The sequence below is a fragment of the Lissotriton vulgaris genome, chromosome 1_1, assembly GCF_964263255.1.
Source record: "Lissotriton vulgaris chromosome 1_1, aLisVul1.2, whole genome shotgun sequence".
Taxonomy (NCBI): domain Eukaryota; kingdom Metazoa; phylum Chordata; class Amphibia; order Caudata; family Salamandridae; genus Lissotriton; species Lissotriton vulgaris.
Genome location: NC_141685.1, coordinates 166,643,186 through 166,787,364, shown reverse-complemented (window position 1 = coordinate 166,787,364; position 144,179 = coordinate 166,643,186). Strand labels below are relative to the sequence as shown.

Here is a 144,179-nt window from a genome sequence, read left to right as displayed (position 1 = left end):
GCCTCTTCATTCAGCCTCAGTCCAGTCAGCACACTGTATGGGCCAAGTCCAGTCCTCACCCACAGGCTAGCAGATCTCTCTTCAATAGGGGCACTAAACTGAATATTCAGGGCCAATTGCCATGATGCTGTGGCATCAGCAGTACCAGTCCTGCCAAGCGTCACGCAAGAGGTGTGACGCTCACGCATTTCAGTGCGGTGATCCGCATCACCGCACTGAAATGCATTGTCACCCATTTTCGACCTGTGCCTGGCGCGCCAGCGGCACTCCTGTGCCCGGGCTCTCTCTGCTGTGTTCTGAGAGAGGTGCTGCCAGCCGAGTGCCTAAACAGTTAACTGAGACTCTGCTGCAGCTCTCAGCTCTGAGAGCGGTGCGCTACAATGTATCTTTGTCTATGCTGCCTGCTGTCCGACTGAGGCTCTGTTGCCCTGGAAACAAATGCGCAAATCATGGTGTGGCGCCAGCGTGGCTACTCAAACTCCTTACAGTCTGCAGGGGGCCCGGGCTGCCCTCTGAGTCGATACTCAGAGTGTCAATCACCGTGTGGTGCCGCACACGGGGGCCGGGATTAAATCCGGATGTGCCGGCCGCGATAGTGCCATCACGTCCGGAGGAGTAGGGTCAAGTGCTGAAACGGCGGGGGATTAGCGAGTGCAGGCTGCGCACGAGACGCTTTCTCAGGCTCTCTTGCGCCATGATGGCTGCGCGCCGCGGCTCCTGCTCACACTGCAGCTGCAAGCCGCACCTTGACCACCTCTGGCAGCTCCTCAGCAGAGCCCCGGAGACAGACTCACAGCTCTGGCAGGAGGAATGTCCGTCGGCGCGACAGGAGTGGACAGAGCAGCCTGGATGAAGCAGGCACAGCTGGCCGCAGAGACAGAGTGGCCAACATCGTGGCTGGGTGGGCAGCAGCTGAGCAGGTCACTAACTAAGTAAGTGTGAGTGTTTGTCAGTGTCCACGCTGCGCACTCGACGCCGTTCAGTGTCACTGTTTTATTTATTTACTTTTATGTATGCACTTTGCAGCGTCAGTGACGCGGACAGTTACCCTGGGTGTCAGAGAATTATACGAACAGACAGACAGTACTGATACATGAGGAGAAAGTTATGAGGCAACAAATTATTACACAAAAAGCAAAGTTGTTAAAAGTGACAATCGTGAACAAACAAAATACAAGAGGTAGCACAAACGCATTACAGGAAAAAGTGGCATGTGACGCGTGCAAGTTATTAAAAGCGTGCACAGTAACAAGTAGAGCCTATAATAGTGCAATAAATGGCACACACTCCACAAGAACAAACGTAACGTTACGTAGGCAATGGTGGCACTGGTGCAAGTGTCTAAAGCAAACAAAATGTAGGAGGTAGCAACCAGTATGTTAAGAGAAAAGTGACACTCAGCAAGAGCTCAAAGCTCTTAACTTCTTTGTAGCCGCTTGCCTCCCGTGACATGCGTTTATTAAAAAAAAAGGCACAAAGCAAGGGCTGCGAATGTAGGAACAGTAGTTTTCAAAGAAATTGGGTACCGGTAAGCCAGCCAGAAGGTGAGACACGGTCACACAGCAGCACCTACGCAGAGAGGTAAGAACTAAGCCTTCAGCATTATTACAGCCCATTCCCCTTGGACCTTCTACAAAGAGCACTGCGGCATGTATTCTACTTGCCTGACCGTAGCACCACCGTGACCTTTACTAACATGAGTCATGATGCAGTGAAACAAAATAATTTCAAATACTAAAAAGCATCGATCTGCAGGGCTGCTCTGTCTGATCATCCTTACGGAGTCAGAGAGCCTGCTGCCTTTAGTCCTGGTTTAGTTTTACCTAATACCTCTGCAGCACGTGTTATCACATTAGCAGCTGCTCTGAGTGTCATGTAGGGCTGTGAATAGTGGGTGGGTATTATCATCAAGTCCGAAGTGGGGTCAGTGCATGGACATTTACACTCTCTTCAGTGCTCTTCACATGATCAGTGTCTTTTTTTCTAATTTGTGTAGAGGCCTGCCCGGAACACACTGAGTCACAGAGACAGAGTCTCCTCCCATTGCTGGTGCTCTGCAACTGTTTCAAGAAGTTCTTTGAGTTTCTTGTTGCTCAATTGGCTGTTATTTCTGATATTTATAAGTTTCCTTCACCTTAATTGCATGATTTTTGCTCACGAGAAAGTGTCACTCATAGTCGTTGAAATGTCACTCATAATTTCACTCAAATTTGAAAAATGTCACGCATGGCAATCTGAAACCTTGGCAGCTATGCAATGCAGCATAGGTCATGTGTCAAAGCGACAATTGAAGGAGCTTATTTCTAATTTTCCTGTGTCTGTGGCTTATTCCTTATATTTAATTTGGATTTATATCCTCAAACAAGACTGAATTGTAGGTTCTAATTAGGTTTTGAGTTCCTGGATTAAGAGCACAACTGTCTCCTAAAATATTAAGATAGCGGTCTCTTCCAGGCTTTGTTTTTTTGTTTACTGTAACCACCATCCTCTCTCAACAAAGATTCACTGACAAAAAATAAAGCAATTTATCTTTGAAACAATGAATTCCTAAGATAGGGCAACCAAGTATGAACCAGACATTTCTGACACAGTTTACATTGTATCATAAAAATGAGTGGGTGTTACTGGTCTGAGGAACAGGGGAGGGGCATTTCACTACTCGAAAATATTGTACTCCTTCACATAGGACCCTATATCATAGTACGCTCGTCATCAATACACCGCTGATTAGTGAGTGTGTCAACTCTTTGCAGCATTGTCATGCAAGCAGCCTTGAGTGCCTCTTATCTTATCTTATCTTAGGTGCAATTTATAAAGCGCACTGACACAGAAGCTTCCTGGCGCTGATAGACAGGGCAAATGAGGGGGAGCACAGGAGGCGGGGTACTAGCAGAGGGTGGGGAAGAGATGAGTTTTTAACAGTTTCCTGAATTTGAGGAGGGAAGAGGAAGATTTGATTGAGAGAGGAAGAAGGTTCCAGAGCACTGGAGCTAGGTAAGAGAAACGGCAGCTGCCGAATTTCTTAGTTTTGCTTTTGGGGGTGATTAGCAGATCACGGTGGGCTGATCTGAGGTTACGTGATGGGCAGTGAGGGCGGATGAAAGATTTGAGGAACATGGGGCCAGAGTAGTGAAGGGCTTTGAAGGTAAGGCATGCCACCTTAAAGGTGACTCTTTGGTCAATAGGGAGCCAGTGGAGGCTGATGAGCAGAGGCTTGGCTGATTGCCATCTAGGGGTTCCATGGATCAAGCGGGCCGCTTGGTTCTGGACAACTTGAAGATGTTGTAACAGAATTTGAGGGAGACCATGATAGATGGAGTTAGAAAAATCCAGACGGGAAAGGACGAGTGAGATGACAGTTTGGGTGAGTGCTGCGGGGGGAAGAAGGTGACGGACTTTGTGAATCCTCCGAAGTTGGTAGGTGCAGGATGAGACTACCGCGCCGATTTGAGCTTTGAGGGAGAGTTCGGCATCAATGATTACGCTCAGGCTCTTTACTGTTTTAGCTGGGGTAGGAGGGGAGCCAAAGTCTGGAGGCCAGAACTGCGGGCCCCAATGGGTGTGACTGAATCCAGGGAGGAGGAGCTCGGTTTTGCCGGGGTTCAGCTTCAGTTGGTTCTCATTCATCCAGAGTTGGATGTGGATCAAGGCTCGATGAAAAGTTTTAATGGCATGTGGGGAGTTGAGTGAGAAAATGATTTGTAGGTCGTCGGCGTAGTTATAAGTGGTAATGTCCTATTTTAGAAGAGACTGAATCAGTGGCCGAAGATATAAATTAAATTTAAGTTTTGGTCTTAAGTATAACTGAGTGCAAACTTAAGTTAAACTGAGAAAAAGTGTATACCTTTGTGAATTGGGCCCTGAGTCTGTACTGAAGTTCTCTCTGACCGCTGCAGGCAGATGTTTTAACAGTCGTAGGCCACAATTCCAATTAGTTTACTCCAAATGAGTCATAGGCATAGTTTTCCTAATTTATATCTCACTCATTTGAAACAGACACACATTTTATGCATGTAGGTTAACTTGTTCCACCCACAAAAAGGGAATAAAACATACATGAAAAAATATGAGATCAATGTTGTGTCTTCAGTGATTTCTTTGAGTTTTTCGTTGCTCGAATGGGTGTAATTTCTGATATTTATGTCCCCTATATGTTTCATTGCTTGATTTTCCTTGCGAAAAAGTATCGCTCATAATCATTGAAATGTCACCCATAATTACACTGAAATTATGAAAATGTCGCACATAGCAATCTGAAACCTTGGCCGCTCTGTGGATGTTTTCAGGATACGCTCATTCAAGTGCAGGCCTCACACTTGGTTGCTGCTGTAGAAAAGTATTTATAGCTTCACTTCACATGAGCATCTTCCAAAACCTGATATCGAGGACTAAAAGTATTTACAGAAAGATGACATCTGAAGTGACAGATTGTATTCCATGGAATAAAAGAGAATATTGGTCAGTGGTGCAATTTTTAAGAACTTTATCAGGTTATTCAAATGCACAGCGCGGTTCATAGCAAAGCAAACAGTTTTATGCACTAGATCAAATAAAGTGTGTGTCAAAGCAAACATTTTAAGGAAAGCTTGCTGGTTTTCCTATGTCTGTGGGAAATTCCTTATATTTAATATGGTTTTACATCTCGGAACAAGATTGAAATTGTGGCCCAAATTAGGTGTAGAGTTTCTGGTTTAAGAGCACAATGGCCTCTTAAAATATTAAGGGGTAGATTAGGATGGCAGACGGGCAAAGTCCGTCCGCCATCCTGTCTGGGGCAGGTACCGTCCGCCACAAGGGCGGAGGAACCGTGCCCCCAATTAGGATGCACCCGCCACAGTGGCGGGTGCACCCCGCAGTTTTAACATTGCGGCCCCCCCAATTACCACAGGTACCCCCCATGTGCACCCCCCATCCCCTCCCCCCCTTCACCGTGGGGGCCCGCAACGGGCTCCCAAAGCAAGAACCGTATGCCTTTTCGTGGTGGCATTACCGCCACGGAAAGGCATTCCCCTCAGCCCATCCTAATATGGCTGGCGGTGTCTGATAGACACCGCCACCATATTAGACATTTTCCGCCGCGGTCACCTTAAAGTAGCGGACAGTCTTCCCGTCCGCCACGGTCTGTCCGCCATGTTAATACGGCGGGGGGAAATAGGTAGCGAACGGGCAAGGATGGCGGACGGATCGCCACCACCTGCATGTGTCAAAGCAAACATTTTAAGGAAAGATTGCGCATTTTCCTATGTATGTGGGAAATTCCTTATATTTAATATGGTTTTACATCTTCGAACAAGATTGAAATTGTGGCCCAAATTAGGTGTAGAGTTTCTGGTTTAAGAGCACAATTGCCTCTTAAAATATTACGTTAGCGGCCTCTGTCAGGCATTGATACTTGGGACTGTCTCTTTGTTTGTTGCTTTGTTGACCACCTCCCTCTCTCTATCAATTCAATACATTATTTTGCATAAAAGTGCATAAAAGTGCCTAAAATATTTACAATAATTCAATAAAAAGACATTAAATATGTAAATAGTGCCAGTATAGGGATAAAAATATCTTACAATACTACCAAGCTTGTTTTAGATCAGTTAGTTATCCCACAACAAATTGACTTAAAAAAATTCCTAAAAGGCAAACCGTCATAAGTAAACTGAATAATCTATTGTGTTTCTCTCCAGATGGTCAATAATCCTCTATTTCCACCATAACCACTTCAACTATCACTGGACACTCATCAACACCAATAATAGTCGACCATAAAAAAACCTCCCTCTCTCAAGAATGATTCACTTAAAAAAAATAAACAAGCAATGGCGTAGCCAATAGGTCTCGCCGGCGGGACTTAATAAGTGTTTAGCCATGCAGGAGAATAGGGTTTGAGCGCAGGGGTGGGTTTGCTTAGACTAGCACTAATCTTTGAAGCTACTGTATGTGGGGTCATGCTGCTGCAACATAAATCAACCACCAACAAAACCAAGCAGATCCAGGCACACGTATAAGCATACACACTCGTGCAAGCAGGCAATGAAGAGGGAACATGCGGGCACCTGATCTGCCAGCCAGAGTCTGTGCCCAGCTCCTCGTGCTGCCCAAGCAGAGCCCCCGCACACTGCTCCAGATGCCTTAGGCACAATGAGACAGCAAGCACTGTGGCACTGTTAATTGTTTATTGGCAGCTCACCTTTTTTTTTTTAAATGAATGTCGCCATTGCTAAACTGGCAGCCAGTGCCCATGCCGGGGAGAGGTCGCCATGCCAGGCACACCATGGGAAGGCTTTTACAGCAAAGGTGACAAATCTCCCTCAAGGGAAGAAAGAGAGAGATGGGTCCTGCAGAAGAGGCAGCGATTTCGGACATCCCTTTTCCCAGTCCTTCCAATCCCCCTCCTTCTCCTCACCGGATCCGTTACCCTAACACGGACGCCCCTCGTGTACCGGCATGGCAGACAAGCATTGGCAAAGCCAATAGGCCACGCCTTTTGGCTTTGGTAATGGCTTTTGCTGACTCTGTTCGCCTTTTAATAAACAGTGGTGTGCCGCCGGGCGGGCAAGGGAGCACCTCACGGGCCTCCGCAAGTGAAGAGGCAGGCGGAAACAAAAAAGAAATGCAGACAACGGGAGGAGGGCGGGAGCATGTTCAACGCGGACAAAGGAGGGGGGCGGGAGCAAAGGGTATGTGGACAGCGGGGAAGATAGCCTGGTGAACACGGACAAAGGGTGGGGGGTGGGAGCAAAGTAACAGGAAATTAAACAAGCGCGCCGCTAAAGTGAAACGGACTGCACTGTGTTTAATTAGTAACCTGATCCAAAATGAGGAATGCAGCTGCCACCCTGCGCGCCGCTGCTCGCTCCTGAGAGCAAAACGACGTGGGAGTGAAGCTTTGAGAAGAAGTGGCACATACACCGGCCTTTGGCCGTCTGCGCGCTTCCATTATTGAAAGACACACGCAAAGACCAATCCAATATGTGGGAGGAGTCAGAGCCATACGGAGAAGTTTAGAGTGCTCACAAGAAGCCTCCCATAGAGCTAGGCTCGACCTAAAAAAGGTATTGTTGAAACAAGAATTCCTAAGAGAGAGCGAACGTAAGAGACACCGCTTGCCTTCCGCACCGCGCTTTTAAGCTCTTTAAAACACTTTACATTTTACCTTTCTCATTTTAAAAATACCTTACTCATTTGTACATTGCTCTTTTGTACTTACATGCCACGGGGCGATGTTGTCATACAAGTTTGTGGTAGTTTTTAGTTTTAAAATTTATTGGGGGGTATACAATTCGAATTTGCTTGAAAACGATTTGGGTTTGCTTGAATTTGAATCTGCTTGAATCACTTTTAACTGCATTCAAATGGTGGTGGTGTAACTCCACTGCGAAGCCTTCGCTTCCCCGCTCCAGTGTTTGGCAGTGGGCGGGGCAGCTTACTCTTTTCTCTTCTAAAGCTTCTTAAGATGTTCAAAGTGCAGATGTGCCACTGGTGTACTGAAGGCGAGCCTAAGGCAAGCCCATCTGCGCCCGTCCGGATCCCGGAAGTAATCAGATTCCAGCACATCAAACAACGTCAATGGGAATAGCAATTGCTCCTGCTGCAGATAATGTCTTACCAATGCCCAGTGCTTCAGGGGCAAAGAAATGCATGTGACAAGAGAGATCAATTATGAAAGGTCAGCAGGTTAAACCTTTCAGCACAATCTAAAGCATCTGAAAGAGAAAGGCATCTAGACTATTCATGAAATACATATAAACGGCAAGAGAAATAACGACTGAGATGGACTCCTCCACCAGGCCCCATGCATTGTCAGGATCGCATATTTTCTATTCACTACAGATTTGTTACTAAAGATGACTTCATCAAAGAGCTGGTACTGGACGTCATTACTGATACAGTCCCCATGTTTTGTCAGCAGCCCACCTTGGTCCAGTTTCATATCGCTGTTTGCCGATTACCTGGCCTTCGTGGACCGCGGACTGCCGGGGAACTACATCCCCCAGAAGGCAGTGCGGTCTCGCGGGAAGAGGCGCGAGAGGACCCGCGTCACCACCACATAAATCTGCCAGGGAGAACTTGCGGTGCGGGACGCTGTTTGCCGATTACCTGGTCTTCTGAAGTACTACTTTTGCCCGTTGTTGCTGCCGCCTAGAGCCTCCTGAGATTTGCGGGCTCAATCCTTACATCAAGCCATCCACGCACTTTCCTCGCGGATTGCCAGGGAACTACATCCCCCAGAAGGCAGTGCAGTCTCGCGGGAAGAGGCGTGAGAGGACCCGCGTCACCACCCTGACCCTTTTGGCGTTGGTCATTTCTAGAATTGATTATGGCAACTCTCTTTATGCTGGCATTCCCACCTATCAACTGAATCGCCTTCAGCTGGTTCAGAATCAGGCTGCACGGCTAATTTTCCATCAACCTAGGCACCAGCACGTGCGCCCCCTGCTGAAGACCTTTCATTGGCTCCCGGTAGCAGAACGCTGCTACTTTAAACTAGGCTGTATCATCTTCAAAGCCCTAGCTGGCCTTGGCCCTCTTTTCATCTCTTCTCTTCTTCATCACTATGTTCCCTCCCGCAATCTTCGTTCTTCCCATCTTGCCCTACTCAATATCCCTGTTTTTAAGCGCAAGAAACATGGAGGGCTCAGATTCTCCTTCCTGGCCCCATCCTCCTGGAATGCACTCCCTTTAGAATTTAGGCTTACTGTTTCTTACCCCCATTTTAGGTCCCTTCTCAAAACCCATCTGTTTCGTAAAGCACACAGCTAAGTCCCCCTCCGATCGCCCTCACACGTTCACAGCGCCAAGAAACCGTCAGGTATTAGTCGCGCTTTACTAATACTTTTACATAACATAACATAACACCACCACATAAATCTGCCACGGAGACCCCGCAGTGCGGGACGTGCGCGGGCTCGCCCGGGCAAAGACCGTGCCAAGGGCAGGCCCGTCTGTGCCGGTACGGGACCGTTCGAGGTCAGGCTGGGCCATCCCCCTGATATTGCCATTCCAAGGACAGCTGGACCCGGCAGCGGTGAGTGGGGTGTATTTTTTAAAGTACCTATTGAATGTCTGGGGTAAAACACACCCTGGGCAAACGAAATCCAACCGCCACAGCTCGTAATGCTGCGTCTATAGATACTATGTTGGAAAGGGCGATGGACATAGTCAGTACCAGGATCGAACTGACAGAGAGACGTTTGTCCCTGGGTCTCACAAAACCCCAACCTGCAGTACAAGTTGAGAACACTGATATAAGTGACCCTCAAATAATGGTATACAATGAGGCTGACCACTGTCCACACCAATTAATTGGAGATAACTTACTGAACGTGAAGGCTCTGACCATATAGGTGGTACTGGATGTCATTACTGATACAGTTCAGAAAATCCAAAGTAAAGCCCTCTGCATTGAAAAGCTGCACTGATCAATGGAGCTTACCCCGGGCAGGGCAGGTAGGCACTAAATCCCAAATTAAAGGTCACTCAGGAAGGCTACTGCAATCTTAGCTGAGCTAGACTTACAACTCCAAGGTTCTTAACTAATGCGAAGGCGGTCGGTGGCAGTCCATTCCTTGAGGCAATACGATAACAAGCATTGAAAATGCAATAGGTCTCGCCTTTTATTAAGTTAAAGTCATTTGCTTTGCTAATGGTATTGTATAGCAAAGCAAGTAGCTTTAAGTTAATTAAAGGCGGGACCTATTGCATTTTTAATGCTTGTTTGGTAGGCTGTAGGTTCCTAGATCCGTCCCCAAAGCTGTTCCGCGGTGCCAGGCAGTAGCAGAGGCCTCGATGGGCAGAGCACATAGCTCCTGTGCTTGGCTTTATCCCGGCTCCTTCACGCCTCCCCCTTATCAGTTGACACAAGTATTTAAGACCTGGTAATGAAGGGCTTCTCTCTCCCGAAGAAAGGTTTAAAAAGCCAAACTGCGCAGCAATTACATAGGGCTCGCTGAGAGGAGTGATGGGGCTGCCTCTTAATTGTGGCATTTAGAAACCCACTTCCTCCAACCCCTCAGAGCAGATAATCAGGTAGAGTCAGCCCTGAGAGAGTCAGGTATGAGGAGGGCGGTTCACCACTCAACAGCGTCACCGAGGCGCCGGAGAGCAGGTTTTCTAGGCACTAGTAGGCGCTGCTGCACACCCCGTGTTTTGGTGAGTAAAGCAGCAAGCAGTGTCCGTGGCCAGCAGTTTTAGTGTTTGTGTAGTGTAAACATTCATCTCGAGATTCGATTATTACGCTAACAAGCAGAAGCTTCACCATTTCATTCTGCTCTCCCGCACAGAACAGCAGCCGGTCAGGCAACAGTAGTACAAGCTTCACACACACACACACACACACACACACACTGGCAGGCACTTCTGGCAGAAGCAGTGCTGCACATACATGTGCTTTCACAAACATACAGAAACACACACACACATCAGTATCAGAAAAAGCTTCACTCGCTCTCTCGCTCACTTACATATGACATGTACAGTCAGGCAACAACAGCACAAGCTTTACACACACATAGCAGGTACAGTACAGCAGCTCATGCTTCATACACACTACATGTACACACAATCACAATTACATATACACATTATAAAAGGTACAGTTGTGCACGCGAGTCGGTCAGTTTGAGGAGGCAGTTGCTAGAATTTTTTAAAATTTGTGATCCCATGTCTAATTGTATGTAAAATAATTTTGTATTAAAGTGCACTCTTTTTAAACATTTTCACAGAGGGGACAACCCCCCAAACCCCTTTTGTTGATCAGGCTTGCTTGCTTTGCTTGGTTCCGATGTAACACTCAGCCCCAACTTCTACGCCTTACTACTTTCAAAAGTCACAAGCTGCCACAACAATGCACCCCATTATGTTTAGGAATATGTGGTTCGTACGGCCATCAGTGGCATAACTAATTTAAAACCTGATACTTTAGAAATCTCTTCCAATGATACGCATCCACACACAGCCCATGGATAGAAATCCAAGGGCCTTCAAAAAAGAATGACATTAATAAGAACGTATTTTGGTGCAATTGTAAAGCTAGAAAATGTTAGATAGATGCTGTTAAGATAACGTATGGTACAAATAGACAACCAGAATGCGAGCAATGCGCTTGGCTGACATTACTATGGCCAGGCCGGAAGCTGATTCTGATCCTTTGGATCACGCACATGCACGTTCTTTCCCGGCGTGTAGGGACCAGAAAGAGCAAAGTCCTATGAACACTCTAGAAAGCTTAAGACAATCCTCAAGGTGACTGTCTAGATGACTCCCCCCTGCACCCCACTCAAGAAGTGCTGAGGATACAGGTCTGTCCCCTTCAGCTTTAACACATGACATATGCCTCATTGTCACTGATCTGGTGTTTAAAACACCATGGTATTTTCCTCTGTTTACTTTCCTATGTACCACGCTGTGGATTTGAAAAACTGCGAATACATGAGTTAAATAAATAAATAAGCTGCGCAGTTTAGTTGCAAAACTGACCGATATGCTCATATATTCATTGAAATACAGATATGTTCATTGAAATACATATAATTCATTGAAATACAGATATATTAATTGAAATACGGACTATCACTTCCAGTTGTCACCTTTCTGTGAATACTCTTCAGTCCTTTACATCAGTGTTTGGAAGATGCTCATCTGAAGAGAAGCTATAAATACTTTTATACAGCAGCAGCCAAGTGTGAGGCCTGCACTTGAACTGTCTGACCCTTAAAAACATTCACGTCTGTGACATCTGAAATCCCAGGTCCTTACAGGTATAAATGCTTGTTTGTGTGGAATGAATTCACCGCTGGAGCCTGGAGGTGGCGGTTCCGTCAGCAGCCACCAGAGGGCGATCTTCACCTGCTGATGAAACCCACTGAACTGCACATTGGATGAAAGGGAGAAGGGTTTCCTCTTCCGGGTCAGTGGCGGCAGAGACAGCACCAGCAGCAGATGCTGACATCACTTCCGGCCTCTACTGGTGTTCAGCCTGCTGCAGAGGAGGAAGGAGCCCTGTCTGGTGGGCAGTTACCGCCATCTACAGACCCTCACAGACCCCTCCCTCAGACCCCAGATCTGCCCCTCCCCTCAGACCCCGGATCTGTCCCTGCTCCCCCTTCAGACCCCAGATCTTCCCGCAAACCCACCCCCGGGCATTCCAGAAGGAGGAGAGAGCCTGGACATGTCTGCACGGGTCTCTGCTCAGGTAGGAGATTGTCAGCACCTCATGCTTTGTTTGTAGAAATAGACTGAATAATCCTGGAGGGAATCTCTGCAGCTGGGCTCTTCTATCCGGGGCCCCTGGGGCTGAGCTGGGCTCTTCTATCTGGGGCCCCTGGGGCTGAGCTGGGCTCTTCTATCCGGGGGCCCCTGGGACTGAGCTGGGCTCTTCTATCTGGGGGCCCCTGGGCTGAGCTGGGCTCTTCTATCTGGGGGCCTGTGAGGCTGAGCTTGGCTCTTCTATCCTGGGCCCCTGGGCTGAGCTGGGGTCTTCTAACCGGGGGCCCTGGGGCTGAGCTGGGCTCTTCTATCCGGGGGCCCCGAGGCTGAGCTGGGTTCTTCTATCCGGGGGCCCCAGGGGCTGAGCTGAGCTCTTCTATCCGGGGCCCCTGGGCTGAGCTGGGTTCTTCTATCCGGGGCCCCTGGGCTGAGCTGGGCTCTTCTATCCATGGCCCCTGGGGCTGAGCTGGGCTCTTCTATCCAGGGGCCCCTGGGGAGCTGAGCTGGGCTCTTCTATCCTGGGCCCCGGGGGCTAAGCTGGGCTCTTCTATCCCCGGGCCCCTGGGGCTGAGCTGGGCTCTTCTATCCGGGGCCCCTGGGCTGAGCTCTTTTAAAGCCACATCTCCCCTGTGCTTTACTGCACTTTTATAAGTGTGCCTTAGTACTCTAATGAGGTTAGGATCTCTAGGGGAAGCTGATAGGGCAGCTCTGAGTTTTCTGTTAGCCCTGGAGCAAATGTTATCAAACCACCTAGGGTTGGGTATAGGTGTATCTGCGGGTCTGGAGATTAGTTCTTCAATACCTGCGCATAGTAAGATAAAAGCAGAGACTGCCTCTGGGTTAGGGTTAGCCAGTGTTAGGCAAGTCTCACAGAGCGATGGATAGTTTTATACCATCTTTTGGAACACCTTTGTGCAGTCCAATGCTTTCCATTTAACTCTTAGGTTATAAGTGGAAATGTCTAAATTGCCAGCCCCTGCCGCCTTTCTAGTTTTGGGTCTCGGGGCTGCCCAGAAAGAGACTAAGATGGGATTGCGATCCCCAAAACTCGATGCCCTAACCTCTGCCAAAACCAGATGATCTTCTAATGGTGCAGATATAAAAACATAGTCTATAGTTGAGGCTCGACCAAAACCTCTATGAGACAGTGTTGAACCTTCCCCATTATTTACAGAAACAATATCCATAACATTTAAAAGGCTGTTATTTGATAGGTGGTTTATTAATTTGTGTCCTCTCTTACATGGATTAACTGAGATATGATGGGTGGGACTCGCAGTATTTCCCCCTGCTATCTTCGCATTAAAGTCACCTCCCAAACATATCCCTACCGGTTTATGCTTTCCCAGTAGATTATCCATGTCCGAAATAAAGTTAAAAAGATTAACAAAATTAACGTTAGGTGTGATTAAGAAGTCTACTATAAAAATTAATAAAACAAATAGAACCCCCCATGTATTAATCAGTACTTGAAAGTTAGCGTTTTTAATGGGAATTAATTTCGGTCTGCCACCTGATGCGATACTGACCCACATTGATAAACCACAAGAGGGTCTACCGTGTTTGGGGTGAGGGGGTATAATATTATAGAACTCATATCCTTCTAGGTATAATTCTTTAGTTGCCCAGGTCTCCTGGAACATAAGGATATCAAATGTATTTACCATATTAACCCATTCTTCAATAAACACGGCAATTTAGGCTGCGGGTGTGTGCTTGTCTCGCTGAACTTTATTTTTAAAGCTGATCTAATAGCTGTGTTGCAATTTTAACTTGACTGTACAATTTATTCGGTGTTGTATGCTTAAGGGTACTAGAGCTCACTTACCTGTTCCTAACGCTCTTGGCCCCGTTCCGCCCCGGCATTGTGCCGTTTGTGCGGAGGGTCGTCTAGTTGAGCTCCATTTTCTGCCCCTAAGACCACTTCCGCCCTGCCCCTCCACCGTGCAGGTTAGCGGTCTAGTGGCTGCAGACATTTTTCTATTTTAGGCACGGTAGTTGCACATTTCCTCAGATAAACGCAGCAATTTAGGCTGCGGGTGTGTGCTTGTCTCGCTGAACTTTAATTTAAAAGCTGATCTAATAGCTGTGTTGCAATTTTAACTTGACTGTACAATTTATTCGGTGTTGTATGCTTAAGGGTACTAGAGCTCACTTACCTGTTCCTAACGCTCTTGGCCCCGTTCTGCCCCGGCATTGTGCCGTTTGTGCGGCGGGTCGTCTAGTTGAGCGCCATTTTCTGCTCCTAACACCACTTCCGCCCTGCCCCTCCACCTCGCAGGTTAGCGGTCTAGTGGCTTACTTCCTGGGTAGTATAAATGGTGGCCTGGCGGACGCTCAGCGGACGAGCGCAGCGGGAGCGCCGACTTCGCGCCGAAGTTGCACCTAAGTTAAGCCCGTCTGCGCCCGTCCGCGGCCGACCGGGCCCTGGGGCCAGTCACATTGCCCAACTCATCACCTATTCCTCCACTGACCTTTTAATGTTTTGCCGCACGGTACCCTTACAGGCCCGCGCCGCAAGGGCTGCTCTGGATTGTGGCATTCTTGTTTCCCTGGATACTCCTATTTTGGAGACTCCTTCTCCCTGCTCTAAGCCGATATCTTCTCGCCTCAAATCGTCAACTCTGGGGGCCACTCCATTGACCGTGATATATCTCAATACCCGGTCAATGGTGAAACATCAACTCGAAATTTTCCAGCTGCTAGACGATAGAGCTGTGGATATCCTCCTTTTATCAGAGACTTGGCTGACTGAGGACTCCGCCCCTGACATCCTTGCTGCTATCCCCGCCGGCTATTACATCCTGCAATCTAATCGACCAGCTGGGCAAGCCGGCGGCGGGGTTGGTAGCCATCACACGCTCCCAGTATATTTTTACAACCTTAGCTTGTGCTAGGATCTCCAAAACGGAAAGTCTCACTATCAAATTCACTTCTCCCAGGTTCTCTTTTATCGTTGTTCTTGTGTATAGACCCCCTGACCCTATGCCCTCCTTCCCTCAACAGTTTGGTGATCTTATTTCCCAACTCATCATCAACCATGCTAAGGTTATCATTATCGGTGACTTCAATTATTGGCCCTCTGACCCCCGGGAAAGCCGCCTCTCAGAGGAATTCTCTGATCTCTTATCAGGCCTGAACTGTCATCAACACATTAAAATACCCACTCACTGCAAAGGCCACATCTTAGATCAAGTGTGGACGGCCAATTTCGAAATTTCGTCCCCTATAGCGACCCCTTGTTCTTGGTCAGATCATTGCTTCATTTCTTTTTCTTTTAACTTGACTACCCCCAGTCGCCCCTCCCCTACGACCAAATTCACTACTCGGAACTGGAAGAGGTTTACGGATCAACTAAAGCTAGACAAATTAGCCCTACGCCAGGCTGAGCGCCGCTGGAGGTGTAATTATGACCAACAACTTAAAGCTGAGTTTGTGGACCGTCTGAAAGCCTATAAAAAATCCATCTTATCGTCTAAAACAATTTATTTTTCCCAAAAAATTATGGAGTCTGCTTCCAAGGCAAAGGATATTTTCTCCATAGTGAATGAGCTCTCTTTGCCAGACCGTGTCACTCCTCAACCTTAACCTACACAGTCCTTGTGCGACTCACTCAATGCTTTTTTCATTGATAAAATCATCACTATCAAGAACAATATCCCCCCGCCCTCATCCTGTTCTCCTCCTCCTTTACCTCCCAGAAATCCTTGCTGCCTGGATGTCTTTCCCCCGATCTCCCTCTCGGAGTTTAATTTGTTACTTCATAAAGTGAGCTCCGGCTCCCCCAATGATTGCTGCCCTCCCCAAGTCCTTAAGGAAATCTTCTTGGCCTTCCCCGACCCTCCACTGGCATTACTGAACAACTCACTGGCGACGGGGGTGGTCCCGGACTCCTTTAAACAGGCAGTTGTGATACCGATCCTAAAAAAGACCAATGCCGACCCTACGGTCTTGAGCAATTATAGGCCCATCTCCCTTCTCCCCTATCTGGAGAAAATTTTGGAGACATATGCCACTCGCTGCCTGAGTGCTTTTATTGAGAGCGCGCCTTTTCTGGAGGCCCAGCAAGCCGGTTTCCGCCCACTTCATTCCATCGAGGCGGTCATTGTGGCTTTGATGGATACCCTGAGAAGGGGCGCCGACAATAACATCTCCCAAGCACTTGTCTTGCTGGACTTATCGGCGGCCTTTGACACGGTCGATCATGCAATATTGATCGACCGTGTCGGAAATGCCGGCATTCAGGGCGTAGCTCTCAACTGGGTTAGATCCTTTCTGGATAAACGCTCTCAGGCAGTGCACCTGTCTACCTTCTCCGCCTCCTATTCCCCCCTATCCTGTGGAGTCCCACAGGGCTCCGCTTTATCCCCTTTGTTATTTAATTTGTACATGCAGCCCCTAATTGCTTCTCTTCGCAAATCCGCAGCCACTATCTTTAATTACGCGGACGACTTGCAGTTAATTTTTCCTATTGACACCTCCCTTTCCTCCTGCACCAGCTTCCAATTTACCATGCTTGAGATATCGGAATGGATGTACCACAGCCAGCTCAAAATAAATCCTACCAAGACCGAGCTTGTGCTGGTGGGCGGAGCAGCCAACCCATGGAATGACAGCTTTTGGCCTCCCTCATTAGGGCCTCCTCCTTGCCCCGTCAACTTTGTGAAGAGTCCTGGCATAGTCATCTCCAGTGACCTATCTATGAGGCCCCAGATTAGTGCTGTCACCTCATCCTGCTTTTTCCATCTGCGCAGGATACGTAAAACCAGCAGATTTCTCACTAGAGATGCACTTATATTTGTCATCATGGCCCTTGTTATGTCGAGAATTGACTACGCCAACACTCTGTATGTGGGAATTCCTGCATACCACCTCCACAGGTTGCAGCTGGTGCAAAATCAGGCAGCACGCTTGGTTTACCATCAGCCTAAGCATCAGCATGTTTCGCTGTTGCTGCGGAGCCTGCATTGGCTCCCGGTGGCTAAGCGTTGCATTTTCAAACTGGGCTGCACGATATTCAAAGCTCTGTCTGATTTGGCTCCTGTTTTCTTTTCTTCTAGTCTGAAGCGATATGTTCCCTCGAGAGATCTTCGCTCCTCCTCTCACATCCTTTTAGTTAGCTAAAATCAAACGCAAAAAACATGGTGGTTTATGTTTTTCTTTTTTGGCCCCCAAAATCTGGAATTCCCTTCCGTCTGCTTTCCGACATTGCCCCACCTACGACTGCTTTAGTAGGATGCTGAAAACGTTTCTCTTCCAATCAGCCTTTAAGTAATACCCGTTCCTGCCCTCCGCATTTGTTATGAGCGCCATGAAACCGTCCGGTGACAGAGCGCGGTATAAAAATTTTAACATAACATAACAATGTCTAGTTTAGGAGCCAGACCAGCCACATTCCAGCTCAGCACCAGTAGTAATGAGTCAGAATGATCATTTGGAGAAACAGTTTCCACCTCAGTGTCAATATTAATTTTAGGAGTCTCAAAGGGTGCCGCGAATACAGAAACAGTCGGTTGAGATTTAGAAAAAGGTCAATCATGAGTGTCTAGGTCAGAGATGGGAGAGAACCTATTTACCGATGTGGAAAATGGGCTAATGAATGAGCACTGTGTCGGTGGTGGTCTATAAAAGAAGCCGAGGGGTCGTGTACATATGTTTGTGGGTAGGGGGCAATTAGTCTCTCTAACAACTAGTATAGATCTAACAATACCTGGTCGGCGAAAGTTGATGACAATACAATCACCCCTAATAGTTTTTCCTGCTGGTCCCACCCAGCCTACCCTTCGTACCATTAGAATATAATGTATATCCCCCCTCCTGTACCCTTTGTATTTAGCCAGCAAATCCACACTTTTGTTCCGAAGTTGTTCCCAGGACTCTAATTTGTTTTTCTCTAATGGAGGTACCCCTGCAAGAACCAAAGCATACGGGCAAGATGCTGGAGGTAGATTAAAAAAGATTTAAAACATCCTTGTTTGGCTCAACATGTTTGCCAATATTAATATCGAAAGTATTCGAGTGGACTGTCGGGCCGCCATGAGCACAAATGACACTCATGTTTTGAATATTAGCAGGTCCAATGCGTGTTTTTAAAGCTGCAGAATCATTAGTTTTACTGTTAATGTCACAGGGGGCAGATAACGACTTTGCAGTTTGAGGTACATATTGCCCACTCTGGGCTAAATTTCCCTGGGGACTGGCCTTTTCAGGCTGCTGATTAGGTTCCCTACAGGGAGATTTTGCCTTAGTGGTTAAGGATTGCAGGCAATCTAGACGCTTCCATAGTTTTGCAAAGCTTTTATCCACAATCCCTTTATCACGTTCATACAGTGTGTCTATAATATTATCTATGGCAGTGTCCCCAAGTGTAAAATTAGAAAAAGCAGCCTGTGTGGACTCCATCTGTGTGTATACTTAAAACATCCAATGAAACTAAATTAATTGAGTCACTGCTAGGGATTGGGTCTACTATGGCCTTCAGCCCCTTAATCCATGTATTCAATGTTGTGCATTTTGAGTTCAAGCGTGGATGTTTTTTCCGTTTGGAGCAAACTGGTTTCACCGCCTTCCTCTTCCTTTTCACTCCACATACCTCAGGGTTAGGGGATATGTCCGAATTAACCAAAACTGTAATGTCAATTGGGCAGCTCCTAGATAAAGAGTCCACTATTGCACCTATATGGTCAGAGCCTTCCACGTTCAGTAAGTTATCTCCAATTAATGGGTGTTGACAGTGGTCAGCCTCATTGTATACCATTATTTGAGGGTCACTTATATCAGTGTTCTCAACTTGTACTGCAGGTTGGGGTTTCGTGAAACCCAGGGATAAAGGTCTCTCTGTCAGTTCGATCTCGGAACTGACTATGTCCATCGCCCTTTCCAACATAGTATCTATAGACGTAGCATTACGAGCTGTGGTGGTTGGATTTCTTTTGCCCAGGGTGTGTTTTACCCCAGAAATTCAATAGGTACTTTAAAAAATACACTCCACTCACCGTTGCAGGGTCCAGCTGTCCTTGGAATGGCATGGGGGTGGCCCAGCCCGGCCTCGAACGGTCCAGGACGGGCCTAGACAGGCCCACCCTTGGCCCGGGCTTTGCCTGGGCGAGCCCGAGCCCGTCTCGCGCCACGGGGTCTCCCTGGCAGATTTATGTGGTGGTGACGCGGGTCCTCTCGCACTGCCTTCTGGGGTATGTAGTTCCCCGGCAGTCCGCGGTCCGCGAGGAAAGCACGTGGATGGCTTGATGTAAGGATTGAGCCCGCAAATCTCAGGAGGCTCTAGGCGGCAGCAACAACGGGCAAAGGAAGTACTTGAGAAGACCAGGTAATCGGCAAACAGCGTCCCCCGCCGCGGGGTCTCCCTGGCAGATTTATGTGGTGGTGACGCGGGTCCTCTCGCTCCTCTTCCCGCAAGACCGCACTGCCTTCTGGGGGGTGTAGTTCCCCGGCAGTCCGCGGTCCGCGAGGAAAGCGCGTGGATGGCTTGATGTAAGGATTGAGCCCACAAATCTCAGGAGGCTCTAGGCGGCAGCAACAACGGGCAAAGGAAGTACTTCAGAAGACCAGGTAATCGTCAAACAGCGATATCAAACTGGACCAAGGTGGGCTGCAGACAAAACATGGGGACTGTATCAACCTAGAAAAACAATTATATCAGTAATGACGTCCAGTACCAGCTCTTTGATGCAGTCATCTTTAGTAACAAATCTGTAGTGAATAGAAAATATGCGGTCCTGACCATGCATGGGGCTGGTGGAGGAGCCCTTCTCAGTCGGTATTTCTCTTGTTGATGTGTATTTCATGAAGAGTCTAGATTCTTTTCTCTTTCAGGTGCTTTAGATTGTGCTGAAAGGTTTAACCTGCAGACCTTTCATAAGTGATCTCTCTTGTCACATGCATTTCTTTGCCCCTGAAGCACTGGGCATTGGTAAGACATTATCTGCAGCAGGAGCAATTGCTATTCCCATTGACGTCGTCTGATGTGCTAGAATCTGGTTGCTTACGGAGCCCGAACGGTTGCAGATGGGCTTGCCTTAGGCTCGCCTTCAGTACACCAGTGGCACATCTGCACTTTGAACATCTTAAGAAGGGTTAGAAGAGAAAAGAGTAAGCTGCCCCGCCCACTGCTAAACACTGGAGCGGGGAAGCGAAAGCTTCGCAGTGGAGTTACACCACCGCCATTTGAATGCAGGTAAAAGTGATTCAAGCAGATTCAAATTCGAGCAAATCCAGATCGTATTCAAGCAAATTCGAACTGTATACCCCCCAGTAAATTTAAAAACTAAAAGCTACCCCAAACTTGTATGACAACATCGCCCCGTGGCATGTAAGTACAAATAAGCAATGTACAAATGAGTAAGGTATTTTTAAAATGAGAAAGGTACAATGTAAAGTGTTTGAAAGAGCTTAAAAACGCAGTGCGGGGGAGGCAAGCGGTGTCTCTTACTTTTGCTCTCTCTTAGGAATTCTTGTTTCAACAATATCTTTTTTAGGTCGAGCCTAGCTCTATGGGAGGCTTCTTGTCAGCACTCTAAACTTCTCCGTATGGGTCTGACTCCTCCCACACCTTGGATTGGTCTTTGCGTGTGTCTTCCAATAATGGAAATTAATAAACAAGGACTCACTGGATTTTTAGACAAAGGTGGTATTATTCACCAAATAGGCACAGGGAGAGGTCTTTCACATGGTAATACAGTTTAAACAGCACTGTACAGAACAGATCATGTGACAACCCTAGTGGCACTTGGTGCGTGGTGCTATATACAGTGATAATAGTGAAGGTGCAAGTGCTCTAGTGAACAGCGTGATCGGCGCATAAAACCAAGTTCATACATCAATCAAAGGCCCCGTGAACAACAAGTTGTAATCACTTAAAACATGTTTGCATAAATTTAAACAGGAGCACAGAGAGTGATATGCGTCGTATTATTTATGCTGTAGAGTCGACGGCGTTTCGATCCTAGTTAGTCGGGATCGTCATCAGGACAGGGTTGTAGATGGATACAGTGAGTGCACCCAGGCTGGGAGGCGTGGGCGTCTGGGGTCCAAGCAGTCAACGGTGGCTCGTGAACTGATCGTGTAGATAATTCCGATCAGAGGGCAGGGTATGTGGCGCCTGTGTTAATCAGGACGGCGGTCGGCAACTGGGGCTCTACAGGGGACGAACTGCAAGCAATGAATGCAGGAGCATTCCTTGTTTATTAATTTGTAATGCAGACTGCATACATTACTTAAATTGATCCTACATGATACCTGTTGGGAATTGTTACTATTTATATTACACACCCATCCCAACGTGGTCTATGGGTTCGCTCCTGTCATTCTTATACTTCCAATAATGGAAGCGCACAAACGGACAAAGGGGGGGTGCATGTCCCACCTCTTCTCAAAGCTTCACTCCCACCTCGTTTTGCTCTCGGGAGCGAGCAGCGGCGCGCAGGGTGGCAGCTGCATTCCTCATTTTGGATCAGGTTACTAATTAAACACAGTGCAGTCACTTTCACTTTAGCGGCGCACTTGTTTAATTTCCTGTTACTTTGCTCCCACCCCCCACCCTTTGTCCGTGTTCACCAGGCTATCGTCCCCCGCTGTCCGGATACCCTTTGCTCCCGCCCCCCTCCTTTGTCCGTGTTGAACATGCTCCTGCCCTCCTCCCGTTGTCTGCATTTCTTTTTTGTTTCCGCCTGCCTCTTCACTTGCGGCGGCCCGCGAGGTGCTCCCCCGCCCTTGCCCACCCGCGGCACAACACTTTATTAAAAGGCTGAACAGAGTCAGCAAAAACCATTGGCAAAGCCAAAAGGCGTGACCTATTGGCTTTGCCAATGCTTGTGTGCCAAGCCGGTACACAAGGGGCGTCAGTGTTGGGGTAACGGATCCGGTGAGGAGAAGGAGGGGGAGGGGAAGGACTGGGAAAAGGGATGTCCGAAATCGCTGCCTCTTCTGCAGGACCCATCTCTCTCTTTCTTCCCTTAAGGGAGATTTGTCACCTTTGCTGTAAAAGCCTTCCCATGGTGTGCCTGGCATGGCGACCTCTCCCCGGCATGGGCACTGGCTGCCAGTTTAGCAATGGCGACAATCATTTAAAAAAAAAAAGGCGAGCTGCCAATTAACAATTAACAGTGCCACAGTGCTTGCTGTCTCATTATCCATGATATCATCGATTTAGTCACTCCGGGTAATAAAAGAGACGTGCCTAAGGCATCTGGGGCAGTGTGCGGGTGGCTCTGCTTGGGCAGCACGAGGAGCTGGGCACAGACTCTGGCTGGCAGATCAGGTGCCCGCATGCTCCCTCTTCATTGCCTGCTTGCACGAGTGTGTATGCTTATACATGTGCCTGGATCTGCTTGGTTCTGTTGGTGGTTGATTTATGTTGCAGCAGCATGACCCCACATACAGTAGCTTCAAAGATTAGTGCTAGTCTAAGCAAACCCACCCCTGCGCTCAAACCCTATTCTCCTGCATGGCTAAACACTTATTAGGTCCCATCGGCGAGACCTATTGGCTATGCCATTGCTTGTTTATTTTTTTTAAGTGAATCATACTTGAGAGAGGGAGGTTTTTTTTTACGGTCGACTATTATTGGTGTTGATGAGTGTCCAGTGATAGGTGAAGTGGTTATGGTGGAAATATAGGATTATTGACCATCTGGAGAGAAACACAATAGATTATTCAGTTTTCTTATGACGGATTGCCTTTTAGGAATTTTTTAAGTCAATTTGTTGCCGGGTGGCTGATCTAAAACAAGCTTGGTAGTGTTGATATATATTTTTATCCCTATACTGGCACTATTTCATATTTAATGTCTTTTAATTCAATTATTGTAAATGTTTTATGCACTTTTATGCACTTGTATGCGAAACAAAGTATTGAATTGATAGAGAGAGGGAGGTGGTCAATAAAGCAACAAACAAAGAGACAGTCCCAAGTATCAATGCCTGACAGAGTCCGCAAACGTAATATTTTAAGAGGCAATTGTGCTCTTAAACCAGAAACTCTACACCTAATTTGGGCCACAATGTCAATCTTGTTCGAAGATGTAAAACCATATTAAATATAAGGAATTTCCCACATACAAAGGAAAATGCGCAATCTTTCCTTAAAATGTTTGCTTTGACACATGAACTATGCCACACACTTTATATGATCTAGTGTATAAAACTGTGTGGTATTTTTCTCTGTTTGCTTTGCTATGCGCTGTGCATTTGAAAAAACCCAATAAAGATCTTAAAAATTGCACCACTGACCAATATTCTCTTTTATTCCATGAAATACAATCTGTCACTTCCAGTTGTCATCTGAAGAACCGGGCCTTTGGGCCTGGCGGCGCAGGGCACGCCTGAAATCTTCGAGTTCACCTGCCTTGTTGCACAGAGACACGGAATACTCTGTTGTCGTAGAAAACCAAGTTTATTAGCTGGAGCTAAGCACAGTTGTCCAAGAAGTACATCAAGTAGGTTCTCAGGAGACTGCCCATTTTATTAAGGCGAGACGTCTCATTTTATACCCAATATTCACATTAAAAATGTACACCCACTGCACAAAATTCTAACCAATAAGATACATTTTCAAACAAAGTATCACATAGCAAAAACTCAATTTACAGTATCCCAACCCAAAAGTTAATTATTTGGAATGTCCCAAATTCAATCTCCACAAGCTTGACAAACCTATAATTGAAAGCATAACCCATGTAATGAAGAAACATAAAAAATAAACAGTAACAGATGCTGAACAAGATAAGACAAGTGCAAGGAAACTAAAAAGGTTAACGATGTCCTGAACATTGATTGGCAATCTCAGACAAAGATCGATCAGGTAGATTGGCTTTGCGAGGTCAGTTTCAGGTGAAGAGGTCAGTTTCTTACAGTTCATTTCAGAGTCGAAAGAAACCTAGTTAATGTATACATGAACTGAAAAGGCCAGGCCACTTTGTTCGCCAGGCTACCTTTACAGGCCTACGTGAGGGCAATACAAAATGGAGTCAGACTCGAGAATTACAGAACCTCAGCCCCTCCTTTTGCCATTACGTAGGCAATAACCTAAGACTCATGTTAATCTGAATCTAGGTCTATATCGATATTCATTAGATCATCAAGATGTTGCTGTAGCATCATTTTATTATTCTCTACTTCTCTCGGGACAGATCTCCGAACACACATAGTAGCACAAAGACTACAAATGACGGGACCACACTGGATGCAAAGACAACAAGAGAAAAGGATGGCTAAAACCATACCAAGAAATGTCAAAACCTTCCATCCCCATTCAGACCCCAGTCCCCAAAACCATCCCGTCAATGACCAGTCTCCTTCGTCTACATGGATAGACTCAGAGATCTTATGCAACCTAGAGATGGCTTGGTACAATGTAGGGGCATTATCTAGTATGTAAACACAGCAATTGGATCCAATTAATTTACATACTCCTCGATCTGCAAGTATGATGTCTAATACCATACGATTCTGCAAAGTCATAAGGCGGTCCGCTTGAAGCTCAGCTGTGACATTACTAAGAGCATCTGCTATCTCATTAATAGTGGTTTCAACAATGCGGACAAGCTGTCGAATATGCCTACTGTTGATCATTGGACCCCAAAAGGGCAGGAAGCCCTTAAAAAAATCTCCTACTTCGTGTGCTGCAGTATCTTCCTTATCTAAGACACCTCTACCATATCTCATTCTATGATAGTCTGAAGCAGTAGTGTATGTAGGGGGAAGCAAAAACACCACATAACATGTTCCTGAAAAATCAGGTGGCCACCATGTGTAGGCTCTGTCATGACAAGCAAAATATGTGCCTTTAGCTGGCACAAACGATGGAGAAGTCCGGGATGAATAGACATAGGTTTGAGCACACACACTCTTACCTAGCTGAGCTTTCGGATTCCGACCAGTACCTTGCAAACAAAAATGGCCTCGATGGGGTACAATCCAAATAGGAGGAGACCTTTTTCGTCTCTCCTTCTCTGTCAAGCTGGTACTATATCCAGTCACATTCCAACCAACATAAGCCTGCACCTCATCCTTAGGGATAGCATTATATGCATCAATATCTCGGATCATAGCTACTATTCCCCTTATCAAGGCACCATTCCTGGAGTTATTTTTAAGGGAACATAAGGGGTGTACCTCATTTGCATAGATAAACATGGTCTGTAAAGCCCACACAGACCCATTAAAAGAAAAAGGCAAAACCAAATATGGTATACCTTTATCCGTCGTATGAGGCATAAGACCACAAACCCAACAATTAGTGGTATTTACTACTAACTGATGCTGATGCAACAACTGTATGAACGAGTTGTTGACAAATTCTGATCTCCTTGTTTGTTCATGTTCAGGCAACAGATAAAACTGGTGCAAAGAAACAGTAGTGAAAGAAAGCATATGTTGGGAGGTGGGTGTAGATGTCTGTTGTGTAACATAAACAATCCAACCCACACAAGCTAATGTGATACTTAAAAACATCAAGAAGCACAATATTATAAAACATTTGCTATATATTTATGTACAAAATCTTGTCTTAAGGTCTATTCTCTTAACATCTCTTTCAGTTACAACAGACTCCATCCTCTAACGTGCTGCTTGCGGCAATTTTCCTTCTCACTCAAGTGTGCGTCCAGGCGTCCTAGATATCCCTAGAACAGAGTTCTTCAAACTGTGGGGCGCGCCCCCCTAGGGGGGCGCGACACCATCCTTGGGGCGGCACGAACTCCTCTCTAATTTCACCTTTGTTCTCTGTGGCAAGTCGAGGGAGGAGGGAGGGGAAATCGACGAGGCACGAAGTGCCCATTCTTTTATTATGTTTACCCTCCCAGGAGGGGGTTAATTCATTCAGCTTCAGCAAGGAGGCAGGAAGTCTCCTCTACTAAACCGAAAACTGCCTTTCAAGGACATTTAATTTAGGAAAAGAGGTCTGTGATGGTTTCTGATAATATTCACAGAAGCCATGGTGACGTGGGAGGCGCTGCTTTAGGTGACTGAGCCCCAATGCAAATTATGGTTCGTGAAAAAATGGGAACAGCGCCAATTGCAAACAGGAAGCATTTAAAGTTGACATGGAGCCCGGCCCCCCTTTGAAATTAAGTGAATCCATACCAAGAGCACAAAATCGTAAAGAACAAAATCATCCAGAAATTGGGCAAAGTCAAAACATTCAGACCATGAAACAGGACATATTGTTGCAGCCTCGTTTTGACACATTTATAGCAATTGATTTGTGGCACTTGCCAATGGTCCCTTAACCCACATTCCTGATTGTCTGTCCCCAGAGGTGCAATACAGAAGCCTCATTAACATACAAATGGTCTTTTAAAGACCTGTGAAGTGCTTGGGTGCGGGTGTGTGTGTGTGTCCTGAAGCTGTATCAGCCCGGGCACAGACAGGCAGGATGAGATGAAGAGGGTGATAGAGGGAGGTAGAGGGAGGGAGACAGAGGGAAGAAGGAACAAGCATTTGCAATGCAATAGGTCTCGCATTAGCAAAGTTTGAAGTTGTTGGTATTTTAAATGGCATTGTTTTTTATCTATTTGTTTTTAAAAGCGTCCGTGGTGCATTTTGTATTATAGTTTTATGTAGCACTATGTTCTAACGTTGCATTAGGGGCGAATTAACACATTCCGTGCTGCTTGACTCCCGCACAATAGGAGCATCAGCTGAGAGGCCACTATTTGAATGGGCACAATAACAAAGCTGTATTTAACTGCCTTGAGGACACCTCTATTTGGAGGGTTGCGGCTAAGTACTGTAACAATTCCCGCATCTCCATGATAGTCATTTTCCTGACAGTGGGAGGACGGTGCACAGCTGGCCCTGCTAGGGTTCAAACTCACACTCTGCAGCCTGCGAGGACGTTTCTCCAGCAGATGCGTGAACCCGTTCAGTTACCTCCTACCACCATCATGCACTCTGGCAGAAGTTATGAGGGGTCAGCTGGGCTATAGAGCACACGAATCATGATGACCTTGAGGCGCTTTCAGGCAAAGTCCCATCTTAAAAGAGTGAGAAATGCTAAAGCAAGTCAAGGGTCCATGATAGTGCTACAAGGTGTACATCTGACTGTTGAGGCAAGCTAGTCCAGATGCATTAGGGGCGAATTTACACATTCCGTGCTGCTTGACTCCCGCACAATAGGAGCATCAGCTGAGAGGCCACCATTTGAATGGGCACAATAACAAAGCTGTATTTAACTGCCTTGAGGACACCTCTATTTAGAGGGTTGCAGCTAAGTACTGTAACAATTCCCACATCTCAATGATAGATATACTTTTTTGTGTACTTTTGATAAATATACAAATATATTTTTTAAAACGTTAAGGAAGCTAACAAGAATGCGTTCTTAAATTATAATATTAAAAGTACCTTACCTTATATTTAAGTACTAAATATAGCAAGGCTTTCAGCTTTCCAATTCACCGAAGTGTCTCCGTTGGAACAAATGTTTGCAAATGCTTGCTTGTGTGTGCTTAAGTAGAGGAGCGGGAAAGGGAGGCAGACAGAGGGAGAGATAGGGAGGGAGGGAAAGGGAGGGAGAGGGAGGGAGGGTTGGAGGGAAATGGAGGCAACAGAGGGAGAGCGAGGGAGGGAGGGAGAGGGAGGAGAGAAAGGGAGCGAAAGGGAGGCAGACAGAGAGTGAGGGAGGGAGGGAAAGGAAGGAGGGAAAGGAAGGCAGACAGAGGGAGAGCGAGGGGGGGAAGGAAAGGAGGGAGGGAATGGGAGGCAGACAGAGTGAGAGCGAGGGAAGTGTGAAGGGGGGAGGGAGAGGGAGGCAGACAGGGAGAGCGAGGGAGGGAGGGAAAGAGAGACAGATAGGGAGAGAGAGAAAGGGAGACAGAAAGAGGGAGACAAAGAGAGGGAGAGGGAGGGAGACAGAGGGAGACAAAGAGAGAGAGGGAGGGAAACAGAGGGAGAGGGAGGGAAACAGGGAAACAGATAGAGGGAGACAAAGAGAGGGAGAGGGAGGGAGACAGAGAAAGGGAGACAGACAGAGGGAGACAAGGAGAGGGAGGGAGACAGAGAAAGGGAGAGGGAGACAGAAAGGGAGACAGAGGGTGACAGAGGGAGGGGGGGGGCGACAGAGTGAGGAGGGCGAAAGAGTGAGGAGGGTAGGCGAGAGAGGGAGACAGAGAGGGATAGGGAAGGAGAGAGAGGGAGACAGAGAGAGAGGGAGACAGAGAGAGAGGGAGACAGAGAGAGGGAGACAGAGAGAGAGGGAGACAGAGAGGGAGGGAGACAGAGAGGGAGGGAGACAGAGAGGGAGGGAGACAGAGAGAGAGGGAGACAGAGAGAGAGGGAGACAGAGAGAGAGGGAGACAAAGAGAGAGAGGGAGACAGAGAGAGAGAGGGAGACAGAGAGATAGGGAGACAGAGAGATAGGGAGACAGAGAAAGAGGGAGACAGAGAAAGAGAAAGAGGGAGACAGAGAGATAGGGAGACAGAGAGATAGGGAGACAGAGAAAGAGGGAGACAGAGAGAGAGGGAGACACAGACAGAGAGAGAGAGACAGAGAGAGAGAGGGAGTGAGACAGTCGGAGTGAGTGAGACAGGGAGGGAGTGAGAGGGAGTGAGACAGTCTGAGTGAGACAGAGTGAGACAGAGGGAGAGAGATGGAGAGAGAGAGAGAGAGATGTGTGTATGCCTGGTCTGGTGGCTCAGTGGACAAAGGTGTCTGCTGCAGGGACCTCTGTTCAACCTCAGTTTTTTTTGTTTTCTCTAGCCCCGCCCCCTCCCCCACTTACCCTGCCCCCACCGGTGCGGCCCTCGGACACAAACCACACTGTAAATTTGGCCCCCGAGAGAAAGTTTGTGACTGCCCATGGTTTAACACGTTTGAAACCTTACTCTGCCCTCAATAACATTCTAAGTTACTTCAAGTGTCTTGGAATGCACCTTGCATTCAGACAACTCGCTTCTCATTCTCAAAAATCCATCTACAGATTGAGCGTCTGTGACGAAAAATGGGCCCACCCGTAACATTTATGTTGGTGGTGTTATCAATCAATGTCATGTGTAAAACAAAGCATCCTAGTAAAAACAATTTGCTCACATTTTATCTAGGAAAATGGTGGTTTGAGCTATGTAATAATCTGTCATTTCAGCACCCCCACTCACAAACCTGCACTTAACTAAACACTCTTATTATGTTGGACATTATATGCTGGATATGGCCCCGGGTTTGGCGCGGCGGTAAATTATGTAGTGTACCAGATTCCAGAAATTTCTGTCAGGTTTTGGGGGGGGGGGGGGGGGGCCCAACAGCTGAAAAAAGTGAGCTGGGGGGGGGCTCAACCTACAAAAGTTTGAAGACCTCTGCCCTAGAACCACAGACCACAGACAACCCAGTTGTTTGAGTTGACAAGAGGGCTAGAGGTAAGGCGTCGGGCCAGGCAAGAACTGTGCTGGCTTGTATCTTTCCAAGTTTAAGCTTGAGAGTGCCATTATAGCATTTTACCAAACCCGCTGACTGAGGGTGGTTTGCCGCATGGAATTTCTGCTTAATACCAAGACCTGCACATACTTTCTGCATAATTTGACCCACTAATTCACTTCCATTGTCACTCCAGACAATTCAATGTAAACCAAACATCGGGAAGTATTCTTTCAGAAGGACCTTGGCTGTAGACAAGGCAGTATTATCCTTTTGAGGGTAGGCCTCTATCCATCTAGAAAAGGCACACACCACCACAAGGACATACTTTAGGTTTTTGCATCCCTCCATATGAATGTAGTCTATCTGCAATATCTCAAAAGGATACGTTGTGGGAGCAAAATGGCCTGCTGGGGTTGGTGTCCCTCTTCCTGGGTTGTGCATCAAACAAACAATGCAATGTTTAACAAGATTGTCTGCACATTTAGGAATTCTTGCATTCTGCCATACCGGAGCAGAAAGCTTGCATATTCCTTTCGCACTGATGTGGGCTGGACCATGCGCCATAGTCACTACTGGAAGTACATAGGCGTCTGGTAACAGCCAACGTTGGTGTTCAGACAATTCTTTCCAACATCCTGTAGCATCCAACATTCCCATACTATCTCTCCACTTACTCAATTCTTTCTCTGTAGCCTCTTCCTGAATCATTTTCACACTTTCTATTGTGTCCTCACACATTCCTCCTTGACTGACCCATCTAGCAGGTCCAGCAACATACATATGACTCGTTACATCTCTTGCTGTCTCTTTCGCTACCTGATCTGCAAAAGCGTTTCCTTCACCCACATCATCAGTGATCCTCTTATGTGCACTACACTTCACAATTGCTATCTGAGCGGGTAAAGCAAGTGATTCCAAAAGGTCATTCACTAACTGACCATGCTCTATTTTAGTACCATGTGAGGTAAAGAATCCTCTTTCCCTCCAAAGGCGGCCAAAACTGTGGGCCACCCCAAATGCATATTGGCTGTCGGTGAACACATTCACTCTCTTCCCTTCAGCCAATACACAAGCTCTAGTCACAGCTATCAATTCAGCTGCTTGGGCTGAATTCTGCCTAATGTGTGCTGTCTCCACAATCGTATGCAAAGTGGTAACAGCATAGGCTGCAGTCGTTTCACCATTGGGGAGCTTAAAACACGAACCATCTACCCACAGGATCCCATCCGGGTTCAGGAGCGGTGTATCTTTTAAATCGATCCTACCTTTTGTCTCCTCTTCTGTACGGAGAAAACAACCATGTTGCTCTTGAATGTCTTTCTCCACTGGAATTGGCAACAATGTAGCTGGGTTTAGGGTATTACATCGCTTGATGTGCACGTGACTAGCCAAGAGTGTCAGCTCATATACCGATAAACGGGCGCTCGTAAGATGCTGAGTTTTTGTACTGTTTAGAAGTGTATCCACTGCATGTGGCACCATGACAATAAGCGTATTGTCTAGCACCAATCCAGCAGATTAGCGAATAGAAACTGCTGCTCTACCTTTCAGACAACTAGGTAATGCTTTAGCTACAGGGTCTAACGTAGCCGAAAAATAAGCACACAGGCGTTGTTTGTCACCAAATTGTTGTGTCAAACCTGACAACGCGCAACCTTCTCTCTCGTGCACATAAAGTGTAAAAGATTTGCTGTAATCCGGAGTACCCAACACAGGAGCAGAACACAAGGAACTATGCAAATCAGTAAAACTTTTCTGGCATTCCTCTGTCCAAGGGTGAGGTTGGGGTGTAACAAAAGTTTCGCTAACAAATAAAAATTCGGAATCCTTTGTCTGCAGTAAGAGGTAATTCCTAAAAAGGCACGCACCTCTCTCTGTGTGCATGGTACAGACATTTGTGCAATCGCTTGGATTCTTTCTGGGGTCAATTGCCGTCCCTCCTTCGACAAGAGATCACCTAAGTAGGTAACCTCTTGGTGACAATATTGTAATTTAGAGGGCGAAACCTTATGATGAAGGTCAGACAAGTGATGCAACAATGAAACATTAACTCGTTTACAAATTTCCTCCGAATCAGCAGCAACCAGCAGAACATCTACCTACTGAATAAGGGTGGCACCTGGAGGCAAAATGAAAGCATCGAGCTGAGTTTTCAAAGCCTGACTATAAATGGAGGGACTTTCACAATAGCCTTGAGGTGCGCGCTTGAACCGGAAGCTTCAGCCTCCCAAAGAGAAGCCAAAAATATCCCTACTTTCCTCAGCAATGGGAATGCTAAAGAAAGCATTATTAAGGTCAATGACCGAAAAGCAGGCAGCTGAGGCAGGTATCAGTGTCAATAAAGCAGTGATATCTGGGATGACAGGAAACTGGGGTACAACGAGCTTGTTGACCTCCCGGAGATCGATCACAAAACGATAAACAGGTGGCTGGGAAGAGTCAGTATATTTAAGGACAGGAAGAACAGGTCTATTGCACACATTTCCTCTAGTCTCTTCAACCACACCTTTCTCAATCAAATCATAAATGATAGCCATCAGCGCTCTCTCACCATCACTCGAAATTCTATACTGAGGAATGCGAGGTAACCTAACATTGGACTTGAGGGTGACAACATAGGGTGGAATCTGCAAGAGACCAACATCATTGGGGCCCGTAGCCCAAAGAGTGGCAGGCAGGGAGCGTAATTCAAGAGTGAGTTGGTCTCTAGACAAATATGTCGGGGACATTAATCTCTTGCCTAAAGTAAGATGTACACCAGAAGGAGAACAATGCAGGGTCGCATACAGTCTTTTTAACAAATCCAAACCCAACAAATTCTCACCACAATCAGTTGTCAAAATAAGAGGAGCCTCCAAATCATAAGGACCAATGGAGATAGGTAAAGGACAAGAAACTGGGTTACGAACTGGGGCGCCAGAAAATCCTACAGAAACATATGTTAAGCCAGACAAAGGTGCCCCCGGGAGTTTAGAGTGGATGATAGAACTCTTCGTTGCACCAGTATCCAAGAGAAATGGTTCTGACACACCAAGCGCAACAACATCAACATAAGGCCCATTTTGGTCCACTGGAACTGAAATGACTCCCTCACTTTGTCTACGGCTGTCCTAGCTAGAGAAACCCTGATTCTCATCTTCCATATAATAATCGTCATTATAATATTGGGCAGACTGAGTATTTTGCTGATCAAAATAATTCATGGAATTTTGAGGCGGAAAGGAACGTTGATCCTGGTACATGGTACTTCGCCCCCTCCCCCTAGGTGTTGACTGGAAGCCACCTCGGCCTCGCGGCCCAGGCGTACCACCAGCACGCTGCAATAATATCGGGCAATTATTCTTGAATAACTCAGTTAGACTTAAGCCCAAAACTTAAATTAAAGTGAGACAAAAGTCTAACTTTACTACACGTAAATACCTTTTGTGAATACCAAAAGTTGCAAAGTTAGACTTTCGTCTCAGTTTACATTTGTGAATCGGGCCCTAAGTGCGGGCCTCCCCCAGGCTGCCAGTTCACAAGTGCCTTGGGGAATGTGTCTGCCCATTGGAGCGCTTCAATGGTGACGTGGCAGTGGTGCTTGTGCTGAGGCCCCATCTCAGGGCTGCTGTAAGTCCACCTGCATGAGAGTCTGCTGGCTGCAGACATAAAGTCGTCCGAGTTGTCACTCTGATATCTGGCGCTAGGATGCAGCAGACACTTGACCTGACTATGGCAGGCTCAAGCACACCAGGAAAGAGTACATTCACTGCTGCTGCCTGCTGCAAAGCTAGTGGCCCTTTTGGGATATGCTGGAATGTCTGCCTCGCTGCAATTATGAATAAGCGTGGCAAGCCTTGCCAGAACATATCAGCAGGCAAAGTGCAGCCTCATGGATCCACGTGTGCCTGGCGCTGTCTGCACGTGATGGCAGTTATGTTATCAACATTAGAGGGCCAGCTACGCACGCCGATAAGACACAGGCTGACTCAGCTTCTAATAATAATTTTGGATTCTTTTTGCCTTCCCCAGAACCCCAGAGTAAAATCGACAACATAATGCAAACGCCCCCCTCTCCAGGATTGGGGCTATAGGACATAAATACCGGTTGTGGCAGGTACTATTCTGATAGAGCAAGCCACGGCCCGACTGGAAACCGAAACCGGCCCTGGCCTCGGCACCCTAACATATTTTTTTTCCTGTTCCCATGTCCCTTCCCCTCGTGTTCCCCCTCATCCTCCTTCCCTGATCATCTGCGGGATCTTCTGAGCCACATCACCTCTATCTAGAGGGTTTATTTCATGTACTGTTTTCCCTGTTTCCAATGTCTTCTCACAAGTTCTAGTTTACACAGTATCTTGGACTCTGCGGAATCGATAAACTTCCATACCTGTTATATGCTCATTGTATATGAAAAATCAATAATGAAATGAGGTATTAAAAATATACACAGGGAGTGCTGTCACTTAACATTTGACTTTGACAATTCCAAAGGAAGAGACATTACTGAATTTATAGACATGATCAGAACACATGTAAAGTGATGAAATTGCAACCAAGTCTCACTAAAATAGACATTCAATTTAACATTCTACTGAACTGTGTGCAGTACTCATGGTGAAATATGAGAAACGTTTGCCACCAAAATGTGGGACAGAGGGTCTGCTCTGTGCCAAATAGTCACTTGTGAAGTTCTAGTTAATCCCCATAGTTTTGAAGAATGAGCCAGGTTTGAGTGAGACTTCAGCACGACCTCCAAATGTGTTAGTGTCACTCGTGATGAGTGAGGCTTGAGGGCTCTGATGTAGGCACGTCCAAAATAATGTCACTGTCGAGGCACTCAAGGCTTCTTGCATGACAATGCTACAAAGAGTTGACGCACTCACTAATCAGCGGTGTATTGATGACGAGCGTACTGTGATATAGGGGCCTATGTGAAGGAGTAGAATATTTTCGAGTAGTGAAATGCCCCTGCCCTGTTCTTCAGGCCAGTAATACCCATTCATTTTTATGATACAATATAAACTTTGTGAAACATCTGGTTCATACTTGGTTGCCCTATCTTAGGAATTAATTGTTTCAAAGATATATTGCTTTATTTTTTGTCAATGAATCTTTGTTGAGAGAGGATGGTGGTTACTGGAAACAAAAAAACAAAGCCAGGAAGATACCGCTATCTTAATATTTTAGGAGACAGTTGTGCTCTTAAACCAGAAACTCAAAACCTAGTTAGAACCTACAATTCAGTCTTGTTCAAGGATATAAAGCCGAATCAAATATAAGGAATAAGCCACAGACACAGGAAAATTAGAAATAAGCTCCTTCAATTGTCGCTTTGACACATGACCTATGCCTCATTGTCACTGATCTGGTGTTTAAAACTCCATGGTATTTACCTCTGTTTACTTTGCCATCTAGGACGTTGTGGATTTGAACAACTGCAAATAAATTATTTAAAAGAATAAATAAGCTGCCCAGTTTAATTGGAAAACTGACTGATATTCTGATATATTCATTCAAATACAGATATATTCATTGAAATACAGATATATTCAATGAAATAAAGATATATTCATTGAAATACGGACTGTCGCTTCCAGTTGTCACCTTTCTGTAAATACTCTTAAGTCCTATACAACAATGTTTGGAAGATGCTCATCCAAAGTGAAGCTATAAATGCTTTCTTACAGCAGCAGCCAAGTGTGAAGCCCTGTACTTGAACTGTCTGACCCTTAAAAACATTCCCGTCTGAGACATCTGAAATCCCAGGTCTTTACAGGTATAAATGCTTGTTTATGTGAAATGTATTCACTGCTGGAGCCTGGAGGCGGCGGTTCCGTTAGCGGCCACCAGAGGGCGCTCCTCGCCTGCTGATGAAACCCACTAAGCTGCACATTGGAGGAAAAAGAGAAGGGTTTCCTCTTCCGGGTCAGCGGTGGCATGTTCAGCATACTCTGACCACCTTTATTGAGAACAACAAACTGCTGCATGACTCCCAGTCTGGCTTTCGTGCGAACTACAGCACGGAGACAGCTCTGGTAGAGGTTACCGACGCCATCAGGGAGACGCTCGATCACGGGGGAAAGGCTATGTTAGTCATGTTGGACCTATCGGCAGCGTTCGACACCGTCCCACACGCAGGTCTCCTTTCAAGACTCAGGGAGATTGGTCTGCGAGGGATGGTGCTGGACTGGTTTCAATCCTTTCTTGCCGACCGCCGACAGGTGATCAGGGCTCCGCCGTTCTCGGCTGAAATGCCTTCGCTGGAGGTGGGGGTGCCTCAAGGTTCTATCTTGAGCCCCACCATCTTCAACATATATATGGCCCCTCTAGCGGAGGTAGCGGAGGCGTTTGGGGCCCGGGTCATCTCATACGCTGATGACACCCAGCTCCTGTTCACCTGCAGGAAAGGAGAGGTCTTCAACGGCGGCAGAATCAAGGACTGTCTGAGTGCAGTCTTTGCGTGGTTTCAGCGGCACAGCCTGAAATGCAACTCAGACAAGTCTGAGTTGCTCTTTTTCGGCTGTGCCCCTGATCCGGGTTGGAAGACATGGTGGCCCCAGGACATGTTCCCCCCAGAGAAACCATCTTCTCAGGTAAAAAATCTTGGAGTGGTGTTTGACGATGATCTTTCTTTCCGTCCACACATTCTGGGATTATCAGGGAAATGCTTCGGCATCCTTAAGATGCTTAGGAAATTCCTCCCTCTGCTTTCATTGCAGTATCGTAGGAATGTAGTCCAGGCGCTTGTGGGATCCCGCCTGGACTATGCAAATGCGCTTTTTGCAGGCCTACCTAAGTATCTGTTATCCAGACTGCAGATTGTCCAGAATTCGGCGGCCAGAGCCATCTATGGCCTGCCCAGGAGAGCCAGCGCCTCTGCGCTACTAGCTAGGTTGCACTGGCTGCCAATCTCTGGTAGAATCAGATTTAAACTCCTCACTCTGGCGTTTAAAGCCCTCCACGCGATTGGTCCCAACTATCTGAGGAAGCGTATTGCTTTCTATGTGCCACGGAGGTCGCTGCGGTCAGCGGACTTGGCCAAAATGGAGGTGCCTGTGGTCAAACGTGTCCGGATGGGAGGCCTATCCTTCCAACACGTGACAGCTTGTTTGTGGAACGAGCTCCCACTTTCTCTTCGGAAAGCGAACAACCTCCTGGCTTTTAGGAAGGAGTTGAAGACGCTGCTCTTCACCAAGTAATCCACTGTGACCGTAGTGTGTATGCCTTTGGTTTCTTGTTTCTCTGGGCCTCTTTGCTAAAGCGCCGGGACACCCTTGTGGGGTAGCCGTGCGCTCAAAAAGTACGGCTTAACATTAACATTAACACCAGCAGCGGGGGGGGTGACATCACTTTCTCCCTGTGCTCTGTGTCCAGCCTGTTGCAGAGGAGGAAGGGCCCCTGTCTGTCTGTGTTTGCAGCTACCTCCATCTTCAGACCCTCACACACCCCCCCTCAGACCCCAGATCTGCCCCTGCCCCCCTCAGACCCCAGATCTGTTCCCCCGCAGGCCCCCAGGAGGAGGAGAGAGCCCAGACAGGTTTCTGATCAGGTAGGAGAGCTGCCAACTCACTTAGCTGCAATTTATGAATCCATGGATCAGATCCCCCCCCCCCTCCCCCACTCCCTCCCCCCTGGCATTCATGTTGACATCAGGAGAGCTCAGCTCTTCCTGCTGGTGAGGCTGAGTGGGGAGCGGAGGAGGTGAGGCCTGCCCAGGGTCAGAGGAGGAGACGTCTGTCCAGAGGTGCAGAGGAGGAGAGGCCTGTCCAGAGGAGGGGCAGAGGAGGAGAGGCCTTGAGCTGGGGTTCAGAGGAGTTGGAGCCTGTCCAGTAGGGGTGAAGAGGAGGTCAGGCCTGGCCAGGGGTGCAGAGGAGGTGAGGCCTGTCCAGCGGGCAGAGGAGGAGAGGCCTTTCCAGGGGTGCAGAGGAGGTGAGGCCTGTCCAGGGGTGCAGAAGAGGAGAGGCCTGTCCAGGGGAGCAGAGGAGGTGAGGCCTGTCCTGTAGTGCAGAGGAGGAGAGGCCTGTCCAGGGGTGCAGAGGAGGAGAGGCCTGTGAGGCCTGTCCAGGAGTGCAGAGGAGGCGAGGCCTGTCCAGGGGAGCCGAGGAGGTGAGGCCAGGGGTGCAGATGAGGTGAGGCCTGTCCAGGGGTGCAGATGAGGTGAGGCCTGTCCAGGAGTGCAGAGGAGGTTATGCCTGTCCATGTGTGCAGAGGAGGTAAGGCCTGTCCAGGTGGGCAGAGGAGGTGAGGCATGTCCAGGGGTGCAGAGGAGGTGTGGCCTCTCTAGCGGTGCAGAGGAGGAGAGGCCTGTCCAGGGGTGCAGAGGAGGTGAGGCCTGTCAAGGGGTGCAAAGGAGGTGAGGCCTGTCCAGGGGTGCAGAGGAGATGAGGCCTGTCCAGGGGTCAGAGGAGATGAGGCCTGTCCAGGGGTGCAGAGGAGATGAGGCCTGTCCAGGGGTGCAGAAAGGGAGAGGCCTGTCCAGGGGTGCAGATGAGGTGAGGCGGTCCTGTGTTTGGGTGGTTCATAGAAGGTGGGGCCTGTCCAGGAGGGATGCAGTGGAGATGAGACATGTTTGTCCAGGCAGGGTGGTCGAGAGCTGAGTTTAAGTTTGTTAATTGTTGTTCCAAGAGATTTGTGGAATGAGTGTAAGTTGTTTGTAAACTGGCTAATTGAAGAGCCACAGAGTGAAGGGCCTCCATATATGTTATTATATATTACAAGAGATTATTGCAAATTTGCAGACAATATTGCAAAGTCGAAGACCGGGTAAAAGAGGACGCATCATTTAGCATTGCATCCAGATGTTAGTGCACATATCCGATTCAAAAAAGGGGGTGGTGATGAACAGAGTGTCTGAATTAAGCAGACCACTCTTACCCAGTCCAAAGATCAGGGCTTGATCCATCACCGTTATTTAGCTCACTGCACCCTCCCAGCTCAGAACCTGGCTATATGCAAATCAGTCTGTCCCTGGCCCAGTGCATCATGGGAACAGGGCAGACTAAACTACCAAGCCAATTCTTCACCAGAAAGGAGACAAGCTACCGGGGACCGGTTTCTGGCATTTCAGCCATCGTCGCCCCGGCTTGCTTGAATCCTGATGGTGCAGTGAGCAAGGGACTCATGTCTGAGTATACCCTGCCACACATATAGTGGCCAAAAACGATTCAGAAAAGGGGGTGGTGATGAACAGAGTGTCTGAATTAAGCAGACCACTCTTACCCAGTCCAAAGATCAGGGCTTGATCCATCACCATTATTTAGCTCACACCGGGAGCTTGTTTCCTTCCCAGTGTAAGAATTGGCTTGGTAGTTTGGTTTGCCCTGTTCCCATCGTGCACTGGGACAGGAACAGACTAATTTGCATATAGCCAGGTTCTGAGCTGGATGGTGCAGTGAGCTAAAAAACGGTGTTGGATCTAGCCCTGATCTCTTGACTGGGTGAGAGTATTCTGCTTAATTCAGAAACTCTGTCCATCACCACCCCTTTTTGTTAAACGTTTTGTCCACCCTAAGCGTGGAAGGGTATACTCAGATGTGAGTCGCTTGCTCATTGCACCATCAGGATTCAAGCAAACCGGGCCGACGCCGGCTGAAATCCAGAAACCGGTCCCCCGGAGCTTGTTTCCTTCCCAGTGTAAGAATTGGCTTGGTAGTTTGGTTTGCCCTGTTCCCATCATGCACTGGGACAGGAACAGACTAATTTGCATATAGCCAGGTTCTGAGCTGGGATGATGCAGTGAGCTAAAAAACGGTGTTGGATCTAGCCCTGATCACTTGACTGGGTGAGAGTATTCTGCTTAATTCAGAAACTCTGTCCATCACCACCCCTTGTTGTTAAACGTTTTGTCCACCCTAAGCGTGGAAGGGTATACTCAGATGTGAGTCCCTTGCTCATTGCACCATCAGGATTCAAGCAAACCGGGCCGATGACGGCTGAAATGCCAGAAACCGGTCCCCGGGAGCTTGTTTCCTTCCCAGTGTAAGAATTGGCTTGGTAGTTTGGTTTGCCCTGTTCCCATCATGCACTGGGACAGGAACAGACTAATTTGCATATAGCCAGGTTCTGAGCTGGGATGGTGCAGTGAGCTAAAAAACGGTGTTGGATCTAGCCCTGATCTCTTGACTGGGTGAGAGTATTCTGCTTAATTCAGAAACTCTGTCCATCACCACCCCTTGTTGTTAAACATTTTGTCCACCCTAAGCGTGGAAGGGTATACTCAGATGTGAGTCCCTTGCTCATTGCACCATCAGGATTCAAGCAAACCGGGCCGACGACGGCTGAAATGCCAGAAACCGGTCCCCGGGAGCTTGTTTCCTTCCCAGTGTAAGAATTGGCTTGGTAGTTTGGTTTGCCCTGTTCCCATCATGCACTGGGACAGGAACAGACTAATTTGCATATAGCCAGGTTCTGAGCTGGGATGGTGCAGTGAGCTAAAAACCGGTGTTGGATCTAGCTCTGATCTCTTGACTGGGTGAGAGTATTGTGCTTAATTCAGAAACTCTGTCCATCACCACTCCTTGTTGTTAAACAGTGCACATATCCAGCAAAATGTGAGGGGCTGCAGACCAACATTCTGGATGAGATTTTGTTGTAACCAAAGTACTCTAGTGACAATTTTATTACTAAGCAGAAGAAGATCAAAATAAAAATAATGATGGCTCAGACAAAATTTTTCCAAACGGGTGACGAAAGTGGTTCTCACAGATTGTATTCTTGTTTTGATTCTGGGTTTGTTGCTGGTGTGAATTTGGATATGCACGGCGTTGGGGTGCAGAGTAATGATGTTCAGTATGTGCAAGGAGGAAATGTTGTTCCTCTGGGTCAGGGCCGGACTGGGAACCCAAACCAGGCCTGACAATTATGACGGACCAGCTCCCTGCCTCTTTTGTTGCTGGGGGTGATATAGCAACACCACAGCAAAACCAGCCCCCAGTGACCAATATGTTTCCCGGCACTGAACAATCGGTCCCCACTGTTCCAGCCTCCCGGGGAAACACCGGAAGCCCGTTACGGCCAGTGCGGCCCTGCTCAGGGTATAGGTTTTACTAACAGTGGCAATTTAAATACCTCAAACACTAATAATGTGCAGAATAAGACATGATCTGTGCGATGTTTGCAGGAACCTGGGAAACTGGAACATGAATCAGATGGCACCAAATGGGATGTCTCAGTCAATGGTCCCAGCCCAACTGGCCTCTGTGCCGAGCATGCAGAATCAAAGGCAGATATATTGGAACACACATTCAGTCCAGATAGTCCCACAGCCCAGTGCAGAATAGAACACCAAATTCTCAACAAATGAGAAATATCCTAGTTATCACAAAGGAAAGTTTCAATTCTATTAAGGACGCGGAGGCGAGGGTTATGCATGACCTTTCTTCATTTTATTAACAGCAAGTTAGAAGAAACAGAAAAAACACAGGGTGCCAACTACATATCCCATGAGGCACAACAGTAACCATGGGAGCCAGTCCACCAATCATAGTCCAGCCGAATACATAAAGCAGCTCCCTCGACGAAGTCCGTCCTCTTTCGTCGCTGCAGGAAGATAAGTCGTCCCCAGATTAATCAGTCTTCTGATCAGATCCTAGGGCAACAGAAAACGAAGAGAAGAACCACAGAGCAAGATAAAATGCAAATGCAAAAGTACTATCAGTAGCATAACCAAAAGAGAAATAGAACGTGCAAATGTACAGAACAAGATCAATGCACAAAATACCATAAATATAAGAAAACATTACTCTCCTTATATGTAGAAATACTAAATCCAGCAAGACCTCCAAGCATTAGGGAGGGAGGCTTGAAAAGCCAGGGTTGGATAATCCTCGCCTCCGTGTCCTTAATAGAATTGAAACTTTCCTTTGTGATAACTAGGAAATTTCTCATTCTATGTCAGGAAGCAGGGGCGAAGATTATGAAAGTTCAAAGCTTACTCTCCACCAGCGCAACGGCTTCATGAATTGGTTTAATAGAATTTCTTAAAAGTAGATTCTGAAGACCAATCAGCTGCATTCATAATGTCCCCAACCTGCAACCGACCTGGACATCCTTGGAGGCCATTGCTCCCCTAGTAGAATGTGCCCCAAAATGCCTGACGTCAATACCAGATTCAGTCATAATCCATTTGACCCATCTAGCAATGGTAGGAGAAGATACCGGCTGAAACGTTTTTTTAATGGCAATCAGAAGTTGATGTTCACCAAGAGGACGAACCTCCAAAGTCATATCTTCATAAGATTTTAAACATCGAACAACACACAATTTAGGAGAATCTGGAAAAGCAGGATAGATTACTGACCTCGTACTCGATTTAGTTCTCCTGGAGATGGTAAAGGTAAGACCTTCTGGGGAAAAAACACAGGCAGAAATATCAAGGGCCCTGACATCCGACACTCTCTTACAAGAAATAAGACACAGGAGGATAGCAAGTTTAGCTGAAATCTCTTTTTGGGAAAGGAAATCATTATCTTGCCAGAATAAAAGTAGACGAAGTACCACATTAACTTCCCAGAGGCCCAGGTAACGAGGCTCCGGCGGACGTGAAAGACGTATGCCTTTCAAAAGCTTACAAACCAATGGGTGCTCTCCAATCGGAGCCCCATCCACGAGAGAGTGACCAGCAGAAATGACCGGCCTAAAAGAGTTGATAGTGCCATAGGCTAATTTCTGATGAAAAAGTTCTGATTGGAAGTTCACAACTTCTGCAACGCAGGCACCCACGGGATCCAGGTGTTTCGCCACACACCAACGAACCCATCTTCTCCAAGCTGATATGTATCGCTTGGTAGTGCCCGGGGCCCAGGCCTTCTGGATAAGGAGCTCAGCTTCTCTTGAAAGCGAGATGTCAGTCCAACGTCTCCTGAAATCCTCCATGCCATAAGATGTAGATGGCCTTGGAGAACCAGGGGGTGAGGAAGTCCCAGAGGGTCTGAGGGGATGTTGTTGAAAGACGGCCACCGAAGAGGTCTGTCCCAAGATAATTCTAGAAGGGACGGAAACCAAATCTGGGCTCTCCAAATTGGAGTGATCAGAATCAGAGAGGCCCTCTGTCTGCGGACCTGGGCTGCAACCCTTTGGATGAAAAGGAAGGGTGGAAACGCGTAAGCTGGTATCCCCGACCAATCCTGAAGGAAAACGTCCACTGCCTCCGCTCCCGGATCCGGTGTCCAGCTGAAGAAACAGGGAACCTGAGCGTTCCATCTGGATGCAAAAAGATCAACTAGGGGAAGGCCCCAAAGGGACACAATCTGAGAGAACACTCCGGGATCCAGTCTCCAATCGCTGACATCCCTGAAATTCCTGGAATTCCAGTCTGCCACACAATTCTGATCTCCCGGGAGATACTCCGCCGTCACCGAAATCTGACGTTGGAGGCAGTAATGCCAAAAATCCTTGGCGAGATCTGCCAGAATCTTGGAATGAGTACCTCCAAGGCGATTTATGTACCTCACCGCCGTCGTGTTGTCCATCCTGAGAAGGACACAACAGGACACTCTGTTGGTCATGAAAGATCGAATGGCAAAGGAGCCCGCTAGTAGTTCCAGGCAATTGATATGGAGAAGGAGTTCCTCCTACGTCCACCAACCTCCCACTGATAGAGAGCCGCATCTGGCACCCCAGCCCAGGCGACTGGCATCCGATTCTATCACTAGATCCGGATGGGATCCGAAGATCGCTCTCCCATTCCAGGCCTTCATATGGTCCATCCACCAAAGAAGTTCCGCCCTGGCCTCCGAGGAAAGGGAGATCAGCTAGGAGTAAGTGAGACCCCTGCGCAGGTGGGAGGCCTTCAACCTCTGCAGGGCCCTGTAATGTAGAGGACTCGGAAAGATGGCTTGAATCGAGAATGTAACAAACCAACAATCCTGGCCAGCTGTCGCAGGGATATCCTGTCTCTGCGGAGAACCTGTCGAATCTCCTTCTTGATCTTTGAAATCTTCTGAGAAGGAAGATTCAAGGAGGCATCCCTCGTGTCGTTGTTAAAGCCTAGAAAGATCATCCTCTGTTGGGGAACCAGGTCCGATTTCTGGACATTGATGGTGAACCCCAGATTCTGTAATAGGGATATTGTAATCTGTAAGTGAAGGAGAAGATTATCCCTGGATTGATCCATGAGCAGCATATCGTCCAGGTAAATTATTAGTCGAATACCCTTGGTGCGGAGAAGTTCCACTACAGGACGAAGAAGCTTGGTAAAACACCAAGGAGCTGATGAGAGACCAAAGGTAAGGGTTTTGAATTCGTAAGTTTGACCCTTCCACTAGAATTGCAGAAACCTGCAATGGGGGGAGCGGGAATTGGAACTGACAGATACGCATCTTTGAGGTCTAACCGGGCCAACCAATCGTTCTGGAGAAGAAGGTCCCTGAGCAGATGAATTCCCTCCATCTTGAAGTGCTGGTAAACTAACCACTTGTAGAAGGACCTGAGATTGATAACTGATCTGAAGCCTTTTTCTTTCTTTTCTACCAGAATAATATTGCTTAAGAATCCGCACGGATGAAGATGGGAGAGAGCGATAGCACCTTTTGAAAGAAGATCTAGAACCTCGTGATCTATCAGATCGGTCTCTGAGTCTGAAAAAAACAAAGGGCGAGGATGAGATGTTTGGATGGGGCACCCGTAGAACTCTATGTGAAACCCTTGAACTGTCTCTAACACCCAAGGATCTGACGTTAAATCCGCCCAGTTTGCTAGAAACAGATAAATCCTGCCCCCAGACGAACAGGAGAGAGGATTTTCAAGCTTACCATTGAATCCTCGTGCATTCTTGTTGCTACCACGGCCTCTGCCTTGTCCCTTGCCTCCACGGGAAGGATAGAAGGTTCCTTGTCTGCCATCGTTCCATCTATTATTTCTTTTTGCCTGTGCTCTATTGGGACCATGGTTTAATTGTCGGCCGGAAGAGCGGCCCCTGCCTCGCCCGGCCCCCCCAAAAACCTTATCCAGGGCAGAAAAGGTGGCTACAAACTTTCCTAGCTCCTTAACGAAGGGATCACCAAAGAGCATACCTTGAGCTACTGAACCTGCCTCGGAGGAAGACAGTTCTCCTAATTTGGAATCAATTTTCAAAAGTAGGGAACAGCGACGCTCGGCGGAGAGGGCACAATTGGCATTGCCCAAGAGACACATTGCCCTTTGCGCCCATGCCGCAATATCGTCAGTCGGGAGAGGAAGGCCTGACTCTCTGGACCGTTCCGCTAACTCAATTATTTTAGTTAGGGGTCCCACAACATCAAGAAGCTTGTCCTGACAAGCCCTCCAGGAACGATCTATCCCCTTTTTTGGATCCTTCATGTATTTAGCAAAAAATGTGCAGAGCTTGGGGTCCAACTCTGGGGTACTAGCAACGCCATTGGGAAAAGACGGTCTAGGGCATTCTGACCTAAGGCGGGATCTCACCTATTGAGAAACAGGCTGCCTAATCTTTGCGGCAACATAATCCGCCGTCTTCTTATCAGGTACCCAATCAGAATTCCGAGGTCGAAAGATACAGGAAGGGTCAAACATATCCGCATGAACCTGAGCTCCATCACCAACATCAGAACAAGAAGAACGTGGACACCAAGACCTGCCCGAATCAAACATATCGTCGGAGGAATTGTCATCATCTTCACCCTCTCTGTCTTTGGGAAACCCTTCATCAGGTTCCAAGTCTGGGTGGACTCACCAGCAGTTTATCCGGGCAAGTTTCCTCCCGGTAGGGTGCGATTCTTAGCATGCGCACACTCTTATGGAAGACCTCCGCAAGCTTGCTGAAGCCTTCCAGGTGCCCCGCGTCACGCTTAATGGCCTTACGTGGCACCACAGGGTGAATGCCACTAGTCCCAGCCCCACTGTCTCCCAGGAAACCTGTGTAGTGTAGTTCCTATTTTCCCAATAGGCTCTGCGCATTGGAATAATATAGACAGCAGTTTAGACGTAGGACTGAGGTTATCTAGGTCTCTACTGACTATATTAAACTTAATTAATGTTGCCAGCTAGCTTAGAGGTCACTAGAAACGTCCTCGAGTGAACAAGGAGGTGTTAACTTCCCTGAATAGACAAGAAGGGATTAGTTTCTGACAACCGTATAAACATGACAACTTTGCTCCCTCAGAATAAGAGTGTATCTCCAGAGTTGTGTGAAAACAATAGACAACTATTTCACTCAGTCAATCGTGCATGCTTTAGTTTCACCAGAGCGCAGAGAAATAGAGAGACGGGCGTTTTCAATAAAAGTTGTTATTTATTGAGCAGTCTTCTTTCTCATGCAAGAGAAATGAATTGCCACAGTTGCAATACTTATCATGAAGTAAATTGCGTACAGTAAAAGGAGTATTATGAAATAATACTGTAAAAGCATTGATATGGTTTCTTAGCCATATGATACTTTAAAATGGTTAAAATATATACATACATAAAAACATTGACTAACGTACTCAACGTGCTTCTAATATACGCCTACCCCAGTGTACTTGACCTAAGCCTAATACGTGGGAAGGAGTAAGTGAGTAGCAGTTTAATTTAAGTTGGTTGTTTTGCCAAGAATATGAATCAAGAATTCTCTTAAGGTTTACACAGCTCCGTCCTTGGTTTTTAGAATGAAGGAGGTCTTGTGTCTCTCTCTCAGGACTCGATCTCCCAGTAACCCGCAAGGGTGACTGGAAACACCGGAGCTGGATTTCTCGGCAGGAGAAAAGACAGCGTCTCTCTCAGTGCGTGAACTCACTTCGCAGCGCTCGCTCTGGCTGCTGGTATCTGTATCTCTGCCTCGCATTTGCCTAATTTCAGACCTATTCATTGCGCGCTCGCATCTGACTAATTTGCATAGCTAATTATTTTAATATTGTCTGCGCGCTCGCTTTTGACTTTTTGAATCAATTAATGTTTAAATTGTGTGCACGCTCGCATTTGCCCATTAGCACTGTTGATTGGCTTCATTGTGAGTGCGCTCGCATCTGCTAAGTGTTTGGTTAGTCGAGGGACTGCATTGTAGATCGGACTGCCCTCCTGTTGAGCTATTTGTTTGTTTACAAGTACCCGGCCATTTTGTTTGTTGTGCCTCGTAGCGAGGCTCCCCAGCACGCACCCGCCTCCCAGATGCCCCTCCCTCGCCCCTCCCCCTCCACTATCCATGTATGACAGATGCACTTGCGCGCAGCGTTCACGCGCACCGGAAGCGTCCCAGTTGCGCCGAAGGTGCGCCAAAGGTAAGCCCATCTACGCCCGTCCGCGCCAAGCCCACGCCCAGCGCCAAACCCCCTGGCCCCCGTCCCACCAACCCCACCCGCATTACATACGACGCCTCTACCCTTTTAGCCCTTAACCCCGGCCGACTCCCCACCTGCACCCAAGCCGCTCCTGGACACACCCATGGACCCTTCTCATGCAACTCCTGCAAGTATGACAGCACCAAGACCAACTCCCCTTCCACTAACACCAAACAGAGATCCGACCCCAACCACCTAAAATGCATCCTGCTCAACACCCGCTCAGTCCACAGACACGCCATCGACCTCTGGAATCTACTAGACACCATCTCTCTGGACGTCGCCTTCCTAACAGAAACATGGATGAACGCCTCCTCAGCCCCAGACATCACCATTGCCATCCCGGAAGGCAACAAGATCATCTGTAAGGACCGCACCAAGCAAACAGGAGGAGACATCGCCATCGTCCATAAGAATTCCATCCGCATCTCAACCAGCTCTGACGACAAACTCGCTAGCGCCGAACACCTTCACTTCCAGATCCACACCGACCCCAAGACCACACTCAGAGGCACCCTCCTCTACAGGCCACCTGGACCCCGGGCACAATTCAGTGAAGACATCACTGACTTTATCACCCCACACGCCCTCCCCTCCGAGGACTACATCCTACTGGGAGACCTCCATTTTCACCTGGAGAAGAGCAACGACAGCAACGCCACCACCCTTCTGGACAATCTCGCCAACCTTGGACTCAAACAACTTGTTAACACCCCCACACACTACGCAGGTCACACACTCGACCCCATCTTCACCTCCAGCAAACATATCTCCTTTAGTCACACCACAGTTATCCATTGGACGGACCACAGCTGCGTTCACTTTGTCTACAAAAAGACTACATCCCACAACCATCCTCAAACTACTCTGCGAAGAAACTGGAACAAAACCACCATCGACCAGATCTCCTCATCGCTTCTTCAAAACCCCCCTGCCCACTCTTCGAACCCCAACCAAGCAGCCATTAACCTCAATCAATGGCTAACCAACAGCGCCGACAGCCTAGCACCTTTGAAAAAACGTCAACTCAAACCAGGCAGGAAAAACGCTTCCTGGTTCAACGATGGTCTTAAGAAATCCAAGAAAATCTGTCGCTCCCTTGAGAAGGCCTGGAAAAAAGACCCAAACACCAGCACCAGGGACGCCTTCAAAATCGCCACCCGCACACACCACCAACTGATCCGAACTGCCACGAAAGCTGCACTTAAAGACCGACTTGACAACAACACCCACAACAGCAAGGAATTATTCAACATCGTCAAAGAATTTACCAACCCCTCAGCCAACTCCAACGACATCACTCCCTCTCAAACCCTTTGCGACTCCCTAGCCTCGTTCTTCCACAACAAAATCGCAGACATCCACAACAGCTTCGACAACCAACCCAGAGACCAACCCTCCCAACCTTCTGCCGTACCCTCACCCCCCTTGAACATCCTTAATGAATAGAACCCTATCTCCACTGAGGACACCATCCGTTTGATGAACTCCATTCACTCTGGATCCCCTACAGACCCATGCACGCACCATATCTTCAACAAAGCAGACTCCATCATAGCACCACACCTCCGAGACGTCATCAACTGCTCCCTCAACTCCGCCACCTTCCCGGAAATCTGGAAACAAGCCGAACTCAGCGCCCTTCTGAAAAAACCCACAGCTGACCCCACCGAACTCAAAAACTACCGCCCCATTTCGCTCCTACCATTCCCGGCCAAAGTCATCGAGAAAGCTGTCAACAACCAGCTCGCCGCCTTCATCGAAACCAACAAATCCCTCGACTCCTCACAGTCCGGCTTCCGAGCCAAACACAGCACTGAGACCGCACTCATCGCAGCAACAGACGACATTCGAACTCTACTGGACAATGGAGATACAGTCGCCCTCATCCTCCTTGACCTCTCCGCAGCCTTCGACACAGTCTGTCATAGCACCCTCCTACAACGCCTCAGAAACATCGGAATCCAAGGAAAAGCACTGGAATGGATCACCTCCTTCCTTACCGGAAGAACTCAGAGAGTCCGCCTTCCACCATTCAAGTCAGAGGCCACTGAAGTCATTTGCGGCGTGCCACAAGGATCTTCACTCAGCCCCACCCTCTTCAACGTATACATGAGCCCCCTCGCGACCATCGCACGCCAACACAACCTCAACTTCATCTCCTACGCCGACGACACTCAACTGATCCTCTCACTCACCAATGACCCGAACACCGCCAAAACCAACCTACATGAAGGAATGAAAGAAGTAGCCGAGTGGATGAAGCACAGCCGTCTGAAACTGAATTCAGACAAAACAGAAGTCCTTATCTTAGGTACCTCCCCCTCTGCCTGGGATGACTCTGGGTGGCCAGAGGCCCTTGGGAAAGCACCCATACCGACGGACCACACTCGGAGCCTGGGCGTCATCCTGGACTCCTCACTCTCGATGAACAGACAAGTCAACGCCGTTTCATCATCTTGCTTCAACATTCTCTGCATGCTCAAAAAAACATTTCGCTGGCTCCCCACCGAAACTAGAAAAATGGTCACCCACGCACTGGTCGCGAGCCGCCTGGACTACGGTAACACCCTATACGCCGGCACCACCGCAAAACTCCAGAAAAAACTCCAACGCATCCAGAACGCATCAGCCAGACTCATACTAGACATCCCGCGCAAAGACCACATTTCTAGTCAACTGAAAAACCTCCACTGGCTCCCCGTCAATAAGAGGATAACATTCCGCCTCCTAACCCACGCACACAAAGCACTCCACGAACTTGGACCTGAATGCCTCAACACACGACTTTCCTTCTACACCCCCTCCCGTCAGCTACGCTCCTCCAACCTAGCCCTTGCTGCCGTACCTCGCATCAATAAAACCACCATGGGAGGAAGATCCTTCTCTTACCTGGCAGCTAAAACCTGGAACTCACTTCCCATTCACCTTCGCCTCACTCAGAACCACCTAGCATTCAGAAAGCAGCTTAAAACTTGGATATTCGACAAGTAATTCCCCACCCTTCCTCAAGCGCCTTGAGACCCTCTGGGTATGTAGCGCGCTATATAAATCATCTGAATTGACTTGACTTGACTTGACTTGGGCAAGTAGATAGCCGCTCTGCTCCAAACCACCACCGTGTATTTGCTTAAGGCAACGTTGGTATATTTATTCCTGGAAGGTGCCGTGTTTGACGTAAGGTTTGACATAAGACGTCACTAAGAACTAACAGTATGTTATGGACTCCAGGAGTTCTTGCGCAAATCAAGACAAAAGCAGGGGGAATTCCCGGGCTGCTGGAGGCTTGGATTTGTTTAAAGAACACGTTGTACTTTCTAGGAATCCATGGGAGTAGCCTTGTCGTATTAGGACTGCATTGGCTATGACTAAATATGGACATGATTCTTATGCCTTTATAAGGATATGTTTTGTTATAACCACATAAGGGCATGAATCAGGAATATTTAATTAGGGTCCCAGATCGATTCACAACACCCACTCCACGTATTATGTCAATCATTACTAAAAATACTAAGCAATAGTAAACATATAACGATGCATGTGTTTTCCAACCCACCCCAAAATACATTGATTGCATTTGAAATGGTATATGGTATATACACGAAAAATGAGTATTATACTGTACGTTTCTTAAGCAGTTGTATCATTCAGATAATGCATATATAAATATCGGCTGAATGATTTGCGAAAATTACATTTATGAAATGGCTCTGAATACAGAAAAGAAGGTCGAGACCATTTCATCACATATTTATACAATACTGTACATATGCTAGAGGCTGAGGTAAAATATTGTCTCTAGAGTTCCTAAAAATAGAAGCTCTGTTCTCTAAGAATAGTTCTACTTTAAGCAGAGTACCATGTGCCAAAGAAAAGGTAAATATTTTGGAAATGTAAAAATAATAATTTCGTTTTCAGGGGAAAAATAGTTCCAATTGTTTTCAATAGTGTTGTTTATCAAAACTGAAGGCCGAACTCAGAGTTCAGGGAACGCTGTGTGCTCGTTGTTTTAAAAGTTATTCTCGTTGCTAGGAGAGAACATCATATCAGACAGGCTTGTGAAAAATTGGTCTACAACAGTAGGTGAAAGTTTGACCAAGTCCGAAAAAGCTGAAATTGTACATATGTGAGAGTGATTGCTATCATCGATGTCTGGATCAGCAATGCTCTCAGAAGGTTGTACCTGTGTGGTGCTGCGTTCATCTCGTACTTCACCGCCACCTACTCGTAATGGTGAAGTCTCAACGAATGCCGTCATCAGAATAGATAGCCTCTGGGGACAATACGTTGCATGAGTCGTTACCGGACCGAGCAAAGTATCGATATCCATTGGTACTGCTGATGGTAGTGTAAGACAGATGTCCAACACGCATTCTTCTCCGCAAAGCAGACATCGAAGCACAGGTAAGATGCAATCTTGCCAGATTGGTCTGAATGAAAGAAAGCAGGTTGTACTTAGATCTCTTAGCCGGGCTAATCCGAGCACTTTAGTGATTTGGTCCCGGTAGCGTATTGCTAGGATCGTTTCTTCCATTGTAGCTAGGGTTTTGTCTGTGGCTTGGCTTGCCATATCGGAGCAGAAGGAGCAAAAATAAAATTCCTGCTACGAGTCCCAAAAGAAGAGGCAGGCCGCCAAATAATGAATGCACAAAATTCGGGAAGATGTTCAGGACTGCTTCAAATGGTGCTAATAGCCCTGAAAAATTGTCTTAAATACATGTGCGATGCCACTGGTATCAGACATGTTAAAAATCTGACCTAACACTTCTACGAAATGTACGTGGCAATTTGTTGATAATAGGGAGTGTATCTCTGCCGCTGTCCTTGCAACCTGCAGATCATACGTCTCTTTGGACGAGGTTAAAGGCACAGTTGTCTGTAAAAGAATAGACTTCATTCTGCTTAAAGTATCAATTCGAATAGAAGAGATATTCAGAGAAGGCCAAAGTGTTGCCTCCATATCTGGATTGCTGATAGGATACAATACTTGCATACAGCAAACGACCCTGGATGTGACGGTTACGACATAGGCTTTTCCGAGCACCATGCCACAACAGCTGTGGTCATTTATTAGAACGTAACTGCAGTTGGAAAGCTGTCTGAAAAAAGGCTCTATCTGTGTTGCAGGAGTGCCGTGCAGATGACATGAAAGGTTATTCGATTAACCTTCGCAGGCTCCATGCAAGGTAATACCTTGACACATAAGTGTACCGCTTAGTGATTGTTTACAATTGTTACCACTAAGGAATACCTCTTTTTTTCTCCCACTCCAACATCTATGAGTGTAAGGTAATTTCCAGGTTGATTTGATGCATCTTTTACCCAACCTTTCATACAGGCCTGCTGGTATATATTTTTGGCAATACTTAAACTGGAAAGTTGTTATCGGAATTGTAATAATTTGTGTATTATCCATTCAATGACTGGTCTCTCTGACATTGTCAATGGTAATCTCTCAAGTTTTACAATGCTCAGAATTGTATAGTCTGCTCCTTTTTGTGCCAAACTGAATTGTTTATCAGTAAGGTTAAAGATAGAGAATAATGACGTTGTGTTGATTAGACGCCATGGCACGTAGCCTGAACGCAGGTTTTGCAACGTCCAGCCTAGCTGTACAATAGAACGTAATTGGGACTGACCATGTAGTAACATTAGCAAGTCCTGCTCTATTATATCAATAGCAGATGATACAATACTGTCCAATGAATAAATCCTGGAGGACAGAGTTGTTAACCCATTGTCCACTACAGAAAGTGACTTTTCCAAATTTATACGATCAATTTCTCGTTTTTTTTCTGCAGTTTCAATTTGCATTACTTTCCAGGCTTCGTTGTAAGCAGCGTATATACCGGCGTATATGAAACGTTTTTGCCGCTGTTTGCGAGGTCCCATTATGAAATCTCGAAAGTCAGCACCGTCTTTAAGTAAAGTCAAGTGTTGCTTAATTTCTGGCAGTGTGGATTTCTGTAGCCATTCAAGGCAGAGTTTTCCTACACTATATGTTGTAACTATCCCTGGATGTTGTCTCTGGGAATATCTTGCGTCTGACCTGTTCTGTTTGAACCCCTGTGTTTTGTTCAGGAATCTCTCTTGACAGTTGTTAGTGTCTGTGGGCCAGATCAACCATTTTTTCCAATCAGGATTTGTTCTGTTTTGGTGTAAAATATGGGATACGTCTACCTCCATATCTGTAGTACTACTATCATCAGGTATGGGTGTTGGAATAGACGGTTTGTTTAAATCTTTAATCTTGGCTAAACCAAGACAGGTTGTCTGTTGAATGGTATCATTCAGGAATATAATTTGTTCTGGGATCACGCAGGCTCTAAATAATGCTTCTAGACCTTGTACATGCCAGTCTTTTTTCCCCCAGATAGTTTTTGTTTCAATGTTATTTTTCCAAAATTCAAAACCAATTGTAGACATTTTATCATAACATTTTTCAGAATAAATAATTTTAGTATTTGTCAACATTGTTTTCATTCCTGTCTTATTTGTCATTTATAAAATAAAACTTTTCTGGATCACGGTTGTTAAACCCTGAGAAGTATGTGAATTTCTCAAAAAATGTTTTCGAGCTGCCCTTCGGCAGTGTTGGACAATGTTCCCATTGATTATAAGTTAAAACATTTCTAGGTTGAGCAGATTTATGCAAATAGTGATGACCATAGTGGTTAAAACAGTACATTTCTTTATAGTTCGATGAACCCTGTAAATAATCATGTTCTGTAAATTTTGCTGACATTACTAAATCTGACATCATATTATTAATATTTTCCCAATCATCAGGGAAAGTACTTGGTGTCACAAAGTCACTTAAGGAAACCTTAAATTGATGAGAATATTTCAAGAGCTCAATCGGGCCATAGATTAGCGCCGTGACACCTCCTTGTGAGGTAGCTGATCTCGCTTTAGAAATGTCAGTATTATTATTATTATTATAGATGTCATACTCCATTTTGTCCCATTCTACCCCACTGGGTATTGGATTGGCTGTGATGTTTACTGGTGACAGTTCTCTTTTCTCGATGTGAGAGGAACTGTGAGGCTTTAGGACCAAGTTGATGTTCTGACTTGCTGTGTCCATTGTACTATATTTTCCATCAATAAATCTACCCAAACATAAAACCATGATGAGCCAAAGGAGGAGGAAAAGTACACCTAACACAATCCAAAATTCAATCCATGGTGAAACCAGATATGTTTCTTTTAGTTGGTGAAAAAGTTCAGTTATTTTTTCTTTGAAAGTTTTTGTTGCTGGCATTTCTTCATGCTCCCTTGGATTATAAGAAAAGTCATCGAAGTTAACGAAGTAGTCAGATGCAGTTCTGTCAATTGTTGGAATTGTTTCCGGATTTTCATTTGTCTTTGCATTTTTTTTGTTTCATTACCATAGTCTGAGGCTACATCATTGTAGACTGGTGTTTCTTGATGAACTGTTGCAGTTTGGGTTTCAAGAGGCACACGTTCCATGGCATTGTTGCATAGCCCATTTTTGTTCACTGTAGGTTTATCAAAGGTGATTAGTCTCTCAGTTTGAACCTCTTGGATTGTAGCAAGATTTGGTCTTCTACTATTTCTTGGGAGTCCACTGGGCCTAATACTTATTATTGGCCACATGATTGTGGTTTTACCAGGTCGATGGATACAACTCTGTTCTCCTTTTTACCAGCAAGGGGCGGTAGTACTACTGATCTTGTTCCGCTGATTGCTAAGACAGGTACTGCTTTTCTGTAAGAAGGCCCAAATACCTTCTTCACCGCGATCTTTTTTCTGACTAAATCCCCAATCTTTGGAATCCAGACAGGTCTTGCTGGGAGAGGTGATTTCTCTTCAGTGGCTGTTGGCTTTAACTTTATGTTACTAAGACTTCTTCTTGTTTCATTTAAGTCCTGTAAAACAGCCAAACGATCTTTGATATCAAAGGCTTTTTCACCACTGAAGTCTGACAATCTAAGTCCTGGACTTTCATTCTAGTGCCGAACAATAGTTCGTAAGGAGTGATACCTTGTAGAGAATTTCTTAGCAGATTATTAAGACTAAGTTGGACACTTATTAGATGTTTGACCCACCCATCACCCGAACCTAATACCCTCGCTGTTATAGATTGCTTTATGTCACGTTTTTTTCTTTCCACTTCCGCATTTCCCTTAGGATGAAAGGGACTAGAGTACCGCAATGCAATGCCCATGCTGGCCATGGCCTCTTTGTAAGCTCGAGAGCTAAACACAGGACCCTGGTCAGAATGTAGCATGCCGATTGTGTATATGCTGATAAAGACTCGCAAATCTTTTATAACAGTTCTGGCGTCAGCCGAGTGCTGGTGTCTACATCTTAAGGGAATCTAGTCTTAATATTTATGGCATCGCTGATATCTTTCTGGACGTTTACGTATAGATAGCCTTATGCTTTCTAATAGTGGTATCTGGGCTGGTTTCTGGTCCGGTTCACAACTGCGATCTCTATTGCAGTTGTGACAAGCCATTGCTAAGTTAAAAACATGCAGGCTCAACCAGTATTCTGATTCTAATTCAATTAGGGATTTTAAGATCTCTTGGTGCCGCAGACCCTGTCCCATGTGTGCTTCTTGAATCAAGTAAGCCCTCCGGTTCGTGTTTGGAATTACTCTATCCCCCACTCCAGGGATTTTAGTATAAGGAACGGAGTTTGCATCAATTATGTATGTATTATTGAGTGGATAGCCTAGAGGTAATGCTGCATAGTCGCCTTTTAATGAGGCTTTTACTGTGTAGTTCTGAAAATTCTGGACTCCTGCAACAAACTTTGTTGTAGCATGACGATTTTGGTACCAAAAGACCGATAATGGCTAGTACACTATGCATAAGCATTTTCGTCATAATCGAGTAACGGTTTCACCTCGAAATCGCCATTTTCGTTTTTGAACCCTTGGGTTCCATTTTACGCTTGGCAGCCATTTTGTGAGTTGCCCTTCACAAGGCTTGTAACCACAGCTGAATTCGATATCAAAGGACACATTGTCAGGTCCGGGTGTCCTCAGGATCATACGATGCTCCATGGGTTCCACCACTAGACAGCCCCTAAGTCTGAATTACCACAGACTCAAAGGAGTGGTCAAGTGAGGGACAAAAACCAGGGATGGGCAGGATGGGGACAGCAGGAAGAGAGAGCTGAAACGAGAACAAGGCACTATGAGTCAAGCCCACACAATGCGACCACCTATACTTAGATTGACAATGGCTACAGGCTATCTTTCTGTACATGCACAAATACGATGTAATACCTGGAAAGGAAAGTAATGGTGCTTTGCCTGGCAATCTGGAGATGCAAAGAACGTTCAATTCTAAAAATGCAAAGAACTCTAGATTATAATAATATCAACAGATCAATGACATGTCCCTGTAAAGAAAAGGCATCGTCAGTACATACCAAAAGTATAAATGAAAAGACTTCAACAGGGGGCTTGGGAAAAGCAGCCTGCCAGGCGAAGCTCAAGTACCCCTGTTGTAAAGAGACATAAATTGCGCAATAAGTCACTCAAATATCCAAGACACAGGATTGCGCTGCGGGTTAAACTCACCCTTACAAACATAACATGAATTAGTTTCCAATGAAACTCCGGGAGCACCAAAAACGATACTCCATCAGTGCCCGCAGGCCAGTACAGTAGATCAAAGTCACGAGTGCTCTCTTCCCACAGAGAGTTGCTCAAAGTCACCTCCTAATAGTCTGAAGGTGAGTGCAGTTCCAAGACACCTCTACTCTCTTAACACAGAGAGTTACCCAATGTTCCCCATTCCTTGCCGGAGGTGAGCCCAGCAAACAAGTACAAGTTTACTTGTAATGTACACTGCTGCGCCTGGAGGTGAGCGCAGCCAACTGTAAACCGCCGCGCCTGAAGTGAGCGCAGCAAACAAAGACACAAATGTTCCCCAAAGCACGAGGCAATCCTGAAGCCAAAAGAGGAAAATAAGCTCCCAAAAGGTGGAGGATCGGAACTCCCACTCACGAAACAGGAGACTTCAGGGTTAAACACCTTCGGTATTGCCAAAGAAACGAAAACCCACAAGGATCTGGAAACAGAACGGCTACTGACACTCGACCAGCTCAGGAACAAACTTAAAGTCGGTGCGAACACCCCTACCGTAATCTTCCTCGGTGAAAGCAGAATCAACGGCGGTGCTCCGCAGTTCCCGGCTTCCTCATGAAGTTGTGCGTGATGACGTCATCTGCATCTTCCGTCGCGCACATCCGCTTAGGAGCCTGGGAAATGTAGTAGTTCAACAAAATACATGTCTCACGGCAGTGTTCGAGCCCGCACTCCGCCATGGGACACAACACACGTACAACTTAATTGACTTTTCTGTGACCTGGGCAAGCTGGAACCATTGCCCCAAGCCAAACCTGTTTGGTCAGTTCCTCTCCTAGTGGCCGAACAAGATAGCATCAAACAACAATAGGCCATAAACTGTTCCCATCGCACACACACCCCCGCCAGAATCTTGCTCACACCTGTCCCTTCTCTTTTCTCTTTTGTGCTTTATGATGAGGAGGAGCCCTGTTTTATTGAGGGTACACCGATATCTGATGAAAATGTTGGGCCTTGCCGGGTAATTGATCACGAACTCAATCAATCAATCAATCACAGCATTTATATAGCGCACTACTCACCCACCGCCCTTAGGCCACACCCCCCCTTCCGTCCTCATAAAGATGTGCCCCTTCCGGACGCGCAGCGGACGAGCACAGCGGGCGCGCCGTCAGCGCGCCTAAGGCAAGCCCGTCTGCGCCCGTCCGCGCCAGTACGAGCCCAGGGCCCAGCACCCTTACTCCCCGTGCGGGAGCCCCCACTTCATACTCGTCAGACACTATCAGGAACCTAATACCAAACACCCCTGATCTCTGTCTCCATTCAATCTCCCCAGAGGAGAAGCATGACAGATGTAAACATTGTGCGTACAGACTCACCATGCACTCAACCTGCAAAGTACGGACATTCAAAATGGCTCTACTCAACTGTAGATCACTACCAAAACATAGTACCGAAATAAATGTACTTATTCAAAACTACAACCTTGAAGTACTATTCCTCACGGAAACATGGATCACTGCCTCGTCAGATCCAGACATAGTCCAATCCCTCCCTCCAGGCTACACGATTAAACACCTGGACAGAGCAAAAGGGACAGGAGGAGGACTCGCAATTATTACTAAAGCCCATCTTACCTGTCAGCTTAAGGACAGTCCAGTCCTTAACTGCGAAAATGTTCAATTCTCGCTACAACTTTCCCCGGAAAAGACTCTGTCGGGTATACTTATTTACAGACCTCCGGGTCCTCTCGAACAATTTCCCAACTCCCTGGTAGAGACTACCACTTCCCTAGCCTGTTTATCCCCCAACTTTACAGTGCTTGGAGATCTCAACATCCACTTTGACGATCTAGTGAAGTAGTGTGGCTCACTGGTTAGAGGCGGCAGACCCGAGAGCAGAGGACGGCCCGGGACCAGGGTTCGATTCCCGGCGCGGCAGGTTTCTGGACCAGGGTCAGCAGACTCAATAATTCTCTCGCCTCGGTGCCCACTCTGATCAGCGATCACACTCGGCAACTCTGGGCATTAGCTTGCCTCATCTTCACTAACGGCCCCACCAGACCGCCGGGGATGCCTGGTCTCACCCTGGAGATACCCATTAAGGGACCATCTCTCAGGGAAGCCAGGAAGGGTTTCGCAGCGGTCGAAGCGCCTTGGGACCCTACGGGTAAGTAGTGCGCTATATAAATGCCAATACATTTACATTACATTTACATTTACATAGGGAATAAAAAAGCGGAAGACATCAAGGAAGACCTTTCAGCAATCAGCCTTTCCTTGAAAAACCTCCAGCCCACGCACAAAAAGGGTCACCTCCTGGACCCCATCTTTTCAAACATACAAGAACTGTCTACCTCCGCTCCTCTTCCCATCCCATGGACAGATCACCACCTTATCCTGTTCAACATCCCTACCTCCTGTCAATCCACCCCCAACCCTACACCCCAAGCACCATCCCGCCCGTGGAACAAATTAAACACGGATGCCTGGTCCCTCCAACTCTTAGCTACCTCCCCCACCCTGAATCATGATCCCTCGCTAGCAGACAACCAACTCTGAGAATGGATAACATCGTCTTTGGACGCAGTCCTCCCTATTAAACAGCTACCTAGTAGGAGAAACTCTTATAAATCCCCCTGGTACACACCGGAACTACGAGATCTACGCAAAAAATGTAAGAGACTGGAACGGACTTGGAGAAAAGACTGGACTCCTAACAATAAAACATCCTATAAAGCAACTATGAAACAATACAAACGTCTCATCAAAAAATCACAAGCCACTTACTACGAAGAAAAGATCATGGCTGCATCCAACTCCTCCAGGGAGACATATCGCGTAGTAAAAAGTCTCTTGAAAGTACCCGAACCGCAACCAGTTGCCGACCCCTCCGGTACTAGATGCACCCAACTCGCTGAGTTTTTCTCGGCCAAAATTTCTAAAATAATAATGACCTTTCCAAACACCAATTCCGCCATGGCCCTCCCACTTGGGCCCGTCAACCCAGATTTACCAACGCTTAATGCTTTTCTTCCCGTCTCTACCGAGAAGCTGTTGGATATTCTCAGCCGGGTGAAGAGTGGCTCACCAGACGACCCAGTCCCCATGAGCAAACTCAAACTAGTAGCACCCATTATAGCTCCCCACCTTTCGACCCTGATAAATGCCTCGCTCGCCTGCGGCATAGTTCCCATCAGCTGGAAAAACGCGATAGTCCGCGCACTCATAAAAAATCTGATCTGGACCCACTGGACCCCTCGAATTTCAGACCTATTTCCCTCCTTCCAGGCATTAATAAGGTAGCGGAGAGAATCGTCAATGAACAACTCTCAACATTCTTAGAGTCTAACGGTCTTCTCCGCCGCTCACAGACCTGGACAAGGGACTGACACCGCCATTCTGGCAGTAATTGAGGAGGCAAGGTCTATTCTAGACGCAGGAGGATCAGTGGCAGAGATCCTCCAGGACCTGAGTGCTGCCTTCGACACGGTGGACACGGTGGACCACACCATTCTCTTACACCGTCTCCAAAAAACGGGCATCTCAGACCTAGCTTTAGCATGGTTAAAATCCTACTTGGAAAACAGGACTTTCAAAGTGGCCGACAGCCACGGCCAATCCAAATCTCTCCCCTTGAACTGTGGAGTCCCTCAGGGCTCCTCCCTGAGCCCCACACTTTTTAATGTTTACATGGCCCCCCTGGATGACGTCGTCACTCCATTCGGCATTAAGGCGGTCATGTATACAGACGACACACAACTAGTCGTCTCCATCAACCAAGCAGACCAATCAATGGACAAACTAGTTTCCTGTCTGCACAACATTTCCATCTGGATGGGCGACTCCAGGCTCAAACTCAATGGAGAGAAATCCGAAGTCATGCTTCTGGGCAACCCAAACAAACTACCCTCAACCCTTGCCTGGCCAGCCAGCATGGGCATCCCTCCCACACCAAAACAAGAAATCAAAAGTCTTGGCTTCTAGCTTGATCAGGAGCTCAACCTAAGAACCCAAGCAAGAAAGACAGCCGGAACCTGCTTTGGGCTCATGCGAGTAGTCTGCAAGATCCTCCCGCTCATTCCCCCCCAGTCCAGAAAAATTCTGATGCAGAGCCTTATTTTATCAAGACTGGACTACGGAAATTCCCTATATCTAGGTGCACCCATAGCTACCATAAAGAAACTGCAGCACACTCAAAATGCCGCAGCAAGACTACTGACGGGAACAAAATCAAGATGCTCAGCCAGACCCTCCCTCAAGGCCCTTCACTGGCTTCCCATCCAAGAACGTATCTCCTTCAAAGCCTTGTGCATCTCCCACAAGATCCTTCAAGGCAAGGGCCCACCAATTTTGAGACCCTTAGTTAAGCGCCATAAATCTTCCCGAGAACTTAGATCAGACACCCTGTTTTTAGCAGACATTCCCAGAATAAGAAAGGCTCGCGCTGGCGGTCGCAGCTTCTCTTACAACGCCTCTAGACTCTGGAACAGCCTTCCCCTTAACATCCGGAAAGAAAACAATCTTCTCGCATTCCGCAGACTGCTAAAAACCTGGTTGCTCCCTAAATAATTCCACCCATTGGAGGTATGTCAAGCTTTAATGTTTGCGCTGGGACGCCCAAGGGTAGCTACACGCTTTAGAAATCCTAAAATCAAATCAATCAAATCAAATCAAATCAAATCAGAGGGTCTCAAGGCGCTAGGGGAGGGGGGTCCGCTACTGCTCGAACAGCCAGGTCTTGAGCTGCTTCCTGAAGGCAAGGTGGTCCTGGGTCAGGCGGAGGTGGTTCGGGAGGGAGTTCCAAGTCTTGGCGGCCAGGTAGGAGAAGGACCTTCCTCCTGTGGTGGCTCTTCGGATGCGGGGGACGGCGGCGAGGGCGTGGCCTGTCGATCGAAGTTGGCGTGTGGGAGCGTTGAAGTTGAGGCGGCTGTTGAAGTATCCTGGGCCTTGGTTGTGTAGGGCCTTATTTATTTATTTTATTTATTTATAAAATTTCTATAGCGCACAAATACCTTCCGGTGTCTCGGCGCTGGAGTTCACAGAGATTGCAAAGGGTTCCTGCTAAATTTACTGGTCAAAAAGCCATGTTTTAAGGTGTTTCCAAAATATTAGTAAAGATGAGCTGGATTTAATATGAGGGGGAAGCTTGTTCCATAATTTCGAGGCAGCAACCACGAAGCGTTTATCTCCCCATGTTACTTTCATTGTGCGTGGGATGTTAAGCAGCTGAGATGCCGAAGAACATAAGGATTGGTTGGGTTTGTAGACACTGATAGATTTTTTTAAGAAGTCTGGTCCAGTATTGTTCAGTGCTTTGTATATGATGCACAAGGCCTTGTGTGAGTGGGTGAGGAGACGGAAGGTGATTCTCTTGTTGACCGGGAGCCAGTGCAGATTTCTCAGGTGTCCGGAGATGTGGCTGCCAAGGGGGATGTCCAGGATGAGTCGTGCTGAGGCGTTCTGGATCCGCTGGAGTCTCTTCTGGAGTTTGGCGGTGGTTCCGGCGTAGAGGGAGTTGCCATAGTCTAGACGGCTGGTGACGAGGGCCTGGGTGACCGTCTTCCTGGTCTCGGTGGGGATCCACCGGAAGATCTTACGTAGCATGCGCAGGATGTTGAAGCACGACAAGAAGACAGCGTTGACTTGTCTGGTCATGGAGAGGGAGGAGTCCAGGATGAAGCCCAGGTTACGTGCATGATCTGTTGGTTTGGGTGCGCTGCCCAGGGCGGAGGGGCACCAGGAGTCGTCCCTGGCGGAGGGTGAAGATCCCAGGATGAGGACTTGTCCGAGTTCATTTTCAGGCGGCTGTTCATCATCCACTTGGCTACGTCTGTCATCCCTTCGTGTAGGTTGGAACTGGACACACTAAATGTGGACTTGTCACCATGACTCTGCTTTTTCTTTTGTAATGAAAATATGTGAATAGCTCACTGTAAATTCAAGAATGTTTGCACTGTAAATCTAAGAATGTTTGCCTGAAGCCTAAAATTCTGTATAAAAAGAGAAGCCTGGTTCTGTAATATTGAGCAGTCTCCTGAGAATATACACACCGTGTTGTTGTACTTCTAGGACACTTGTTACTTGGTTGCAGCCAATACATTACATCTTTGACTTCACCTAGAAGACTCGTGTTTCTGTGGTCTGAATCAGGAAAGTACTCGAGGTCTTTGGGTGTTGCCCCTGACACCGCTGGGTTACCGGATCAGTACCGGTTCTGAAAAACCCAGTACCTCAGTTGGCGCCCAACGTGGGGCGATTTCAGCGGTACTGGTCCAAGCCAGAGGTTCATGAGGAGCTTCGTGTGAAAATTCCAGAGGACGGTTAGCCACTTCAGCAACCCCTGTATGTCGACGTGGTTCCGAAGGTCTTTGCTGCGAGGTTCCCCGCTTCCCGACGGCTACGAAGGACTGCTGCCCTGACTATCGCACTGATTTGGACCCTTGATGTTTGGTAGAGCGAAACGATAGACTAGTCTTCTGGTGACGTCATCGATACCTCAGTTAAGTATAAGTGGAGCGCTTCCCAGTTAGCCCTTATTGTTGTTTGATTTGGAACTTGCAAGCGCCAAAGCCGAAGGACTCGTGTATTCACGAGAATATCGTAATCGATAATCCTTTGAAGTTTGAAGCTAGACTAGAGAGCGAAGATGCCTGGTCTTAGCAGACTTGGAAATTTGTTTTGTCTTTGTTGTAATAATAGGGACTCCCGACTGGAGGACTCGTGTCCGGTTCCTCTGATTGGAACTCCAACCTACGAACTATATGTGAAACATGGAGTAGGCCCCATCACATACAATGAAGTGTGGGTCAAATACACCAGAAAGGAAGATTTTTTGAAATGGCCCTAATATGGTAGCTTTGATACTGAAATCCTAGATAATCTCGAAGTTAAACTTTTTATGAAGAAAGCCCGGCCGGCAATGTTTGACTCTTTCCGCCTGTGGTGTAAGGAGGCCAAACAGAAGGAAATTAAATTAGCAAAGAAAAATAAGAGAGAAAGGGGTATCTCAATAATGCAAGCTGCTATGCAGTATAAAGACAATGAAGAAGAACAGATGAGTGAGCAGTTGCACAGGCAACGTAAAATGGTAATAGATAAATGCTACCCATTTTTGCCGCCTCTTCAGCAAGAAGCAGCAAAAGAGCTTGAAAAAGATCCCCTACTGTCGCATTTGTTAAATGCGCCACCCCCCTACAGCATCTCCACAACCTTAAGTTGTGCAACCCATGGTTGCTATACCTCCTGTTCCTCCACAGCACCCACCAGCTACTCTTCAGCTGGCTCCTATTCCTCCGGTGCAGCCTTCCCAAGGGTCACCGGCCTTTACACCTGCTCTTCCTATACTTCCTGCAACTTTAACTACTGTATCGACTACCACTCCTGGTACTCCTCCTGACACTGCCTCTGCATCTGCCTCATCTCACCCTGCCTTCCCACTTGTCTTTTCATCGACTTCTCCGTCTGTCCGCCAGAGAGTGGCAAGCACTGTTTCTAGTCTTCTATATCCTTTGTTTGGAGCGGCAAGTCCGGCTCATGCCTCTGGTCACAAACAGTTGCGTAGCCAACAGCCTGATTCTAGGGAGAAAGAAGTATTGGATCGTTTGGCACATAAATGGGTTACTGACCCGATGAGATATGAACTAGAATCTGTTATGGATATCTTCCATCAGTGGGAAGCATCAAAGCAGAGGTACGTTTTTGAGAACATGTGTGTTTTTCTGTGCCAAGATTTAGAAGAAAATGATTTGGACTCTAATCCGCGTGAGTTGAACCATGTACGGTTCGAATTTTCAAAAGGCACAACCGTGGGTTCAGATGTTAGGAAAGCCGTTGCAACGTTGTTATCACTTAGGACTGAAGGTGTTTCCAAGTTGTTGTTTGATTCTGATTCCTCTGTCAAGAAAAAGGGTAGACAATATCCCATGAGGGAAGTTCCCCCAGTTTGGAGAGATGGGGACGCGAATGCTAACCCGATTATTCCGCCACACTTTAAGCGTGTGTGGGTGCATGTCCCATGGAAGCGAGCTGAAGTATTAGCCCTTAAGCAGACATTGCCCGATCCCCGCAAAAATCCGGCAGGGTATTACAAGGAAGTGTCGCAGACTGCAGGTTCATGCATTATGAATTTAGCCGATGTAGATATGTTGTTTGGGAATGTTATTCCACAGCCTTTATGGGGAAAGATTCGTCATACAGATCATGGTCAAGAGTTAGGTGATACATGGGTAAATATTGCTGCTGCTGATGCTAGACAAGTTGGTGGTGCTAAACCTGAGCCTTTGGTGGCAGAACTCCCTGGTAGGATCATTGATTACATGAAAACTATAATGCCTGCGATGCGTGTAAATTGGGATAAGTTGTCTGCATGTAAGCAGAAGAAAGATGAAACCGTGTCTGATTTCTTCACCAGGTTTGAAGAAACGTTTGTCGACCACAGTGATCAAGATATGAGTACAGAAGGTGGTCAGGGACTGTTCGTCAATAAATTTGTACACAATCTGCTTCCAGAGTTGTGTTAAAAGTTGAAGGATTCAGAGAGTTCATGGGCAGTTTCCTCTTCAGCACAGATATTGGCCACCGCGCAATATTATGAAAATAGAGACAAGGATAAGAAAGATAGAGCAGAAAAGAAAACTAAAGAGTTGAAAACGAAGGTCCTGTTACAGCAAGCATACCCGCCACGTGGTGGTAGTGGCCAGAATAATGGCAGTCAGAATAACTATCAGAATAATTATCAGCAGCCTCCACAGTTTCAAAAGCCAAGAGTAGAGTATACTCAGCCAAGCGTTCCTGTGGGTCCCAATCAGTGTTCGTATTGCAAGGAAGAGGGTCATTTTAAATATAGTTGCCCTATCCTGTTACAGCGCGCAAATGGTGTGTCAAGCACAAGAGGTAGAGGTGTTCAGCAAACACCTAGAGGTAGAGGACGTGGAAACATCCATCAGAATGCACGCTCCTTTCCGCCTCAGGATTCTATGAATAAGTTTAATCAGCAGAATAACGCATCTAGTAGGACAGCTCAGTACTATGCTGATGATTACTATGCAGAAAATGAATATATGGAAGGTAATGATTGCTAGGACAGCCATAGACAAAGAGAGGGAGTTGTTTCAGTTCCAGTAGATCAGAGTGGACCATACGTTGAGGTGATTACATCAGGTGTGTCAGAACCTTTTCTGTTGGATACTGGTGCTACAAAGAGTTCTATGATGCACTCAAAACTCCCTGGCGCACCTTTGTCTGGCGTAATGAATGTTTCTGTAGGTTTTTCTGGCGCCCCGGTTAGGAACCCGATTTCATGTCCTATGTCCCTGTCTGATGGTCCTTGTGAATTCGAAGCACCCTTTATTCTAACAACAGGTTGTGGTGAAAACTTGTTGGGATTGGACCTGTTAAAAAGATTGTATGCGACTCTGTACTGTTCTCCTTCGGGAGTACAACTTACACTAGGTAAGAAAGTGGTTTCTCCAATTTATTTGTCAAGGGATAGAATTCCGACAGAATTGCTGTCTCTACCTGATATTCTTTGGGCTACTGGTCCTAACGATGTGGGTCTCTTGGAAATACCACCATATGTTGTGACATTGAAAGCCAATGTTAGAATGCCGCGTATTCCCCAATACAAGATTTCTGGTGAAGGAGAAAAAGCGCTGTTAGCGATCATTATGATTTGATTGAGAAAGATGTGATTGAAGAGACAAGAGGCAACGTTTGCAATAGTCCTGTTCTGCCTGTTTTGAAACGAACTGACTCCTCTCAGCCACCTGTGTACAGATTTGTGATTGACCTTAGAGAGGTGAATAAAATAGTAGTGCCACAATTTCCAGTTGTTCCTGACATTACTGCCCTGTTGACTATTATCCCAGCCTCTGGTTTTCGGTGATTGACTTGAAGAATGCTTTCTTCAGCATCCCGATTGCTGAGGAAAGCAGGGATATTTTTGGCTTCAGTTTAGGAGGACGAAGCTTCCGCTTTAAACGCGCTCCTCAGGGCTACTGTGAAAGTCCATCAATATATAGTCAAGCTCTAAAAACACAGCTTGATACGATCGTTTTACCTGAAGGCGCTACCCTCATTCAGTATGTCGATGACCTACTTGTTGCTGCAGACTCTGAGGAAATATGTAAAAAAGCCATGCTTTCCTTGTTGCGTCATCTGTGTGATCTGCACCACAAAGTGTCCCTGTCTAAACTACAGTATTGTCGACAAGAAGTGACCTACTTAGGTCATCTCTTATCGAAGGAGGGAAGGAAACTGACCCCAGAAAGAATCCAGGCAATAGCTAAATTAAGTGTGCCAAAAACACAGAGAGAAGTGCGTGCTTTCCTGGGTATTGCATCGTACTGTAGACAGTGGATTCCAAATTTTTCTTTACTGGCCAAACCATTGGTGGCATTAACATGCAAAGATACACCCAATCCCGTGCCTTGGTCCGAAGAGTGTCAGAAAAGTTTGTCTGAATTACGCACAGCATTATGTTCGGCTCCTGTGTTGGGTACCCCCAACTACAGTAAGCCCTTTACATTGTATGTCCATGAGCGAGAAGGTTGTGCATTATCAGTGTTGACAAAATTGTTTGGAGACAAGCAGTGTCCGTGTGCATATTTTTCGTCGACTTTGGATCCAGTAGCTAAAGCATTGCCAAGTTGTTTAAGAGCAACAGCAGCAGCAGCTGTTTCTATTCGACAGTCTGCTGGTTTAGTGATGAATAACACATTAGTGGTCATGGTTCCACATGCAGTGGACACGTTATTGAACAGAACCAAGACACAGCACTTAACTAGTGCTCGATTGTCAGGTTACGAACTAACTTTGTTAGCAAGCCATGTGCACACCAAAAGATGTAGCACATTAAACCCAGCCACGTTGTTGCCAATTTCAGTTGAGACAGAGAGTGCTGAAGAACAGCACAATTGTTTTCTTAGAACAGAAGAAGAAACAAAAGGTAGAATAGACCTCCAAGATACTCCTCTTTCTGAATGTGATGGTACCTTATGGGTGGACGGTTCATGCTTCAAGCTTCCGAATGGTGACACGACTGCAGCATATGCTGTCACCACTTTGCATACAGTCGTTAAAACTGCACATATTCCACATAACTCCGCTCAAGCAGCAGAATTGATTGCACTTACAAGAGTGTGTGTGTTGTCAAAAGGAATGAAAGTAAATGTGTACACTGACAGTCAGTATGCCTTCGGTGTGGCTCATAGTTTTGGACGTCTGTGGCCTGAACGTTGGTTTCTGACTTCGCATGGAGCCAAGATCCAGCATGGTCAGTTGGTGAATGAGCTTCTTGAATCACTGACTTTGCCTCTACAATTTGCGATTGTAAAATGTAGAGCCCACAAGAAGGTGACTGATGATGTTGGTCGTGGGAATGCATTTGCTGATGAAGTTGCAAAAGAAACAGCAAGGAATGTGATGAGCAGAATGTATGTTGCGGGTCCTGCAAGATGGGTTGGTGATGTTGGAATGTGTGAGGACACGATAGAGAGTGTGAAATCGATTAAATCTGAGGCTACAGAGAAAGAGTTGAGCATGTGGAGAGAAAGTACGGGCAGAATGGATGCAAATGGTTGTTGGGTTGAATTGTTAGAGCATCAGAGATGGTTGCTACCCGATGCGTACGTGCTTGCAGTGGTTACAATGGCTCATGGAATGGCTCATATCAGCGTGAAAGGGATTTGCAAGTTGTTGGCTCCAGTATGGCAAAATACTGGAATTCTTAAGTGTGCAGAGAATGTGGTCAAGAATTGCATGGTGTGTCTGAAACACAATCCTGGTAGGGGAACCCGAACTCCAGCTGGTCATTTTGCACCTCCTACGTACCCGTTTGAGGTTCTGCAGCTAGATTTCATACACATGGAGAGGTGCAACAATTTAAAATACATACTCGTTGTTGTCTGTGCCTTCTCAAGATGGGTAGAAGCATATCCCCTAAAGGACAATACTGCCTTGTCCACAGCGAAAGCCCTTGTCAAAGAATTCTTCCCCAGGTTTGGAATGCCAAGAATGGTCTGGAGTGATAATGGGAGTGAATTTGTGGGGCAAGTGATGAAGAAAGTATGTGAAGGGCTAGGCATCCGACAGAAGTTTCATGCTGCAAATCACCCCCAATTAGCTGGATTAGTAGAATGCTACAACGGCACCCTAAAACTAAAACTAGCCAAGATTCAAGCGAGCACTGGTCTTAAATGGCCTGACGCTCTGCCTTTAGCACTCCTATCCACCAGAATGACCGTGCATTCCAGAGTGAAACTTAGTCCCTATGAAATTGTTTTCGGCCGTCCGGCCAACATATGGGGGGTGCCCCGACCCACAAAGTTTAGTGAAATAGAGCACCCTGTTTTACTGGACTACTTGTATGAATTGACGGCTAAATTGCGTGTTTTACACCAGCAGGTCCACGACTCTCTGCCTCCGGTCTCTGAAGATCCAGGCCATCAAATCGATCCTGGATCCTGGGTGTTGGTGAAAAACTTCCAGCGAACAAAGAATGACCAGCCCCGGTGGACTGGCCCTCACCTAGTCCTCCTCTCGACAAGATCTGCCGTTCGAGTGGAGGGTAAAAAACATTGGGTTCACGGAAACCACTGCAAACGGATCCCTCTGCCTCTGCCCTATGACCGGTGGGTCCAGGAGGGTGTCGCCGACTCAGAGACTGAATCTGTGCCACAATTCATACCTTTCAGTGATGCTCGTGTGAAAGGAACAATTGCAGAACAAGAGAGTGACAATATTTTGCAACCAGCCGTACCATCGTCAGCCCAATTGGACACTACAGAACCTGAAGCCTTGTTTCAAGACCATACAATACCGGGAAAACAACGGTATAATCTGAGGCTGAGAAATACGAACTAATAAAATTGGACTAATACATTTTTTTTCCCTAAATACTATTTTTGAAAGTGAAGCTCTTCCATCTGAGAAACTTGCTTATTTTTGTTTTTTCGAACCGCCATCCGGGTTCCGCTGCTAGGACTGCGATTGCCCAAAGTCTTTGGGGTGCAGCTTGCGACGTAAGGTCGACAGTTCTGGTTGGTCTAAGGGAGTTGCCCTAAATCAACAGAAGCATTCCTTAGCAGAATCAACCTCCCATCGCGGGCAGCATTATAGAGAGGATGGAGTTTTTCAAAATGGAGAGATCTGCCAAAGCTGTGAACTTTAAAACAAGAATATGTGGATTGATGACAAAGAAACGTTTTTTATTATTATGCATTTTCCTGTTATTAAGTGCAATGATGTTTTTAATAGGATATGTACTGTTTTTTTTACAAGTGACCTTTTCACCGACTACATCGCCCATACCTCCTCCTACTATTTCTGCACATTTCTTTCAACCCCTTCCTGAACATGAGTCAGCTAGGAGATTAGAGTTTATTAATAACTCCTTCATTCAGCTCTTGCACCAACACCAACTAGGAATTAACACAACTAACTGCTGGGCGTGTGGTCTTATGCCTCACACAACGGATAAGGGTATCCCTTACCTTGTCCTGCCATTCAGCCACAATGGTTCTGTGTGGGCATACAGAACAATGTTCATTTATGCACACGAAGTCTACCCCTTATGTTCTGTAACAGACAATCCTAAGAATAGTGCTCTAGTTAAGGGTATAGTAGATATGATTAAGGAAGATATTTCCTATGAGACTATCCCTAGAGATGAGACACTAGTATACATAGGATGGAACGTGACCGGATATAGAATTACTCTGAGTGAGAAACAGCAAGCTAAGAGATCTTCCCCGATTTGGATTGTACCCCATCAGAGTCACCTATGTCTGCAAGGTACTGGCAAGAATCCCAGAGCTCAGTTAGGGAAGAGTGTCTGTACTGAAACGTATGTTTTCTCTTCTCAGACTTCCCCTTCATTTTTAGCAGCTAAGGGTACATATTTCATCTGCCATGACAGAGCATATACATGGTTGCCCCCTGACTTTTCAGGCACATGCTTCGTTTTGTTCCTGTTGCCACCCACCTACACGGCCGCGGCAGATTACCATAGGACAAGGACTTAGGGGTGTTGTGAATAAAGACGACACTGCGGAACAGGAGTTTGGGGATTTCGCAAAAGGTTTTCTGCCGTTTTGGGGGCCCATGGTGAACAGCAGGAACATTCGCCAATTGACGAGGGTAGTTGAATCCGCCGTGATCGAAACGGCTGGTGCCCTTAGTAACTTGACTGCGGAGCTCCAGTCGGACCGCCTTATGACTCTTCAGAACAGGGTCGCATTAGATGTCATACTTGCAGACCGAGGTGGGGTATGTAAACTGATCCAATCGAGCTGCTGTGTCTTCATTTCAGATAACGCCCCAACAGTGTACCAGGCCATCTCCAAACTGCATAAAATTTCCGAATCTATTCATATGGATAATGGGGATTGGTCTTTTATGGGATGGTTCTGGGAACTGATATCCGGCTGGGGATGGAAAATCCTGATAGTCATTGGGATGGTCTTAGCCATTCTTTTCCTGTTCTGTCTGTGCATGCAGTGTGCTCCTGCAATATGTAGCCTCTGTGCTAAATCATGTGTAAGGAAGCCTGTGTCCAAAGACGAACTAAGTACCAGAATGATGTTTCAGCAACATCTCAATGACTTTAGGAATATAGACCTGGACTCAGATTAGCATGAGATTAGGTTAAATTGCCTATGTAAGGGCAAAAGGAGGGTTTGTAGTTCTGAAAATTCTGGACTCCTGCAACAAACTTTGTCGTAGCATGACGATTTTGGCACCAAAAGACCGATAATGGCTAGTACACTATGCATAAGCATTTTCGTCATAATCGAGTAACGGTTTCACCTCAAAATCGCCATTTTCGTTTTTGAACCCTTGGGATCCATTTTACGCTCGGCAGCCATTTTGTGAGTTGCCCTTCACATAGGCTTGTAACCAAAGATGAATTCGATATCAAAGGACACGTACACCTTAATTGACTTTTCTGTGACCTGGGCAAGCTGGAACCATTGCCCCAAGCCAAACCTGTTTGGTCAGTTCCTCTCCTAGTGGCCGAACAAGATAGCATCAAACCACAACAGGCCATAAACTGTTCCCATCGCACACACACCCCCGCCCGAATCTTGCTCACACCTGTCCCTTCTCTTTTCTCTTTTGTGCTTTATGATGAGGAGGAGCCCTGTTTTATTGAGGGTACACCGATATCTGATGAAAATGTTGGGCCTTGCCGGGTAATTGATCACGAACTGGACACACTAAATGTGGACTTGTCATCATGACTCTGCTTTTTCTTTTGAAATGAAAATATGTGAATAGCTCACTGTAAATCCAAGAATGTTTGCATGAAGCCTAAAATTCTGTATAAAAAGAGAAGCCTGGTTCTGTAATATTGAGCAGTTTCCTGAGAATATACACACCGTGTTGTTGTACTTCTAAGTCGCTTGTTACTTGGTTGCAGCCAATAAATTACATCTTTGACTTCACCTAGAAGACTCGTGTTTCTGTGGTCTGAATCAAGAAAGTACTCGCGGTCTTTGGGTGTTGCCCCTGACACCGCTGGGTTACCGGATCAGTACCGGTTCTGAAAAACCCAGTACCTCAACTGCCAGCCTGGTTTCTCCATCTATGTCTTTTTCAGAATGTTTTCTGTGGCTACGGAAGCCGGTTGAACTGCTGCCGCTGAGGCTCTATCAGCCAATGAATACCTTGCAACGTGAACGCCATCACGTTGATGACTCAGTTTATGTATCACGTGAGTCTTTTGTAGTTCTTTCTGTAAAAGAACTACTTGTTCCCAAAGCTTTTTATGTTTTATTGTGGCACCTGTGTCATCTTTGTAACTTTGTCTGCATGTCATTATTGTAAGACCTGACGCAGAAATGCGAATCACACTATATTAGTGTCGGGAATTCGCGATCAGCATTTTCAAGCGCCATCTTTAAAGATTTTATTTCAGCTCGCTGAGCTGTACAGTTTCTGAGTGATTCAGTTTTGGTGATCATTGGTCTAAATTTACCTAAGCGCCAGCGACCTTTAACAATCGTGCACGCGTGATAGTAAAGTTGTTTGTCCACAACGTAGTGTGGACAAATCTGTCCATGTAGATTACACAGGAATACTGCTCTAGAGGCAGAATTTCGATTGGCAGAGGATATTCCTGTTCATATTCTAGATGTTCTAGTTTTTTCATTTTCGGATCAAAATAGTGTTTCACGTCTTCTGCAGCAAGAGAATTTTCCCATTGTATCCATTTTGGATCTAATGCCACAGCATTTAGATTGTGTGGGCTTGTTAATGCCTCAAGGGCTCATTCTGCTGTTAAAAAATATATGTTTCTCTCTTGGACTAGGGCTCTTTCTTTTGCTACAGCAGTTTGAACCGCAGTTAGATTTTTTTCAGTAGAACTGGATTTCGTTTCCGCTTGTGTGTACAAATGTGATTTGTAAGCTATTGGTACCGTTTCTCCCTCATTAGAGGTCAGGTACGTGAATCCGCATCTTCCTGGGATGACTCGGATTACAAGGTTACGTATGTTTTCGCGTGTTTGCAGTTTTGTTTTTGTTAACATGTCTGTTTGTAATGATCTTAAGATTTCTGTGTGCTTTTGAATCCAATTATTTTGTTTGAAATCAGGTTTTATTAATTCGTAGAGAGGTTTAACCCTCTCTGCATAATTTAGAATGTATGTTCTTCCGAAATTCAGAAAACCTAGTATTGATTGTAAGTTCTTCAGCGTTTTTGGAGCTTGGAGTACAGCACACTTCTCTAAGAAGTTGTCTGCTAGGCTTTTGCCTTCACTTGATAATTCTTATCCTAAAAACAGGACAGTTAGATGGGCAATTCGAGACTTCTTAAAGTTGAATTTGTACCCTTCAGCTGCGAACCCAAGTATAATGGTGTTCACTCTTTTCAAGTGAGTCTCCAGGTCGTCGTCTGTAAGATAGATGTCATCGACATATGACAATGCTTCATCATCATATATTTGTAGTAACTCTGTTACCCTGGCTGAGAAAAATCCTGGTCTATTCTTGAATCCCTGTGGGAGTCGACAGAATTGTTTTTGCGACCCCATTGTTGAGAAAGCGGTCAAATACCCGCTTTCTGGTGCAATGTTTTGACAGAAGAATCCATTAGAGATGTCTAATGTCGTTTTATATTTTTTGCGCACAATGTTATTCATTAGTGCTGCACTGTGTGAGTTTTGTACTGCAAATGTTTTGCAACATGAGTTAAGGTGTCTGTAGTCCAAAACTAGACGATATGAATCGTCTGGCTTGGAGACAGGAAACAAAGGATTGTTCATTTGCGAGGTGCATGTTTCAATCACCCCCTGATATTCAAGTTGATCTAAGATCTCCCTGACTTGTTTTTTAGCTTCTTGCTTATAAGGATACTGCCTTTGTGCAGTAGGTTGATTTTTTAAGTGGATTTTATGGTGAGGAGAATCCTCACCCCATCCTACATGATTTTTATATAATGCAGGAGCTTGTGCCACTGGCCATTTTCTTGCCAAGGTGTATTTTTTATGAATTGGAATGTTATTTGAGAAGGCAGGCATAATTATTTCTTCGCCATGAGGGCACTCCCTGACAAACTCTGGTGGCCAGTCTTTCTCAGCTAACAGGATGTCATAGCCTTTCGAAAGGTTATCCCAAAAGAGACCCCTTACTTTCCTAGTTTTGTCCCCCTCTATACGTAATGTTATTTCGTATAACTTATGGGGTTTGCTTACTCTGGTGTCTGCAGTTTCCACTTGAATGTATTCATTCGTGTTCACTGTCTCCAGAAGATTCATCAGGATCTTGCAAACTATGGTCACTTCTGCTCCGCTGTCAAGCATTGTCTGGGTCCACTCTCCGTTTTTCAGTTGTGTCCTCAGAATCCTCGGCATGTTTTATTTTAACACTAGCTACCCTCTTCTTTGGAAATTGTAATTTTTTACTTTGATGAGCAGGTTCCTTGTCTTTGGACTTGACGTGCTCTTCTTTCTGTTCTGACCGTCCTCTTTTTTCCGATTTCTGTGAGGAAGTCTGAAAAGATCGAGAGGGACGTGTATCAGTGTCTTGATATCTGTCCGTTTTTTTCAAATTACCCTATTCCTAAGGTTGTATCTTTTCTCAGAGGGCTCCCTCTGGGGAGACTTGCCTACTCGTTCTATAGATCTATCTCTTCGTTGAGGAGACTTTCTTCTGGACTGGAATCGTTTTTCTCTGGGAGTGGATTGTTTATTACCCTCCCAACTCTTTTTTGGAGTGTTGAGATTATTTTTAATAAATCTTTTTTTAGGATTGTCAGTTAGTTGGGGTTTTACTGGTTTCCCACCCAAACTATCTCTACCTAATTCTTCATAGGATTTTTCTATGATTCTGGCAAGTTCAAATGGTTGTTCTGCTATATCTGTTTCTTTCAGTTTCTGGCGGATCGCCACAGATGCTGCTTCTCCTTTTATGTTGGCTAGTAGTATAGCTGAGACTTGCTTAAAGTCTTTCAGTAATTTCATACCTAAATTTAAAGCAGGCTCTGGACCGTATTCATTTTGAATTTGGCTTAGTACGTCTGGTATAACCGCCATAGACGGAACACCATGTGTTTTTATGTAAATTGAAGCAAAGACTGTGCCCCAAGTGTCACAGTCCTCCACATGTGGTGCGATCCCCATTGGAAGGCAAATAGTCAGAATTCTGTGTTTCTCATAAGGTGTAGTATCAGGAAATACTGCCTCTATTTGAGTAATTTTCTGAGCTAACCAGAATGGAATCTGTTCCCGTTTTGCGGGAATTTTGCCAATCGCTGATTGTATATTTTGTGGAGTTATCTTATTTATGTTCCCCTGCTGAGGAGTGGTCTGTGGAATTTTTATTGCTGGTTGGACTGTTGAAGTCCGCATTACATATTGGACAAATTGTCTATGTATTTTAACTAGCAGTTTTAGCTGAGCTAAAAGCTCTCGGTCTGACATCTTTTCAATGTCAGGATGTGGTGTGTAGCTGACTAGAACCGGCCACGTGGCTCCTGGTCTACCTAGTGGACCGAGCCTGGTGATGTGATTTTGATGTTTTAGGGCGCCATTAAACCAGAGCAGGTGCTCTTGGTAAGTTAGTGGGATTTCAACATCCTCGAAAGGAGCGTATTCATCCGGAGGTTCCTCTATTTTGTAATAGTGGAAGACTTGTGTTACAGCGTGTGCTGCTGGAAAGTGTATCCATGAATAGAATACCTCTGTCTGCCGATATTCATGGGTCTCTACCACGAATATGACTGTAACACCTCTCGATAAAAGTCCATTTTCTATGAGTTTAATAGTTATGGTTCTTCTTACATTGACCGGAATGATTATAGCATTCGGGTCTTCATCTTGAAGACTTGTGTCCTCAGTTAATAGTTGAGTTGCTAAAGCAGCTTCTCTTTCTTCATCAGTTTCTGGCATTTTTTGTGACAGAAAGTTTTTTTTCTTCTTTTATGCAGAACAAGTTTCAAGGGAAACCAAGATTAGGTGCACAATATTTTGGAACACTGTATCCTTCAACGTTGACTAAACCAAAAACGAATACATAGGATTCTCATCCTACTATGTTTTGGCGGATATTAACCTTTTACCCACTCCAGACGTCTATTGGAGTTTTTTACGGGAAAAAGGGGTCTGTGTGAAAAGCACGACTGAGTTACTCTAGCGTCTTGCGTCTTGCGTTAGATTATCGCCTTACCAAACGTTGGGCGCCATGTAGTGTAGTTCCTATTTTCCCACTAGGCTCTGCGCATTGGAATAATATAGACAGCAGTTTAGACGTAGGACTGAGGTTATCTAGGTCTCTAGTGACTATATTAAACTTAATTAATTTTGCCAGTTAGCTCAGAGGTCACTAGAAACTACACTACATGGCGCCCCACATTGGGCGCCATGTAGTGTAGTTCCTATTTTCCCAATAGGCTCTGCGCATTGGAATAATATAGACAGCAGTTTAGACGTAGGACTGAGGTTATCTAGGTCTCTACTGACTATATTAAACTTAATTAATTTGGCCAGCTAGCTCAGAGGTCACTAGAAACTTTCTTGAGTGAACAAGGAGGTGTTAACTTCCCTGAATAGACAAGAAGGGATTCGTTTCTGACAACCGTATAAACATGACAACTTTGCTCCCTCAGAATAAGAGTGTATCTCCAGAGTTGTGTGAAAACAATAGACAACTATTTCACTCAGTCAATCGTGCATGCTTTAGTTTCACCAGAGTGCAGAGAAATAGAGAGATGGGTGTTTTCAATAAAAGTTGTTATTTATTGAGCAGTCTTCTTTCTCATGCAAGAGAAATGAATTGCCACAGTTGCAATACTTATCATAAAGTAAATTGCGTACAGTAAAAGGAGTATTATGAAATAATACTGTAAAAGCATTGATATGGTTTCTTAGCCATATGATACTTTAAAATGGTTAAAATAAATACATACATAAAAACATTGACTAACGTACTCAACTGGTGCTTCTAATATACGCCTACCCCAGTGTACCTGACCTAAGCCTAATACGTGGGAAGGAGTAAGTGAGTAGTGTTTAAGTTAAGTTGGTTGTTTTGCCAAGAATCTGAATCAAGAATTCTCTTACGGTTTTAGTCGGCTCCGTACCTTGGTTTTTAGAATGAAGGAGGTCTTGTATCTCTCTCTCAGGACTCGATCTCCCAGTAACCCGCAAGGGTGACTGGAAACACCGGAGCTGGATTTCTCGGCAGGAGAAAAGACAGCGTCTCTATCAGTGCGTCAATGGGAGGGTCGGCTTCCTTCGGCTCTTGCATCAGCTGGGCTTCGGGCAAGTAGATAGCCACTCTGCTCCAAACCACCACCTTGTATTTGCTTAAGGCAACGTTGGTATATTTATACCTGAAAGGTGGCGTGTTTGATGTTAGGTTTGACATAAGACGTCACTAAGAACTAACAGTATGTTCTGGACTCCAGGAGTTCTTGCGCAAATCAAGACAAAAGCAGGGGGAATTGCCGGGCTGCCGGAGGCTTGGATTTGTTTAAAGAACACAGTGTACTTTCTAGGAATCCATGGGAGTAGCCTTGCCGTATTAGTACTGCATTGGCTATGACTAAATATGGACATGATTCTTATGCCTTTATAAGGATATGTTTTGTTATAACCACATAAGGGCATGAATCGGGAATATTTAATTAGGGTCCTAGATCGATTCACAACACCAGAACCAGTCTTGAACACATGCGCAGACAATTTGTTAACGATGTCCTGCAGAGGGGCAAGCGCCTGGGCAATGGCCGAAGAAAGGAGCTTGTCAACCTCTGCAAAAGTGCGTGCCTGTGGGGGCTGCACCTCAGCAGAGTGAGCTGATACATAGTCATGGTCAGAAGGTGACTGCATATTTAATGAGGGCTGGGCACCCATAAACAGATACACCCTACTAAATTATAAAAGGCTCCCCCCAACACGAGTGCCTCTAGAAACAGGTGAGTAACCAAAATGTTAGACTTTAATGTACTACAGAAGTGGCTGTGAAGACTTTCACATATATTCAAACTTTTTATTTTTTTTGTAATACAACCAGGCCACGCTTAATATTAAAGGGCAAAGCCCGTAAAACAGACCGCCATGCGGTGTCAGTGCTGGGGGGGAGGCAGAGCAACACAACAGACAAAGCACCAGAAGCCTCGGAGTGTTTCACCACACGTGCGTGAAGATCGCTGTGGTGAAGCTAAAGCACCGGCCGCGTGTCTATGGTCAGACAGCACCGCACGGCGCACTGGCTAAAAAGAGACGCTCAAGCCAAGCCTACCGCGTCAGCTACACAGCAGGAGAAACCCGCAAGCAATACAATATAAATAAAAGCTGGCACACAAGGAAACTGCCCCCGCAAGTCCCAAATACGCAGTTAAGAATATGCAAAGGGACTTAACTGAGGGCAGCAATGAAGAAAGAGGACGGACTTCGTCGAGGGAGCTGCTTTATGTATTCGGCTGGACTATGATTGGTGGACTGGCGCCCATGGTTACTGTTGTGCCTCATGGGATATGTAGTTGGCAGCCTGTGTTTTTTCTGTTTCTTCTAACTTGCTGTTAATAAAATGAAGAAAGAACATGCATAATCCTCGCCTCCGCTTCCTGACATAGAATTCAGGATTGCAACAAAATCCTTTAGAGATTAATAAGGATTTTCCATAACTTGCATCTACACTAGGAGTTTCTACTGGACTGAATCAGACACAATGACAGCGCATGAGACGGGAGAAGGATTGCATTCTTGGTGCAGTCCTAGAGGTCACCCAGAGTGGCCCTTTTGTAGAAGAAGTAAATGGGAATCCAGCATCACTTTTTTAATTTTTTTTAATTTCTTTTTTTTAATTAAGTAATGAAACAAACACGGTCAGTAAGTTACGTTCAGCTTGAGTCCGTTACAGCACCAGGAATACATCCGAAATTTATACATTACTCACATTTATAGCAACAAGAAAAACAGTTTAGTCCAAGTCTTGCGAGCCGGTCTGTGGGACATGAGGAGGCTCACATATGTTTTCCCTAAAGTCATTCCAGCTTGACCATACCTCTCCCCATTTGCGGGGGCATCTTCTCGCTGTATATACAGTCTTTTCTTGCAGCATGCACCAATCCATGACGCTTTGCCAGTCTGTCAGTTTTGGTGGATTGGGGGCTCCCCACAGTCTAGCAATGTTTCTCTTCTCCACCATCTGCCCAAGTGTCACCCAGATTTTCCCCTTTGGAGGCAGGTCCGTGGGCTCCCAAATGTTCAGGAGACATCTCTTAGCCTCCAAACGGATCTCTACTTCCCATACCTCCCGCATACACTGCACCACTCGTCTCTAGTATCTTTGCACCTTCGGATAGTCCCACAGTATATGGAAGAAGGTGCCTGTCCCTCCACATACCCTTCTGCAGAGCCCTTCTCCTCCCCTCCCCATCGCTTGTACCCTAGTACATGAGATATACACTCTGTGAAGAATTTTCAGTTGGATTAATCGCAATCGGGCCGAAAGCGCCACCTCCCTAGGGGAAGCAAGAGCATACATCCATTCTTCTTCATCTATCTCTAGCCCGTCAGCAACCCATTTCTCTTTTAGGGGAAGGAGCGTGTTGGGGGGGTTGTTGATTAGCTTTTTTTGAGAGAGATGGCGTGGTCTGTAATGTGTCCATCCAGTAATCTGTCTTCGAGTGGGGAGGTCTGAGGCAGTGTAGTCTCTGGTGGAATGTTCGCCTGCAGAGAATGTCGTACTTGCATGTACCTGAAGTGTTCGGTCTGAGCTAGGTCGTATGTGTCCTGCAAGTGGGCAAATGTGTGGATTCCTTTAGGGCCCCAGATGTCTCTGATTTGTGATATTCCTATCAGGTCCCAGTTACGGAACCCCTTGGTGTGCCCCAAGTTGCCAAGTTTTTCGGAGGCCCATAGTGGAGTTGACATAGTAAGGACATCTGACCACCCTAGTTTCCGCTGAGCAATGTGCCATATCTGTACTGAGTGTTTAGTTGGTCCCGTGAGTTGGTGTTTACCCGGCTTGGAGTAGAGTGCGACCTCATAATTCCCCCAGGAAGTAGCAATCTGTCCATCCCGTACCCGGGGTCGTTCCCGTCACTGTATGTACCTTAGTTGATCGCTGAGAGGTGGGCGGCCCAGTAATATTTGCGGATGTCATGGAGGGCGATTCCACCGTCGTACCACCCCAGTGTGAGTTTGCGCAATGCGATTCTAGGCGCCCCTGCCCATAGGAGGTCACGCTGCGCCGCTTCAACTGCTGCAAAATACGAGTTGGGTACTAGGTCTGGATAGTTCTGTAAAGCGTAGAGAAATCTTGGCAGCGCCATCATTTTAAAAAGGGCAGCTCCGCCCAGCAATGACAATGGAAGTTACCGCCAGGATTTAACGTCGCGTTGGAGCCGTCTTAGAGGTGGCAGTAGATTTCTTTCGTACAGTAGAGTCTTGTCTGTGGAGACAAAGACTCCTAGATATTTGAAGCCGTCCTCCATCATTGTTAAGGGACAAGTGGCAGGGAGCCTCGGGGGGTCCCCGTGGAGTACATAAAGGTGGGATTTGCTCCAGTTTATCCGAAATCCAGAGTTTCGTCCGAAGCTCGTGAAGATATCAAGTGCCGCCATGACAGATCTACGCGGTCTGGAGAGGTACAGAAGGATATTGTCGGTGTATAGGGAGATCTTGTCCTCCCACCCCTCCGTTCATGCTATCCCTTTGAGGTAGACGTCCTGCCTTATCCAGGCCGCGAGCGGTTCAAGGGAAAGCGCGAATCGGAGGGGAGAGAGAGGGCGGCCCTGTCTAGTCCCTCTCTCAAGGATGAAGACCTCGGACGCCTTACCATTTACCACCACCTGCGCTAGCGGTTCAGTGTAAAGGAGACGGATCCAGGATATAAAATTCGGCCCAAAGCCCAATTTACGAAGTACCGCAATCATGTAGGGCCCCTCTAGGGTGTCAAATGCCATAGTGGCATCAAGAGAGACCACCACTGCATCTTCTTGGAACCTACGTCGTTGTCCGAGTACCCCATTAAGACGTCAAATGTTGAGTGCGGTGTTGCGGTGGGGCATGAACCCTGATTGATCCGGATGGACCAGGGTAGGCAGGACCGATTGAAGTCGATTTGCCAGTGTTTTGGCCAAAATCTTGGGCTCCGCGTTGAGCAGCGAGATTGGTCTATATGAGGCACAGGACTCTCTAGGTTTCCCCTCTTTAGCTATTACCACTATAGTTGCTAGGCGTTGGTCTCGTGGCAACAGTCCCGCCTCTTTACTTTTTTCGAACATGTGTTTTAGGTGGTTACTGAGGGCATCCGGCTTTAGCTTGCAGAGCTCTATTGGGAGGCCGTTGGGTCCCAGGGCTTTTCCCGGGCGGAGGTCGGCTATAGCGCGTTGAAGCTCAGTGACCTCGAGTGGGCTCTGAAGGGTTTCTCGGTCTTTCTCCGACAGACAAGGCAGTCGGATATCTGTAAGGAGGGCTACCGAGTCCTCCTCTGGGCGGTCGGACTCCCGGCTGTAAACCTGTTTATAGTGTCGTGCAAATTTGGCCACTATCTCCCGGGGTTCAGTCACAACAGTCACTGAGGCCGTTTCTATTTCCGGCACTACTTTATTGGCCTGTTGTTTTTTATCGAGCCATGCTACAAGTTTCCCAGCTTTGTCGCCCTGGTCATATAGCCTTCCCATCTTATGTATGGCTGCTGTTTTAGCTTCCTATGTAACTAGTTCCCTATATTCCATTGTTTTTAGCTGCAGTCGATGTTGTACGTCAGTTGCCCCAGTTTCACGCGCTTCCCTCTATAACACCGCCAGATCTGCTTCCACTGCGGCAACCTGCTTTTCTTTATCTTTTCGCTTACCTGCAATGGCCAACAACGCCTCCCCCCTGATCACGGTTTTAAAGGCCTCCCACAGGGTGACTGGGGAGTCCACCGACTCTACGTTATCGTCAAAGTGTTGGGTAATTGACTTAGATAGCTTCCTACTAATCTCCTCATTCTTCAAGTGCCAAGCGCTTATTGGTGCGACGCAGCACTCACGCCGAGTCCCGAACGTTATATGGGTAATAACCGGCGAGTGGTCAGATATGCCTCGGGTGACGTCTGTGAGCCCAAAGCCTTCCAAGAAGTCTGCCAGCCACTTCTGCCCCTGTGGTATGTCTCTGGGGGGTGTCTGTCCAGGGTCCCCGACACTATAGCATTATAATCTCCTCCCATTACCAATTGACCATCAGGGAGGGAGAGAAGCAGTTTTCTCAGATCTGTGTATGCTTGAGTCTGGAGGCCAGGTGGGATGTATACAGAGAGCAGGTTCAGGTGGTAACCTTCCCATCTGCCGGACACCACTGCAAAGCGGCCCTGAGGGTCTGACTCAGTGTGATCTATGTGAAGGGGCAGTGAGCGACGCAACAGGATCCCTACACCCCTGAAGCCTGAGGTGAAGCCGGAGTGAACTGCAAGGGTGTACCCCCACCTATTGAGGGCCTGACATGTGTTCCCCATGAGGTGTGTTTCCTACAGCAGGACTGCGTCCGGCTGGTACCTTTTAATGAATCTCAGGACTATGGTGCGCTTGAGTCTGTCGCCTAGCTCAGAACTTTGAGGCTTTTTTCCCATCTCCTAGCCATAACCGTTGCTGTGTGACATGACTTGTTCCTGCATTCTGGCGCCCGGGTCGATTATGACATTGCAAACTACACATGACCGTAAAACCTTCCCAACTCCCCCACCCTCCCAGCTACCTCCCCAACATTCATGTTCAATACAAACATTGATCATTACAGCATTGGTGGAGCCCAGCGTTACCAAACTGTTCCCGACATCCCCCCAGCCCTTCCTGCCGCCCTGCTCTGCGGGTTTAGAACTACCCACATCCCCAATTAGCAGAGTGCCTTTCGCCCCAAAGACACACCCCAAAGAGGAACCTCCAACAATGAACAATCAACCCTCCCATCTGATGGACCTGTCACGTGAAGCGTGCATTGGCCCGGCCCCACCCGCCGCCCGCACCCCCCCAACCTCTAAGTGAGGTAGTTCATAAATCCTGCAACTCGGAATTCCAGTGTCTATGTTTGGTTATAATGTCATATGGGCAACAAACCCCATGGGTAAGAATCTAAGAGTCAAAGGCAACAGATCAATACATTAAAGTGACACTTATCGGCTCTGTGAGTCTCGCGAAGGCCGTCTTCGGGCGTCCCTCTGCTGTGTCGATCAGCTCGGACTTGCGGAGCGGGATCTCCAGGAGCGTTGACTTTGGCCATCTCGTTCAGATCCCCCGGCCGCTGAGCCCAGAGATGCGGTCTGAGTGTCTCTCCAGTTCTGGGCCTCCGCACCCTCGCCCGTCACGGCCACCTCCTTGTCGATCCATTCCTGCACCTCCGACGGGGACGTGAAGAAAAAGGACTTTCCTCCCATGAGAACCTTGAGTTTGGCGGGGAAGAACATCATGTATTTGATACCTTTTTCTCGGAGTGCCCCTTTCACACCCGCAAAAGACCTCCTCTTGCGCTGGACCTGGAGGGTGAAGTCGGGAAAGAATCGAATTACGGCGTTCTCGTAGAGTAGATCCCCAGATTGTCTTGCCGCCTGAAGGACAGCGTCTCTGTCTCTGTAGTTGAGGATTTTAGCAATAATTGTCCTCGGTGGCGCTCCCGGTTTAGGTTTGGGGATGGGTGCCCGGTGCGGGCGCTCGACGGCAAAGATTTTAGACAAACGTTTTGGCTTGAGGTGCTTAAGGATTAAATCCTCAACGAACAGCTCCACACTGGGCCCCTCGAGGTCCTCCGGAACTCCAACCAGGTGTACGTTACTTCTTCTGGCCCTCCATTCCTGGTCGTCCAGCCGTATCGTCATCTGACGGTGTTGATGGACCAAATCATTGACTCTCTTTTCCAGATGCTCCGTAGACGCCCGCAGGTCCGCAATGTCGGTCTCAATAGCCTTTGTCTTTTCCGACGTTTTATTGAGGTCAGTCCGGAGAAGGTTCACCTCTATGGCCATCTTGTCGATTTTAGTTTCAAGGGTGGTGCCCAGTGCCTGAATAGCCGTCATAATACTGGCCAGCGATGGTTCCTTTGCTGGCCGCTCGCCGGTACCTCGGTCCGCGGCGTACCCCTCTCTACTGTGTATTTATCGAGATTGTTCGATTGTGCGGGCGGACCCTGCTTAGGCCTCATGTTGAAGCTGGCATCGAGAAGCAGACCCGTGGGCCGGGGCGGTGTTCTGTCGTCACAGTGGGTCGCCGGCACGCAATGCAATAGCTGGTAAAATGGAAGCACTGTGTGCTCGTCCCTCCAGTTTCCAGCCCCCCAACTGGGCCGACGGTCAGGAGAGGATCACCAGGGCGGATAGGATAGGTCCGTGGTATTAGGTAGCGCCTCAAAGTTCAGGCAGTGTGAGGCGATCAGCGTGGACACCAGGGGCCATACTACCCAGCCATACGGCACCTCAGTGGACCACAGGCAGAGGCGGAACCACCACTGCCGTGGCAGAGGCAACACGATCGTTGGGCCGGGGCTCCGCAGGGTCCCAGTCACTCCCCCAGGCCAGCTCGCCAATTACACAGTATCTCTGGCGCCGCACCAGGCCTCCGCCACCTCCTCAGGCCCATGCGCCGCAGTCTCAGGTCCGCCGACACTTCACCGGGGGCCCCTCGGCCCAAAATGTCCTGCCCTTACAGGGCGCCATGTGGAGGATGTCGGGCACGCCCCGGTGGGTGAAGTCGGCCACTGGTAGACTGGCCGCAAGCTGGGGCCGCAGTTCCCTAAAAGCCGCCCCCTCACGTGGCAGGAGTGTCCAGCCAGGGGTCTTACCGGCTCTGGGCCGAAGGTCCACGGGCCATGCGGCCTCCCCCCAGCGCGCTCAATGAAGCAGAGGCTGGGCGCCCGCCGCAGGGCCAAGTTCGTCCCCACCAAGACTAGGCCTCAAGCCGGGGCCTCTCGTTGCGCGGCACGCCGGCCGCGATGCAGGCGCGTTCCGGGGCCTCTCCTGGCCCGCTCTGACGGGAGCCGTACTTCGGTGCCGGCGAGACGTAGACGAGCCGAAGGCAGACCGCTGTGCGCGGCCGGGTCAGGGGAACTTGGGGACACTGGTCATCCGCGCGAAGCAGCGGATTATGTACGGCTGGATCAAGGCTGAGGGCTCGGGCCGGCGGAACTCCGGGATCAGGCGGCCATTACAGCCGGCGCCAAGCCACGCCAAGCATCACTTTTAATCATTAAATGTGCTACCCGTTCCACAGTCAGACTGACAGGAGCTCCCAACCCACCCCTCTTGGGAAAGGAGTCCAAGTTGTAGGCATTTCTAATAAACAACGATGAGCTGTCAGCAAATGTTCCCGTACAAATTGGGTCAATGATGAATGGCCAGAAACTTGTTAGGGAATAACCATGTACTGTACACCGGATGGTGTTGGTATTCAAACACAACGTGAAGACTCTAAATTACATTCGGCAACTCAAGAGTTAATTTGTTTCCAGGCTTTACATAAGAGTATTTAACTCCAGATATAAATTGCACAGTAAATCAAGAGGCTTGGAATTTTACAGGAAAGAAATGTGAATATTATTGAAAGTGCAGAGCCAGCTTAAATCACGGTGAAACCGAATGCAGTGCGTCCACACACTCCTCAGTACAACCATACACGTGAAGCAAAGGAGGGCATATACCTGTCATTGATAACATTTTTAAGCAAGGCATTCTAAAAGAAGAGATATGGAGCCCATGTAACTCTACTATCACGGGAATTAAATAAACAGGTAGAAAAAGGAGGATAGTAAAGGACCTGAGAAGAATTAATACTATTGATGTCCCATGTTGCTGTATTGTATGGTAGAACATGCAAGATCCAATGCCAATCTCCTGCTTTAAGGTGAAGAGTCATAATTAATTATTCATTTTGTAGGTGTGTTTTATTAAATTACATTTTGTTGTGCTATGTTTTCATGAACATTCATTAGTTGTTGTCATTTTTACCTCTTCATGAACCATGTCAATAATGTGTTCTCTCTGTCTAAAAACTTATAAAATGTACTGTTTTGGGATATTTGTTGCAATTGTTTTATTTTACCCATTTCCAAAATGCAGACTACATGTCACTCCTCTTACTGATTTTGTACGTAAGAACTTTTCCTTGATTTTGAACTAAGCAGATTCTATGTCAGTTTGCTATTTCATATTATAGAAAAAGGGTTTCTTATTTCTTAGCACACATTTGTTGTGGTGGTCTGTCTGTTGACTTTACATCTAGAGTTATATCTGAGTCTGGCTTTTAATATAATTTAGAGGTTAACTGTATCTGATCCTTCTGCAAATATTATGATGATTATTTCTCTGACTAAGTAACCATTACTTTAAATCTTTAATATGACCTTACTGCTTGCTGTAACTCCAAAGCTAAATGCAAGTGCCTTTACCAAGAGAACGGTCCTTTAATGGGCAGTTTTGCCTGCTACGGCTGACTATGGGGTCATTACACTGTTTGCCCCATGAGGGCAGAATGTGTTAATTAATAAAATAAAGTTGTCCCAGAGACCGAGGGGGTCGAAACACCTCCGGTACTCCGGAACCTTTGTTTCACAGTTGTTGCTGTGAATGTGAAACAGTTAACAGCCGCATGCAGGACCACAGGGGTGAAATGTTGAACAGTCACAGCAATAGCTGTGAAAGGAGGCTGAAGTCAGACCCTGGTTCTGCCTGGGCTCGGCTAAACTGTTTTCATCATTCAGTTGAGCCGGGGAGATGCAGGAGATGAGCAGAACCCCCCCTCTTCCTTCTTAGATACCAGTGACACTACGAGCTACGAGAGGAGGAAGGGGGAGGCTCCTGTGTGCCCAGCTGCAGGCTCTATCTTCTGCCTTCTCCTGCCCAAACCATATATTTCAGAGAGGCAGAGGCTGAGTTTGAGGACATTGTAATGTTGAGAGCAGCGTGCCTATATCAGGTTGAATAGGCTGCTGCTGCTCCATTGTCTTCAATGGAGGTCTCAACATTTCAATGTTCCAAGTTTTGTCTCGTGAAGGATTTATTTATGCTGACCCCCTGCATCATCCCTTCAGATAAGTTATAGATAAAAAGCACCAACACGTTGATGCTTTGTTGCTTCCATTGCTCAGTATTCAAACTCTGCATCAGCTTGCATTTGAATTACTGTTGCTCAGAGAGCATGGTTTGTATGAATCTAAGAGTCTGGTTGACTGATTTATGAACGGTGGGCAGAATTATGTACAAGGACATTAACATACCTTTGCAAACCAGATTGTTTTAATTTGCAAGTTTCATGGTCTGTAAATGTTAAGATGGGGGTTATGAAGACATGGACTGGGTTGTTAGGGTTTGTTCTCTGAGACTGTGGGTGCACTCTATATTCACAGAGACCTTTTCCAGCAAAGGATCATGGCTCTTGAACCAAAAAAAAAAATATGTATTCATAACCAGAGTTGCTTGACAATGGCATCCAGAGAACAAGAGATTCTTTTGTTTTGTAAGTTCAGGACGGTTATTTGTAAAATGGGATGAAGTGTGATTGTCGTCTGATGCAAAACCATTTCTTTCCTTCCTTTCAAGGTATTCTGGGATGAGCAGGCAGTGCAGCGTGGGTGCCACCCTCGGAAGAACAAAATATAATATAACTGTCAGGTAAGGATACCTATAACTCTACATTTCCTTTTCCCCTGTTTCTTCTTTCTCTATTCCCTTTCTTGATCTCTGTTTTTTTGGTCTCTTCAGCTTCCACATTTGACTCCCTCTGTGCACTATTCTTGTTATCAAACTTCTGATAATCACCTGATGGATCCACATTCCTCCTGGTACATGTTGGGAGTGTAGTGCAGGTCCAGTTCATTTTAGGTCAGTTTTACCCACCAGTTCCTTAACAATTGGCACATCTGTCTCCTCTTCCAGACCACATGATACCATCCTCCCTCTGTCTGTTCTTTCTGCGTATTTTCTCTCTGGATCTGACTTCCATCTCTTGGCGTCCTCCCATCCTGCCCTTGTTTGTCCTGTCTACTACAAGCAAAAGACACAGTACATGTGTGTGGACACACATGCACACAGGGCTTGCTTTAGGGTGGTGCGACCGGTGGAGCTGCACCTGGTGCTGACCTTGTGGGCACTGTATTTAGAAGTAACTTACGGGTTCACAAGCATCTGCTGAAGAGTAGGGGTGGGAGGAATTTGAGTAGTCGCGCTACACAAAGCTTGGCAAAATGGTAAAAAATCTCTGCGAGCACGCAAAAGTTCTGCAAACACACGGAGTTGCTTGTTCCGCCCGTTCGTGTTGCTTTTTTCCTGTTCGCGAATGCTGTTTGCGTGCCCGGGGAGAAATATCTTGCAAACAAGCATTTTGAAAGCGTGAGCAAGCAAAAAATGACTCAAAACCGTCGAATCGCAGAATTTTTGGCAATTCCGTGTTCTCCGCAGAACGCAAAATTACCCAGATTCCGCAAATTCCACAAGCGGAATTTACCACCCAGGCCTACTGCGGAGTTTCCTACGCCTGACCCCTGTGGTGAAAGAGGAAGATAGCCTTTTTTCTCTTTCCTCTGTTTTGTGTTTTTCTTTTTTTTTTTACCCTTTTTGGTTTCCTTTGCTGTTGTGCTGTTCAATAAAATGTCCCTTCCTAGATCACTCGAAAAAGGATTAGATTAACAGTCTAGGTGGGCAGGGGAGTAAATAACATCTAGTAATTTATTACAAGAATGACAAATATCTTACTATGTACCCAGCCGTTGCCACAGAAATTGCAATTTGATAGTATGGCTGCTTCTGAGAATCTGTGTTTCTTTCTTAAATATTTACTTCTTTTGCTCTCACATCCTTGATTTCCAGTGATCCCAAGCTCCCGAGCAACACTGTTTCACCACTATCAGAAATGCAACTCAAACTGATTTCCTATCTAGTTTTTGTTAATGCTTTCTTTGTGCAAAGTATAAAGTCACAAATATTTTGTCTTTGTGTTCATTTACAATTTTTGACTCCATTTCTACAGGTGACAGAAGCATGAACAGAAAAAAGAAGGTTTCAATATCAGTGAAACACAACAAAAAGGAGTATTTCAAGGAAAGTTAAAACATTCTCGAGCTCTATAGAAGAAACACATTCTATGTGCCAGGAATGGTGAGGATGTTGGAGCGGAGAAACTGGTGAATGTGAAAGTTGTCAAATCCCTAAAGGAAAATGATCATAAATGTTTACCAAGTGTCAGTAACTGAGAGTAAGGAGAACATTGGCCACAACTGATACCCACACAGGGCACTTGAGAAAACTCAGTGTTGTAAATTCTGTTTCATGGTTTATGAGAAATGCATTGGAGACTTAAACCCTCCCCAACAGATCAGCATCCGTAGACGTGTTGTGATGTGACAGAACCGTCAAAAAGACTAATATCCACGATTTACAAGTGCAAGCTTTTGACTCCGTCTCCTGTGATTCAGAGGAGAGAAAAGATTGTTTAAAAGAAACAAATTGAAAATGCTCTTTCTTAGATGTCGTTTCGGCAAAGATGCCAGATTATCATTTCCAATATAGGAAGATTTTCCCCCACCGACTCTGTCTCTTGGGTTGATCCGAGTAGTTTCAAAGTGTCCTGTAACTTCCAAAGTGGATCATGTACTTGTCTTAGCCACTGAGCAAAAAAAGCATACATTGGCACAGAAAGTATAAAAGGGGCCAGTGTTACACTATTGATAATTCATAAACCACCCTGGCATGGCCTAATTACCTGCCATTACTTGTATGAACAAACATACTTAACAGGCAAACTCTAAAGCCCAAAGACCTTATCAGTGCCTTTAAAACTCCTAAATCAAATGTGATAAACTAGAATCACTGAATGAGACTAATTAAGCTTTAGAAAATTCACCCGGGCATAATTTGGAAAACATTTATCCATGAGGAGCATCTTAGTAAATACAAGGGGCTCCTCAGTGAAAGTTTATAAAGACAAGTTAGATCGGTGCCTTTAAAGGTAAGAAGATGATCTCTAGGAAAAAACTATAATTAGTTAAATACATATGTTAAGAAGAGCATTTGAAATGTATTTTAGAAGGTCATGCTGAGTTGAAACAAACAAGTACATAATCAGAAATCATATTCAGTCTTAAGATGGCATGTATCCAGGAACAAACCCAACTTAGAGAAACAAACAACTCGAATAAGAGCAATGAATGTGAGAACAGCTTTAGTTCTCAATCCCACCTCACTAAACATAAGAAAACTAGCTCTGGACGAAAACCCTATCTGTGTCCTGAATGCCAGAAAGGCTTCACTCGCAAATCCAACCTTACGGTACATGAAAGAACTCACACTGGGCATAAACTGTGTCAGTGCTCTGAATGCTGTAAAAGCTTCAGTACCAAATCCAGTCTCACTTTACATGAAATAACCCACACTGGACAAAAACCTTTTCAATGCTCTGAATGCTGGAAAAGCTTCAGTCAGAAATGGAGCCTTACTGTACATGAGAGAACTCACACTGGACAAAAACCGTATCAGTGCTCTGAATGCTGGAAAAGCTTCAGTCAGAAAATCAACCTTACTGTACATGAGATAACTCACACTGGACAAAAACCGTATCAGTGCTCTGAATGCTGGAAAAGCTTCAGTCAGAAATTCAGCCTTACCGTACACGAGAGAACTCACACTGGACAAAAACCGTATCAGTGCTCTGAATGCTGGAAAAGCTTCAGTAGCAAATCCAATCTCAAATTGCATGAAAGAACTCATACTGGACAAAAACCTTATCAGTGCTCTGAATGCTGCAAAAGTTTCACTCGCAAATCCTATCTCACTTTACATGAAAGAAACCACACTGGACAAAAACCATATCAGTGCTCCTCGTGCCAAAAAAGCTTTAGTTTTAGTGGCAATCTGATTCAACATCAGCGAACTCACACTGGACAAAAACCTTATCAGTGCTCTGAATGCTGTAAAAGCTTCAGTAGCAAATCCAATCTCAAATTACATGAAAGAACCCACACTGGCCAAAAACCTTATCAATGCTCTGAATGCTGCAAAAGTTTCACTCGCAAATCCTATCTCACTTTACATGAAAGAAACCACACTGGACAAAAACCATATCAGTGCTCCACGTGCCAAAAAAGCTTTAGTTTTAGTGGCAGTCTGATTCAACATCAGCGAACTCACACTGGACAAAAACCTTATCAGTGCTCTGAATGCTGTAAAAGCTTCAGTAGCAAATCCAATCTCAAATTACATGAAAGAACCCACACTGGCCAAAAACCTTATCAATGCTCTGAATGCCGGAAAAGCTTCAGTCGTAAATCCAGCCTTACTGTACATGAAAGCGCCCACACTGGCTATAAACTGTATCCGTGCTCTGAATGCCCAAACAGTTTCTATAACAAATCCAGTTTAACTGTACATCAGAGAATCCATACTGGGCTGAAACCGTATCAGTGCTCCGAATGCAGTAAAAGCTTCAGGCACAAATCCCACCTTACTGTACATGAAAGGACCCACACTGGGCATAAACCGTATCAGTGTGCTGAATGCCAGAAAAGCTTCAGTCATAAATTCAGCCTTACTGTACATGAAAGATCCCACGCTGGGTTTAAACTGTATCAGTGCTCTGAATGCCAAAACAGTTTCTATTACAAATCCAGTTTAACTGAACATCAGAGAATCCATACTGGGCTGAAACCGTATCAGTGCTCCGAATGCAGTAAAAGCTTCAGGCAGAAATCCACCCTTACTGTACATGAGAGAGCCCACACTGGGCATAAACCGTATCAGTGTTCTGAATGCCAGAAAAGCTTCAGTCATAAAATAACTTTCACTCACCATGAGCGAACTCACACTGGGAAAAAACCTGATTAGCTCTCTGAATGCTGAAAATGTCGAAAATCTGGTCTCACTCAACCTGCGAGAACTTACCTGAAAAAAACCTTGTCATTGTTCTAAATGCCAGGGAAGCTTCTGCTGGAGATTCAATTTCATTCAACAAGAGAGAACAAACAACGAGAAAGAAAATTACCCGTGCTCTCAATGTGACAAAAACTTCATTTGTAAATGTAACCTTTCTACATAAGCGAGCCAATGTGGGAGAATAAAAGGTGCTCACTGTGAACCCTGAGGAGGAGCCTTCAGCATCGCAAAACTTTTACATAAAGCACCCACAAAAACATCAATCCATTGATTGTCCAACAAACCGTCTACTGAGAAAAGCACACAGCGAGGGATGGAAATGCTTGAATTAACCTCATTCTTTTGTAACTATTTGTGGTCTCATTCCATTCAGTGTGTTTCGTTCCCTGAGTGTTTATAAGCTGTGGCTCTGACCCACAAAGTCCATTTGATACTGAACTTTGAGGCCACGCCCCAAGGGTCGGGAATGCATGTAACTTCGAACTGTTTCCAGCCTTAATGAGCCTCACCAGGGAGCTGCAGCAGGAGTCCCTTTCTCGTAGATCTCTATGGAACCAACGTCTGTTCATGTCTGTGCCACTTACGGCTGATCATTGAGAAAAACTAAAAGTGATGGAATGATTGGTAGTTGATCTCAGCACCATCCCACCACATCATTCTCTAGTCTTTGTGCAACTACAGACAACGCCAGCCATATGCAAACCATTCTTGGCTCCAACGTAAATAGTCCTAATGACTTCTGTTCCTAGGGGACACGCCCTTGTATTACAAAGATCCACTTCAGCGGCCTCTTTCTATATCCTTTTTGCTACAAATGGACCTGCTTCTCATCGACTGAGGACAGTTTCACATGCTTTACAATCTCATCAGATACACCCAAGAGAGTCTCACAGATAATCAGGTGTATTCATAAACTACTATAGGACAACTAAAATACAAGAAAATGTGATTCACAAATTATGTGCTGTCGTTCTGCCTCTCCTATCTCTTTCTTTGTGGAGTTGCCTGCCTCGACTGCAGAGTTTCTGCACATGTTTATATACTTTTTGGTAGTAAATGCAAGAGGGACAGAGAGGGAGTGGGTGTAAAATGGGAAATATTTATGAATAAAGGGGAGGGGCTATGGGAGGAGTAAGGAGGGGTGTAGGGACGAACAAGCACTCACCCACAAAGGAGTAAACCCATTGCTATTTACAAACCACACCTCTAAAGTCACAACAGCCATGATGTACCTAAAACAGTTGTAAATGTACCCGAGCTTAGAGTCTAACATCGCGCATGGTCATCCACTGGAACTGCAACCCACTCCCATTAATAATAATGGAGGTACAGACATAAATTAAAACGACATTAAATTAAATATTTTAAACTAATTAAAAATCTAAACAAATGTCATTCAAGGCAAAAAATATCTAAAAAGAAAAAGATTTTTTTTTTACAATGTTTTAATAACATTTGTTGAATTACAACACTAATATAACATTAATTTTTAGTGAAGTATAATTACATATGTTATAATTAATGGCCAAAATCAAATTTCAGGTTATTTCAGGCAATCAGGTGACACCACGTTGCAGAGATTTTCATATTTTCAATCCAAATAACAGACTAACTTGTCCACCACTCAAATTAATTTCAATGTTCACTATACTAATTCAGCACTAATCCTTTAATGGATTCCGTAGTAGTGTGCTACTCTCCGAAAAAGCGATTTGATGCCTCGTGAGGGGTAATAACCACTATATACATGCAATTACAATACAATACATTTAAAAATGATTAATACATATTATAAATGTTAATTTAGGTGGGGCACCTTTAATTAAATCTTAATACAAATATATCTTCTATATATTCAACTTGGGTGGAGTTTTCCCTGTGTAAAAATATAAAGTATATTCAAATTGTTTATTACACTTGGAAACAATATTTTTATGTTAAATACAAATGTAAATGTTATAAACTTTAAATATAGAACAAATTACAAAATGCTACAATAATAACTCACAGTTTACTTAGAGATTTAATTGATTTTAAATGTCAAAAAAAGTTTTTCTCACAAATCTGTTTCAAAATCCCAACGAGCTAAAATCATCTGATTTTCTTATTATGTACTCCAAATTACTGATTTGCCTCATTCACCTCTATTCGGAGGGGTACATCCTTAAAAAATAATTTATAGAATTCATTGAAAGTATTTTTAAATATATGTAATTTTATAACATTCTTTTGAAGGAGTGTGTATTTTTAAAAGGCAAAATACATAATTTTATTTTATCTTTGTTTTCAAATGGGTACGATTTTTAAGTCTCTCTCTCTCCTTTATTTTCAATGGGAGGGCTTTGCATTACCAGTGGTTGGCCATGCGTGGTGCTGCACTTTCTATTGCTCCACTTTGGCCGAAGTAAGTTACATTTGTAAATTTTACTCCACCTTTGTTTAAGCGTGTGCAGATGTGCAAGTCCACACTTTTGAGTAACTTTATCGTAATGGTGAATAGCTAAAACTGGCAAAGTTACTCTACAAGCATCCTTGTATGTATAGATTACTCACAGGTGTAAGGTACCTTTGTTAATAAGCTCGAGGTGTCCGACTCAACCGGAGTGTTTCCTTTTTGTGGTAATGCTAAAGTGGACGCGGGCACTTGGGCTGTATTAGAGAAAATGGGATGGTCCTGCGCGAACACCAGAGCACTTGTCCGGTGTGTTTGTTTCGCTGGGGAGCGGCAATGAATACCTTGAAGTAATTGTCCTGGACTTGCTACATCACCCGCCTCCTGAGGGCCTCCTGTAGCAGCAATTTATCATTACCGTAGTAGGATCAGGTAATTTCTCCATGTTCTTAACCATGTTATCGTTATTTGCTTTTTTATTTTCCCTTCTCTTCACCTAATTTTGTTGGTTTCACCACAACATAAGCATAGAAATGTACTTTGCTTTTACCTGGTTCTGAGGTCTTATCCTTTGTATATATTTTTATACGATGAACACCCTCGCTGTACGGCTACACTGTAAGCACAGAGAGCCCAAACCCTGAGATTCCTGCACCTTGATCTGCCTTTATTGGTATCCTTTCCACTTTGATAAGTGAGATATGGGTTTGATTTGCTGAACAACCTTTAACCCTGCTGTGATACACCTTGGCGGTAACAAGTTGCATGTTTGAAACTCCAGCGTGAGCTCCAGTACGCTGCTTGTCTCACACCGCGTTCCATGCTTTGGCTGTTATCATCAACCTTGGACCATCTCTATAACTTGGAAGCTCCGAAGACTTCGCAGCTGTTGTAACTGCCTGAAGTTTTATAGATTTTGATGGCCGTGAATTCAGGTTCAACTTGATGACCCATCTCTACTCTGTGGGAATTTTGCACTTCATGACACTTCTGCGCATCTCGTCAGCTTCTGGAACTGATTGAGCCCTAAACATTGCATCAAATTCCAGGGTATACAACCTTTACAATGCAACTTTTACAACGAAGTGCTTTTACAACGCAACTTTTAGAACGCAAACTATTACAACGCATTGCTCTGGGGGGCGCTCTAGGATAGGGAATAGGTTAATTTACTATCCAATAACCTTCCCTAGTGTCCACAGGGACTGGAGTTGGAATAGTAAATTAAACTATTCACTATCCAGCACCCAAAAGCATTATGCGTTGTAATGGCATGCGTTGTAAAAGCATGCGTTGTAAAAGCATGCGTGGTAATGTCATACATCCAATTCCAGTGTTGATCATCACCAAAAATTGGACTTACCAGTGCCCCTCGAACATGGCTAGAGAGATCCCCTACTTTTTTGTATGTGACTTCCTGATTGGTTCAGTGGATCTGCTATTTTTCTTCATTTTCCTTTTTTGTGGTTTTGAACACACAACTAATGAATCCTTTAATTCCTTTGGGACAGTTGTTTTTGCTAATAACCCTTAAACTACTGACCTGGTTTTAATTTTCACTCCTGAATAATTATTAAATACTCCTGTTTCTCTAAACTTTGTTTGAATTTTGAATTTTTTTGTCTCTTTTTTTCAACATTGTATTGAAATTTGTGACATCCACTGTTTTGATTTAGCTATGAGCGTGGCCTTATTACTCAAGCCACGTTACCAAAAGCGAGCTAGTGACATTTTAGTGGAAGACACATTTACCATTGCCGACCGTAGTAGGGAAAAGCAAAGCCGGCTGATTCCAGGAAGCAGATCACCTACCTGACAACGGTTACTGTCTTAGGTGGAATCTGCACCCACTGTAGATGCAAAAAGTAAAGATTATGAGGAAAGCTGTTGGTAGATGTGCTCCCAGTATTTGAGACTACCACCCTCTCTCGAACAGTTGAAAGAGCTAAAGATGCACCCGTCAGACATTCATGTCTCAACATCTAAGACCGCCCACTCATGTCATACAACGGTCGCACTGTTACCTGAGTCACTTTACACTGTGATGTGTGCAAGCATTTTACGTAAACCAGTTGTGTTGTGCGTTGTGATCAGGCATCACCCCCTTTGTATGTAAATGAGCTTCTGTGGCCAGACACCCAAGGCTCCCATCTCTTATAGTGCGGATGATCACATTAGCACTGTAAGTTAATCACAAACAAGGGCTATATTGAGAAATAATCAACTTCCAGCTCACACAGCTGTGGTTATGTAGTTTTTTGTTAGTTTTCAATTTATGTTAATTTCCAGTAATTGTCCAGAATACGTTTTTCTCAGTTCATCACTTTCTATCGCTCTTTGCGCTCCATCAGTTAAAAATGTGAGGTTTTTCAAAGGATATATTGTTAGTGTTCATCGACCTTGTCACAATCCCTTCATTCTCGATTTGTCTCAATGCAGAAGGAGCTGTAATAGAAATAATACATCAGGCATATATGAAATTGTCTGAGCTACAAATTGTGATTGAAAAGAGCTGAAAATGCACCTCTTTAAAGAATATCACATTGTGACGCATTAACAGTCCTCTATCACTCTTAGAAACAATCTCCCCTCTAATCACATGTTGACTCTCTAGGTCCTGGACCATGTACAGAGCTCTGATGCCTCGCAGCGATAGTCATGGTATACTGATAAGACATATATGTAAGGTGAAATGTGTTCACACGTGAGTATGGTAATGTTATTGGTATTTGTACAGCGCAACTGATACCCTGAGGTGTCCTGGTGCTGTGTGAAGGCTGACAGAGGATTGAAAGGCGTGGGAGAGGCGTGGGAGAGGATGGCAAGATCACTGTGCACTTGGAGTGAAATCATTCCAAGATCAGATAGTAAACAGCCATGTTTTCAGTGCCTTCCTGAAGGCCAGAAGATTGGTCATGCTTCGCAGATATAATGGCAGAGCATTCCATGCTCTGGCCGCATTCCCAGTAAAGCTTCTTCCTCCCCGGTGGCTTATTTTACCCTCTGGACATTTATGAGTCTTGCCTCTGAAGACCGCAGTGATCTATGAGGCGTATACCAGCATCTTTGGGTAGCACTCATCTCTCTTACAATGTGGGGCGGGAAGCTATGTTGTACATACTGTTTCATTTGTGATTTCCAAATTCTCTGTGCTAAAACTTAGCAGAAGCAGCACATAGAAACCCTGTGCATCGAGGTTCTTAAGATGGATCGCACAGCACACCTTCTCTCTGTGTTTAGCTATTCTATATCACAGCTTTGCCCCAGTATGATAACAGTTTCTTGAGATGGATCGCACACCGTACCTTCTCTCTGTGTTAAGCTGTTCTCTATCACAGCTTTGCCCCAGTATAATAACAGTTTCTTAAGATGGATCGCACAGCGCACCTTCTCTCTCTGTGTTTAGCCATTCTCTATCACAGCTTTGCCCCAGTATGATAACAGTTTCTTAGGATGGATTGCACAGCGTACCTTCTCTCTCTGTTAGCTATTCTCTATCACAGCTTTGCCCCAGTATAATAACAGTTTCTTAAGATTAATCGCAGAGTGTACCTTCTCTCTGTGTTTAGCTATTCTCTATCACAGTTTTCCCCTGGTATGCTAACAGTTTCTTAGGATGGATCGCACAGCTTACCTTCACTCTCTGTGTTTAGATGTTCACTATCACAGCTTTGCCCCAGTATGATAACAGTTTCTTAAGATGGATCGCACAGCGCACCTTCTCTCGGTGTTTAGCTATTCTCCATCACAGTTTTGCCCCAGTATGATAACAGTTTCTTTAGAGGTATCACACAACGTACCTTCTCTCTCTATGTTTATCTATTCTCTATCACGGCTTTGCCCCAGTATAATAACAGTTTCTTAGGATGGATCGCACAGCGTACCTTCTCTCTTTGGGTTTAGCTTTTCTCTATCACGGCTTTGGCCCAGTATAATAACAGTTTCTTAAGATGGATCGCACAGCGTACCTTTTCTCTCTGTGTTTAGCTGTTCTCTATCATGGCTTTGCCCCAGTATGATAACAGTTTCTTAAGATGGATCGCACAGCGTACCTTCTCTCTCTATGTTTAGATTTTCACTATCACAGCTTTTCCCCAGTATGATAACAGTTTCTTAAGATGGATCGCACAGCGCACCTTCTCTCGGTGTTTAGCTATTCTCCATCACAGTTTTGCCCCAGTATGATAACAGTTTCTTAAGAGGTATCACACAACGTACCTTCTCTCTCTATGTTTAGCTATTCTCTATCACGGCTTTGCCCCAGTATAATAACAGTTTCATAGGATGGATCGCACAGCGTACCTTCTCTCTTTGGGTTTAGCTTTTCTCTATCACGGCTTTGCCCCAGTATAATAACAGTTTCTTAAGATGGATCGCACAGCGTACCTTCTCTCTCTGTGTTTAGCTATTCTCCATCACAGTTTTGCCCCAGTATAATAACAGTTTCTTAAGATTGATCGCAGCGTGTACCTTCTCTCTGTGTTTAGCTATTCTCTATCACAGCTTTGCCCGGGTATGATAAACAGGGCAGGACTGAAGGCCATTTCTCTGCACCATTCCCAGAGCCCCTCACCGACTGTTTGCCATCGCAAACCACAGTGATTTCTGGCATGATAGTTCCATTGTGAAGCTAATTCAGCATTTGGAAGGGGCACGTGGTGTGTCTAGTCTGAGCCTACTCCTATGTAGGAGTGAATGGCACAAGAGTATTGCCACCTTAAGATGGGACCAAGTTGTGCTAGTCTCACCCTCACTTCATACAGGAGTAAAGGGCACAAGAAGGGTATCGCCACCTTAAGAGTGAGTACAAGTTGCATCTAGTCTGATCCTCACTGCATAGTGGAGTAAAAGGAGCTATAAGTAGTACTGTCACTTAAAAGGGACAAATGATGTGTCTAGTCTGATCCTCACGCCGAACAGGAATTAAGGGCACGAGAAGTGAAATGCAACCTTGTGGGCAGGGCTTCCAAGCTGTGTTTAGTTTGATCCTCACCCTATAGAGAAGTAAAGAGCACAACAGCGATAGTGCCACCATAAGTGGGGGCACATGTTGTGTCTAGTCTGATCCTTACCCCATACAGGAGTAAAGACCATGTTGCAGATTGTGGGATCTAGCGGCCTGGTCTACAGGGTTTAGATTTCTAACCCACAGGCTGAATGAATTAGTTGGGTGCACCACCACTGAGTTAAGAAGTCTGCGTTAAATGTAGCCCGCACAACCCACTGAGTATTCCTGAAGGTGTGGGACTCGCGCTCTCTGGGTTATTAACAGTCCCCTAATAGATTCAGAGACACTTTTAAGGATCATCAGAACAGGGTATGAATTGTGACATTCATTTTAAAATAGTTATTTTAAAATATCTGAATATGGTGCTCACAATGTTGTATGGTAACATCACAGTAGATAAAAATGAGACGCAGCTAAGTACTTCCAGAGCAGTGAAAACAACCGTGAAAACCTGTAACATTATTATCACAATTTATAGCTCAAACACTCTCACTGTGCTATCTCTAGCCGCTATGCTGGTTCTAGTCGAATCAATAAATAACCTTCCTATTTCCAGAGGTTCTGTGGTGGTGAGCAGACCTGGGACAACAAGATTTGTAATCTGTCTGGAAACGCTTGTCAGCTGTTTCAAGGGCAAAGACATTGTGTTTATTTAGAGACAAACATTGCCCCAGCGCCATTCAGTGCAGCATGAGTCTCGGCGGAGTCTCGTCTCGCGCTTCTTCATGTAAGGTGACACCTGGTGCCAGAGCATCTGGATCTGTGACCCGGGGCAAGTGTCCCTCTGAATCAGTGGTCAGTTCTGGGGTTCATAGCAGGTATTTACCACTGATTTTTATTTTATGTTTTCAGAAACAAACAGGGATCTTAAGACTCTAAATCTAACTGGACTCTACTGGTTGGATGCAAATTTGTCACCGATGTAAAAAGCCCCTGAGCATTTGCGTCCTCTTTAGCTCGTGTTTACTTTACAAGTGTCAACTTCTAAAACCTTGAGCTGTAGATATTGAGAGGATGGACTGGATTTGTGGCATCCGATAGGCTAACAATTCAGGCTCATGGGTGGTTAGACATGGGGACCACTTTCACAAGTTCTGTGAAAGACCACAAGATGCTGACTGTGAACTTCAGCTCAGCCGGGCGAACGCAAATGGAAACTGAGGCTAAAATGGAACCAGCGCTGCTCGTGTTTAAGGATTCAGAAAAGGGGGTGGTGATGAACGGAGTTTCTGAATTAAGCAGACCACTCTTACCCAGTCCAAAGATCAGGGCTTGATCCATCACCGTTATTTATCTCACTGCACCATCCCAGCTCAGAACCTGGCTATATGCAAATCAGTCTGTCCCTGGCCCAGTGCATCATGGGAACAGGGCAGACTAAACTACCAAGCCAATTCTTCACCAGAAAGGAGACAAGCTACCGGGGACCGGTTTCTGGCATTTCAGCCTTCTTCGGCCCGGCTTGCTTGAATCCTGATGGTGCAGTGAGAAAGGGACTCATGTCTGAGTATACCCTGCCACTCCTATAGTGGCCAAAAACGATTCAGAAAAGGGGGTGGTGATGAACAGAGTGTCTGAATTAAGCAGACCACTCTTACCCAGTCCAAAGATCAGGGCTTGATCCATCACCGTTATTTATCTCACTGCACCATCCCAGCTCAGAACCTGGCTATATGCACATCAGTCTGTCCCTGGCCCAGTGCATCATGGGAACAGGGCAGACTAAACTACCAAGCCAATTCTTCAGCAGAAAGGAGACAAGCTACCGGGGACCGGTTTCTGGCATTTCAGCCGTCTTCGGCCCGGCATGCTTGAATCCTGATGGTGCAGTGAGAAAGGGACTCATGTCTGAGTATACCCTGCCACACCTATAGTGGCCAAAAACGATTCAGAAAAGGGGGTGGTGATGAACAGAGTGTCTGAATTAAGCAGACCACTCTTACCCAGTCCAAAGATCAGGGCTTGATCCATCACCGTTATTTATCTCACTGCACCATCCCAGCTCAGAACCTGGCTATATGCAAATCAGTCTGTCCCTGGCCCAGTGCATCATGGGAACAGGGCAGACTAAACTACCAAGCCAATTCTTCACCAGAAAGGAGACAAGCTACCGGGGACCGGTTTTTGGCATTTCAGCCGTCTTTGGCCTGGCTTGCTTGAATCCTGATGGTGCAGTGAGAAAGGGACTCATGTCTGAGTATACCCTGCCACACCTATAGTGGCCAAAAACGATTCAGAAAAGGGGGTGGTGATGAACAGAGTGTCTGAATTAAGCAGACCACTCTTACCCAGTCCAAAGATCAGGGCTTGATCCATCACCGTTATTTATCTCACTGCACCATCCCAGCTCAGAACCTGGCTATATGCAAATCAGTCTGTCCCTGGCCCAGTGCATCATGGGAACAGGGCAGACTAAACTACCAAGCCAATTCTTCACCAGAAAGGAGACAAGCTACCGGGGACCGGTTTCTGGCATTTCAGCCGTCTTCGGCCCGGCTTGCTTGAATCCTGATGGTGCAGTGAGAAAGGGACTCATGTCTGAGTATACCCTGCCACACCTATAGTGGCCAAAAACGATTCAGAAAAGGGGGTGGTGATGAACAGAGTGTCTGAATTAAGCAGACGACTCTTACCCAGTCCAAAGATCAGGGCTTGATCCATCACCGTTATTTATCTCACTGCACCATCCCAGCTCAGAACCTGGCTATATGCAAATCAGTCTGTCCCTGGCCCAGTGCATCATGGGAACAGGGCAGACTAAACTACCAAGCCAATTCTTCACCAGAAAGGAGACAAGCTACCGGGGACCGGTTTCAGGCATTTCAGCCGTCTTCGGCCCGGCTTGCTTGAATCCTGATGGTGCAGTGAGAAAGGGACTCATGTCTGAGTATACCCTGCCACACCTATAGTGGCCAAAAACGGTTCAGAAAAGGGGGTGGTGATGAACAGAGTGTCTGAATTAAGCAGACCACTCTTACCCAGTCCAAAGATCAGGGCTTGATCCATCACCGTTATTTATCTCACTGCACCATCCCAGCTCAGAACCTGGCTATATGCAAATCAGTCTGTCCCTGGCCCAGTGCATCATGGGAACAGGGCAGACTAAACTACCAAGCCAATTCTTCACCAGAAAGGAGACAAGCTACCGGGGACCGGTTTCTGGCATTACAGCCGTCTTCGGCCCGGCTTGCTTGAATCCTGATGGTGCAGTGAGAAAGGGACTCATGTCTGAGTATACCCTGCCACACCTATAGTGGCCAAAAACGATTTAGAAAAGGGGGTGGTGATGAACAGAGTGTCTGAATTAAGCAGACCACTCTTACCCAGTCCAAAGATCAGGGCTTGATCGTGTTTAAGGACCTCAAACCTTCTACGAAAATAAAGAAGGCTAAAGAAAGTGATTGAAATAAAAATTATAATAGAATTATGAATTGGAACAGTCAGATTCAGTGTTTCTGACAGGCCTGGGATAACCTCTAAACTAAGCAGTCACTGAATGTGTTTTGCATAAGCTTGATCATCATGGCTTCATGGCACATTTAGAGAACCGAAGAATAGACTAGAAGTGCGCATTTGATGGACTCAGAGTTCATTACTGGTTGTGTGTTTAATAAGACATATTTTCATGCCAAAATGAAAGGGGTCTCTGCATTTGAAAACACAGGACCACAACAGGTACAGTAAGGGTACTGCCACCTTACGGGGGCATGCACGGTGTGTCTAGTCTGATCCTCACCTCGTATAGGAGTAAGGGGCACAAAGAATAGTATTGCCATCTTAAGGGGGGGTTCACGGTTTGAGCCTCACCCCTTACAGGCACCAAGGGCACAATAAGGGCACTGCCACCTTCGGTGGGCCCACCCTGTACTCCAAAGGTGCATGATGTATGTAATCTGTTCCTGCTCTTGTGCAGGCGTAAAAGGCACAATGAAGATATTGCCACCGAGGGGTGCACAGTGCGTCTAGTTCTTTAAATCCTCATGAGCCCAATCCTACAATAGGTTGGGACACTGCAAGATGGGGGAAGAAAGGGAACAACAAAGGCCAACCCTTCGGATTTGGCTCCCATGGCAACTGGAAGGACCAGTCCTGCCCCCTGTGAATAGTAAGAATCTACAAATGATCACAAGTTAAAGGTTGTGAGAATCTGCGCATTCTATCCTGGAAGTTTGGGGGGGGTTAGCACACCCACAGCACAAGGGAACCAGAGGAATTTTTTGTCTCTCTTGTTAGTTTTGTTTCTCTTGCTGCTCTGTTGTTTAGCTTGTGTCCGTAAGGCGACGGTACACCTCTGGGAAGTTGTTGCGCCATATAAATTTAAACATAATAACAATAATAGTATAATAATTATTATTATTATTACTTAAGGATGAAATGTGTCTTGAGAGACACAGCACCTTTGCCCACAGTGATGATTCTCTAATGCACAAATATGTGCACTCGTAAAAGCATGCCGATGTACCGGTGCAGAGTTACTATTTGATGATTGCAAACTTTCACTGTCATTCTCCAGACGTACCACTGGGAATGTCATGTGACATCACCCCGGCTCCTGTTCTCGTTGCGCCGAAATCCACACAGCAGACATTTAAGCACTTGGAACCATAAAGCTGTGAAAATCCACACACAGGGCAGGTTTATCAAATAGTTGTGTTATCTTTGCATCAAGCAATGGTCCGCAAGGGAGACACAACTACTAAGTAAGATTTATCAAGCCGCGCAAGGTCACCTTGCATGGCCTTGCGTTGCTTGATAAATTTAAAGTAACACAACACAGCGCAAATCGCTGCGTTGCATTACTCTGCCCCAGAGAGCGGTTCCATGGGTGGAGCGGGGGTGTCTCCACGCATCCACCCTTGGCGTTTGGTGCATTGCTGGTATACCTGGGAATGCGTCAAAAACCTACACCTCCCCGGGTGAGGTGAGGTGAGATGGGGAAAAGCTTTAGCTCTCCTCGTTACTCCCTCTTCCTGTCGGTGCGGCACACACAGAAAGGAAAATGTCTCAGAGGATTGTTTTTGTGCAGGAAAGTGCTTACAACGCATGGTCCAGGGGTGCTCGAGTGGGCGCTAGGCAGCACATTGTGCACCAGCAAAGTGGAAAGACAGGGATTTTCTTCATAGTGGTAAATACAGCACATTCCTGCCCTTTCCCTCTCCCGCAGCACGCCAAGGGTGACGTTCTCCTCTGTGCTGCGCTGCATGAGTTTCTTCTACTGCTTATTTTTCATTTTCCCCATGGGGAAAGCCCTTCCCTATGCTCACCGAATCTGGGGGGGGGTCTGTTGTAGGGTGGGACAGCTCTAGATGTATAAATGCTCACAAACGTACAAGCTTGTGGATATTCAGAAACCTACAAAGTGTAATATGCCGTGTATCGCCCACTCCCCACCCCTGCTCCACAGGAGACCTTGATCCCACTGCACCAAAAATTTAGACAGGAGATGTAACATCTAAAGCACCCACTCTCTAGGAACTAGAATTCTTCATTGGGGTTAAGTTGTTAAAAAATATAAAATCTGCCCTCAATTTTATATCACAGTTTAAGAGATGGAAAGAGATGGATCTGTGAAAGAACAGCTCGACTGGACTTCTGCTCTCGGTGGCAACTTATGGGAAAAGCAAGTTATTCCTTATATTCTGCATTAGAACAAAAGAATGAATCATGAATATAGCGCACACTGACCACAAAGGGCTCTTGACGCTAGTCTGATTTGTGGCTCTATGGTAAAGTAGTGCATCTAAAGTACTGATTAAATACCGCAGATGAAGGCAAGAGTCATCTGAGGACAATTGTGGCACAGAAGGGACCTTGAGCTGGAAAAGTGGGGATTAAAGTCAAGGCTTCATATAACTGCAAAGAAGAACCCTGTGTCGGAGGCAAGTTGAGACAGTGTCCCTCTTAAATCATCTTTAGAGGTCAGTGTGAGAGCACAGGAGGGGCAGTGGGTCTAATCTCATGACATTTGTGCAAAGACAGACTGTAAACAGTTGTAGATGTTTGAAAATGACTTTGATGCTGACCGAGGGAACCCTATGGACATAAGTTTACAATTAAGGGGTGCCTTCGACGTATCTCCGCTCTTTCCATAGGCAATTCAAAGGAGGAGTTTATTCCTAAACAATAACATGACATGATGTGAAACTTTCTTCAGCTCAAATGGAAAAGGAAGTATTGTTTAGTGGCTGGATGATGGGCCAGGAGCAGCGGGACACCCTGTTTATGATGCAGGCCCTGTTTTTTGGGCAGACAGATTGTGGCCTCTTAAGAGACAAATATTCTTCCTGAGTTTTGGAAAGGGGTTGATTCCCCCTCGCCTTATTCTGAAAAATCGTAATCTGGCCCCTACCGCGAACAATCAACTTATCACATTGCTAGATGCAAAGGCTAGAACTTTGTAAAAGTTCTGATAAAAGAAGCAGGAGTGAGGAGAATGAAAGCCAGCTGGTCACCTCCATAGACACCAGCTCCAGACGAAACAGATACATCTAGTCACAACCTCGCCCTGACGATGCTCGCTGAACTGTCTTAAAGTGATCTGTCTGCTTGCTGTTAGAGAGGGCAGTGTCCAGTGCCATTAATAGGGGGCGCTAGACAGGGGACTCCAAGAACCTTGATGGAAACTCTGCAGAGTCTATGGAGTGATATCTGGGTGTGGTTTAAATTAGACTGTAAATAGGGTATAGATGGACGCACAGCGCTTTTGTTGGTAATTTCAGAATTTGTGAGGTGCTCCGGAGTATCGCCCTCCGACAGGGGGCGAGAAAAATGCTGAAGGTAGCACTGCTCATACAGTGAGAAGTGTCCCCCGGGCTCCTTGCTAGTCCTTAAATAAAGGTTTCACCAAGATCCACGATAAAAATCGGGTGTTTTACCAATGCTTGTTTTTATTTTTTTCCATTCATCTTGTTATATTCACAAGAACATCATTACTTCAAAAAAGTCTTTGAATGTTCGCAAATGCACTCTTATAAATCCCAATGCATTTCGGCATTACAGAGATGCTTTCTTCCAGGGGATAAATGTTCTGTCAATGAAGAAAAGAAAACGAGACGTGTTTAAGGAAATGTCCTACGTATTAAATACCATGCAGTGCTGATTTAAAAAAAAAGAATGTGCCCGTGAAAAAGTGATAGTGAAAAGAAGTGCAAAATTAGAAATAAGAACCAAGGTGCCGGAATCCGAACCAAGGTGCCGGGTACGTGGCTGGCTGGGTTTGAGAAAACAATCGTGAAATGTGAGCCCAAAAGGTAGCGTGAGCGTGGGTGCACGCGAGTCCAACATGCGGGAGAAAAGTAGAGCTAGGTAACATGCCGATGTTATCAAAAGGTAAAGTAAACGGGTGGTTTATCAAGAGTAGGGAGGGTGATCGGTCGATCAAGAGGGCACTAATTACCACTAAGAGAAGTGGAAGGTCCAGTCACAGCTTGTGCCCACAACGTAGGTCAACAAAAAGGGGGTTGCTAGACTGTTCCTTAAATTAGAAAGTGTGTGTAACTGGTGTGGCCAAGGGTGAAAGTGTAACACCTATGGGCATCCATTTTGTTGGAAATATTTGCCTCACACACCCATAAGGGTGTCATGCTTCATCATCGGCGTTGCTCCTCATAGGGGAGGCGGTGCAATCCCCGACGGGCTCACCTCAGAGAGGGGCTCTTTGGCAGAGATCTTTTAAATCCAACTGCCTTATGGTGAAGTGCGGGTGTGTGGGTAGTTAGTGACAGTATTATTCCACCTTGTCACAATACAGGCACGCCGAATTTACGCTAGTACACTTCCACTAGCATAACACTGTGTGTTACTCTGGCTATCACCATATACTTCTTCTTTGGTGATCATCCATGCTACTAATTATGTATTTGTATTTTTTCCATCCAGGTATAGGACAAAGCTACAGAGGTAACTTTCAGCATTGCACAATTGCGGCATTAGGCACATGACATACTGCATGGTGTTTATAGTTTGTAGACCTTACTCGTATCTACTTGAGGTCCTGATGAATCGCGGATACTTTTTCCATGTGAGAAACATGTTGACCACTCCGTTATTAATCTAATCTAGGGCCACTACACCTAACTTGTTGGCACCTAGACTATTAGATTCACGTTTTTAATTGCTGTAGGGGACCCCCTGAATAAAGTAGTTTCTGGTACCCTCTACTCCATTTTAATCACCACCTAGGCTACATTCCTAACTACCCACACACCCTCACTTCACCATAAGGCAGTTGGATTTAAAAGATCTCCTCCAAAGAGCCCTTCTCTGAGGTGAGCCCGTCGGGGATTGCACCGCCTCCCCGACGAGGAGCAACGCCGATAATGAAGCATGACACCCTTATGGGTGTGTGAGGCAAATATTTCCAACAAAATGGATGCCCATAGGTGTTACACTTTCACCCTTGGCCACGCCAGTTACACACATTTTCTAATTTAAGGAACAGTCTAGCAACCCCCTTTTTGTTGACCAAAGTAAATGGGTGCCCGTTAGTGGAAAGCTTACCGTGACGTGTACGGAATAGTTGAATCAGGATACTGCATTCAGTTGTCCGGTTAGAAGGAGAAGTCTACTCCCGGAAGTATTTAGCAATGAGTGGTTACCAAGGTATCAGTGACGTTAATGTGACGCGGTGAAGGATTGTCAAACAGAGAGAATGGACTACCAAACAAGATCGGAGATGTGAGTGAGATGTAATAGAAAACGGACTAGTCGGAACCGGTGAATGAAACTAAGATAACATAAACAATGAATCTCGAAGCATATGCTAATATTAGAAAAGGAACCTAATACAAAAAAATGACTGTAACAGGTTTACTACCTCACATGACACTTTCCGGTTCAAGGTTAAAGTGGGGGTGTATTTGGCGGGAAACATATTGCCAAAAATCAATGGTGCATGGAGGGGTGTGCCTCGATAAGGTTGACACCTTCCGATATTGGGGCCTCTTACATGAGAAGCGGAAGGGACACAAATGCCACTCATTTTTATTTTTTTATTCAATTATTTTTCTTTATTCAACCAGAGATTTTATTAACATCTGGAGGTTAAGTAGTCCCACAAAATTCATTACATTCAATACATTACATACAATACAGTTCAACTAGCATATATATGCATATATAGTTTGTACCTACTGGTGGTCGTTAGTAGGTAGTTATAGTTAGGACCAAGTTTCCATAGGAAGAGCATTTTTTGTTTTTTGCGTATAACTTTGGTGTCGTTTGATGAATCTTCATGACATTTTCCAAAATAATTCTTTGTTCATATCAGCTCCTATGTTGAAAGTGTGGGGGTGATTTGTCAAGGGAAGCCAAGAAAAAAGGGGGTCCAAAATGTGTTTTCTCCATGCGATTTCCATAGGAAACTTTAGACAAGGCTACAGGTCGAACGGGTGAACGGAATTACCCCAGGTTTGGCAGGGAGAAGGGTCTTGGTCTAGAAAGCATGCTTTTGTTTATTTGGTGTAAATCTGTTTAATAGTTTTGGAGGAATATCAGCATTTCCAGATAGCAAAATTTGGGAATTCTGCCATCTGATTGGCTTTATGCCTGCTTGCACTGCAGATAATTTACACCGCTCTCTCCTGTGTAAAATTGCCATTCCATGATTCAAAACTTTACCAGAGTGATCATTCTTCATGTAAACTATTGCTTTAACTAAGCAGATGGTGACTGGTGTCTGGTACTGAGTACCTGCACTACTTTAATTTAAAAGAAAGAGCATCTGCACTTCTCCACACTGCTGTAATACATTTAATGGAAGATGCAGCACTTAGGAGGAGCGAATAGGTCCTATAGATAACAAGTAACAGCACTTTTACTATGTTTCCATTTAAAATACTGCCTATAACATTTCATAGGTATACGTCACCCCTCTAACCGCATGCATCACTCTATCAGCACTGATTGCTCGCATCTTCTGGACAAGCCACTTACCAACTTTTGGGTCTACAGTGTTCTGCTAGATTGCCAATCGCCTGAACTGGTGCTGGCGTTCCGCTGATAGCAGCTGGTGCTGGGCCCCTCTTGACTTTGGAGGCTCAGTGCTGCATTAAACAGTTGACGGTCTGCAGAATCCTCAGTTGCAGCTGCCACCTCAGGTAATTGACAAGTTACAAGCTCTGGTTTGTGCCTTTTAAAAATAGATTCAAGCTTTGTTTATTTTATTTTGCATCGTTATTTAACACCATCGCTGCTAATGGTTTTCCCCTCCTGTGCTGCTTCTTCTGGATTCCCATTGTTCATGACGAGCTCAGCTCATCATGAGTGTATGAGAGGGCTATATCATGACGAGCTGAGCTCGTCATGAGCGTCGAAGGTGTTAAAACCATTGCAACATTTACTTAAAAAAATATTAAAATATTGATGTACAATGATAAAAACCATAAAACAGGGACCAAAATTACTATACAAAGAAAGTCGGCTATGCAGGCGATGGCAAGGTTCATCTGTTTGCAATATAAATTGCAGTGCATTTGCTGTTCCTAGCTGGTACTGGGTGTAGGCGTGTTAAGGTGCCCTACAGAATGTATTGTTCTTGTTGTTAGTTCTTGCTCAAAAATTGTTGTTCAAGAAAAGTGCTGATGCTCTATCCTTTGAGGGAAGCCAGTCCCGGGTTATTAATTAGTTGCACCACTAGGGCTTCTTACTTGTGTGGCTTATTTATATGGCTATTCCAATATTAAGTGTTTTGTGTTCAGCCAGCTTTAAGTATTTTACTAGTCTGCAGTTCAGCTGCGTATTTCCCGGATTAAAACAAGCCAACACTGCTTGTCTCCTGGCGCGGATACCTAGCTGCTTAAGGCGATCTTTTAATAGCAGTAACCGTTCTTGATGTAGATCCTTACAGGGGCAGATTAGGTGTAAGATGTCTCCTTGATTGGAGTTGCACATCCTACACGTGCTTTAGGTTATGGCCCTCAGCCATGGTGGAAGATGCTGGATGCATGGGAGGATACCCAGCCTGTGCGATAACAATTTCATTTTTATCTCTTTGGAGTAGCCCTCATTAAAGTACTTTCGTGGTGCAAGTAATTTGTAAGAGTTCAAGGTCATCCAGGCATGGGATCTACCTGCAAAGGTTAACTTGTCCTCTACCACCGCACTTTGTTTTACACATTTCTATGCCAACTTGTTGAAAGCTGAATGTCCAAGTTGAGTGTTCCAGGGATCCGTAAGCTTGGTTCTTTCCAGCGATGTCTGAAGATATCTCCTTGCTTGGCTTGGCAAGTATCCCTGTGCTGAATTTTATGCCACAGAAGCTGGTTCAGCGTATTTGGAGTGGCGTTTCTGATTTTGTGCCAACAGATAACATAAGACCCTTTTGAAAATAATACAGCACAGAGCTCGTCTGTACGGACACAAGGACCCCCCCATTCCTGCAACACACATGAAGAATGATTTATTTTATTTACATCAAAGTCCCGCCCAGACGGAATCTCTGCCTAGGGGTCAGGGCTGATGAGACAGCAGGGGGCACAGCAGGACTTAAAAACACTCCTACCTGGTGCCAGTGTGAGCGCGAACTCCCGCAGAGCAGCACTGAGAGGTTGAGCATGGACTGGAGGCCCTCAGTCAGAAGAACTCAAAATAATATAAAAAATCTAGTCAGTGCTTTAAATCAGTAAATAAGTCAATCAAGGGACATCTGAATGGAGCACCACCCTGAGCCTGGAGAGCAGTGAGCAGAGCTACAGGCTCGGAATTTGTCGGACTGTTAGTTTTAAATACTTCAGTGAGCCATGCAGCCGGCTCTCCTTGATGACAGTCTGTGACCTCTCTTCTCCGAACAGGTCCGGTCGCAGGACGGCATGATGAGGCACCGTGACCAATTCGGCAGAGGCAGCCGCGCGAGCAGTGGCTGCCACTTAAACTACACAAACAATTTGTAACTGCGCCTGTTTGCACCGCGGCCCCTCCCGCCACAGGAGTAACTTAACTTCCTGTCTCCCCCTCAAGAGATAGACACACTGTTGCAGTTCTGACACCATGTCACGTAAACGCAGCCACCGCAGTAGTGAATCCAACAGCCTGCTAACACTCGGGAGCGCATAATGACTTTTGCACAGTGTGTAGAGTGGTACAGTTCAGCCCATGTCTGTTCAGTGCTTTATTTGAGCGGCTCTGCCACAGATGCGCCACCCTGGCCAGCACGTGGTCCGCACTCCCGCTGCTTGCTCAAATGACTGCTTCTTTAACATAATGTACTATAGCCCGGCGATCACGAGGAAGAAGCAGCAACGCTATGATGTGTGATTTGCATTTTAGTGTGGTGATGCGGATCCCCGCACTAAAATGCGTTAGTCTAAAGCCTGATGTGTGACACTTGCTAGGGCTGAACCTGTGCCACATTTTATTTGATCTGGTTTAAAATTCCATGGTATTTTCCTCTGTTTACTGTGGATTTGAAAAACCTGCAAAGAAATTATTTAAAAAATAAATAAGCTGCCCACTTTAGTTGCAAAACTGACCGTAATATGTTCATTGAAATTCTGATATATTTATTGAAATACAGACTGTCACTTCCAGTTGTCACCATTCTTTAAATACTCTTAAGTCCTTTACATCAGTGTTTGGAAGATGCTCATCTGAAGTGAAACTATAAATACTTTTCTACAGCAGCAGCCAAGTGTGTGGCCCTGTACTTGAACTGTCACCCTTAAAAACATTCAGATCTGTGACATCTGAAATCCCAGGTCTTTACAGGTATAAGTGCTTGTTTATGTGAAATGTATTCACTGCTGGAGCCTGGAGGCTGCGGTTCCGTCAGCGGCCACCAGAGGGCGCTCCTCGCCTGCTGATGAAACCCACTGAGCACACATTGGAAGAAAGGGAGAAGGGTTGGCGGCAGAGACAGCACCAGCAGCGGTGGTGACATCACTTCCGGCCTCTACTGGTGTGTCCAGCCTGCTGCAGAGGAGGAAGGAGCCCTGTCTGGTGGGCAGTTACCTTCATCTTCAGACCCTCACAGACCCCAGATCTGCCCCTGTCCCCCTTCAGACCCCAGATCTGCCCTGCCCCCCCCTCAGACCCCAGATCTGCCCCCTTCAGACCCCAGATCTGACCCCCCTCAGACCCCAGATCTGCCCCCCTCAGACCCCAGATCTGCCCCCCTCAGATCCCAGATCTGACCCTCCCCCCCTCAGACCCTAGATTTGCCCCCCTCAGCCCCCAGATCTGCCCCTGCACCTTCTCTGACCCCAGACCTGCCCCAGGGGGAGGAGAGAGCCTGGACATGTCTGCACAGGTCTCTGCTCAGGTAGGAGATTGTCAGCACCTTCTGCTGTGTTTGTAGAAATAGACTGAATAATCCTGGAGGTAATCTCTGGAGGAGCCGGGCTGAGCTGGGCTCTTCTATCCGGGGGCCCCTGGGGCTGAGCTGGGCTCTTCTATCCGAGGGCCACTGGGGCTGAGCTCGGCTCTTCTATCCGGGGGCCCCTGGGGCTGAGCTGGGCTCTTCTGTCTGGGGGCCCCTGGGGCTGAGCTGGGCTCTTCTATCCGAGGGCCACTGGGGCTGAGCTGGGCTCTTCTATCCAGGGACCCTGGGGCTGAGCTGGGCTCTTCTATCCGGGGCCCCTGGGGCTGAGCTGGGCTCTTCTATCCGGGGGCCCTGGAGCTGAGCTCGGCTCTTCTATCCGGGGGCCCCTGGGGCTGAGCTGGGCTCTTCTGTCTGGGGGCCCCTGGGGCTGAGCTGGGCTCTTCTATCCAGGGTCCCCTGGGGGGCTGAGCTGGGATCTTCTATCCGGGGGCCCCTGGGGCTGAGCTGGGCTCTTCTATCTGGGGGCCGCTGGGGCTGAGCTGGGCTATTCTATCTGGGGCCTATGGGGCTGAGCTGGGCTCTTCTATCCAGGGGCCCCTGGGGCTGAGCTGGGCTCTTCTATCTGGGGGCCGCTGGGGCTGTGCTGGGCTCTTCTATCCGGGGGCCTATGGGGCTGAGCTGGGCTCTTCTATCCAGGGGCCCCTGGGGCTGAGCTGGGCTCTTCTATCCGGGGTCCCTGGGGCTGAGCTGGGCTCTTATATTTGGGGGCCCTGAGGCTGAGCTGGGCTGTTCTATCCGGGGCCCCTGGGGCTGAGCTGTGTTCTTCTATCTGTGGGGCCCCTAGGGCTGAGCTGGACTCTTCTATCCGGGGGCCCATGGGGCTGAACTGGACTCTTCTATCCGGGGGCCCCTGGGGCTGAGCTGGGCTCTTCTATCTGGGGCTCCTGGGGCTGAGCTGGGCTCTTCTATCTGGGGCCCCTGGGGCTGAGCTGGGCTCTTCTATCCAGGGGGCCCTGGGGCTGAGCTGGGCTCTTCAATCGGGGCCCCTGGGGCTGAGCTGGGCTCTTCTATCTGGGGCCCCTGGGGCTGAGCTGGGCCCTTCTATCTGGGGCCCCAGGGGCTGAGCTGGGCTCTTCTATCCGGACCCCTGAGGCTGAGCTGGGCTCTTCTATCCGGGGGCCCTGGGACTGAGCTGGGCTCTTCTATCCGGACCCCTGAGGCTGAGCTGGGCTCTTCTATCCGGGGGCCCCTGGGGCTGAACTGGGCTCTTCTATCCGGGGGCCCTGGGGCTGAGCTGGGCTCTTCTATCTGGGGCCCCTGGGGCTGAGCTGGGCTCTTCTATCTGGGGCCCCTGGGGCTGAGCTGGGCTCTTCTATCTGGGGCCCCTGGGGCTGAGCTGGGCTCTTCTATCCGGGGCCCCAGGGGCTGAGCTGGGCTCTTCTATCCGGGGGCCCTGGGGCTGAGCTGGGCTCTTCTATTCGGGGTCCACTGGGGGGCTTTCCTTTCGGCCCTGGGGGTGTTTGTGTGTGTTAAAGAGGGGATCTGTGCATTGCAACTTCAGTTCAAACCAGTTGCTGGGGCACTCTGCCTGGACATCCTGCATTTTTTGCAACTGCTCCTACTCCTGAAGTTTCCCGAAGTTGTGCATTGGGGCATTTCAAGACCCTGCTCCAAGCACCTTTTGCACCGAAGCTCAGAAGCCTACACTCCAGGAGTGTTCCGTGGGCCCACTTTGTGCATTTCTGCTCGAGGCTCATTCGCAATCTCTAGTCCGTTGGCTAGTGGGTCCCCATGAAGGACAATCTTTCCTTTGCTGAGTTTTCCTGGTTGCTCCCGATATACTCTGACTCCCCTCTAAGGGTGGAGTCACTCAGACCTTGCTGGTCTGCACCGAAGCCAATCTTGTTATCTTGCGTGGGTTGCTGTTGCCAAGGCTTGTTGGACCCACTCCAGATACCGATGCTTAGTAGTCCTGTGAGGGTTTGAGGGGATGATGTGGATAGACAGTGCAGTGGTAGTGAGGGGGATCGCAAGAGAGGGTTCATAAGAGTGTAGAAGAGAAAGTAGATCTCTTTCCGAAAACGGATTGGTGCTTTGGATTGGGCGGGTTGAGTTATTATGGGAGGGAACTGATTTCCAGCTGGGTAGAGTGAGTTTTGAGGTGAATGTTAGGTGTTTCGGGAGCTTCCTTGCTTGCTCGGAAGTCTAGTAGATCTAACGCCCCATGATTGACTCAATATCACCTCTTTAAAAGCTTGGAGTTCTTCTTTGATTTGGTGAAGTGCGATCATGATTTCATCCAGTCTGGGGTATGGAGCAGTTATGAGTGTGGTAGGTGGCTGTGCTATGAGTGTGTATGGTTGCATTGTGGTCTGGTCCAGTCTATGTTCAGGTGCCACTATTAGTATAGTCGAAGGAGTGGATGTAGATGGCTGAGTTGTGGGTGTGGCTGGCTGGGGTGAGGGTGTGGATGGGTGGGTTATGGATGTAGATGGCTGAGTTGTGTGTGTGGCAGGCTGGGGTGTGGGTGTGGGAAGTGTACTCGGTGCGATTAGTGGTCTGAGGGCAGCGTGTTATCTAAGTGGTAATGGCGTGTCCTATGATGTACCAACGACTGAACGGGGGGGTGAACTGGAATGGGGAGAATGCGTGCTAAGAGTAACATTGTGCAGCAAGGACGAGGTAGCAGTAGAGTTGGTTATGGAAGGGATGATGTTAGTGGGGTGAGCAATGATCGAGCATGGAGAGGAATCAATATCTATAGGGGGTGCATATGGTTTCTCAGTCGTGCTCGGAGGAAGTATAATATGTGAGTTAGTCGGCGTGGGAGCGGCATGAGTCTCCAGTGTGAGAAGTGGTCGGTGTAATAGAGGAGCATAGATGGGGAGAGTTTGGGGAAGTGGAAGTGCAGTGTGCTGGGGAGGTGGTGTGGCAGGAGGTGGCGTATGATGCCGAAGCCAGTAATGGGCGGAGAAGTGTTGGGGCGTGGCTGTCAGACGGGATTGGCGATGTGATATTTTAAGCATTGGTGGTGGGAGTAGCTTGGGTGGCAGAGTGGGGCTTAGCATGAGGATGGTTCCGTTATTGCAGATCATGATGGTTGCTGTCCCTTGGAAGAGCTCGGATGGGGTAATATAAATAACTAGACCATGCGCGGTTTTCCTAGAGGATGAGATCATTAAATAAGGGTAAGAATGCTCTCCTCCGTTGCGCTCTTCGTTTCGTGTGAAAAATGATATCAAAGGTTTTGTTACCATGGTGTATTTAGAAATAGGGGTAAGTGATAAGTGTTTCAGGATGAAGTTTTATCAAATTGTGCTTGAATCGTTTGGCTGATTTTCTTGAGAGGTTGGGGGGTAGATGATGGTGTAGGTATGTGTGCCTGTGTGCTCCATGCTATGACCAGCACAGTTGGTGAGATGATATGGGGCGCAGAGCGTGTATGGGGCTCGTGAGGGGTCAGTGAAATGCGGCGTGATGGGCTAGGGGAGGTGGATGGGTATGGGAGGGGGAAATAGCAACTAAGGAGGTGGCTGGATATTGAGCTGAGGGGGAAAACAGGGGTTGGATCTAATATTCTACTGAAAGTACCATAGGTGCCAGGAGCAGAGTATGGTGTGGAATGAACTAGCTAAGAGAAGAGACCAAGGGCAAAGAGAAAGATTACATAAAAATATGGAGGATGTAAGGAAATGAGATGAAATGAGGGAGGAATGCAATGAAATGAAGTGAGGGAGGAATGCAGTGAAATGAAGTACTTAAATTAAATAGATTAAGTTAAAATGTGGAGTGGGCTAGCTAAGAGAAGAGACCAAGGGCTAAGAGAAAGATTACATAAAATGAGCGAGGAATGCAAAGAAATTAATGAGATGAAATGAAATGCGGGAGGAATGCAGTGAAACGAAATTCTGACCTGAAATGCATATGGAGAGGGGACGGTGGTCAACGATCAATGTGCTGAACTCCAGTGGTAGTGTCAGTCTAATATGGCTGACTCCTTAGGCAAGATCCTCATAGGCATCTATGCAGTCCTCTTTCTGTTTCCATAGGCTGTGAGAGCCATGGAGTAGACCTGTTTCAGTGACCATAAGACTGTAGAGGGTTGTAGTCCTGTTTCAGTTGTTATGATTTGGGTCAAAAGGTTGCTGTTTATCTCTCAAAGGAATGCCCAGTGGCTGAAGGTGGCTCCCTTGTCTTTGTTGTTTACGCAAACGGCCATTTTGTGGGGATATAATCCAAAGCCACTACCCTCCTACTAATCGCGAGAATAAGGGTCAAACTGAAAATAACAATTAAAACAGAATAGAGATGAGCAGCGGTACCAATAAAACAGCCACGAGTTTGTCGCTGTCGTCAATACTGTCAAAGACTGGTCGGGCTGCAGGTTACCTTCAGGCCCCCCTTTGGAGACTTGGGGTTATGTTGCCCAGGTTCCAAGGACGCTGTAAGCATCTCCTAATGAGGCAAGACTTCCTGAAAAGGATTCAAAACAAACGCACTATCGGCGTTGTTGTGGAGGCGGGGCAGAGATGTGACTTCCTGCACCGAGCCGAAGCGAGGTTAATCGGCCTGACCTAGCCTCTGGAACTTCAAACGGCAGGCGCCCAGTGCGTGATGGTCCTGCTGTTGTGAGGAATCCGAATGTGGGGGAAATGGGAGACCCTGCTGCCTCCACGCAATCCTGCAGCTTCTTCTCCGGGTCTCCAATGCTTGCTGCTGCTGCGGTACACAAGACAAGCAACCTCGACTTCAGGTTGATGGCGCTTGCTATTGCTGTGGCAAAAAAAACACAGAGCGATAATCAGCCCGGCATGGGCCCGCAGTTTTTGATCGAAAAGCAGCCCAGCGCATGCAGGCCCCGCTGAAGTGGGGAGATCAAGTCGTGAGAGCGAGATCCTGCAGCCTCGTACTTGGAACTCCGGGGCTTGTTGCTGCTGTGAAAATTAGATCATGGAGCCTCATCCAGCGGTCGCCGGGGGGCGCTAGGGGAGATTCCTGTCCAGCTAGCCTCCCTCTCCTTAATCCATGGCAGAGCTCCCCTCCCTTTGGTGTTCCACACAGGCGAAGCTTCAGCGGTCGGCGAACTTCGGTGGCAATTCGAGCATAGGCTTATGTAGTCCTTGTTCAGAATGTTCCACATAAGAAGCGCTGAATAATCCTGTTACTCTTGGGTGTCAGAATCCGACGATGGGCTGCGATGAGTCCAGGAAGACCCGGTCATCTCCGCAGCATGTTGACCCGCAGATGGCGTCCCCTCAGTAGTCTAAGCCCAAGTAAGCGCTGTTATTTTGCGAGGTCCTTGTTCAGAATGCTCCACATAAGAAGCGCTGAATAATCCTGTTACTCTTGGGTGTCAGAATCCGTTCGGTGACTGCTGCTGATCGGGATATTCCAAAAAAGGGATCCCAATCACTTGGAGCTCCTACAGAGAGCTCCTACTAGTAGGCCATTTTTGCTTAGTACCTTTATTACCTATTAATCTCGGATTTACCTGTAATCCAGGTAACCCTCCCCTTGTAGTGCATCTACAGTATTTGTGACCCTGTCTATCAGGATTGGGCAGCCTCATTAATAATCTGCCAGTTTTATAACATTCTATGTGTGCCCTAGTTGTATAAAGGCTCGATAATCGTATGCCGGGAGTCGCCCCACTAGTTTGAGGAGTTTTTCCCTTTCTGCTCTCAGTCTATCATGCGGGACCTGTGCTCCCTCTGTCGGTAGATTCGGTTTTATTAAGAGGTGCTCCAAGTGATTGTTCTCAGTATGACACTGGGTCCTAGTCCCTACTACTGCTGATATTCTGCAACCACGTAGCACTAGTTTGAATGCCTCCCACTCTGCTAGTGGGGAGGAAGTCGTACCACTATTTTCCATAAAGTAATTACTGATCGTGGAGAAGTGTGGCTCAATGCTTAGAGCGGCAGACCTTGATGCAGAACGCTGGCCAGGGACCAGGGTTCGATTCCCGCCTCGGCGGGTCTCGGGCTTAAATTCCTCTGACCGGATATTCTCGCCTCAGTGCCGATTCTAAGCATGGGTCCCACGCTGCAACTCTGGGCAATAGCTTGCTTAGTCTTCACAAAGGCCCCCTGATACACAAGGGATGCCGGGTTTCACCATGGGATGCCCAGGAGTGGACACCCCACAAGGAAAAGCCAGGAGGGGTTCCCTTGTGGTAGGAGTACAAGCGCCGGGATGCCTCTGGGTCACTGTTCGCGCTATACAAATACGCCACATTTACATTTACATTTACATCGTGTGCCCTAGGGTAGATCTGACAACTGGGTCATCAGCTTTGCAGTTTTGAGCTTCCATGTCGCAGTGCGGGGTCTGGTCAGCGCCCAGGCCAGAATCAGTAATAACGGGTGGTGGTTGCAGTATTTTTCACCAGATATTCGACCCTGCAGGAATATTCGTAGCTGCAGGAATCCCTGGATTGCTTTTGCCAAGAGAAACGCTGCTGTTGGGGACCTCAAAACCGCGATTTTGCCCGCCCGCCTCCCGCTCACAGAATTCATCACCGGCAGTGGAGCGCGGCGCTAAGGCAAGGAAACTACGTTTCCCATCTGCCCCAGCGGCACCGGCCGCGTCAGTTTTGCGCCAGGAGGCGCAGAAATACGGAGACACCCCGGCCGAGGGGGTGTAGCTGCAGGAATCCCTGGATTGCTTTTGCCAAGAGAAACGCTGCTGTTGGGGACCTCAAAACCGCGATTTTGCCCGCCCGCCTCCCGCTCACAGAATTCATCACCGGCAGTGGAGCGCGGCGCTAAGGCAAGGAAACTACGTTTCCCATCTGCCCCAGCGGCACCGGCCGCGTCAGTTTCGCGCCAGGAGGCGCAGAAATACGGAGACACCCCCGCCTCGCGGGACGCCGGGCGAAGCCCGGGCAAAGGGCGGGCCCTCTGTGGCCCTCAGTGGCCGAGGTAGGCTGGGCTGGGCCCGGTTATGTACATCCAGTATTTGCCTAGATGAACTTGTTTTTATTCTTGTTGGTTCGAGAACGACCCATGTACTGACATTAATTCACCGTTCTTCACACTAACTTGGCCGGACAGGGATTGTTGTTACTCCAGGATTACACAAGTTTTATATTTTTACGTAATATCATCTTACTAACTGTACATTCTCCCCTCGAGGTTGTCCATTTTGATTAAGTTTATTTTGTGGAAAATAGTACTGAAAATGTCTAAAACTCTTCGTTCCGGAAGGGTAGTGGGAGAAAAACCTGGCAGAAAATTAATTACTACCCGCACAAGAAACAAATCTGTGAATAACCCACCGTTGAAAGGTCAATGCCAACTACTTGAACTTTGGGACCGATCAGCTGTAAAAAAATCTCAAATTGCTACTCCAGAAAGCTCTGATACTAAAGTCCAGGATGTTCATACACCCTCCTCCACAGACCCCCGACTACCTCTGGTACTCCCAGTGGCTCTACAATCAATGGTGGTGGGGTCCTCCTTGCGGGACTCAATAGAGGGGAAGGTGATGGCCGTAGGTGATCCTGTGCATATACCCCCGATGCCTCACTCCCCTTTGAATGATAGGCCGGGGGGCGATTTGTCTGCACTATCTATAGACCTGGAACTTTGGGGACGCTACGTAAGCCCAGCTAAAGTGGAGACTTTGGAACAGTTTAAATCCTTAGGGGGTGCTACCCCTTCTGGGTTACTGCTGTATAGTAGCACCCCTACGTTAAATGGCCATGAAATGTCCGACCTGTTAAATGTTTCTAGGAGCCCTGATCTTAATCTCTCGGGTAATCGTTGCTCTGTGGAAATCCGTGAAAAGCCGATCTCAGAGTCTATGATCGCCCTGGAACAACTCCTAGCTTCAATTTTATTGCTTCTGGGGAAATTTGTTGGCACCTCGGACTGTATTTTGGAATCAGTCACTCAAATTTTAAAGTCATTGCTGCAAAACTCGTCTGATATGAGGAGTGCTTCCCCCTCCAAGTTTGAGCATAACCTGTCTGAGGGGAAAACCAGAGACTCTAGAGGGGAATGTGATAGGAAGGTTGTAACCCCTACTCTGGAATCACATAAGGACATGCCTTTAAATGCAGCCCCCAACTGCATCAAAAACTCAACTTTGGAGATTGAGGAAGATGATAAACCATTGCCTGGCCCTAAAGCGGCCCAGGAGTTATTTCCTATCTTCATGCCTGAGATTGGAAAAGATCTCCTGGACGATAAACCGGAGGTAAAAGAAGACAAGGGAAAAAATGGTAATCATATAAATAATAAAGGGAACAGGGAACAAAAGGAAGCCAATTCGAAAATACAGAAAGAAAAAGCAGCGCAGGATTATTTTCCAAAATATTGCAGAAACGAGGGAGAATGATGAAATTGATGTGGAGCCCTCTTCTACTCCCCTAAAGGTGGACATTGATTTGAACCTAACTACTTTAAACTCTGTAAAGGGGGAAAATGAGCAATGTAGTTCTATGTCTCAGGAAGTTATACCTCAAACGGGGGGCTCTCTCCCATGCTCTCCTCTACGGAGCGCTTTAGGAGCACCAATTTTATATCCACCTGGGGCTCTTAACCCTTTGGCCCCCCCCTTTACTGCAGCATCAGAGTCCGAAAATCGCTGGCCTCCTATCCGGTCTTTAAATATCACTAAGTCCACGGGGGATGTGCGTGTGTTAGACTTTTTACCTCTATTTGATACTGACCTTTTGTTAAATAGAGCTTGGCTCCTCAAACGTTTTAGTGAGATTGAAAGTCTCTATCATATTCAATCTAGGGACATAGAATTGGTATCTCTGGTGGGTGGAAGTAGGGTAGTGAGTATACGGGTGAAATTTTATTCGCCTATTATAGTAAATTTGATCCTAGAACAAGCCGAAAACTTTCAGCGCTTAGGTATCGACATTCTCCCTATTTCTAATCCAGGCAAGTCAAATCTTTTATGCAACCAGGTGTTTGGGGGTGATGAGCAAAACGGGGTAGCCTCTCCCCTTAGAGACCTAAAAATTTGGGTCTCTAGGGGAAAACGCTCAGTTTCCCACGTGAAGCCTCTTCCACTAATTGAGAACTCGTCTCTTATAGACGACAACAGCCGGTGGAATTGGCTCCACAGTGCGTTATCAACAAAAACTAAGGACAACCCCAAATTATTTCATCATCTTTAACACCCCTTTAAAAATAATCTCCTGGAATGCGGCTGGTTTCCACAGTAGCCCAGAGAAATTCGCCTTTTTATCTTCTCTGGGTGCGGACGTATTGTGTATTCAGGAAACATGGTGCATTGATATGTTAACGCCATCAAAAGATTTTTATGTCCTGGAAGTACCCGCTGCGCCCTCTAAGAAAGGGCACGCTAGGGGGGGGATTGCCTGCCTATTGTCAAATAAACTGCAATGGAGATTTTCCCATTATATTGATCCTAGTAGACTTTTCCACACAATAACCCTTGAACATTTATTCCATAATGGTAAAAAATATTCTATGATAATTTTTAATGTGTATATACCCCCTGAGGAGTGTTTTAATGCTAGTCTGCAGCAGGTTTTCCGATATATGGAACAGATTAAAAACATCCCATCTTCTCCAGTAATCTTGCTTGTAGGTGATTTGAATTGTAAAATTTCGAACGCTAGTCTGAAACTTTTCAGGAATAAAGTTAAGGAAGAGGTACATTTTATTCCCCAGACGCTTTTTCCTGATAAGTTGGTGACAAACAAAAGAGGGAAGATCCTGTTAAAAGAATTAGCGACTGGCGATGGTCTTATTTTAAATGGTAGATTTCCATCTGACGTCCCCGCTAATTATACTCATAAATCTCCCTTTGGGTCGTCTATTTTGGACTATGCTATTGCAGACTTTGGTCTGTTTCCCTACATACAGGACCTTAAGATTATACCTACGTCACTCAGCGACCATAGTATATTGTTTTTAACAATGTCTTTAAATCCTTTGAATACTGTGTCTTGGTCGCTCAATGGCAACGAGGCTACCTTCCATGCCTCTTCTGGAAGGTGCTTCTGGAACTCTGTCGCTATTAATGGGGTACAGGACCTTCTGGCCGACACCCTAATGGTAATAAATGATTGGAATGGTAGCGAATTAGTTTATTTCGAAGAATTTATGCGAAAGATTTTATTGTACGCAAAAAAAACTGTACCCCCTAGGAAAGGAGAAGTGGTCCCTAATATATTGCGTACTCTGAATAGGGAAATAAATAAACTAGTTCGCGAACAGTATTTAGACAGAGCCCTGGAACGTGGGAAAGAAATTGCAAGGCTAAAAAGAAAGAGAAGTAGACTTAAGCAAAAAATTAAAAAGGAAAGGGAGGACAAAGTTTGGATCAATCTGAGGGAAGCTGCTGTACATGGTAATATTAAAGATTTTTGGGCAATAATTGGGAAGGGATGTGGTACGCGTCAAAGTCCCACCCCCATCCCTATACCAGAAGAGGTATGGACTTCTCATATCCGTGAGCTCTATGCAGGGAACGGGACTACGGGTATTGATAACTCCATATTTGCTGCACCAGAAGATATCGAATTCTATCCCTCAGAAAAAGAAATAGAGATGGCTATAAAAAATATGCGTCCCTCTGGGGCCATGGGCCCGGACGAACTCCCCATGACGGTCCTTAAACAAGATCCTTTAAGATGGAGTAAAATCTTGTACCCCTTGTTTAAGGCTTGTCATCTCTCCAAAATTGTACCAGCATCTTGGAGAGGAAGTATCTTGGTCCCCATCTTTAAGAAGGGTACAAGGGATAGCCCTAGCAATTACCGCCTGATTGCGCTCCTCGACTCCATCGGAAAGGTCTTCGCGAAATGTCTCCTTAGTTCCCTCTCTGATTGGGTCGACAAAGGCAATATTTTGCCGTTTGAACAGACCGGTTTCCGTAGGGACCATGGTACGCTAGATAATCTTACCGCCCTCCATGTGATCACAGATAAATATGTCCAGGTGAGAGGAGGAGTGGTGTATGCCGCCTTTATTGATTTCTCCACAGTGTTCGATAAAGTAGATCGTGGAACGCTGTGGAGAAAATTGGCGACGCTTGGTGTCCCTACCCTCCTGTTGGAACTGGTTCGGTCTCTACATACTGAGACCTGGTGCAGGGTCTTAATGGGGGGCGAAAGGGGGCTTTCTGCCAAAATACCATCTCGGAATGGCCTTAAACAAGGCTGCCTATTGGCTCCCCTTCTGTTCTCCTTATACACGGTTGACCTCCCTGCCGCCGTGTCAGCCAGTGAGGGGATTGCCCCGATGGTGGGAGGGACTCCAATATCCTGCCTGATGTACGCCGATGATGTTCTTATTCTCGACTTGACCCCGATCGGTCTTGCAAATCGGCTACAGGCTCTCCATGCTTTCGCTGGTGATCATCACATGAAGATTAACATTACCAAAAGTAAAGTGATGTGTATATCTGGTAAGAAGAAGTGCCGTTCCACAAATTACGGTTGGGCCATCGGGGGACATAGATTGGAGGTCGTAACCTCCTACACTTTTTTGGGAAAAATATTTACGGCTAATATGAGTGAGAAGCTCCATATAGAGCACTGCTCTCGCAAGGCTCTTGCCCATGGCAATGGTTTAAAGTCCCTATACCATGCAACGGGGAAAAGGCATTTTTCCAGTCTTCTAGAAGTTTTTAGAGCAAAAATCCCCGCAACTATCTTGTATGGTATTGAACTAATAGAGGTGAAAAACTGGGACTTTTGCCATAAGATTGAGGGGAAACTCTTAAGATCCCTCTCTACCCTGAACAAGGCTTGCCCGCTTGCAGCTTGTAGGCTAGACTTTGGACTCAGGAGCACCTGGGTTCAGGGTCTTTGTGCCCTAATAAGATGGGTGGCCAGTTTGGCTAGAGCGGGAGTAGGGACCCTGCGAGTCCTACTTAAAAGTGAAATACTGGGCAACTTTAAAGAGTTCTCTAAACTCGTAAGTAATTTTAGAAGGGCGGTAATGCTACTTAAACTTGATGAAAGTGTTCTGTTCTCCTACTCTCCCTCACAGTTAAAACCTGTTCTCAAGGAGGCTTCGTGGGAGTTTTGTTTCCTTTCTGATAAAAAGTCAGTTGGTGACAAAAGGAATATGGAACCTCTCATTTCTTCCTATAGGTTGAAGCAGCCACAACCCTACGCCCTATGGAATCTACCGCACGGTATACGTAGATTTTGGTTTTTGTTACGCTATGATTTAATTCCACTAAATCTACTGTTATCCAAATGGCATGGCACTTCTGCTTTGTGCAATTTATGTAAACTGAACACTCAGGACTGTATGCATGTACTATTGATTTGTCCCATGCTCCGTAATTTGCGCAAGCGATGGCTAAAAGTAATTTGTCTCCGCCTTAGCATTGTCACTTTAAAAGACTTTCTTCATGCACTTTATTGCCCTCCGAATGAAATGTTCTGTTCTTATATTTTTAACTTTTTTAAAGGATTTTTAGCTATTTATTAATATGTAACTGGAGATATCTTGTCTGTCTGACCTTGTTAGATTGATTTTCCGATGTATGTCACTCGTGGATTGAATCTTGTTACCCAAACTTTTTGATTTCTTGTGTATTTGTCGTTGTTTATTGTATATTTTATGTGGCCCTCTTTGAGAGCCGAAACATAATAAAATAAATTGAATTCGACCCTTCTATTTATCTATATGCACATTTGAGGGGTATTTGCAAATATTTTTAATATCTTTTTTAAAATAAAAATATTTTGAAGATGCATACGCCTTGGCAACGTAATATACATTTTCAGACTGTAAGTGCTTTTGTGGTTTCATTTGAGATGTGGGGTTCTGAGTGAATGAGAGGCTGAATGACGATAATCTCCAACAGAGATCTCCTAAGAATTGTAGGAACAGTGCAGAAAAAGTTATATGATAAACTTGTAGAGAATATAATCAAGGGCACTCAGTTAGACTTAAGACCAAAACTTAAATTAAACTGAGACAAAAGTCTAACTTTACTACACGTAAATGCCCTTTGTGAATACCGAAAGTTGCAAAGTTAGTCTTTCGTCTCAGTTTACATTTGTGAATCGGGCCCAAATTGCGGGCCTCCCCCAGGATGCCAGTTCACAAGTGCGTGGGGGAGTGTGTCTGCCCATCGGAGCGGTTCACTGGTGACGTGGTTGTGGTGCGTGTGCTGAGGCCCCAGCTAAGGGCTGTTGTAAGTCCCCCTGCATGAGAGTCTGCTGGCTGCAGACATGAAGTCGTCTGAGTTGTCCCTCTGATATCTGGCGCTAGGATGCTGCAGACCGACTGCTCTCTTGAGCTGACTATGGCAGGCTCGAGCACTCCAGGAAAGAGTACATTCACCGCGGCGGCCTGCTGCAAAGCTAGTGGCCCTTTGCGGAGGTGCTGGAATGTCTGCCTCGCTGCTATTATGAATAAGCATGGCAAACCTTGCCAGAACATATCAACAGGCAAGGCGCAGTCTCATGCATCCACGGGTGCCTCGCGCTGTCTGCAGCTGATGGCACTTATGTTATCAACATTTGAGTTCCAGCTACGCACGCGAATAGACACGGTCTGACTCGGCTTCTAATAATAATTTAGGATTTTTTTTGCCTGCGCCAGAACCCACACAAGAGTAAAATCGACAACATAATGCAAGCACTGCCCTCCCCAGGATTGGGGCTGTAGTACATAAATACAGCTTGTGGCAGGTACTATTGTGACAGAGCAAGCCACGGCCCGACTGGAAACCGAAACCAGCCCTGGCAAACAGCTCAGCATTGGGCAGATCAATGCAATCTCACATGACGGATTGGAGTGCCATGACTGAATGTAACTGAACCAGAACCCCTAAACGTGCGCTGCCAGCTTTGCTCAGTTTTACTACTAATTATTATAGCATCGCTCCAGCACTTGACAGCTCAGAAAGCCATACAAATGTGTGACTCTGCATTTCAGTACAGTGATGTGGACCACCACATTGAAATGCGTTAGTCTAACCCGTGATGCGTGGTACTTGACAGGCCTATGCCCCTCAAAGCAGGCACCCTTGCACTATGGTGCAAGGCTGCCTGCATTGGTGCTAGGCAGCTAAATTTAGCACCAGCACAGGGTGAAATGCAGAGCTGCACCGTATTCTTGTAAATACGGTGCACCCCTGCATTTCAGAAGTGGAGAGTGCAGCGTTAAGCCAAGGAGGCTAACGCCGTACTCCCCCAATTGCTTGTAAATATGCCCCTTTATGACAACAGCCTGACCTATTTTATCAAGAGGCAGAAAATCCTCTCATTTCAGAAGATGCACCTCCTTGATGAAGCATTGCTCCAGGAAACACACCTGCACCTATTGAACATGATGAACTCAGAAGGGATTGGATGAGTACGGTACTACATGCCAGCAGGATCCTGACTACCCTTACGCAGCCATCTACTCCTTTGGAACAGGGGCAGAGTGGGTTGGACATCTTATTTCACAAATTGCTGGGGGTTTGCACACTGTGGACATGGCAGGACCCCCTGGGCAGATATATTTTTGCCAAGGTTCAGATTCTCAATGCGTCTTTGTGTGTGGGCTCTATCTATGCCCCGGCGGCAGACCAAACTCCTGCTCTCCTTTGGACAGCCAGGGTATTCATGAGGGGGGTGCTGGAATATGGCACCTAGACAAGTCCAGAAACCATACGACCAGGCAGCCCAGAGGCCGGTTCATCCTCTCCGACATTATTGATGATCGTGCCTTGATGGATCCATGGTGATTGGCACACCTGAGGGACGCAGACTATACTTTCACCTCCTGCGTCCATTGTAAACGTTTACGCCTTGATCCTCCCAAACAGTACCTCTGATCATGATCTTCTGGAACTCGACCATAATCTTCGACTGTTGTAAACCCCTCAGGCCCGTTGGCGTGTGTATACATCATGGTATCAAGCCCCTGAAAACAAGCATAGATGGTGCCAATATCTGAGCCAGTACTTGGAGGAGAACATTGGGTCCATGTCCGCTGCACAGGTGCTGGTGGAGGGCAGGAAGGCCTTTTTGAGGTAATTTGATGAATGATTTGGCTGCCTATAAGTGCCGCTGTGAGGCATAATAGCGGTGGTTGACTGACCTCATGCTTCATCTGACTCAGACGTATAACGCATTGCTGATCCCTGCTCTTCTCAAGGAGCTGCTTGGGGCCAAGTATGAATTTAACTCTCATTACACAGTGGATGGCCAGATGGATACGCTCTGCTGACGGTATAGTTATGGACGGTGGGTTGGCACCCTTTGCTACTCTCATTCGTGATTATGGGCTGCCACAATCGCATCACTGACAGTACTGACAGCTCATGCAGAGCCTGCGACACATGCTGGGTGCTCCCCCTTACGATCTAGAGACTGACCCAATGTTGCATTATATCCTGATGCGGAAAGGATTCAAGGACACTATGGTGGGATTGTATGTTACCACTATGGACAGCCTTTTTTCAAGCACCACTGCCCACACTTTATGCTGTTTGTGGGGGCAGAGGCTGTGCCTCTCACTGTCTGAGCAGGACGGACACAACCTTTGGAAAGACCATGGCAGTTTTCTCCAGGATGTCAGGTTGAAATTCAGTTATTTCAAGTTCCTACACCACTGGAACTGGATGCCGGAGTGGATCTATAAAGCACATACGGCAGACGATTCCAAGTGCTGGAGGTGCTGAAGGTGTGACGCACTTGCCTATGACATTTTACATTTCCTGTGGACTGTACAGTGCTTTGTGCTACTGGGGCTTCGTTTGGGATACCTTGATGACCAACCTAGGGGTGGCACCGCAATTGATGGCCCGTCTGACCTTGCTTCACAAAATGTCAGTATTCCAGGATTTAACCCACCACTGTAAGAGTTAGCTGGCTATGGCCTTCATAGTGGGAGTTGGCTTTTTGGGGGCGACCATTGGGCTTGGCACCCTGACATTTTTTTTCCTGTTCCCATGTCCTTTCCCCTCATGTTCTCCCTCATCCTCCTTCCCTGATCATCTGCAGGATTTTCCGAGCCACATCATCTCTATCTAGAGGGTTTATTTCATTTATTGTTTTTCCTGTTTTCAATGTCTTCTCACAAGTTCTAGTTTACACAGTATCTTGGACTCTGCTGAATCGATAAACTTCCATCCCTGTAATAAGCTCATTGCATATGAAAAATCAATAGAGAATTGAGGTATTTAAAAAAGACACAGGGAGTGGTGTCACTAAACATTTGACTTTGACAATTCCAAAGGAAGAGACATTACTGAATTTATAGACATGATCAGCACACATGTCAAGTGATAAAATTAACAACCAAGTCTCACTAAAATAGACATTCAATTTAACATTCTACTGAACTGTGTGCAGTAATCATAGTGAAATATGAGACAAGTTTTGCACCAAAATGTGGGGCGGAGGGTCTGCTCTGTGCCGAGTAGTCATGTGTGAAGTTCTAGTTAATCCCCATAGTTTGGGAGAATGGGCCGGGTTTGTGTGAGACCTCCGCACGACCTCCAAATGTGTTAGTGTCACTCGTGATGAGTGGCGCTTGAGGGCTCTGATATATGCACGTCCAAATTAATCTCGCTGTCGAGGCACTCAAGGTTGCTTGCATGACAATGCTACAAAGAGTTGACGCACTCACTAATCAATGGTGTATTGATGACGAGCGTACTATGATATAGGGGCCTATGTGAAGGAGTAGAATATTTTAGATTCGTGAAATGTCCCTGCCCTGTTCTTCAGGCCAGTAATACCCACTCATTTTTATGATACAATGTAAACTGTGTGAGAAATGTCTGGTTTTTGTCAATGAAACTTGGTTGAGAGAGGATGGTGGTTACAGTAAACACAAAAACAAAGCCTGGAAGAGACCGCTATCTTAATATTTTAGGAGACAGTTGTGCTCTTAAACCAGAAACTTAAAACCTAATTAGAACCTACAATTTAGTCTTGTTTGAGGATATAAAACCGAATTAAATATAAGGAATAAGCCACAGACATAGGAAAATTAAAAATAAGCTGTTCCTTCAATTGTCGCTTTGACACATGTTGTAATACTTTATTTCGATAAAATAAACTTTATCATAAAAGTACATACAGTTCATTGCTAAAAGGAGTGTAAAAACTTTAAAAAGAGAGATCCTTTCTAGAGCAAATGAAGACACATGATCTATGCCTCATTGTCACTGATCTGGTGTTTAAAATTCCATGGTATTTACCTCTGTTTACTTTGCTATCTAGTACATTGGGGATTTGAAAAACTGCAAATAAATTATTTAAAAGAATAAATAAGCTGCCCAGTTTAATTGGAAAACTGACTGATATTCTGCTATATTCTTTGAAATACAGATATATTCTTTGACATACAGACTGTCTCTTCCAGTTGTCGCCTTTCTGTAAATACTCTTTAGTCCTTTGCGTCAGTGTTCTGAAGATGCTCATCTGAAGTGAAGCTATAAATACTTTTTTACAGCAGCAGCCAAGTGTGAGGCCCTGTACTTGAACTGTCTGACCCTTAAAAACATTAACGTATGTGACATCTGAAATCCCAGGTCTTTACAGGTATAAATGCTTGTTTGCGTGAAATGTTTTCACTGCTGGAGCCTGGAGGTGGCAGTTCCGTCAGCGGCCACCAGAGGGCGTTCCAGGGCTGGGCTGCCGATGAAATCCACTAAGCTGCACACTGTTTGAAAGGGAGAAGGGCTTCCTCTTCCAGGTCAGTGGTGGCAGAGACAGCACCAGCAGCGAAGGTGACAACACTTCCGGCCTCCCCTGGTGTGTTCATCCTGCTGCAGAGGAGGAAGGAGCCCTCTCTGGTGGGCAGTTACCACCATCTACAGACCCTCACAGACCCCAGATCTGCCGCCCTCAGGCCCCCAGGAGGAGGAGAGGGCCTGGACAGTTTTCTGCTCAGGTAGGAGAGCTGCCAACTCACTTGACTGCAATGTATGAATCCATGGATCAGATCCCCCCCCCATCCCCTGGCATTCATGGTGAGGTCAGGAGAGCTCAGCTATTCCTGCTGCTGATGCTGAGTGGGGAGCAGAGGAGGATAGGCCTGTCCAGGGGTGCAGAGGAGGAGAGGCCTGTCCAGAGGTGCAGAGGAGGAGAGGCATGTCCAGAGGAGGAGAGGAGGAGAGACCGGTCCAGGGGTGCGGAGGAGGAGAGGCATTTCCAGGGGTGGAGAGGAGGAGAGGCCTGTCCAGGGGTGCAGAGGAGGTGAGGCCTGTCCAGGGGTGCAGAGGAGGTGAGGCCTGTCCAGAGGTGCAGAGGAGGAGAGACCTGTCCAGGGGTGCAGAGGAGGAGAGGCCTGTCCAGAGGTGCAGAGGAGGAGAGGCCTGTCCAGGGGTGCAGAGGAGGTGAGGCCTGTCCAAGGGTGCAGAGGAGGAGAGGCCTGTCCAGGGGTGCAGAGGAGGAGAGGCCTGTCCAGGGGTGCAGAGGAGGTGAGGCCTGTCCAGAGGTGCAGAGGAGGAGAGACCTGTCCAGGGGTGCAGAGGAGGAGAGGCCTGTCCAGAGGAGGAGAGGAGGAGAGACCTGTCCAGGGGTGCGGAGGAGGAGAGGCATTTCCAGGGGTGGAGAGGAGGAGAGGCCTGTCCAGGGGTGCGGAGGAGGAGAGGCATTTCCAGGGGTGCGGAGGACGAGAGGCCTGTCCAGGGGTGCGGAGGAGGAGAGGCCTGTCCAGGGGTGCGGAGGAGGAGAGGCCTGTCCGGGGGTGTAGAGGAGGAGAGGCCTGTCCAGGGGGCAGAGGAGGGGAGGCCTGTCCAGGGGTGTAGAGGAGGAGAGGCCTGTCCAGGTTTGCAGAGGAGAGGCCTGTCCAGGGGAGCAGAGGAGGATAGGCCTGTCCAGGGGTGCAGAGGAGGAGAGGCCTGTCCAGGGGTGTAGAGGAGGAGAGGCCTGTCCAGGGGTGCAGAGGAGGTGAGGCCTGTCCAGAGGTGCAGAGGAGGAGAGACCTGTCCAGGGGTGCAGAGGAGGAGAGGCATGTCCAGAGGAGGAGAGGAGGAGAGACCGGTCCAGGGGTGCGGAGGAGGAGAGGCATTTCCAGGGGTGGAGAGGAGGAGAGGCCTGTCCAGGGGTGCAGAGGAGGTGAGGCCTGTCCAGGGGTGCAGAGGAGGTGAGGCCTGTCCAGAGGTGCAGAGGAGGAGAGACCTGTCCAGGGGTGCAGAGGAGGAGAGGCCTGTCCAGAGGTGCAGAGGAGGAGAGACCTGTCCAGGGGTGCAGAGGAGGAGAGGCCTGTCCAGGGGTGCAGAGGAGGTGAGGCCTGTCCAAGGGTGCAGAGGAGGAGAGGCCTGTCCAGGGGTGCAGAGGAGGAGAGGCCTGTCCAGGGGTGCAGAGGAGGTGAGGCCTGTCCAGAGGTGCAGAGGAGGAGAGACCTGTCCAGGGGTGCAGAGGAGGAGAGGCCTGTCCAGAGGAGGAGAGGAGGAGAGACCTGTCCAGGGGTGCGGAGGAGGAGAGGCATTTCCAGGGGTGGAGAGGAGGAGAGGCCTGTCCAGGGGTGCGGAGGAGGAGAGGCATTTCCAGGGGTGCGGAGGACGAGAGGCCTGTCCAGGGGTGCGGAGGAGGAGAGGCCTGTCCAGGGGTGCGGAGGAGGAGAGGCCTGTCCAGGGGTGCGGAGGAGGAGAGGCCTGTTCAGGGGAGCGGAGGGCTGTCCAACGGGTGCGGAGAATGAGAGGCCTGTCCAGGGGAGCAGAGGAGGAGAGGCCTGTCCAGGGGTGCGGAGGCCTGTCCAGGGTAGCGGAGGACGAGAGGCCTGTCCAGGGGTGCGGAGGAGGAGGGGCCTGTCCAGGGGTGCAGAGGAGGAGAGGCCTGTCCAGGGGTGCAGAGGAGGTGAGGCATTTCCAGGGGTGCAGAGGAAGAGTGGCCTGTCCAGGGGGAGCAGAGGAGGAGAGACCTGTCCTAGGGGTGCAGAGGAGGAGAGGCCTGTCCAGAGGTGCAGAGTAGGAGAGGTCTGTCCAGGGGGAGCAGAGGAGGAGAGGCCTGTCCAGGGGTGCGGAGGAGGTGAGACCTGTCCAGGGGTGCAGAGGAGGTGAGGCCTGTCCAGGGGTGCAGAGGAGGTGAGGCCTGTCCAGGGGTGCGGAGGACGAGAGGCCTGTCCAGGGGTGCAGAGGAGGAGAGGCCTGTCCAGGGGTGCAGAGGAGGTGAGGCATTTCCAGGGATGCAGAGGAAGAGTGGCCTGTCCAACGGTAGCAGAGGAGGAGAGACCTGTCCAGGGATGCGGAGGAGGAGAGGCCTGTCCAGGGGTGCGGAGGAGGTGAGACCTATCCAGGGGTGCAGAGGAGGTGAGGCCTGTCCAGGGGTGCAGGGGATGTGAGGCCTGTCCAGGGGTGCAGAGGAGGTGAGGCCTGTCCAGGGATACAGAGGAGGAGAGGCCTGTCCAGGGGTGCAGAGGAGGTGAGGCTTGTCCACAGGGTGCAACGGAGGTAAGGCATGTCCTTTTCAGGGGGGGTTGCAAAGAAGGTTACGCCTGTCAAGAGGTGCAGAGGAGGTGATGCCTCCCCAGGGGAGGAGAAGAGGTGAGGCCTGTCCATGGGTGCAGAGGTGATGAGGCATGCGAAGGTGGTGCGGAGGGCCTTTTCTGTGGGGGTGCAGAGGAGGTGAGGCCTGTCCAGGGGTGCAGAGGAGGTGAGGCCTGTCCAGGGGTGCAGTGGAGGAGAGGCCTGTCCAGGGGTGCGGAGGAGGAGAGGCCTGTCCAGGGGTGCAGAGGACGAGAGGCCTGTCCAGGGGTGCGGAGGAGGAGAGGCATTTCCAGGGGTGGAGAGGAGGAGAGGCCTGTCCAGGGGTGCGGAGGACGAGAGCCCTGTCCAGGGGTGCGGAGAAGGAGAGGCCTGTCCAGGGGTGCGGAGGCCTGTCCAACGGGTGTTGAGAACGAGAGGCCTGTCCAGGGGTGCGGAGGAGGAGAGGCCTGTTCAGGGGAGCGGAGGGCTGTCCAACGGGTGCGGAGAACGAGAGGCCTGTCCAGGGGTACGGAGGAGGAGAGGCCTGTCCAGGGGAGCAGAGGAGGAGAGGCCTGTCCAGGGGTGCGGAGGCCTGTCCAGGGGTGCGGAGGACGAGAGGCCTGTCCAGGGGTGCGGAGGAGGAAGGGCCTGTCCAGGGGTGCAGAGGAGGAGAGGCCTGTCCAGGGGTGCAGAGGAGGTGAGGCATTTCCAGGGGTGCAGAGGAAGAGTGGCCTGTCCAGGGGGAGCAGAGGAGGAGAGGCCTGTCCTAGGGGTGCAGAGGAGGAGAGGCCTGTCCAGAGGTGCAGAGTAGGAGAGGTCTGTCCAGGGGGAGCAGAGGAGGAGAGGCCTGTCCAGGGGTGCGGAGGAGGAGAGGCCTGTCCAGGGGTGCGGAGGAGGTGAGACCTGTCCAGGGGTGCAGAGGAGGTGAGGCCTGTCCAGGGGTGCAGAGGAGGGGAGGCCTGTCCAGGGGTGCAGAGGAGGAGAGGCCTGCCCAGGGGTGAGGAGGAGGAGAGGCCTGTCCAGGGGTGCAGAGGAGGAGAGGCCTGTCCAGGGGTGCAGAGGAGGTGAGGCATTTCCAGGGATGCAGAGGAAGAGTGGCCTGTCCAAGGGGAGCAGAGGAGGAGAGGCCTGTCCAGGGGTGCGGAGGAGGAGAGGCCTGTCCAGGGGTGCGGAGGAGGTGAGACCTGTCCAGGGGTGCGGAGGAGGTGAGACCTGTCCAGGGGTGCGGAGGAGGTGAGGCCTGTCCAGGGGTGCGGAGGAGGTGAGGCCTGTCCAGGGGTGCAGAGGAGGTGAGGCCTGTCCAGGGGTGCAGAGGAGGTGAGGCTTGTCCAAAGGGTGCAACGGAGGTAAGGCATGTCCTTTTCAGGGGGGGTTGCAAAGAAGGTTACGCCTGTCAAGAGGTGCAGAGGAGGTGATGCCTCCACAGGGGGAGGAGAAGAGGTGAGGCCTGTCCATGGGTGTAGAGGTGATGAGGCATGCGAAGGTGGTGCGGAGGGCCTGTTCTGTGAGGGTGCAGAGGAGGTGAGGCGTGTCCAGGGGTGCAGAGGAGGTGAGGCCTGTCCAGGGGTGCAGAGGAGGAGAGGCCTGTCCAGGGGTGCGGAGGAGGATAGGCCTGTCCAGTGGTGCAAAGGAGGAGAGGCCTATCCAGGGGTGCAGAGGAGGTGAGGCATTTCCAGGGGTGCAGGGGAAGAGTGGCCTGTCCAGGGGGAGCAGAGGAGGAGAGGCCTGTTCAGGGGTGCGGAGGAGGAGAGACCTGTCCAGGGGTGCGGAGGAGGTGAGACCTGTCCAGGGGTGCAGAGGAGGTGAGGCCTGTCCAGGGGTGCAGAGGAGGAGAGGCGTGTCCAGGGGTGCAGAGAAGGTGAGGCTTGTCCAAAGGGTGTAACGGAGGAAAGGCATGTCCTTTTCAGGGGGGGTTGCAAAGAAGGTTACGCCTGTCAAGAGGTGCAGAGGAGGTGATGCCTCCCCAGGGGGAGGAGAAGAGGTGAGGCCTGTCCATGGGTGCAGAGGTGATAAGGCATGCTAAGGTGGCGTGGAGGGTTGAGGCCTGTCCTGTGGGGGTGCAGAGGAGGAGAGGCCTGTCCAGGGGTGCAGAGGAGGTGAGGCCTGTCCTGAGGGGTGCAGGGGAGATGCCTGTCCAGGGGGAGCAGAGGAGGCGAGGCCTGTCCGGGGTGCAGAGGAGGTGAAGCATGTCCTGCCCATGGGGTTAAGTGCAGGTGAGGGCTGTCCAGGAGTGCAGAGGAGGTGAGGCCCGTCCAGGGGTGCAGAGGAGGATAGGTCTGTCCAGTGGTGCAGGGGAGGTAAAGCCTGTCCAGGGGTGCAGAGGAGGTGAGGCCTGTCCTGAGGGGTGCAGGGGATATACCTGTCCATGTGGAGCAGAGGAGACTAGGCCTGTCCGGGGTGCAGTGGAGGAGAAGCATGTCCTGTCCATGGGGTTAAGTGCAGGTGAGGCCTGTCCAAGAGTGCAGAGGAGGTGAGGCCCATCCAGGGGTGCAGAGGAGGAGAGGTCTGTCCAGGGGTGCAGGGGAGGTGAAGCCTGTCCAGGGGTGCAGAGGAGGTGAGGCCTGTCCTGAGGGGTGCAGGGGATATGTCAGTCCTGGGGAAGCAGAGGAGACTAGGCCTGTCCGGGGTGCAGTGGAGGAGAAGCATGTCCTGTCCATGGGGTTAAATGCAGGTGAGGCCTGTCCAGGAGTGCAGAGGAGGTGGTACCTGTCCTGAGCTGGGGATGTCGAGGAGGTGAGGCGTATCCGGAAGGGGTGCAGAGTGGTTGATGCCTGTCCAGGAGGATGCAGAGGAGTGGAGGCATGTCATCTGCTGGGATGAAACCTGCCCTGTAGGGGTAGTAGGTGAGGCCAGTCCTGTTCTCTTGGTATGAAGAAGGTGGACCGCCTCAGCCACCGCCCAGAGATGCTCGTTTCCAGACATATCATTTTATTTTAAGAGCTCATAATTCGAGTTTTCGAAAAGTATCTGAAGTTACCATTGAGCCGCAGATGGCTCCTGACAAAGGCACACATCTCCTCCAAGCATGAAGTTTATTTTTTAAACCACTGTCTTTAGTGAAGTAACCAAGACTACAACCCCCAGAATGCACTTACGTATCACATGAAAGTACAGGCATGAATATTCAGGGGACCACTCTATTGAAATATTTGATACCTCCCGGGGCATCGTGGCAGAGAAGAGTAGAACAGTTCATGTGCAAGGAAGTTCATTCTCAGCCTCTTTCTGCAGATTGTGAGTCCTGTGAGATCTGTGATAATAAGAATCTCTCTCAAGGAGATTTCACACAGTTTTATCTGTTTCAGGGAGAAATACAATGAAAAACAGGGGTTGCAAGTCCAGCGCCCCAGTCTCTAGTGTCCTTGGATCTCTGGACTGACCCTTCCCTGGTCCTGCAAGAGAGGACAAACCAGGTGTTTAGTCTGGCCTCTCTAATGGAGCGAGAGCTGGCCCAGTATCCTGGTCCACCAGGTAAACGTCTCCCATCCTGGTCCTCACAAGGCCCCGGCTCATGTCCTGGTCCTCACAAGGCCCTGGCTCACGTCCTGGTCCACCAGGCCTCTGGTCACGTCCTGGTCCTCACAAGGCCCCGGCTCATGTCCTGATCCTCACAAGGCCCCGGCTCATGTCCTGGTCCTCACAAGGCCCTGGCTCATGTCCTGGTCCTCACAAGGCCGCGGCTCACATCCTGGTCCACCAGATCCCGGCTCACGTCCTTGTCTACCAGGCCGACGCTCACAGCCTGGTCCTCACAAGGTCCACCAGGCCGACGCTCACGTCCTGGTCCTCACAAGGCCCTGGCTCACATCCCGGTCCACCAGGCCCCAGCTCACGTCCTTGTTTACTAGGCTCCAGCTCACATCCTGCTCCTCACAAGGCCCTGGCTCGTGCCCTGATCCCCATAAGGCCCTGGGTCATGTCGTGGTCCACCAGATCGTGGCTCACATCCTGGTCTACCAGGCCCACGCTCACGTCCTGGTCCTCACAAGGTCCACAAGGCCCACACTCCACACTTGTGGAGAAGTGTGGCTCAGGGGTTAGAGGTGGCAGACCCGGAAGCTGAGATCGGCCCTGGACCAGGGTTCAATTCCCCGCTTCGACGGGGCTTGGGCTCAATAATTCCACGGACTCGATAATTCTCGCTCCGGTGCCTACTCGACTCACGGGTTCACACTCTGCGACTCTGGGCAATAGCTTGCTTAATCTCCACAACGGCCCCTCGCGGCGGGATGCCTGGCTTTCACCTTGTGGATACCCTGCCGGGGTTATCTCACAGGGGAATACCAGGACGGGTTCCCTAAGCAAGCGCTTAGATGCCTGCGATGTGGGTGATTTGCGCTATATAAATACATGTACATTTACATTTACATTCACTCACGTCCTGGTCTTCACAAGTCCCCAGCTCACGTCCTGGTCCACAAGGCCCTAGCTCACATCCTAGTCCACCAGGCTCCAGCTCACATCTTGTTCCACCAGGCCCGGCTCATGTCCTGATCCTCACAAGACCCCGGCTCACGTCCTGGTCCTCACAAGGCCCCGGCGCACGTCCTGTTCCACCAGACCCCGGATCACGTCCTGGTCTACCAGGCCCATGCTCACATCCTGGTCCTCACAAGGTCCACCAGGCCCATGCTCACGTCCTGGTCCTCGCAAGGCCCCGGCTCACGTTATGGTCCACCAGACACCGGATCACGTCCTGGTTTACCAGGCTCCAGCTCACATCCTGGTCCTCACAAGGCCCTGGCTCGTGCCCTGATCCCCATAAGGCCCTGGGTCATGTCGTGGTCCACCAGACCGTGGCTCACGTCCTGGTCTACCAGGCCCATGCTTACGTCCTGGTCCTCACAAAGTCCGGCTCACGTCCTGGTCCACCAGGCTCCAGCTCACATCTTGTTCCACCAGGCCCGGCTCATGTCCTGGTCCACATAAGGCCCTGGGTCACGACCTGGTCCTCACAAGGCCCCGTCTCACGTCCTGGTCCACTCAAGGCCCCGGCTCACAGCCTGGTTCTCACCAGGCCCTAGCTCACATCCTGGTCCTCACAAGGCCCTTGCTCACGTCCTGGTCCTCACAACGCCCCAGCTCACGTCCTTGTCTTCACAGCTCCCCAGCTCACGTCCTGGTCCTCACAAGGCCCCAGCTCACTTCCTGCTCCTCACAAGGCCCCAGCTCACGTCCTGGTCCTCACAAGGCCCCAAATCATGTCCTGGTCTTCACAAGGCGCCGGCTCACATCCTGGTCCGCCAGGCCCTGGCTCGCATCCTGATCCTCACAAGGCCCTGGCTCAAGTCCTGGTCTTCACAAGGCAATGGCTCACGTCCTGGTCCTCACAAGGCCCTGGCTCACGTCCCTCTCCTCACAATGCCCTGGCTCACGTCATGGTCCTCACAAGGCCCTGGCTCACGTCCTGGTCCTCACAAGGCCCCAGCTCACGTCCTGGTCCTCACAAGGCCCTGGCTCATGTCCTGGTCTACCAAGCCCCTGCTCACGTGCTGGTCCATACCAGGCCCAGGCTCACATCCTGGTCCTCACTAGACTCCGGCTCACTTACTGGTCCTCACTAGGCTCCGGTTCACAGGCTGGTCCATACCAGGCCCAGGCTCATGTCCTGGTCCTCACAAGCCCCTGCTCACGTCCTGGTCCTCACAAGACCATGGCTCACGTCCCTCTCCTCACAATGCCCTGGCTCACTTCATGGTCCACGCAAGGCCCTGGCTCATGTCCTGGTCCTCACAAGGCCCCAGCTCACGTCCTGGTCCTCACAAGGCCTTGGCTCATGTCCTGGTCTTCACAAGGCCCTGTCTCACGTCCTGGTCCTCACAATGCCATGGGTCATGTCATGGTCCTCACAAGGCCCCTGGCTCACGTCCTGGTCCTCACAAGGCCCCAGCTCACGTCCTGGTCCTCACAAGGCCCCGTCTCACGTCCTGGTCCTCACAATGCCATGGCTCATGTCCTGGTCCTCACAAGGCCCCAGCTCACGTCCTGGTCCTCACAAGGCCCTGGCTCACGTCCCTCTCCTCACAATGCCCTGGCTCACTTCATGGTCCACGCAAGGCCCTGGCTCATGTCCTGGTCCTCACAAGGCCCCAGCTCACGTCCTGGTCCTCACAAGGCCCTGGCTCATGTCCTGGTCTTCACAAGGCCCCGTCTCACGTCCTGGTCCTCACAATGCCATGGCTCATGTCATGGTCCTCACAAGGCCCCTGGCTCACATCCTGGTCCTCACTAGACTCCGGCTCACGTCCTGGTCCTCACTAGGCTCCGGTTCACAGTCTGGTCCATACCAGGCCCAGGCTCGTTTTCTGGTCCTCACAAGGCCCTGGCTGATGTCCTGGTCCTCACAAGGCCCTGGCTCAAGTCCTGGTCCTCACAAGGCAATGGCTCACATCCTGGTCCTCACAAGGCCCTGGATCACATCCTGGTCCACACAAGGCCCCAGCTCACTTACTGGTCCTCACAAAGCCCTGGCTCACGTCCTGGCCCAATGGACCCCGGAACACGTGCTGGTCCATACCAGGCCCTGGCTCACATCCTCATCCTCACAAGGCCCGGGATTACGTCCTGGTTCTCCCAAGGCCCCGGCTCATGTCCTGGTCCTCCCATGGCCCCGGCTCACATCCTGGTCCTCACCAGGCCCCGGCTCATGTCCTGGTCCTCACAAGGCCTTGGCTCACGTCCTGGTCCTCACAAGGCCCCACCTCACGTCCTGGTCCTCACAAGGCCCTGGCTCACTTCCTGGTCCCCCAAGCCCCTGCTCACCTGCTGGTCCATACCAGTCCAAGGCTCACGTCCTGGTCCTCACAAGACCCTGGTTCACATCTTGGTCTTCACCTGGCCCTGATCACATCCTCATCCTCACTAGACTCTGGCTCACATCCAGGTCCTCACCAGACTCCGGCTCACATCTTTGTACTCACTAGACTCCGGCTCACGTCGTGGTCCCTACCAGGCTCTGACACTCGTCCTGTCCCTCACAAGGTCCTGATCACATCCTGGTCCTCACTATACTCTGGCTCACGTCCTGGTACTGACCAGGCTCCGGCTCACGTCCTGGTCCTCACAAGGCCCTGGCTCGTGTCCTGGTCCTCACCAGGCCCCGGCTCGCGTCCTGGTCCTCACAAGGCCCCGGCTCACATCCTAGTCCTCAATAGGCCCTGATCACATCCTCTTCAAATCCGGCTCACATCCATGTCCTCACCAGGCCAAGCCTGAGAGGGAGATCAATTGGTTGTTGGCCCACAATGCCACCTCAAACAGGAAGGCACATATACAAATCAGCTTTAGACTTCTTCCAATAGGGCAGTCCAGCCTGCAGAGCCAATCCAGATCCCTTCTGAACCGGAACACAATCAACCCAAGACCGGTTTCAGCCTATGTGGGCCCTGACTCTAGGGTGCGACTTGATTCCAGCGGTGCAGCGAACACGGGACCCACACATGGGCACACCTGGCGTATTTATGAATAAGCAAAATGATGGGTGGGATGTTTGAGTTCATCCCAGGCTCTGGTAATTACTCGGGGACACATCCAAGCCCAACCTTCTTGTTCTCGCCCTCCGTTGCTCCCCAGCCTGCAGCCAATCAGAGTGTTATAGACAACATTACTTCCAGATGTCTGCTCCAGTATTCGCAGCAGTTCTAACTCTAAGGATCGGCCGGTCTCTCTGTTCCTGATGTTCACCAAACTAACTGAGGCCACGGTGAACAAGCAGCTTGCTAAATACCTTGAGTCCCACCCACTTCTGCACAAAGTCCATCCAGGGCTCCAAAAGAGCTAAAGCCACATGGGATATTAGAGACATTATGTATGGGGGTGGGGAGGTGGGGCTCTGACCTGATTAGATCTATCAGAAGCCTTTGACACCATCTCCCACTCCACTTTACTACAGAGATTGCAGATGGTGGGTTTTAGGGGAAAGTGCCTGCTTGGTTCTTATCCTTTTTGAAAGATCCGACCCAAGCGGTGGCCTCAGCTAACTTCAGATTAACCCCTAAGACAATTCCCATCCCCCCCGGCTGGTTTTGAGCCACAATCTTTTCAATCTTTACATCGCCCACTTGGCCATAGCACCTCTACTCGATGATACACAGATTAGAAGAAAATACACCTGATCGAGTCATTTGATAATTGATATCACATCTGCTCGATGATACACAAATCATTAGATTAGAAGAAAATACGCCTGATGGAGCCATTCAATATCACCTCTACTCGAATGTACACAAATCATTGGTTTCGAATTAAATACAGACAAAATGCTCACTAATTTCAGGAGTTGCCGCAAGGAAGTCACTGATTGGATGAGCTCAAACTCCCTGGCGCTAAACAGTGGAAAAAACGGAAATAGTGGTATTTGGGACCAGAGGCTCATGTCACAAGGGTGGCGGCCGGTGTCTTTGGGAGCTCTGTCCACCCCATTCCATCAGGTCAGCAAACTGGAAGTTTGGGTGGACTTGCATCTGTTCCTAAAAGGATACATTAAAATAACCTGCTCTAAAGGCTTCTGACTGCTGACAGTTATCAGAAAAATACTTACATTAATCCCTGTTTTATCTGGGAGGGACCTGGTACTGGTTCTGATTCTATCGAGAATGGATTCCTGCATCACCTTATACGTAGGCATATCTGAATATCGCCTACATAGATTGTTGCTGCTACAAAGACAGCAGTTGGGTTGTTCTGAGGTTAATAAAATCAAGGTCGATCTCCAACAAACTAGTCAAATTGCAACCGCTTCCTGTCCTGACAAGATGTCAGTATAAAGCACTTTATGTCATAAATGCTCTACAATCAGGGGATTCATTCTTATATGTCCTCGCCTTTTGCCTGGTATCAGCTGGCCAAGTGGTGAGAACCCATCATGCTTTGCGGCTTAAAGTCTCTAAGTTTATAAAAATCAGAATAGATGGCTGCTCTCTGCCTGTGGTGACTGCAGGTACCTGGAATGGAATGCCCTCCCACCTGCCCTGTGCGCCCAAGGAAACTTGAGTTCTTTCAGGAAACAAATCAAAACCTTTCTGTTCGTGTTCAGGGGCTGTGGGATTTTGATACTTATGTGCTTATACTAGCGCCAGGACACTTCTTTCCCGAACTAGTTATTCAGTGCTATAATAATTTGCTCTCACATCCAGTCATAAGCCATAGATCTCTGGGCAACAGATCGTTGCAGCTATAGACGCCCTAGGAGGAGGAAAGGCTCCGGGATCTGAAGGTCAGGTGTAGAGTTTTACAAAGCTTAGAAATAAATTCCTGCCTGAGGTGATGCGACTCGGCTATCCCTCCTACGAGAGAGTGTAGTCTCCCTGGTACAGTTGGGATTTGTCTCACATAAATCCACAGCGGTTCATCCACGGACGGTATTCGCAGTGCTGCATCCGAAAAACACACACATGAAAGCTGGTGATGCCGATAAGGCGTTTGACTCCCTGGAACAGTCTTTTATGATCGAGACGTTTAGGCGCCTTGGTATGTCAGGGAGTTTGAGATCACGTAGGAAGCTGCTGGACACACAGCCTATGGCCTGCGTTTACGTAAATGGGCTCAACTCAGACGCCATTCAGATCACCTGGGGCACTGGGCGGGGACGCCCTCTGTCACCCGTTCTTTATACCGGGAACGAACCCTTAGGCCCGTGAACTCCAGGAGAGGCATACCATAACCATACTGGGCTGATACCTTTTAGACACTGAAACCAAGAAGAAAACACATCTTTATAAATTGACAGGTTTATAGTCACGGTGGCCAGGCCGGGAGGTGCGTTGAGAGTTGAGAAGGGCAGACAACGGAACTTCAGAGTTCAATTGTTCAAAATCCTTGAAGTTAGAGGTTTTCTGGACAGGTCCGCTGTCCCCTGGAGATCTGGTCTCTATTGAAGAGTAGAAATTAAAATATCCTCTTGGAATCAAATGTATCACCAAGTAGGTATAAACACCATACAACCCACTCTACGCAATCACATTTACTTACACAAGATTCGTTAATTATACATATATACCACCAAGAAAGAAATTCCACATAATAGCTTTAATATAGAAAAATACAACTCATGTTATTTCCTTTGTACGTAAAAAGGAGATTATGTATGTGACTCCCTATAAACAGTTCTAATTTTAATCCCCCAGTACAAAATATAATTTGGCGCACTAAAACACTTCCGATAAAAATACATGCGGTACTGGCATCAGTGTGGGTTTAATGTGCTGAGAAGTTTGATACCAAACTTCCCAGGTTTCAGTGTAGCCATTATGGTGTTGTGGAGTACGTATTGACAAACTCCCAGCACCATATACTCTTAATGACAGGACTGTACTTACAATGCCCAAGAATGGGCTTGGGCACTGTAGGGGTACAGGGCTCATTCACCTGTACCCTCACCCCTGGTATAGTACACCTAGCTGGAGGGGTGGCTGATCTACGCCAGGGCAGTGGGTTGTAGGCATAGCTCACAGGGATGTGTGCCATGTCGACTCTTCACTTGTTCTGCATCAAAACACGCAGCCTGCAAAGGCAGTGTGTGTGTGTGTAGAGGTACAGGGCCTCTAAGGGTTGCACAATAAGTACTGCAGCCCTTAGAGGCCTTCTCTGGTCACAGTGCCCTGGGTACCTGTGGTTCCATTTACCAGGGGCTGACCTGTGGCCAGATAGGCCAATTGGTAAGTTTTGGGGAAAGAACACAGGCCCTGGGAACCTGATTGGCAGGGTACCAGGGCACATCAAGTCAAAGTGCATCAGCGGTCTGGCAAAAAGTGGGGGGGGGGCAGTTACTATAACAGAAACCCACTTTCCTACAGGTAGTTGTTGAACATAATGTGGAGATGCATACCATGCATTCTAACTTGTCATTTGCTGGTCTATTTTCCAGAAGGGTCTCTCTTGGAGTCCACCAAGCACGTTTCATCGTATTTTCAGCAACTTGTTTGGGTATCCGCGTTCCTTTAATTTGTGCACAAGAATTTCTGCATTCATGAAATAATCACTTTTACCTGAGCAATTCCGTCTTATTCAGAGAAATTGGCCCGAAGGCAAATTGTCACGTAAACTGTGTGGATGATGACTTGTATAATGCAGGGCATTGTTCCTAACCGTTGATTTGGTAAACAATTTATTTATTTATAAAGTTTTATATAGCGCAAACTTGATCCCGAAGGATATCAGAGCGCTTTACAGTTAGAGGGAGAGGAAGGAAAAAGAACACAACAAGACTAAAATGGTGAAACTAATATGCATGAAATCATATAGTGCAAACATAACAGATCCTATCTAATCCAGGGTTAACGTAGAGTGGGCTAGTCAATGATAAAATGACATCAAGGGAGTGATGATACATAATGATGTAAGCGGGAGGAATACAATTATAACAAACAGAATTCTTAACCAATGATGTAGTATTTACAGAGCGATTAGGGTCCATCGTGTTAAGGTAAGAACTTATTCATGAGGAATCTTTTTG

General features: G+C 47.4%; 1 protein-coding gene across 1 annotated transcript; it reads left to right on the top strand.

Annotated features, from left to right (window-relative positions):
- The first annotated feature begins 36,986 nt into the window (after nucleotides 1-36,986).
- LOC147738005 (uncharacterized) lies at nucleotides 36,987-93,083 on the top strand. The gene is made up of 3 exons (XM_086951195.1): nucleotides 36,987-37,096; nucleotides 87,383-87,454; nucleotides 88,809-93,083. Exon 3 carries the CDS (start codon nucleotides 89,924-89,926, stop codon nucleotides 91,655-91,657), a length of 1,734 nt encoding a protein of 577 aa, XP_086807321.1. The 5' UTR covers nucleotides 36,987-37,096; nucleotides 87,383-87,454; nucleotides 88,809-89,923; the 3' UTR covers nucleotides 91,658-93,083.
- The last annotated feature ends 51,096 nt before the right edge of the window (nucleotides 93,084-144,179 follow it).

Coding starts and splice junctions, on each gene's coding strand:
- LOC147738005 (XM_086951195.1), top strand. CDS start 89,924: ATGGCATGTATCCAGGAACAAACCCAACTTAGAGAAACAAACAACTCG.